Source organism: Xenopus tropicalis, chromosome 2, assembly GCF_000004195.4.
Source record: "Xenopus tropicalis strain Nigerian chromosome 2, UCB_Xtro_10.0, whole genome shotgun sequence".
Classification (NCBI taxonomy): Eukaryota; Metazoa; Chordata; class Amphibia; order Anura; family Pipidae; genus Xenopus; species Xenopus tropicalis.
The window spans coordinates 173,416,220-173,560,398 of record NC_030678.2 but is presented as its reverse complement, the minus strand read 5'-3'; the positions used below and the strand labels follow the sequence as shown (position 1 = coordinate 173,560,398).

The 144,179-nt window shown below is 45.8% G+C and overlaps 2 protein-coding genes across 3 annotated transcripts; both read left to right on the top strand.

Annotated features, from left to right (window-relative positions):
• The first annotated feature begins 38,132 nt into the window (after window positions 1-38,132).
• On the top strand, window positions 38,133-91,794 carry LOC100489435 (retinal guanylyl cyclase 2). Its single transcript, XM_018091861.2, has 19 exons — window positions 38,133-38,770; window positions 47,714-48,519; window positions 60,432-60,733; window positions 62,245-62,599; window positions 67,226-67,310; window positions 68,926-69,022; window positions 71,545-71,676; window positions 72,839-72,919; window positions 74,220-74,396; window positions 74,996-75,152; window positions 75,240-75,389; window positions 75,488-75,636; window positions 77,219-77,382; window positions 78,700-78,892; window positions 80,247-80,421; window positions 81,599-81,697; window positions 84,022-84,116; window positions 84,618-84,703; window positions 91,708-91,794. The coding sequence occupies exons 2-19, from the start codon at window positions 47,781-47,783 to the stop codon at window positions 91,790-91,792; spliced, it is 3,321 nt and encodes a 1,106-aa protein (XP_017947350.2). The 5' UTR covers window positions 38,133-38,770; window positions 47,714-47,780; the 3' UTR covers window positions 91,793-91,794.
• A 12,587-nt stretch (window positions 91,795-104,381) lies between these two features.
• Window positions 104,382-136,478, top strand: lrrc32.1 (leucine rich repeat containing 32, gene 1). 2 transcript variants are annotated; one of them, XM_031897372.1, is made up of 3 exons: window positions 104,382-104,781; window positions 127,148-127,238; window positions 134,177-136,478. In XM_031897372.1, exons 2-3 carry the CDS (start codon window positions 127,152-127,154, stop codon window positions 136,088-136,090), a joined length of 2,001 nt encoding a protein of 666 aa, XP_031753232.1. In that variant the 5' UTR covers window positions 104,382-104,781; window positions 127,148-127,151; the 3' UTR covers window positions 136,091-136,478. The 2 variants fall into 2 exon arrangements, with proteins under 2 accessions (XP_031753232.1, XP_004912272.1); XM_004912215.4 differs by lacking the exon at window positions 104,382-104,781 and adding an exon at window positions 113,912-114,075.
• Window positions 136,479-144,179: the final 7,701 nt, after the last annotated feature.

The following is a 144,179-nucleotide window of genomic DNA, read 5'->3' as shown; positions in this document are numbered from 1 at the left end:
GGCCCAGCCTGAAGGCCAGTTAGGGGGGGATTTGGGGTGAGTGCTTATTTGTGCCCTGGGTACCCCTGGAACTATAGCGGGGTGACTGTTACCCCAATGTTTCTATATATCTGTAACCTTGTTATGGGCTAAGGGGGCCCAGCCTGAAGGCCAGTTAGGGGGGGATTTGGGTGAGTGCTTATTTGTGCCCTGGGTACCCCTGGAACTATAGCAGGGTGACTGTTACCCCAATGTTTCTATATATCTGTAACCTTGTTATGGGCTAAGGGGGCCCAGCCTGAAGGCCAGTTAGGGGGGGATTTGGGTGAGTGCTTATTTGTGCCCTGGGTACCCCTGGAACTATAGCAGGGTGACTGTTACCCCAATGTTTCTATATATCTGTAACCTTGTTATGGGCTAAGGGGGCCCAGCCTGAAGGCCAGTTAGGGGGGGATTTGGGGTGAGTGCTTATTTGTGCCCTGGGTACCCCTGGAACTATAGCGGGGTGACTGTTACCCCAATGTTTCTATATATCTGTAACCTTGTTATGGGCTAAGGGGGCCCAGCCTGAAGGCCAGTTAGGGGGGATTTGGGGTGAGTGCTTATTTGTGCCCTGGGTACCCCTGGAACTATAGCGGGGTGACTGTTACCCCAATGTTTCTATATATCTGTAACCTTGTTATGGGCTAAGGGGGCCCAGCCTGAAGGCCAGTTAGGGGGGGATTTGGGGTGAGTGCTTATTTGTGCCCTGGGTACCCCTGGAACTATAGCGGGGTGACTGTTGCCCCAATGTTTCTATATATCTGTAACCTTGTTATGGGCTAAGGGGGCCCAGCCTGAAGGCCAGTTAGGGGGGGATTTGGGGTGAGTGCTTATTTGTGCCCTGGGTACCCCTGGAACTATAGCGGGGTGACTGTTACCCCAATGTTTCTATATATCTGTAACCTTGTTATGGGCTAAGGGGGCCCAGCCTGAAGGCCAGTTAGGGGGGATTTGGGGTGAGTGCTTATTTGTGCCCTGGGTACCCCTGGAACTATAGCGGGGTGACTGTTACCCCAATGTTTCTATATATCTGTAACCTTGTTATGGGCTAAGGGGGCCCAGCCTGAAGGCCAGTTAGGGGGGGATTTGGGGTGAGTGCTTATTTGTGCCCTGGGTACCCCTGGAACTATAGCGGGGTGACTGTTACCCCAATGTTTCTATATATCTGTAACCTTGTTATGAACTAAGTGGACCAAATCATAGCTAGAAAATAATAACTAAAGCCCTCTCTCTCACCTTGTATTTAAGACCCTTGTGCTTTGGGCACCACAGAGGGAAGAGAAGGATTCTAGGGCATAACATGACAGTTACTGTATTCCTGAAGGTATAAAATGTACAAGAAGGGTATAACATACAGTGTATCATTATCACCATATTCTGCACTGGGGTTATTAGATAATAATTAGGTAACGAGGCTGAAAGCTCCCACATGACCTGGCTGTATTTCTCCCTTTATGATAGAAGAATCAGTAGGTGGATTCACAGTATTTCAGATAATTGCCATTTGCTCAGTACACGTTGCACTTTGTCTGGGTCACAGTTCAATGCGTATCTGTCAGTGTCACCATACCCTTATTTATAAACAATAACTCTTTGTTTCTATGGAAACTCTGCCATCCCATAATACCAAAATCCATGTTATGCAAGGATATTAATCTGACAGTGGCTATTGAGCAGGAGCTGCCATAGTGCCTGCATGGGATAATATGGATCAGTAGCTCCCCTGTCATATTTGTTGGGATGACTTCTCAGTGATTAGATATTGATCCCAACTAAGATATAATTACCCCTTATTGGGGCAGAACAGTCCTATTGGGTTTATTTCATGGTTAAATAATTCCCTTTTCTCTGTAATAATAAAACAGTACCTGTACTTGATCCCAACTAAGATATAATTACCCCTTATTGGGGGCAGAACAGCCCTATTGGGTTTATTTAATGGTTAAATGATTCCCTTTTCTCTGTAATAATAAAACAGTACCTGTACTTGATCCCAACTAAGATATAATTACCCCTTATTGGGGGCAGAACAGCCCTATTGGGTTTATTTAATGGTTAAATGATTCCCTTTTCTCTGTAATAATAAAACAGTACCTGTACTTGATCCCAACTAAGATATAATTACCCCTTATTTGGGCAGAACAGCCCTATTGGGTTTATTTCATGGTTAAATGATTCCCTTTTCTCTGTAATAATAAAACAGTACCTGTACTTGATCCCAACTAAGATAGAATTACCCCTTATTGGGGCAGAACAGTCCTATTGGGTTTATTTAATGGTTAAATGATTCCCTTTTCTCTGTAATAATAAAACAGTACCTGTACTTGATCCCAACTAAGATATAATTACCCCTTATTGGGGCAGAACAGCCCTATTGGGTTTATTTCATGTTTAAATGATTTTTTAGTAGACTTAAATATCTGGAAAACCCCAGGTCCTGAACATTCTGGGTACTGGGCCCCATACCTGTACTAGTATTTAGCGAATGTGCCCCATGCCTTACCAGCCCGGGAGTCGCCTCCTACGTTGGCCGCGCAGACTAATTGTTTATTAACCATTATTATAATACAGCCAAGTAATTCCCCTTCCAAACATTTTAATTAGGAACAAATTAAACTGCACTTATTTCGTGCGAGCGCTGAATGTGTTCGGGCAAAAGAGCAATGCAGATGAGCGGTGGGGGGGGGGGTTAATGATCCCGTAGAACGCGGCGAGTATTGCGGCTCACGTAACGCGCTGGCACTTCTGTTAATGATTCGGGATCGGAGAGATACAATGGGAGCAGCATCTCAGGGGATAACATTAACTCAGCGATCAGAGGGCAACACAGAAGCACAGTCATTGTTTACCCTTGTCTTGTAACCCATAGCAACCAATCTTATGTTTGCTCCAACTGTACGGGGCCAGTTAAAGCTGATTGGTTGCTGCATGGAAGAGGGTAAGGGCAGATTGGGCAGTTTGTGCATTATCCTCCAATGCCCTCGGTTGGACTAGAACAGAATTGAGGACACTGCACAATATAAGATCTATAGATATAAGGGCTCATTCACAATACCCCGCTCAGTGTGCAAGGTGCAAAAAAAAGGTTGCAATTCGGCATTGTGGGAATAACCTCCGACCTCTGTAGTATGTTTAGGAGTACAGGGACCCGTAGGTTGCTCTTTGTATCTAGTGCTGCCTGTATTAGGGCCCGCTACATTCAAAAGGCCTGGGTGGGGCAAGTAGGCGTCCTACACTCCTACCCCCCCTACAATAGGCCACTAGGTGTAAGGACAGCTCTGATTGGTGCAGGGCAGCCTTTCCTTGCCCTATGGCAGGAGGTGTGCCTTAACCTGTGCATCTGATTGGCACTAAAGTTAAAGGGCATGTAAACCCTACATTTTCCTACCATCTACTGTAAATAAGTTGGGCACATCTCTCCCACCCAAACCCACACCATTTGTACTGTATATATCCCCTCTGTTCCCCAGCACCATCACATTTATCTAAAACAAATAGCAGTTTTTACCCCGTGGGCATTTGTAAACAGCACACGTGTGCTTTAAAGAAGAAGGCAGGCTTACACAGGCAGAATCCTGCTTGGATTGTGCCCTGGAGAGCATGTTTGGTAATCTGAGCTGAGCAGAACTGAGCATGCTCAGTAGCCAACAGTCAAAGCAAATTCCTAAGGGAGGGGACGAGTGAGTTAGAAGAGGAGAAGGAATCCCAAGTGATTAAGGGGGTGCTGCAGCCTTACTATTAACCTTTGAGCAACCGATGTTGCAGGTATTGAAAGATTTCAAAGAGGCTGTTCACAGGGACAGGTATGGGGAAGGTGTGGGGGTGCTTATGCGCCCTGCCCCCATCCCTCATGAATACAGAGCTGTAGAATGTATAGGGCACATACAGGTCTCCTTTGCCCTTGTTTTTTTCTACTTTGCCCTGCCGTGTTAAATAGCGGTAATACATGCCAATTGCATGGGCCCTGGTGCCCCCTAGACTGAGCGTATGAGTGGGGTGCAATTCCGGGGTTGTTCAGGGGAACATCTAAGCGCCACTTGCCCTTGCAAAACTTTTTGTGGCTCCAAAGTGCAAAGTTCCGCACCACATAGTGGAGCCAATGGGGCAATTAGCCAGATAATAAGGAACCTTGCAAAGGGTTCGGCCATGGTGTCTCCCACTAGTGATGGGCGAAATGTTTCGCCCAGCATGGATTTGCGGCGAATTTCCGCGTTTTGCGAAACGGATGAAAAAAATTTCCGCGGAAAAATTCGCCGCATGTCCAAAAATTGTCGCCGGCCTCAAAAAACAATAGTCGCGGGCGTCAAAAGAATAGCCGCGTGCCCAAATTATAGCCACGGGCAACAAAACAATAGCCGTGCGATGAAATAATAGCTGTGCGACAATTTTTTTTCACTGTTTCACGAATTCTTTGCCGTTTCACGGATCTTTTGAAAGATTCGCAAATTTTTCGGCGAATCGAAACAGATTCGCTCATCACTATCTCCCACAACTGGAAATGTTCTTGTCATTCCCGCTGGTTCCGGTTTCACGCAGTTTTTGTTTATGTTTTTTGGAAACCGACATCTTGTTTCCGGCGGGGGAACCGAAGGCGCGAGGATCATAATTGCAGATTGGGTGAATTTGCATCAAGCGCTGACATTTCCCCCCGTATTCGCTAAATAATAGATGAGCCCAACACCGGGATGTGGAATGAAATATAAATGAGACCTTGAATATTTATTTAACATTCATCATAAAGGAAACACAATAAAACTGGGAATAAATAACGGCGGCGGATTTCAGGGTGCGGGGAAGGCGAGCGATGGAAGGCGGGGGGTACAGGCGCCCATTAGATATAGGGCCGGGGGCTTGGGATCCCAGCAGAACTGCCCTTTGCACCCCGGGCCCAATCAGAACACAAGCGCCGGCTCAATACGGAGCAGATCCGGTACAATCCGCAGCCGAGATTCCCGGGATTTATTGCAACTCGCTGCTCTAGTGAGAAACATTCGCTCCAGGTGAGGGGAAATCAATTCCGTTCTACATTCTCCGACTCCATTGTGAGAAGGAAAGGTTAACCAGTGAGTACCCAGAGCCTCCTACGCCGGGGCCCCATTCAGTCTAATTGCCAGGGCCCACTCCCACAGGGTGCCCAGTTTATTAAACCGTTGGTCAACGGGGCTCCCTGCCATGCCAACAAGTAGAATAGGGCCCAATGAAAAAAATATGTAAAAGTATGTGCTATTGGGTAATCCTAAATAGGAAACTGCCATTTTAAGTACTAAGGGCCGCCCCCTGGGATCATAGGAGTCACAGTGCACACAAACAAGCCAAGGCACACATACATGCTAGGCCCCATCAACCAATGAGTGGGCAGAGTTCTGCCTTTTGCTCCCACACTACTTCCTGTTACAGTTAGAGCTGCATCACTTCCTGTCAGCTGATCTCTGAGGGAGCACACAGCCCATCACTAAATGGCGGCTCAAGGGAAAGGGTGTAAAAGGGCAATATTTACTGATTTACTGTTGGTTACGTATTCATTTTGGGGGTGTAGTTTTTCTTTAAGTCTACTAAAAAATCTTTAGCTCTAAAAAAACCAAAAGTATAGTTTCACCTTCAATAAGAATTAATTATATTTTAGCTGGGATCAAGTACAGGTACTGTTTTATTATTACAGAGAAAAGGGAATCATTTAATCATTAAATAAACCCAATAGGGCTGTTCTGCCCCAATAAGGGGTAATTATATCTTAGTTGGGATCAAGTACAGGTACTGTTTTATTATTACAGAGAAAAGGGAATCATTTAACCATGAAATAAACCCAATAGGGCTGTTCTGCCCCCAATAAGGGGTAATTATATCTTAGTTGGGATCAAGTACAGGTACTGTTTTATTATTACAGAGAAAAGGGAATCATTTAACCATGAAATAAACCCAATAGGGCTGTTCTGCCCCCAATAAGGGGTAATTATATCTTAGTTGGGATCAAGTACAGGTACTGTTTTATTATTACAGAGAAAAGGGAATCATTTAACCATGAAATAAACCCAATAGGGCTGTTCTGCCCCCAATAAGAATTAATTATATCTTAGTTGGGATCAAGTACAGGTACTGTTTTATTATTACAGAGAAAAGGGAATCATTTAACCATGAAATAAACCCAATAGGGCTGTTCTGCCCCAATAAGGGGTAATTATACCTTAGTTGGGATCAAGTACAGGTACTGTTTTATTATTACAGAGAAAAGGGAATCATTTAACCATTAAATAAACCCAATAGGGCTGTTCTGCCCCAATAAGGGGTAATTATATCTTAGTTGGGATCAAGTACAGGTACTGTTTTATTATTACAGAGAAAAGGGAATCATTTAACCATTAAATAAACCCAATAGGGCTGTTCTGCCCCAATAAGGGGTAATTATATCTTAGTTGGGATCAAGTACAGGTACTGTTTTATTATTACAGAGAAAAGGGAATCATTTAACCATTAAATAAACCCAATAGGGCTGTTCTGCCCCAATAAGGGGTAATTATATCTTAGTTGGGATCAAGTACAGGTACTGTTTTATTATTACAGAGAAAAGGGAATCATTTAACCATTAAATAAACCCAATAGGGCTGTTCTGCCCCCAATAAGGGGTAATTATATCTTAGTTGGGATCAAGTACAGCCATCTTTAATTATTTCCTCTGGAGGTGGGGCCTAACTGACAGCAAAGCAGAGCAGGCGGGGCCAGTGGGGGTGACTGGGGGCGGAGCTGCAGTGGTGGGCCCTTATGTCAGGTACCCAGTGGCCCCAGGTACCCCAGTCTGACTCCCTGTTATGGAGGGGCTCCCTAAAAAGCTGGGTTTCAGTTGCCTTGCCCTTGGGCTGGCCCTACAAGGGTAGAGACCAGACATGGAAACCTTGGCTTCTGCCCAAAACCCATTTTGCCGTATCTATAGGGAGCTCTCGCTTCATTTTTAGCTCTAACAGAATCTTCTGCATTAGGTCCCTGCAGTGAAACCCAGAACTTATTAGGAGCCATTTTCAGGGAAATTACTCGGAGAATATTCTAATTAGAGCAAGCGTTCCCTTAACTTGTAACTGTCATTTCCAATTGCCGCCTCGCGCGGAACCTTGTCTCCGGCGCATCTTCCCAATGCAAACTGCGGCTAATGATGTGTCAGCGAGAGGATCCCATGTAGGCTTGTTATCTGCCACCCGCGAGCTGGGCCCCCATTCCCCACTGACAGTTAGCTTCCATATTATAACATAACAGGGGAATTATATAGGGCAGATAATGTGCCTTAGGGCGCCCCGGGCAACCAGGGCTGCAATCTCTGCTCTGATTATAATATCACTACCCACGTTGTAGCGCTGACATCCACCAGGCAGATATCTCATTATTAAGGGGGTCCGACCGGAGGCAGAGAATAGAGACATTCATACAGGGGATTCTATTGCTAATAGGATGAACTCCAGTACTTCTTAAAGGGGTAGTTCTCCTTTAATGCTCCTATACGAGGCTGCTATCAGAAATCACGGGGCCCCTCACAACAACATTTTCTGGGCCCCTCTCCCTCAGGGACCCTCCCCCAATGGCCCCTCCTATCAGTGTGCCTCCCAATACATTGGTGCCCAGGGCCACACCTTACAATGCTGGCCAGTGTGCCCCCCAAAGATAGGGCCCACAATTGCCCCCATACCCAGGGCCCCCCTAACTCTATGCCCCCATTACACACTGCCCCCAACTGCCTCATACACAGGGCCTCCCTAACTCTGTGCTGGCCAGTGTGCCCCCCAAAGATAGGGCCCCCAATTGCCCCCATACCCAGGGCCCCCCTAACTCTATGCCCCCATTACACACTGCCCCCAACTGCCTCATACACAGGGCCTCCCTAACTCTGTGCTGGCCAGTGTGCCCCCCAAAGATAGGGCCCCCAATTGCCCCCATACCCAGGGCCCCCCTAACTCTATGCCCCCATTAGACACTGCCCCCAATTGCCCCCATACAGAGGGCCTCCCTAACTCTGTGCTGGCCAGTGTGCCCCCCAAAGATAGGGCCCCCAATTGCCCCCATACCCAGGGCCCCCCTAACTCTATGCCCCCATTAGACACTGCCCCCAAATGCCCCCATACACAGGGCCTCCCTAACTCTGTGCTGGCCAGTGTGCCCCCCAAAGATAGGGCCCCCAATTGCCCCCATACACAGGGCCCCCTAACTCTATGCCTCTATTAGACAGTGCCCCCAATTGCCCCCATACACAGGGCCCCCCTAACTCTATGCTCCCATCAGACAGTGCCACCAATTGCCCCCTAACTCTATGCCCCCGTTAGACAGTGCCCCCGTTAGACAGTGCCCCCGTTAGACAGTGCCCCCGTTAGACAGTGCCTCCTCCAGGGTCTTCTTGGGCCCCTCCGGCGATACTTTCTGAATGACGCCTTCTCACTGTGCCTCCATGGGAAAGGAGACAGGCTCTTTTATTCACCCTGTTCGTACTGACGTCATGCGTACATATGAGGCGCAACCAATCGGATTCAAGTATTGATGACAGGGGCCCGTAATATATTAAAGGGGCCCAAGCTAGTCAAAAAACTGTAGCACAGTTAAAAGTAAAGATCACCTGGGCATGGGACGACTGTCCCCCCTGTACCCCCCTGATGGCGGCCCTGCTCCTATATGCTGCTTTGGGCAGAGGCCTAAGAAGCCCCCACACACACAAGACAATGGGAGAGACTGGATTTTTAGTCTGGACTGAGATCAAATGGAAGCTGACCCAGTGGAAACTGCCACCCTACAAGGGCAAAATCTGCCAGTCTGACCAAACTTATAGTGTAAGTGTATAGGGGTCCATTGAATTGTAGTTGGATGACCCTGGGGCTTCTGGGCCGGGGGTTTGATCCAATAATAAACTGTCTGCCCATGGGCACCAACGGGACTAGTTTCCCCCAAGACTGAAGAGACTCCCAAATAAACCAAAGTTTCCGATGGCGGCCCTGTTCCCAGCTATGGCCCAGGGAGGCTGAGGGAGCCGCTGGTATCTGCCCATACAGGGGCCCCATTAAAATGTTATTTACTGTTTCTCCTGTGCAGATCTAATTAAGGGATATTAAATTAAATATTTACTTTTAATGAGCGACTGTAATGTCCAGGTAAATGATTTTACTCATTAACTGAGTGAATTCCTCAATAAACCTTTTTGCTGAAATGTATATTACGCTCCCCAGCGAGTAATCAGCGCCGCCATGTTGCTGGGTACAGATAAGGGGTAAATAATTATTTGCTTCGCTCATATAAACTGGGAGATGCCGGTTTATTATCCCTGTGCAGCCAACCCAATCAGAAACCGTCTGCTGCCGGCACCCAAACAAATGTCTTATGGATCAGAACCGGGAATTGCTTATAGTTAGTCTGGGCTGGAAAGGCTTAGCATGTTCCCCTACATACAGTATCTACATATACATACACACATACACACACACATACATACACACATACACACACACATACACACACACATACACACATACACACACACATACATACACACATACATACACACATACATACACACATACACACATACACACACACACACATACACACATACATACACACACACATACACACATACACACACACATACATACACACATACATACACACATACACACACACATACACACATACACACACACACACATACACACACACATACACACATACACACACACATACATACACACATACATACACACATACACACACACATACACACATACACACACACATACATACACACATACATACACACATACACACATACACACACACACACATACACACACACATACACACACACATACACACATACACACACACATACATACACACATACATACACACATACACACACACATACACACATACACACACACACACATACACACATACATACACACATACATACATGAGCTTAGGCACAGGGTATCAAGCAGGTTTGCCTCTGGTGCTTCACCCCAGCCCAAAAAACCCCAAGCCCATTCCCCTGCCTGGGCCATTCCTTTCCCCCACTCCCCTGCCCGAGTCCCCCCCACTCCTCTCCCCGAGTCCCCCCCACTCCCCTGCCCGAGTCCCCCCCACTCCCCTGCCTGGGCCATTCCTTTCCCCCACTCCCCTGCCCGAATCCCCCCCACTCCTCTCCCCGAGTCCCCCCCACTCCTCTCCCCGAGTCCCCCCCACTCCCCTGCCTGGGCCATTCCTTTCCCCACTCCCCTGCCCGAGTCCCCCCCACTCCTCTCCCCGAGTCCCCCCACTCCCCTGCCTGGGCCATTCCTTTCCCCCACTCCCCTGCCCGAGTCCCCCCACTCCCTGCCTGAGTCCCCCCACTCCCTGCCCGAGTCCCCCCACTCCCCTGCCTGGGCCACTCCCCTGCCCGAGTCCCCCCACTCCCTTGCCTGGGCCATTCCTGTCCCCTGCCCAAGTCCCCCCCACTCCCCTGCCCGGGCCACTCCTCTCCCCAAGTCCCCCCCTCCCCTGCCCGGGCCACTCCTCTCCCCAAGTCCCCCCCTCCCCTGCCCGGGCCAATCCTCTCCCCCAAATCCCCCCCCTCCCCTGCCTGGGCCAATCCTCTCCCCAAGTCCCCCCCTCCCCTGCCCGGGCCACTCCTCTCCCAAGTCCCCCCCCTCCCCTGCCCGGGCCAATCCTCTCCCCAAGTCCCCCCCTCCCCTGCCCGGGCCACTCCTCTCCCCAAGTCCCCCCCTCCCCTGCCCGGGCCAATCCTCTCCCCAAGTCCCCCCCTCCCCTGCCTGGCCCACTCCTCTCCCCAAGTCCCCCCCTCCCCCTGCCCGGGCCAATCCTCTCCCCAAGTCCCCCCCTCCCCTGCCCGGGCCAATCCTCTCCCCAAGTCCCCCCCCTCCCCTGCCTGGCCCACTCCTCTCCCCAAGTCCCCCCCTCCCCTGCCCGGGCCAATCCTCTCCCCAAGTCCCCCCTCCCCTGCCCGGGCCAATCCTCTCCCCAAGTCCCCCCCCTCCCCTGCCCGGGCCAATCCTCTCCCCAAGTCCCCCCTCTCCCCTGCCTGGGTCATTCCTCTCCCCCACTCCCCTGCCAAAGTCCCCCCCACTACCCTGCCTGGGCCACTCCTCTGCTCTAGGGGCCCCCACACCTGCTCATGGGCCCCCACTGTCCGCTCACCAGCCCCTCCCCAGGAATGGAGTTTTCCCCAATTGAAGGCGCAAATGCAGCGGGGGGTTACAGGGACCGGGTTTGGGTCATCAGGGCCTATGAGAGCTGGAACCCACCAGGTTTTTCCCAGTGTCCCACCAGCCCAGTCAGACCCTGTAGTTCAGCATCAGCTGGGGCAGGAGAGGACTGAAATCCCTGATTTGCAGGGAATAATCTAATGATTATCACATGTTTCTGTATCACCCCCCCCCCCCCCCCAGTTACTATTAGCCTGAGTACAGCCCTGATTGGCCGATATCCCCCTGGGTGAGAATTAACTAGTTCATCTATTTCAGTCTCTCGTCCCAAACGGTGGAAATGACGGAAGGTTCTTCTATTGATTCCAGCAAGGGGCGAGTCATTTTCATATGGAATTATTTCCCTGCCAAACACAATACGAGTCTGTGTTGGAATTCTCTGTGTGACTCCATAAATGTTTTGTTTTTTCATGTGTCTCTCGCCCTTTCTGTTCCATAATCAGCTCGTTTCCACCAGTGGAAGAGGAAAAAAACAGCCATTATTCCAATAAACGGTGAGTTAAAAATGTGCATCTAAAAAAAACCCTGAACGTATTGGGCAGCAACAAACTGTTCATATTGTGCCGTTTCCACTCATGTAGGAAAAAAGCCTCAAAGCCTCTCATAGTGACAAAGAATAGTTCCACTTTATTGCGCAGATTTACACCACAGAGTCGGTGACTTCAATGGCTGACGGAGGGAAGTGCAGCGGGAGAGACGGCGGTGAGGGGATACGAGGCGCCAGTTAGAAGGTTTGAGATATTCTAATGAGAACAGAGACGTTGCCGTCGCTACAGAGGAAGGCGATGCATCAATAAGGGAGTCAATATGCGCTACTGCTCCGTCTGTGTGAAGCCGAATGCACCGAGACTGGGAGCCTTTATATATTAATTTCTTCTACATCAAGCAAGATTGGGTGAAGGAAGCTATAGAGCAAGAATGGGAGGTGTAGAGTAGAATGCTGAGGTTTTGAGTACTTAGGATAAAGCAAAAGGTGTCCCCGTTTGTATTCAGGGATGTCTTTAGACTGGTGGACAAGGGGCAAGATGGGGACAATTGGGCAAGACAGTGATAGTAGGACAAGATGGATAAATTAGGTCTAGAAGAATACAGTAAGTCAAGATGGAGACAGTAGGACAAGATAGAGACAGTAGGGCAAGATGGAGACAGTAGGACAAGATGGAGACAGTAGGGCAAGATGGAGACAGTAGGGCAAGATGGAGACAGCAGGACAAGATGGAGACAGTAGGGCAAGATGGAGACAGTAGGGCAAGATGAAGACAGTAGGGCAAGATGAAGACAGTAGGGCAAGATGGAGACAGTAGGGCAAGATGGAGACAGTAGGGCAAGATGGAGACAGTAGGGCAAGATGGAGACAGTAGGGCAAGATGAAGACAGTAGGGTAAGATGGAGACAGTAGGGCAAGATGGAGACAGTAGGGCAAGATGGAGACAGTAGGGCAAGATGGAGACAGTAGGACAAGATGGAGACAGTAGGGCAAGATGGAGACAGTAGGGCAAGATGGAGACAGTAGGGCAAGATGGAGACAGTAGGGCAAGATGAAGACAGTAGGGCAAGATGGAGACAGTAGGGCAAGATGGAGACAGTAGGACAAGATGGAGACAGTAGGGTAAGATGGAGACAGTAGGGCAAGATGGAGACAGTAGGGCAAGATGGAGACAGTAGGACAAGATGGAGACAGTAGGGCAAGATGAAGACAGTAGGGTAAGATGGAGACAGTAGGGCAAGATGGAGACAGTAGGGCAAGATGGAGACAGTAGGGCAAGATGGAGACAGCAGGGCAAGATGGAGACAGCAGGGCAAGATGGAGACAACAAGAGTGGATAGAGACAGTAAGGCAAGATGGAGGCAGCAAGAGTAGATGGAGACAGTAGGGCAAGATGGAGGCAGCAAGAGTAGATGGAGACAGTAGGGCAAGATGGAGGCAACAAGAGTAGATGGAGACAGTAGGGCAAGATGGAGGCAACAAGAGTAGATAGAGACTGTAGGGCAAGATGGAGGTAACAAGAGTAGATAAAGACAGTAGGGCAAGATGGAGGCAGCAAGAGTAGATGGAGACAGTAGGGCAAGATGGAGGCAGCAAGAGTAGATGGAGACAGTAGGGCAAGATGGAGGCAGCAAGAGTAGATGGAGACAGTAGGGCAAGATGGAGGCAGCAAGAGTAGATGGAGACAGTAGGTATACTGAGAAGAGGCTTTGCGGGTTGTAGGATTAAAGCAAAGGGTGTCTCTGGGGCTGTTGTATTTAAAGTTGTCTTGTTTAAATAAAAGAAAAAAGCAATGATGTTTTTTTGGACTTTCTCTTCTCATCCAATAAAATTATAAGGAAAAGGTAAAACATTTTTTTTATCGAGTATAAGCCGATCCGAGTATAAGCCGAGGTACCTAATTTTACCCGAGCAAACTGGAAAAACGTATTGACTCGAGTATAAGCCTAGAGTGGGAAATGCAGCCGCTACTGCTAAGGCACACTCAGTGTGACCTCCTGTGAATTCTACATAGATATATCATGTTGGCAGCTGCAATAATATGTATTATAGTCAATTAATATATCTCCAGAACACTTATGTATTAACAGATATATTAATGTTACATGAAAATGAGAAGGCTATGAGCTCTAACCCTTCTAAGCACTGAATTCCCCACCAATCAGAGCATTGTCAGAAGCTCTAGGTAAATATTGTCCGGTGGATGGGGGTGAGTTTGCCTAAAATGTTCCTCCTTGTAATTGTATATATTTCTGAACTTTCATCCATGTAAGAGGAGGTTAATGCTTGACAGAGCGCACATGTGCATTCTCCAACAGGACAATTCTGAATGGAAAGATGTTCCACCAACATGTTCTCTAGCAAGGGCAGCGCCAGATTACTTGAGCGGAGCTTCAAAGTGACCTGGAGTCACTACCATTGTCCTAAGAGCACTAAAGGCCCCATACACCTTCAGATCTGCTCACTTGGTGATGTCGCCAAGCGAGCGGATCTTCTCCTGATATCCCCACCTATGGGTGGGCGATATCGGGAGAATCCAGGCTAATTCGGAATTATCACGACGGGTATAGGCAAAGTCGGTTTGGGGACCGCATCAACGAGCCGATGCAGCCCCCGATCCGACTAGATTTTTTTAACCTGCCGATCGTTATCTGCCCGATTTCAGGCCAGATGTCGGTCGTGCAGGCCCGTCGGCAGTGCCCATACACGGGCCGATTAGCTGCCGAATCTAAGGGACCCATATCGGCAGCTACAATCAGCCCGTGTATGGGGACTTTAACACCTAAGGCCTTTTAGAACCTCTACTCTACAGGAGCAGTAAACTCAGCATTGGACTGGCCCACCAGGATACCTATTTCTGTATGGAAACAAAGAGAAGGAATAGATGGAAGGACAGACTATAGTATGTGAAATAAAGAGAATAGAAGGATAAAGAAGTTCAGTGAGGAGAGGACACTGAGCAAATGGAGGCTGGTTGAGCTGAATGTTCTTCTACCCAACGTATCATTTTGGAGACTGCATTGATTAAATCAGCAGATTGCCTCGTACCATTCATTTTCCCAGAGTGCCTTGACCCCTGCGGGCTGAAGGGCAGAGGGACACACGGGAGAGACCATAAATACAACCCCCCCCATTACTCGGGGAACATGACTTCTTTCAACTTAATTGAATCCACAACCCTTGAGGAATGCCTCCATCCATTTGCAGCCGATAGCTACCGGTTTAATCCCATAAAAGCCACTCGGATAAAATAAATTATCTAAAGTCATTTATTTAAAATGGCAACCAGAACGTTCATGTGTGTAAATGTAAACACCATAGAAACCCCGGTTACACCAGTAGCTGGAAAGGGATCCCAAAGCCAATAAAACTCTGCCTATAGTAGTTCTGTTTGGGTACCCCCCCGGGAGGTACTCAGCGACTCTAATTGGCATGTGGAGCTTGGCACGCGTCCCGCAAATACGTTCGTTGTGTAGGGCAGGGATCCCCAACCTGTGGCTCCGGGGCAACATGTTGCCCACCAACCCCTTGGGTGTTACTCCCAGTGGCCTCAGAGTTTGTGCCCATTTTTGAATTTCTGACTTGGAGGCAAGTTTTGGAGGCATAAAGACCACATGTACTGCCAAACAGAGCCTCTAGTAGTCCGCTAGTCCACATTGGGCTACCAAATAACAAATCCGAGACCTTATTGGTCACCTACTAGGTGCTTGTGTTGCTCCCCAGCTTCTTTTTGATTGAAATTTTGCTCACAGGTAAAAAAAAGTTGGGGATCCCTAGTGTACAGGGGCATCTTTAAAGAAAAACTAACACTAAAATTAACACTAAAAGTAAAAAATCTATTCTACCCTGCTCCAATAGTTGCCCCATCCTTCCCAGTGTTTATTATTCTGCTTTATTAGAAAATACCCACTAAAACTTGGCTTCCGGTCATTTGAAATAGGGCGATACAGCGATGCAGAATCCACTATGCGGTAATCGATTGATTGATCCTAGCCCGACTCCTTCCTATACAGAATGAAGGCTAGGAGGAGAAGTTGATCGTCGCATAGTGGATTCTGCTCCTGCATCGCTGTATCGCCCTGTTTCAAAAAGACTGGAAGTTTTAGCGGGTATTTTCTAATAAAGCATTAAAAATAATAAACACTGGCAAGGATGGGGCAATTATTGGAGCAGGGTAGAATAGATTTTAGTGTTACTTTTCCTTTAACAGGAGACACCCCGCCCCTGTGTCCACCCCTCCCCGCCCACAGGAGAGTAGCTGGGGAGGGGGGATTTCTTTACAACTACAGAGGAAGCTGTCCCCTGGGTCCCCCCTTGACCATGGGGGTCTATTTCCTCTATAGTTTCCTCTATAGTTATGCTACTTATCTAGTCAGGGGCATCTGTGGCCCCAGAGTTGGCTAAGGCAGCTCCTGTGATGCCGCCCCCCCCAGACCCCTTGTGCTTAGTATTACTGTGCCAGAGGGGGTCCAGGGGGGCCACATTGCAATTGCAGACTTTGCATTAGCAGAGCCAAACCCAATTTCCAGAGTTTTTTGCTTCAAATGATCGCCCTTCTGGAAGCTTTAAGCCACAGATGTTTGGACCCCGGAACCTGGAGAATTCTGGAAAGAAATCTCTGAACAAATGAAACATTCAATGGACGTACTGTAGTAGAACATAAAATGATCTTAAAAGATCACTGAGCAGCAAGCAAAAATGCAAGGATTGGACTTACTGGTCTATAGTTTCCTGTTCAATAACAACAAATGTTTATGGCTGTTTTACGGAAAAATCCGCCAATGGTGAAATGCAGAATTCCGCCACGAATCCATGCCTGGAGAAATATTTCGCTTATCACTGCTCAGACAGTATGGCAAGCGGTGTGGTGGGACGTCCCTGGCAACCGGCAGTGGGCAGGTCGGTCAGTTGCTCAGAGTAGGTATAAATGCGGCTTGGGGGTCAGTAGGCGCAGGTCAGACACAGGTTCACCCTCTTGGGATCCAGAGCTTATAGCACTCTGACAATTAGGGTTTGGCATTTCAGCAACCCAAAGACCAACATACCTGTGGTAGCTCACAGCGCCCCCCGCTGGCAGAGGTCAGATTGCCAGGCTGGGCAACATGTTTGATTGGGGAGAAGGAAGCCTGGGCCTGAGCTGGCAATAGGGCCTCATTGGCATATAAAGAGCCTATCAGCTGTTCTGTATCTCAGGCCGATGCCATTCCATACCCAATGTGCTGTGTTTAATCAGCAGCCCGGCACGCCGCCGCCAGTCCTGCCCGCCTTTGTACATCACTTGCCCTTTCATTTGCCATCGGCGCTCGCACAAAAACGAATTCAGCAGGAGGTTTTATTTTCCATATAATACATTTGCTTTGATCCCCCTGCAGAATAAATCAGACTCCCTGCGAGCGGATCCCCCCCCCGGCCCCCATTGGATGATTGTGCTGGCACAGCCTATTAGCATCTCGCCTCTGTCCCACAGATCTGGGAATGGTTATCTCTCTCTCTCTCTCTCTCTCTCTCTGTCTCTCTCTGTCTCGCAGATCAGCATTCTGTCTCTATCTCCATTCACCACTTATTAAAGAACCCCGGAGAGAATCCTGATTTTCTCTTTAGATTTTATTCAACTTCTCTGTTTCCTTTAATCCCGTGCTGCCCCCCCCCGCCCGCGCCCCCCCCGCCCCCCAGCGCCCCCCCAGCGCTCCCCACCCCCCCCAGCGCAACGTTCTGTAAATGGAAGCGAATTCCTCTGGGTACGGAGCCATTTATCCGCCACATCTGCAACCGAGACACTCGGGGGATCTTCTGTGATAAATAGGGGTATCGTGTATATTTGTATTGTATAATAGGGAGCAGGTGAGTAAATGTGGCAGATAGGGATAATGTACCCCCTACTGTAAATGATAAGGATATTAGCAGTCACTGAGGGGTTCTGTGCCCCCCCATATAAAGGCACAAGGCTGCAGGCTGAGTTATACAGGGAACTCTGAGTATCACTCATGTATTATAAGGGATAATGTACCCCCTACTGTAAATGATAAGGATATTAGCAGTCACTGAGGGGTTCTGTGCCCATATAAAGGCACAAGGCTGCAGGCTGAGTTATACAGGGAACTCTGAGTATCACTCATGTATTATAAGGGATAATGTACCCCCTACTGTAACTGATAAGGATATTAGCAGTCACTGAGGGGTTATGTGCCCCCCATATAAAGGCACAAGGCTGCAGGCTGAGTTATACAGGGAACTCTGAGTATCACTCATGTATTATAAGGGATAATGTACCCCCTACTGTAAATGATAAGGATATTAGCAGTCACTGAGGGGTTCTGTGCCCATATAAAGGCACAAGGCTGCAGGCTGAGTTATACAGGGAACTCTGAGTATCACTCATGTATTATAAGGGATAATGTACCCCCTACTGTAAATAATAAGGATATTAGCAGTCGCTGAGGGGTTCTGTGCCCCCCATATAAAGGCACAAGGCTGCAGGCTGAGTGATCCCCCAGTTAATCAGAATGGTATCTGACAGATAAGAAGGCGCAGAGACATATGAAACGATATCCTGGGAAATCACAAACATTGGTTTATTGGCCATAAATGAGACAGAAATAGCCGCACAGGGGAGGGACTTTGCCCAGAGCGTGCCAGATATATACAGAGCACTCACATCCACATATAAACATTTATGGTTAAATGTAACAAAGGTGCAACTGTTCCTACTGTTCTAATCACCTTTAGCAACCAATCACCATGAAGCATTTGAGGGTCACCTGATTGAAAGCAAGCATCTTATTGGTCACCTTGAGTTTATAGTTAATTGGAAATGGATTTGCTACTGATACCATGATGCAGATGGATGTTGCTTTCAATAGTAATGGCTACAATAAAACAGTTACAGTCCTTGAACCTCACCATTTCTCTAATGTCAGTGGTTCCACCCTCTGGTGTCAGTGGCACCGCACATGCTCAGTGAACTCTGGGCTTCTGTTGGTGCAAAGTAGACATCATTCATTTCCACCTATATCTACAGACTTTTATATGTACTTCCCCTATAATTCCTGCTTATACATTCAGTGAGTCTATATTTCCTTATGCTGCTGTTGGACAGCCCTGTATTAGTCGATCATAATCTTATATTCCATTTTTGGTCAGATGACATTCCCCCCCACTGACTGCCCTTACAGTAAGGAACCCCTTCCTATGCTGATGGTGAGATCTCCTTTCCTCCCCACCCCCAATGTATCACTCATTCCCCCTCTCTTGGTAGGGAATCCCATAACCTGACTGCCCTTACAGTAAGGAACCCCTTCCTATGCTGATGGTGAGATCCCCTTCCCTCCCCACCCCCAATGTATCACTCATTCCCCCTCTCTTGTTAGGGAATCCCATAATAACCTGACTGCCCTTACAGTAAGGAACCCCTTCCTATGCTGATGGTGAGATCTCCTTTCCTCCCCACCCCCAATGAATCACTCATTCCCCCTCTCTTGGTAGGGAATCCCATAACCTGACTGCCCTTACAGTAAGGAACCCCTTCCTATGCTGATGGTGAGATCCCCTTTCCTCCCCACCCCCAATGAATCACTCATTCCCCCTCTCTTGGTAGGGAATCCCATAACCTGACTGCCCTTACAGTAAGGAACCCCTTCCTATGCTGATGGTGAGATCCCCTTTCCTCCCCACCCCCAATGAATCACTCATTCCCCCTCTCTTGGTAGGGAATCCCATAACCTGACTGCCCTTACAGTAAGGAACCCCTTCCTATGCTGATGGTGAGATCCCCTTCCCTCCCCACCCCCAATGTATCACTCATTCCCCCTCTCTTGTTAGGGAATCCCATAATAACCTGACTGCCCTTACAGTAAGGAACCCCTTCCTATGCTGATGGTGAGATCTCCTTTCCTCCCCACCCCCAATGAATCACTCATTCCCCCTCTCTTGGTAGGGAATCCCATAACCTGACTGCCCTTACAGTAAGGAACCCCTTCCTATGCTGATGGTGAGATCCCCTTTCCTCCCCACCCCCAATGAATCACTCATTCCCCCTCTCTTGGTAGGGAACCCCATAACCTGACTGCCCTTACAGTAAGGAACCCCTTCCTATGCTGATGGTGAGATCCCCTTCCCTCCCCACCCCCAATGAATCACTCATTCCCCCTCTCTTGGTAGGGAACCCCATAACCTGACTGCCCTTACAGTAAGGAACCCCTTCCTATGCTGATGGTGAGATCCCCTTCCCTCCCCACCCCCAATGTATCACTCATTCCCCCTCTCTTGTTAGGGAATCCCATAATAACCTGACTGACCTTACAGTAAGGAACCCCTTCCTATGCTGATGGTGAGATCTCCTTTCCTCCCCACCCCCAATGAATCACTCATTCCCCCTCTCTTGGTAGGGAATCCCATAACCTGACTGCCCTTACAGTAAGGAACCCCTTCCTATGCTGATGGTGAGATCCCCTTCCCTCCCCACCCCCAATGAATCACTCATTCCCCCTCTCTTGGTAGGGAACCCCATAACCTGACTGCCCTTACAGTAAGGAACCCCTTCCTATGCTGATGGTGAGATCCCCTTCCCTCCCCACCCCCAATGAATCACTCATTCCCCCTCTCTTGGTAGGGAACCCCATAACCTGACTGCCCTTACAGTAAGGAACCCCTTCCTATGCTGATGGTGAGATCCCCTTCCCTCCCCACCCCCAATGAATCACTCACTGCCCCTCTCTTGGTAGGGAACCCCATAACCTGACTGCCCTTACAGTAAGGAACCCCTTCCTATGCTGATGGTGAGATCCCCTTCCCTCCCCACCCCCAATGAATCACTCACTGCCCCTCTCTTGGTAGGGAATCCCATAACCTGACTGCCCCTAAAAGTAAGGAAGTCCTTCCTATGCTGATGGTGAGATCTCCACATGTACTACCTTATGGAAATAATGCCCATCCCACCTCGTTACACTCGTTAGTCCCAAAACTTAGATTTCACTTTGCTGACATAGGCATTCTAACCAACAATAGCCTATTCCATACAACAAGCTGCACCCTGGGTAATTTACTTTTCTGGATCTGACCTGCCGCGTTTCATCCCTACGGTGTCAGGATCAATTAGGAAAAGCCGGAAACTCGCATAAAAGTAATAAGCACTAAAAATGGTAATGAGACCGTTTATAAATAACGTCCTAATAGTATTTGTCAACAAGCAATCCCCGAGCGCTGGGTTGGCAGGTTATTGAGCATCAGGCAGGGTGCCAACCCCTCTGTGGAGACTTGATTAATTCCATTGAACCGGCATTAACAGCTCCAAAGGAATGGCTGCCGTAAAGCGCTGACCTCTTCCCCCAGTGCCAGCCGGGCCCATTCACTAAGGAGGGAGCTGAGGGGCTACAGCATAGGGATTCCCCTGTACTAAGCACAATTCAGCAGGAACAGCCCCCTAAGTTTGCTCATAGCCTGTACAGAGAGATACCATAAAACTATGGCACATAGGGATTCCCCTGTACTAAGCACAATTCAGCAGGAACAGCCCCCTAAGTTTGCTCATAGCCTGTACAGAGAGATACCATAAAACTATGGCACATAGGGATTCCCCTGTACTAAGCACAATTCAGCAGGAACAGCCCCCTAAGTTTGCTCATAGCCTGTACAGAGAGATACCATAAAACTATGGCACATAGGGATTCCCCTGTACTAAGCACAATTCAGCAGGAACAGCCCCCTAAGTTTGCTCATAGCCTGTACAGAGAGATACCATAAAACTATGGCACATAGGGATTCCCCTGTACTAAGCACAATTCAGCAGGAACAGCCCCCTAAGTTTGCTCATAGCCTGTACAGAGAGATACCATAAAACTATGGCACATAGGGATTCCCCTGTACTAAGCACAATTCAGCAGGAACAGCCCCCTAAGTTTGCTCATAGTCTGTACAGAGAGATACCATAAAACTATGGCACATAGGGATTCCCCTGTACTAAGCACAATTCAGCAGGAACAGCCCCCTAAGTTTGCTCATAGCCTGTACAGAGAGATACCATAAAACTATGGCACATAGAGATTCCCCTGTACTAAGCACAATTCAGCAGGAACAGCCCCCTAAGTTTGCTCATAGCCTGTACAGAGAGATACCATAAAACTATGGCACATTGGGATTCCCCTGTACTAAGCACAATTCAGCAGGAACAGCCCCCTAAGTTTGCTCATAGCCTGTACAGAGAGATACCATAAAACTATGGCACATAGAGATTCCCCTGTACTAAGCACAATTCAGCAGGAACAGCCCCCTAAGTTTGCTCATAGCCTGTACAGAGAGATACCATAAAACTATGGCACATAGGGATTCCCCTGTACTAAGCACAATTCAGCAGGAACAGCCCCCTAAGTTTGCTCATAGCCTGTACAGAGAGATACCATAAAACTATGGCACATAGGGATTCCCCTGTACTAAGCACAATTCAGCAGGAACAGCCCCCTAAGTTTGCTCATAGCCTGTACAGAGAGATACCATAAAACTATGGCACATAGAGATTCCCCTGTACTAAGCACAATTCAGCAGGAACAGCCCCCTAAGTTTGCTCATAGCCTGTACAGAGAGATACCATAAAACTATGGCACATAGGGATTCCCCTGTACTAAGCACAATTCAGCAGGAACAGCCCCCTAAGTTTGCTCATAGTCTGTACAGAGAGATACCATAAAACTATGGCACATAGGGATTCCCTTGTACTAAGCACAATTCAGCAGGAACAGCCCCCTAAGTTTGCTCATAGCCTGTACAGAGAGATACCATAAAACTATGGCACATAGAGATTCCCCTGTACTAAGCACAATTCAGCAGGAACAGCCCCCTAAGTTTGCTCATAGCCTGTACAGAGAGATACCATAAAACTATGGCACATTGGGATTCCCCTGTACTAAGCACAATTCAGCAGGAACAGCCCCCTAAGTTTGCTCATAGCCTGTACAGAGAGATACCATAAAACTATGGCACATAGAGATTCCCCTGTACTAAGCACAATTCAGCAGGAACAGCCCCCTAAGTTTGCTCATAGCCTGTACAGAGAGATACCATAAAACTATGGCAGTATAGGTTGTTTATACAATAAGAAACCATTTGGGTTGAGCAGAAAGGAGGGAAAAGGACTCCCATGAATTGACCTTTTAGACTCCCTTTCACTTTCACCCAAATGAATAGACAATAATTAACCACAGATGTGAGTGTATATGTTGGCTCCGCCCACAGACGCTGCAATAACGTCTATGTAAGAGTCCGGGTATCAGCGGATACACTATACTGCAGGTTACAACAAACACAAATACAGACTTTATTATTGTAACGTTTCGATTCCTCTCTACATTCAGTTTTCAGATTCACGGGAACCGGGAAAATACACTCGCGCATTGTCCCACCTTAGTTATTCTTTATTCACTGTTATTTATATATTCACCATTCCCATCAGCCCCTGCCCCAGTGAGCTTACAATCTAAGGTCCCTATCCCATTCCCATCAGTCCCTGCCCCAGTGAGCTTACAATCTAAGGTCCCTATCCCATTCCCATCAGTCCCTGCCCCAGTGAGCTTACAATCTAAGGTCCCTATCCCATTCCCATCAGTCCCTGCCCCAGTGAGCTTACAATCTAAGGTCCCTATCACATTCCCATCAGTCCCTGCCCCAGTGAGCTTACAATCTAAGGTCCCTATCACATTCCCATCAGCCCCTGCCCCAGTGAGCTTACAATCTAAGGTCCCTATCCCATTCCCATCAGCCCCTGCCCCAGTGGAGCTTACAATCTAAGGTCCCTATCCCATTCCCATCAGTCCCTGCCCCAGTGGAGCTTACAATCTAAGGTCCCTATCCCATTCCCATCAGTCCCTGCCCCAGTGAGCTTACAATCTAAGGTCCCTATCCCATTCCCATCAGTCCCTGCCCCAGTGGAGCTTACAATCTAAGGTCCCTATCCCATTCCCATCAGTCCCTGCCCCAGTGAGCTTACAATCTAAGGTCCCTATCACATTCCCATCAGTCCCTGCCCCAGTGAGCTTACTATCTAAGGTCCCTATCCCATTCCCATCAGCCCCTGCCCCAGTGAGCTTACAATCTAAGGTCCCTATCCCATTCCCATCAGCCCCTGCCCCAGTGAGCTTACAATCTAAGGTCCCTATCCCATTCCCATCAGTCCCTGCCTCAGTGAGCTTACAATCTAAGGTCCCTATCACATTCCCATCAGCCCCTGCCCCAGTGAGCTTACAATCCAAGGTCCCTATCACATTCCCATCAGTCCCTGCCCCAGTGAGCTTACAATCTAAGGTCCCTATCACATTCCCATCAGTCCCTGCCCCAGTGAGCTTACAATCTAAGGTCCCTATCACATTCCCATCAGCCCCTGCCCCAGTGAGCTTACAATCCAAGGTCCCTATCACATTCCCATCAGTCCCTGCCCCAGTGAGCTTACAATCTAAGGTCCCTATCACATTCCCATCAGCCCCTGCCCCAGTGAGCTTACAATCCAAGGTCCCTATCACATTCCCATCAGTCCCTGCCCCAGTGAGCTTACAATCTAAGGCCCCTATCACATTCCCATCAGTCCCTGCCCCAGTGAGCTTACAATCCAAGGTCCCTATCACATTCCCATCAGTCCCTGCCCCAGTGAGCTTACAATCTAAGGTCCCTATCACATTCCCATCAGTCCCTGCCCCAGTGAGCTTACAATCTAAGGCCCCTATCACATTCCCATCAGTCCCTGCCCCAGTGAGCTTACAATCTGGACAACTGAGAGTAACCCAGTGATTAAACCATGATTTCTCTCAAACCACCACTGGGCTGAGTTAGGGGTAGGTGCCCTGTGTGCCCATAAACCTGCAGTAGATATCTGTGCCAGGAAAGGGGTGGGCTTTAGCTAGAGGTCCAGCTACTGAGGGGCAACCAGTCAATCCTGTATTTATATATTCACAATATAAAGGTTTTTCTAAAAAATAATTTTCTCCCTCAGAGCTAAAATATATTCCATTTGAGACCCAATGTACTGTTACTGCAGGTACCGCAGGTCAGGAAAAAATATAGATCATCAGTGCCCTCTACTGGGCAAAAATGGGTACTTGTATATACTGCCAGAATATGCTGCATTAGAGGTAGGTCTGTGCCACTGTGACAGAATGCTCTGTTATACAGATAGCTAGAATCTCAGCCATAAAGCAGGGCAGGACTGCTGCTTACAATGGGGGGATCAGATAGGATCTGTGCCACTGTGACAGAATGCTCTGTTATACAGATAGCTAGAATCTCAGCCATAAAGCAGGGCAGGACTGCTGCTTACAATGGGGGGATCAGATAGGATCTGTGCCACTGTGACAGAATGCTCTGTTATACAGATAGCTAGAATCTCAGCATAAAGCAGGGCAGGACTGCTTCTTACAATGGGGGGATCAGATAGGATCTGTGCCACTGTGACAGAATGCTCTGTTATACAGATAGCTAGAATCTCAGCCATAAAGCAGGGCAGGACTGCTGCTTACAATGGGGGATCAGATAGGATCTGTGCCACTGTGACAGAATGCTCTGTTATACAGATAGCTAGAATCTCAGCCATAAAGCAGGGCAGGACTGCTGCTTACAATGGGGGGATCAGATAGGATCTGTGCCACTGTGACAGAATGCTCTGTTATACAGATAGCTAGAATCTCAGCCATAAAGCAGGGCAGGACTGCTGCTTACAATGGGAGGATCAGATAGGATCTGTGCCACTGTGACAGAATGCTCTGTTATACAGATAGCTAGAATCTCAGCCATAAAGCAGGGCAGGACTGCTGCTTAAAATGAGTTAAAAACTTTGGCTATCTCCATGTAAATACTGCATATTGTTTTGCCTCCTAAATGAGCCCCAATATCGGAGAAGAACAGATCTACATCACTTTGCAAGGAGCAGTTTTCCAGCCCAGCTGCTCTCTATAACTCTTCCTCACTAACACTCACTCACTAAGGGCAACAGAAAAGAAATATACAGATAAAACATCTCTCAAGGGGTTGGGGGGGGGGGGGGAATGAGAAACAGATGTTGGTGTAACACAAACCATAAATTCATCTGAGCCAACAGCGTCACTGGGGAGGGGCCTTATTCTTCTTTTTATTGTTACACCCGAGTCCTGTTACTGTCTGTCCATCTGCTGCGCATCTATCTATCTATCTATCTATGATCTATCTATTATTTATCTATTACTGAGCCCATTCCCTTTATCAGCTTAGTCGCTCTTCCCTGTACTTTCTCTATTTCATTACTGCCCCCCCTTATATATTTATATATAGTGACCCCCCCTTAACTGCCCCTTCCCCAGTGTAACCAATCCCAACTGGGCCAGCCTTTCCCCATAACTGAGCCCATTCCCTTTATCAGCTTAGTCGCTCTTCCCTGTACTTTCTCTATTTCATTACTGCCCCCCCTTATATATTTATATATAGTGACCCCCCCTTAACTGCCCCTTCCCCAGTGTAACCAATCCCAACTGGGCCAGCCTTTCCCCATAACTGAGCCCATTCCCTTTATCAGCTTAGTCGCTCTTCCCTGTACTTTCTCTATTTCATTACTGCCCCCCCTTATATATTTATATATAGTGACCCCCCCTTAACTGCCCCTTCCCCAGTGTAACCAATCCCAACTGGGCCAGCCTTTCCCCATAACTGAGCCCATTCCCTTTATCAGCTTAGTCGCTCTTCCCTGTACTTTCTCTATTTCATTACTGCCCCCCCTTATATATTTATATATAGTGACCCCCCCCCCTTAACTGCCCTTCCCCAGTGTAACCAATCCCAACTGGGCCAGCCTTTCCCCATAACTGAGCCCATTCCCTTTATCAGCTTAGTCGCTCTTCCCTGTACTTTCTCTATTTCATTACTGCCCCCCCTTATATATTTATATATAGTGACCCCCCCTTAACTGCCCCTTCCCCAGTGTAACCAATCCCAACTGGGCCAGCCTTTCCCCATAACTGAGCCCATTCCCTTTATCAGCTTAGTCGCTCTTCCCTGTACTTTCTCTATTTCATTACTGCCCCCCCTTATATATTTATATATAGTGACCCCCCCCCCTTAACTGCCCCTTCCCCAGTGTAACCAATCCCAACTGGGCCAGCCTTTCCCCATAACTGAGCCCATTCCCTTTATCAGCTTAGTCGCTCTTCCCTGTACTTTCTCTATTTCATTACTGCCCCCCCTTATATATTTATATATAGTGACCCCCCCCCTTAACTGCCCCTTCCCCAGTGTAACCAATCCCAACTGGGCCAGCCTTTCCCCATAACTGAGCCCATTCCCTTTATCAGCTTAGTCGCTCTTCCCTGTACTTTCTCTATTTCATTACTGCCCCCCCTTATATATTTATATATAGTGACCCCCCCTTAACTGCCCCTTCCCCAGTGTAACCAATCCCAACTGGGCCAGCCTTTCCCCATAACTGAGCCCATTCCCTTTATCAGCTTAGTCGCTCTTCCCTGTACTTTCTCTATTTCATTACTGCCCCCCTTATATATTTATATATAGTGACCCCCCCTTAACTGCCCCTTCCCCAGTGTAACCAATCCCAACTGGGCCAGCCTTTCCCCATAACTGAGCCCATTCCCTTTATCAGCTTAGTCGCTCTTCCCTGTACTTTCTCTATTTCATTACTGCCCCCCCCTTATATATTTATATATAGTGACCCCCCCCCTTAACTGCCCCTTCCCCAGTGTAACCAATCCCAACTGGGCCAGCCTTTCCCCACTTTTGCAAGTTTTTAAACAGCTAATAAAAATAAATTTGAAATAAAAGCGCCACCTACTGGTGATTTTGGTTGACCCTCTACATTATGGATCCCCAACCTTTCTTACTTGTGAGCCAAATGTCAAATGTAGAAAGACTTGGGGAGCAACACAAGCACCATAAAAGTTCATGGAGGAGCCAAATAAGGGCTGTGATTGGCTATTAGGCAGCCTCTATGCACCCTATCAGCTTACAGGGGCTTTATTTGGTAGGAAATCTTGTTTTTATTCAACCAAAACTTGCCCCCAAGTCAGGAATTCAAAAATAACTCCCTGGTTTGGGGGCACTGAGAGCAACATCCAAGGGGTTGGGGAGCAACATGTTGCCCCCGAGCCACTGGTTGGGGATCACTGCTCTACATGCTGCAGAGTCGCTTTGCATAGAGAATGCAGAAAAGAATCATTTGACATTTTCCTCTGGTCAGTTTCAAGCTGAGCAACGTCACATGATGTTTCAAAATGACCAGCAGGTGGCGCTGTTGCTTCAGGTCCATTATATTAGCAGTGATGGATCTCTCAGTGCAAAAGGGCACAGGTCACTTTTGTCCCATGTCCCACTATGCTGCCCCGGACACATAATGCTCATGGGAATAACATCTCTACATGGTCTGAACATACATATTTAACCCTTTAAGACAGTTGGGTCAAGCAAAGTATCTAACAGTGGTGTAAGTACATGTTACTGGGCCCCCCAGCAAATTCAGTTTGGGGCCCCTCTGCTTCCTCTCTAGTTACGCCCCTGGTATCTATGTTTCACTTAATTGGCCAGTCATTCTGCTGATATGTGGCCCTTTCCTATCTCCTACTGCTTCTCTCTCCAGCAATGTCCAACCCACTACCTGTCATTGCACTTTACCCCCCAGAACCGGCTCCAGCTCCCACTTTTCTTTGCGGCCCAGAGACCCCAGTTTAAGAGATACTGCAGTATTTTACAATAGAACAATATACACAGGAGGCCAAGAGGCTGCTTGGGGCCCAGAAGCACAGAAGGTTCAGTAGTGATTATTATTCCAATAGGGGTAAAACAAGGCCGGGAGGATTTCATTATGGGGCAGAGAAACACTTAGTTGCCCAAATGAGGATGATGATGCCCAATATCCTATCAGTGACCTTCCCATGATGCTTTGCTATATTCCCCCTTACAACACTGACCTCCCTGTTTAGAACATTACCTCTCCCTCCAATATTTCTCTATGCAGCCAAACATCCCCTGCTCATTGCTGGAAAATTCCCCCCATGTTCCCCTTTAGCTCATGAGTCGCTCTCAGCAGTGCACTCCTGTCTATGTAAATCCCTTGCTTAAATCCTTACTGTATGCCTTGCACAGCCCCACTTAGCCCTGCGCCCCCTAGCCTTGCCTCGGGTAACACAATGGCCGCCGTTAGTGCTTTATAGGGTGCATATATTGCACCTTTGGGTGCAGCAGTAAGGGTGCCGCTGCGCAAACCTTTGCTGAGTGTATAAAACGTAGGGCCGGCTATTCAGAGGAACAGGACACGGGTGTAATCACCCTGAGCCGCTTAGGGTTATCAGCTTATGGGATATGGGTCAGGTGGGTTGTTTTAATCACCACATACACTTTCGCACAAGGAGACGAGAGAGGCCACCGATGCATCTAAATGGCCACCGAAGCGCCACACAGGGCAGAACCCTCGGCAAAGGCGGATATTCTGGTTTCTATGTTCCGTTGATATTGGGCTGAAATCAAAAGAAAATATATTTTAATATGAGATTCGGGCAAAGTGAATCCTGGATTCAACACATACTGTATATAAATAAATTCCAAAAGCCAAAGGGATCTGGCCTCACAGGCTTGGGTCCCACTCTGGGTGCCAAAGGGTTACTGACCCATCTCGGCCGATTCTCCTTGTCTGTAACTGAGGGTGCTGAGTAGATTGCATGACCAGGGTGCTGAGTAGATTTCATGACCAGGGTGCTGAGCAGATTTCATGACCAGGGTGCTGAGTAGATTTCATGACCAGGGTGCTGAGCAGATTTCATGACCAGGGTGCTGAGCAGATTTCATGACCAGGGTGCTGAGTAGATTTCATGACCAGGGTGCTGAGCAGATTTCATGACCAGGGTGCTGAGTAGATTTCATGACCAGGGAGCTGAGTAGATTTCATGACCAGGGAGCTGAGTAGATTTCATGACCAGGGAGCTGAGTAGATTTCATGACCAGGGTGCTGAGTAGATTTCATGACCAGGGAGCTGAGTAGATTTCATGACCAGGGAGCTGAGTAGATTTCATGACCAGGGTGCTGAGTAGATTTCATGACCAGGGTGCTGAGCAGATTTCATGACCAGGGTGCTGAGTAGATTTCATGACCAGGGTGCTGAGTAGATTTCATGACCAGGGTGCTGAGTAGATTGCATGACCAGGGTGCTGAGTAGATTGCATGACCAGGGAGCTGAGTAGATTTCATGACCAGGGTGCTGAGCAGATTTCACGACCAGGGTGCTGAGCAGATTTCATGACCAGGGTGCTGAGTAGATTGCATGACCAGGGTGCTGAGCAGATTTCATGACCAGGGTGCTGAGTAGATTTCATGACCAGGGTGCTGAGTAGATTTCATGACCAGGGTGCTGAGTAGATTGCATGACCAGGGTGCTGAGTAGATTTCATGACCAGGGTGCTGAGTAGATTTCATGACCAGGGAGCTGAGTAGATTTCATGAGCAGGGTGATGAGCAGATTTCATGAGATTGCATGACCAGGGTGCTGAGCAAATTTCATGACCAGGGTGCTGAGCAGATTTCATGACCAGGGTGCTGAGTAGATTTCATGACCAGGGTGCTGAGCAGATTGCATGACCAGGGTGATGAGCAGATTTCATGAGATTGCATGACCAGGGTGCTGAGCAAATTTCATGACCAGGGTGCTGAGCAGATTGCATGACCAGGGTGCTGAGCAGATTTCATGACCAGGGAGCTGAGCAGATTTCATGGCCAGGGTGCTGAGTAGATTTCATGACCAGGGTGCTGAGCAGATTTCATGACCACGGTGCTGAGTAGATTTCATGACCAGGGTCCCACTCTGGGTGCCAAAGGGTTACTGACCCATCTCGGCCGATTCTCCTTGTCTGTAACTGAGGGTGCTGAGTAGATTTCATGACCAGGGAGCTGAGCAGATTTCATGACCAGGGAGCTGAGTAGATTTCATGACCAGGGAGCTGAGTAGATTTCATGACCAGGGTGCTGAGTAGATTTCATGACCAGGGAGCTGAGTAGATTTCATGACCAGGGTGCTGAGTAGATTTCATGACCAGGGTGCTGAGCAGATTTCATGACCAGGGTGCTGAGCAGATTTCATGACCAGGGTGCTGAGCAGATTTCATGACCAGGGTGCTGAGCAGATTTCATGACCAGGGTGCTGAGTAGATTTCATGACCAGGGTGCTGAGCAGATTTCATGACCAGGGTGCTGCTGAGTAGATTTCATGACCAGGGTGCTGAGTAGATTTCATGACCAGGGTGCTGCTGAGTAGATTTCATGACCAGGGTGCTGAGCAGATTGCATGACCAGGGTGCTGAGCAGATTTCATGACCAGGGTGCTGAGTAGATTGCATGACCAGGGTGCTGAGTAGATTGCATGACCAGGGTGCTGAGTAGATTTCATGAGCAGGGTGATGAGCAGATTTCATGAGATTGCATGACCAGGGTGCTGAGCAAATTTCATGACCAGGGTGCTGAGCAGATTTCATGACCAGGGTGCTGAGCAGATTTCATGACCAGGGTGCTGAGCAGATTTCATGACCAGGGTGCTGAGTAGATTTCATGACCAGGGTGCCTCTCTCCCAGCAATATTTATACGCAGAGAGATGTAGGTTTGGGTGGGAGTTGGGCAGGTTATACTGTATATATATAATGTATATAATGTATCAGCATCAATATCTGTCTAATGCGCATCCCTTCCCTCAGGCCGAGACACCAAGAGCGGACAGGCTGCCTCCAAACTCCACTCAGCAGCCAATGGGCTGGCACTGGCACAGGCCCAACACAACGAGTCTGCCATGGGAGACATTGGCAGTAACTGCTCAGAACAACCCTTATGGTTACTATAACATTGCATTAGGTGTATTACTGAACCACTTTATAAACCGTGTTTAGACTGTAAGCTCTACGGGGCAGGGACCTCCTTCCTATGTGTCTCATACCACATGGCACTTAGTCTCTGTGTATTTATTTATTGCACCTAGTGTACCCTAGTTATGCTTCAGTTATGCCCTAGTTATGCCCCAGTTATGCCCTAGTTATGTCCGTGTTATGAACTAGTTATGCCCCAGTTATGCTCTAGTTATTTCCTAGTTATGCCCCAGTTATGCCCTAGTTATGCCCCAGTTATGTCATAGCTATTCCTCAGTTATGCCCTAGTAATGTCCCAGTTATGCCCTAGTTATATCCTAGTTATGTCCTTGTTATGCCCTAGTTATGCTCTAGTTATTTCCGAGTTATACCCTAGTTATGCCCTAGTCATGCTCTAGTTATTTCCTAGTTATGCCCTAGGTCTACCCTAGTTATGCCCTAGGTATGCCCCAGTTATGCCCTCGTTATGCCCCAGTTATGCCATAGTTATGCCTCAGTTATTCCCTAGTAATGTCCCAGTTATGCCCTAGTTATTTCCTAGGTATACCCTAGTTATGCCCTAGTTATGCTCTAGTTATTTCCTAGTTATGCTCTAGGTATGCCCCAGTTATGCCCTAGTTCTACCCTAGTTATGCTTTAGTTATGCCCCAGTTATGCTCTAGTTATGCCCCAGTTATGCCATAGTTATGCCCCAGTTATGCCATAGTTATGCCCCAGTTATGCCCTAGGTCTACCCTAGTTATGCTTTAGTTATGCCCCAGTTATGCCATAGTTATGCCTCAGTTATTCCCTAGTAATGTCCCAGTTATGCCCTAGTTTTTTCCTCGTTATACCCTAGTTATGCCCTAGTTCTGCTCTAGTTATTTCCTAGTTATGCCCCAGTTATGCCCTAGTTTTTTCCTCGTTATACCCTAGTTATGCTCTAGTTATTTCCTAGTTATGCCCCAGTTATGCCCTAGTTTTTTCCTCGTTATACCCTAGTTATGCTCTAGTTATTTCCTAGTTATGCCCCAGTTATGCCTTAGGTCTACCCTAGTTATGCTTTAGTTATGCCCCAGTTATGCCCCAGTTATGCCATAGTTATGCCCTAGTTATGCCCCAGTTATGCCCTAGTTATGCCATAGTTATGCCCCAGTTATGCTCTAGTTATGCCCCAGTTATGCCATAGTTATGCCATAGTTATGCCCCAGTTATGCTCTAGTTATGCCCCAGTTATGCCATAGTTATGCCCTAGTTATGCCCCAGTTATGCCCTAGTTATGCCATAGTTATGCCCCAGTTATGCTCTAGTTATGCCCCAGTTATGCCATAGTTATGCCCCAGTTATGCCCCAGTTATGCCATAGTTATGCCCCAGTTATGCCCCAGTTAAGCTGCTCTGTAATCTCAACCAGCCAAAAAAAGTTTAAGTGAACCTTATTTGTTTATTTGACAAAACAATCATCTTCATCTTCAGCCAACATCACACAAGGAGGTGACTTTCTTTTTTGGGATCAAGACATCTGGGACCCTTTCTAATTAAATATCCAACTCTGACTGTTATGTGGGGCAATTACTTCTCTGCAGAACAGAGACAAATGTAACTGAATGTTCCAAGTGTAACCCAACTCTGATTGGTGCTTCTCATAAACTTCATTCCTTGCTCTGTAACAAACTCTGTGCTAAAGGCACAAGGCTGCAGGCTGAGTTATACAGGGAACTCTGAGTATCACTCATGTATTATAAGGGATAATGTACCCCCTACTGTAAATGATAAGGATATTAGCAGTCACTGAGGGGTTCTGTGCCCATATAAAGGCACAAGGCTGCAGGCTGAGTTATACAGGGAACTCTGAGTATCACTCATGTATTATAAGGGATAATGTACCCCCTACTGTAAATGATAAGGATATTAGCAGTCACTGAGGGGTTCTGTGCCCATATAAAGGCACAAGGCTGCAGGCTGAGTTATACAGGGAACTCTGAGTATCACTCATGTATTATAAGGGATAATGTACCCCCTACTGTAAATGATAAGGATATTAGCAGTCACTGAGGGGTTCTGTGCCCCCCATATAAAGGCACAAGGCTGCAGGCTGAGTTATACAGGGAACTCTGAGTATCACTCGTGTATTACAAGGGATAATGTACCCCCTACTGTAAATGATAAGGATATTAGCAGTCACTGAGGGGTTCTGTGCCCCCCATATAAAGGCACAAGGCTGCAGGCTGAGTTATACAGGGAACTCTGAGTATCACTCATGTATTATAAGGGATAATGTACCCCCTACTGTAAATGATAAGGATATTAGCAGTCACTGAGGGGTTCTGTGCCCATATAAAGGCACAAGGCTGCAGGCTGAGTTATACAGGGAACTCTGAGTATCACTCATGTATTATAAGGGATAATGTACCCCCTACTGTAAATGATAAGGATATTAGCAGTCACTGAGGGGTTCTGTGCCCATATAAAGGCACAAGGCTGCAGGCTGAGTTATACAGGGAACTCTGAGTATCACTCATGTATTATAAGGGATAATGTACCCCCTACTGTAAATGATAAGGATATTAGCAGTCACTGAGGGGTTCTGTGCCCATATAAAGGCACAAGGCTGCAGGCTGAGTTATACAGGGAACTCTGAGTATCACTCATGTATGGAATTAATGCAGTCAGTCAGACAGACACCATTAAAGGAACAGTAACACCAAAAAATGAAAGTGTTTTAAAGTAATTAAAATATAATGTACAGTTGCCCTGCACTGGTAAAACTGGTAAGTTTGCTACAGAAACGCTACTATAGTTTATATAAATGAGCTGCTGTGTTAACACGGGGGCAGCCATTGAAGCTGGGAAAAAGGAGAAAAGGCACAGGCACAAAGCAGATAACAGATAGGTTTTGTAAAATATAATATAATGGGGTTTTATCTGTTATCTGCTAAGTAACCTGTGCCTTTTCTCCTGTAAATGGCTGCCCCCAGGGCTACACAGCGGGGTATTTATATAAACTATAGTAGGGTTTCTGTAGCAAACACCCCAGCTGTACCAGTGCAGGAATGGCTGCCCCCGGGGCTACACAGCGGGGTATTTATATAAACTATAGTAGGGTTTCTGTAGCAAACACCCCAGCTGTACCGGTGCAGGAATGGCTGCCCCCGGGGCTACACAGCGGGGTATTTATATAAACTATAGTAGGGTTTCTGTAGCAAACACCCCAGCTGTACTAGTGCAGGAATGGCTGCCCCCGGGGCTACACAGCGGGGTATTTATATAAACTATAGTAGGGTTTCTGTAGCAAACACCCCAGCTGTACCAGTGCAGGAATGGCTGCCCCCGGGGCTACACAGCGGGGTATTTATATAAACTATAGTAGGGTTTCTGTATCACACACCCCAGCTGTACCAGTGCAGGAATGGCTGCCCCCGGGGCTACACAGCGGGGTATTTATATAAACTATAGTAGGGTTTCTGTAGCAAACACCCCAGCTGTACTAGTGCAGGAATGGCTGCCCCCGGGGCTACACAGCGGGGTATTTATATAAACTATAGTAGGGTTTCTGTATCACACACCCCAGCTGTACCAGTGCAGGAATGGCTGCCCCCGGGGCTACACAGCGGGGTATTTATATAAACTATAGTAGGGTTTCTGTAGCAAACACCCCAGCTGTACCAGTGCAGGAATGGCTGCCCCCGGGGCTACACAGCGGGGTATTTATATAAACTATAGTAGGGTTTCTGTAGCAAACACCCCAGCTGTACTAGTGCAGGAATGGCTGCCCCCGGGGCTACACAGCGGGGTATTTATATAAACTATAGTAGGGTTTCTGTAGCAAACACCCCAGCTGTACCAGTGCAGGAATGGCTGCCCCCGGGGCTACACAGCGGGGTATTTATATAAACTATAGTAGGGTTTCTGTAGCAAACACCCCAGCTGTACCAGTGCAGGAATGGCTGCCCCCGGGGCTACACAGCGGGGTATTTATATAAACTATAGTAGGGTTTCTGTAGCAAACACCCCAGCTGTACCAGTGCAGGAATGGCTGCCCCCGGGGCTACACAGTGGGGTATTTATATAAACTATAGTAGGGTTTCTGTAGCAAACACCCCAGCTGTACCAGTGCAGGAATGGCTGCCCCCGGGGCTACACAGCGGGGTATTTATATAAACTATAGTAGGGTTTCTGTAGCAAACACCCCAGCTGTACCGGTGCAGGAATGGCTGCCCCCGGGGCTACACAGCGGGGTATTTATATAAACTATAGTAGGGTTTCTGTAGCAAACACCCCAGCTGTACCGGTGCAGGAATGGCTGCCCCCGGGGCTACACAGCGGGGTATTTATATAAACTATAGTAGGGTTTCTGTAGCAAACACCCCAGCTGTACCAGGGGTTACACAGAAGCTTTATTATATAAACTATAGTAGGGTTTCTAAGGAAAACGCACCAGTTGTACCAGTGCAGGGCAACATTACATTATTTAGTAATTACTTTTATACACTTTAATTTTTTGGTGTTAATGTCCCTTTAAAATTGCAGTAGAATTAGGAGGCAGCAGTAGATAAGCTGAATAAAGCTCATTTCTCTCACCTTTGCCTGGAGCTGATAATGACGCCGCGCTATTAGAATGTACCACCGGTTCCAGGCAATTAGTTTAGTGCAGGACTAATAGGAAAATCATCACCTTTAACAGAAATTAGGCCGGAGAAGTGGAACATTCTGCTGAGTCGGCACAATGTTCTGTCCGGGCGAGACTGTAAGGATCACTCATTAATGAACCTTTTCATGTTGATTATTTACTGCTCATTAGTTTGGGTTTGATCACCGGCACCAAACGCTCAGTAGGGAATGGGCTACAGGTGCTCACTTAGCCAAATTACTGTTTGTCTCAATCAATGGAGCTTTAATGAGAATTTACCCCGGGAATCGCTCACAGTATATTTGCCTAGTAAGGGGAAATATCTGTCATTTTTATTTCATATTCTGTCTGAACAAAGAAAATTCCTGTGCCAGTGACGCACTATATTCACATACTGTCTTAGATTGTAAGCTTTTGTGAACAGGACCTACCCCCCTTCTTTCATTTACAGTATCCAATGGCAACATTATGTATCTGCTTCACTGAGATCTTATTGGGTGTGAGTATAAATAAGTCTCGTATTTGTATATCATGGTGATAAACAGAGACATAATATTGTATTTAACTTTCTGATTAGAAGTAATAAAATCCAAATTTCTGATTGGAGAAAGCTATTCTGTATGTATATCTTTGATTGGTTACAGTTAGAAATGTATAGGAGTATAAGGCACTGTATGTACATTTCTGATTGGATAGAGATATACTGTATGTACATTTCTCTTTGGATAGAGATACACTGTATGTACATTTATAATTGGATAGAGATACACTGTATGCACCTTTCTGATATAATAAATGCACATTTATGATTGGATAGAGATATACTGTATGTACATTTATAATTGGATAGAGATACACTGTATGCACCTTTCTGATATAATAAATGCACATTTATGATTGGATAGAGATATACTGTATGTACATTTATGATTGGATAGAGATATACTGTATGTACATTTATGATTGGATAGAGATATACTGTATGTACATTTATGATTGGATAGAGATATACTGTATGTACATTTATGATTGGATAGAGATATACTGTATGTACATTTATAATTGGATAGAGATTCACTGTATGTACTCTTCTGATTCAATAAAGATACACTGAATGTGCATTTCTGATTGGATAGAGATAGACTGTATGTACATTTCTCATTGGATAGAAATACACTGTATGTACATTTCTCATTGGATAGAGATACACAGTATGTACATTTATGATTGGCTAGAGATACACTGTATGTACATATCTAACTGGACATGTTATAAGTATATAAATATATAATTGTATAGTAGCATATGTTACTAAATATACACAGAGCCACCTTCAGGGGGGTGCAAAGCTTATTCAGTCAGGAGCCCCATAGCAAAGGGTGTCCCCAAGATGGAAAAGTGTGATTTGTGGGTGCTTCTTGTGGGGAAGTAGGCAGGGTGTGTGGATTGTTCGAGGAGTTTTGGCATATTGGGGAGTGGGTGGCTGGACCAATGGCATGGCTGTGTATAGGAGTGTTATTTTAATTGGGACAGGGCCCTGCTAATTTAGTGATTGGTTATAGTTACATCATGACTGCCGGTGCCCTATAAGGGCTGTGGATTTCTTTCTGTGTCTGATCAGAAACCTGATGGGAACAAAACGTTGAACTTTAGTTTTTCAACCATACTGACTGAGACATTTCACCTTCCCCCTTATAATACACCGTAAAAGAGACAGCATCACGACTTATAGTTTATATTTTTAAGTCCCTATCCGGACTCTCCGAAATTCCAATTCATAGTGGGACGAAGGCAAAAATGCGGAAAGAGAAAGCACGGGGTGAAATGCAATGAGAGGAGTTGGAGGTGTGAGATAGAGAGATGCCACAATCTTCTTACAAAGCTTCCTACCCAAAGCACGGATTAAGCACACACACACACATATCCAAATAATTCCCCAGCCCTGACCTAAAGGTCACTTACTGAAAATCTGTAGCAGGGAGGCTGAATGCCGCTCCATACGGAATCTACTAGAAGCAGGAATTAAGGGAAAAATCAGGAATACTCATTGAGGAATACTGGAAGGGGTGATGAGCTGCAGTCTATGAAGTTCCTGGAGCATCCACTGTAAAGGAATCAAGATGCCATTATGTGGATATCTGTTGAATTTCACAGGAGCAACGTCTATAGCTTGGAGTAACTAAGTCAACCCATTGATATTTTTTAGTCTGATATGGAATTTACTGGCCGTGTTGCCCAATACAAAGCAGATAAGAAGATCTAAAAAGACAAGAGAATGCTTCTGTTATTGATCATTGGGGCAATGATCATGGTTGGAAGCCCTCTCCGTGTGAAGATCTTGGCCAGGAATTCTCCTTGATGCTGACCATTCCTTTCTGGAGTCCCAATAGGGATGCTAAGGAGCTACTGAACCCACTGAGGAGCTCAGGATATGTTCTTTATTGTGGGTTTTAATAATAGGGACTGTCTGTGACATGGGCTCCTAAATGGTGCGCTGAGCCCCTCACCATGTATCCCACCCGATCAGCAACATACAAGTTCTACACGTTACTCCCTTCCCAAAGAGACAGCACATAGGTAAGTTAAGGGTTTCTAAATGCACTGGGGTGTAATGAGGTGAGAGATGCAATGGTTCTTCTTGCAGAGATAGTTATTATTATACGACATGAAGCTGACTATACACAAACACAATGGTCAAAAATCTCATTGATTTAAAGAAAATTTGTATTTTGATTTTCTTCAATGCCGCTTTCTAGTGAAGGTGCATATAATAGTATTAGAAACAAGCAGATTAGAGCTTTTAAGCCCAGGTACAGAGTCCACAAATCTGACTGGAAAGCTCTATAATAAACCACGGTGGAATAAAAGACAAAGTCTGTTTGCTATATGGCCCCATAGCATTCTTTCTTTTCCAGGCCCCCATACTTGATCCCAACTAAGATGTAATTACCCCTTATTGGGGGCAGAACAGCCCTATTGGGTTTATTTAATGGTTAAATGATTCCCTTTTCTCTGTAATAATAAAACAGTACCTGTACTTGATCCCAACTAAGATATAATTACCCCTTATTGGGGGCAGAACAGCCCTATTGGGTTTATTTAATGGTTAAATGATTCCCTTTTCTCTGTAATAATAAAACAGTACCTGTACTTGATCCCAACTAAGATATAATTACCCCTTATTGGGGGCAGAACAGCCCTATTGGGTTTATTTAATGGTTAAATGATTCCCTTTTCTCTGTAATAATAAAACAGTACCTGTACTTGATCCCAACTAAGATATAATTACCCCTTATTGGGGGCAGAACAGCCCTATTGGGTTTATTTCATGGTTAAATGATTCCCTTTTCTCTGTAATAATAAAACAGTACCTGTACTTGATCCCAACTAAGATATAATTGCCCCTTATTGGGGGCAGAACAGCCCTATTGGGTTTATTTCATGGTTAAATAATTTATTTAACAGACTTCAGGTAGGATATCCCTTATATGGGCTGAGTTTACTAATAAAATTAACAAAAAACTAATACATATATATATATAAATATATAAAACTTTACATAGCTCAAATAATAAAAACTAAATTGGGAAATAAAATTTAAATCTTTTCCGTAAATGTTCCTCTTAAAGAAAGGAAATGATTAACGTGAACTTTTTTTCGGATATACTTTCCCTTTGTCCTACCATAGTTGGGAGAATTAGCCATTTCATTAATAAGGGCAATGACAGGGATATGGTGTTGGCAGAAGGGAGAATGCAAACCAACAGGTTAAGCCTTAGCAGGACAGATGGACCAATCAGACTTTGTTCTATAATGGATTTGGATTTGGAGTGACAGTGGGCTTAAATATGGCCCCTTCTTCCCCATATTCACACACATTTGTCTTTATATTTATCTAATCCTTAATCTACTTCAGTTCAGATCAAATGCAGAGCCCCCATTATACGTGCGCATTGTTAAGGGGTCCTGTAACTCTGGGGTTGGCCACCTTGCAATGGGGGGTCCTGTAACTCTGGGGTTGGCCACCTTGCAATGGGGGGTCCTGTAACTCTGGGGTTGGCCACCTTGCAATGGGGGGTCCTGTGACTCTGGGGTTGGCCACCTTGCAATGGGGGGTCCTGTAACTCTGGGGTTGGCCACCTTGCAATGGGGGGTCCTGTAACTCTGGGGTTGGCCACCTTGCAATGGGGGGTCCTGTAACTCTGGGGTTGGCCACCTTGCAATGGGGGGTCCTGTGACTCTGGGGTTGGCCACCTTGCAATGGGGGGTCCTGTGACTCTGGGGTTGGCCACCTTGCAATGGGGGGTCCTGTAACTCTGGGGTTGGCCACCTTGCAATGGGGGGTCCTGTGACTCTGGGGTTGGCCACCTTGCAATGGGGGGTCCTGTAACTCTGGGGTTGGCCACCTTGCAATGGGGGGTCCTGTAACTCTGGGGTTGGCCACCTTGCAATGGGGGGTCCTGTAACCCTGGGGTTGGCCACCTTGCAATGGGGGGGTAGTAGTAGCCTTTGGCCCAAACAGGAGCAGGTTGGAAGGAAAAGCTAATTGGCTGTACTATAATCTACAAAAACGTTCAGAGGGTGATAAGGATTTGTCAGCAAAATCAGACCAGGGTCAGGCTACAGGGAAAAAACCCAGTGGGCTCTTCCACCTGCCTACACCCAGCTCTGCCCCAAGCCAGCTTACTTGCTGGGAAAAAATAAAAATGGCTGTGTGTTCCAAAGTGGAATGCACGGCCATCTTTATTTTTACACTGGAAGTTAGCAGCGCAGCAGTGGGAGCAGGGGGCAGCTGTGGGCCCCGGGAACCCCACTTTGACGCTGGATAAGAGTATCCAGTCTCCTTTTCCACCTTTTCTCCTCCATTCTTCTATGAGATTACTATCATCTATTGTCTGATGAATTCAGCTTTCCTGCCATATGTTTGTGTCTCCCTTTGCCTCTTCTACTCCCACTTTCTTTTTTCCCAATTAAATCGCTCTCCCACATTCTTCTTCCCTTATCCGCTTCTGTTTTTCAGAAGAGGATAAGGGAGAGGATAAGAGATTACAGGGTAATACTGTGCAGATATCTATCATTACCTAAAATGAATGTACAGCAATAGTAAAGGAAGTTATGATTGGTCCAAGTGTCCTACACGGAGAAGGTTCTAGGTCTTTTTTTAAGAGCACAATACAGGTATGGGACCCATTATCCAGAATGGTCAGGACCTGGGGTTTTCCAGATAAGGGGTCTTTCTGTAATTTCGATCTCCATACCTTAAGTCTACTAAAAAAAATATTTAAACTGTAATTAAACCCAATAGGGCTGTTCTGCCCCCAATAAGGGGTAATTATATCTTAGTTGGGATCAAGTACAGGTACTGTTTTATTATTACAGAGAAAAGGGAATCATTTAACCATTAAATAAACCCAATAGGGCTGTTCTGCCCCCAATAAGGGGTAATTATATCTTAGTTGGGATCAAGTACAGGTACTGTTTTATTATTACAGAGAAAAGGGAATCATTTAACCATTAAATAAACCCAATAGGGCTGTTCTGCCCCAATAAGGGGTAATTATATCTTAGTTGGGATCAAGTACAGGTACTGTTTTATTATTACAGAGAAAAGGGAATCATTTAACCATTAAATAAACCCAATAGGGCTGTTCTGCCCCCAATAAGGGGTAATTATATCTTAGTTGGGATCAAGTACAGGTACTGTTTTATTATTACAGAGAAAAGGGAATCATTTAACCATTAAATAAACCCAATAGGGCTGTTCTGCCCCCAATAAGGGGTAATTATATCTTAGTTGGGATCAAGTACAGGTACTGTTTTATTATTACAGAGAAAAGGGAATGATTTAACCATTAAATAAATCCAATAGGGCTGTTCTGCCCCAATAAGGGGTAATTATATCTTAGTTGGGATCAATTACAAGATACTGTTTTATTATTACTAAGAAAGAAATCATTTTTAAAAATGTGAATTCTTTGATTAAAATGGAATCTATGGGAGATGGCCTTTCCGTAATTCGGAACTTTCTGGATAGTGGGTTTCCAGATAAGGGGTCCGATACCTGTACAAAGTAAATATACAGGAGGTTTAACTTTAAACTCCATCAAAGTGAGATAAAGGGAACCAAAGTTCTGGGAAGGTATCCAGTGGGCCGGTCCAACCCTGACCCAGTCTCTAGTATATTTTTGAGGGGCTTTCCATGACTTGTTTTAGAATAGAATACAAATACAGTGAATTTCCGACACCTCTGAGTGTCATTTATCCCCTCGGCAGCATCTGGTATTTCTTATCAGTCAGATTTATTTGATAAATGGAGTCATTTGATAAACAATTAGCTATATTGAGAACCAACATGAAGTTAATCAAGCAGATTAATTCTCTCTCCGGCTTTTAATGAAAAGGCATGAGCAGGAGGTACTAATCTGCCTTAAGCCGATCTATGTTACACATATTAAGATTATTCCTTTCCCAGCATGCAACAGGTAGCGACTCCAAACTTTGCTATTCTCTGAATAAAACTGACATCTACTAAGAGTGAAGCAAAGGAGATCTCACTATCAGCATAGGAAGGGACTCTTTACTGTAAGGGCAGTCAGGTTATGGGATTCCCTACTAAGAGAGAGGGAATGAGTGATTCATTGGGGGTGGGGAGGAAAGGAGATCTCACCATCAGCATAGGAAGGGGTTCTATACTGTAAGGGCAGTCAGGTTATGGGATTCCCTACCAAGAGAGGGGGAATGAGTGATTCATTGGGGGTGGGAAGGAAAGGGGATCTCACCATCAGCATAGGAAGGGGTTCCTTACTGTAAGGGCAGTCAGGTAATGGGATTACCTACCAAGAGAGGGGGAATGAGTGATTCATTGGGGGTGGGGAGGAAAGGGGATCTCACCATCAGCATAGGAAGGAACTCTTTACTGTAAGGGCAGTCAGGTTATGGGATTCCCTACTAAGAGAGAGGGAATGAGTGATTCATTGGGGGTGGGGAGGAAAGGAGATCTCACCATCAGCATAGGAAGGGGTTCTATACTGTAAGGGCAGTCAGGTTATGGGATTCCCTACCCAGAGAGGGGGAATGAGTGATTCATTGGGGGTGGGGAGGAAAGGAGATCTCACTATCAGCATAGGAAGGGGTTCCTTACTGTAAGGGCAGTCAGGTTATTGGATTCCCTACTAAGAGAGGGGGAATGAGTGATTCATTGGGGGTGGGGAGGAAAGGGGATCTCACCATCAGTATAGGAAGGGGTTCCTTACTGTAAGGGCAGTCAGGTTATGGGATTCCCTACCAAGAGAGGGGGAATGAGTGATTCATTGGGGGTGGGGAGGAAAGAAGATCTCACCATCAGCATAGGAAGGGGTTCCTTACTGTAAGGGCAGTCAGGTTATTGGATTCCCTACCAAGAGAGGGGGAATGAGTGATTCATTGGGGGTGGGGAGGAAAGGAGATCTCACCATCAGCATAGGAAGGGGTTCTTTACTGTAAGGGCAGTCAGGTAATGGGATTACCTACCAAGAGAGGGGGAATGAGTGATTCATTGGGGGTGGGGAGGAAAGGGGATCTCACCATCAGCATAGGAAGGAACTCTTTACTGTAAGGGCAGTCAGGTTATGGGATTCCCTACTAAGAGAGAGGGAATGAGTGATTCATTGGGGGTGGGGAGGAAAGGAGATCTCACCATCAGCATAGGAAGGGGTTCTATACTGTAAGGGCAGTCAGGTTATGGCATTCCCTACCAAGAGAGGGGGAATGAGTGATTCATTGGGGGTGGGGAGGAAAGAAGATCTCACCATCAGCATAGGAAGGGGTTCCTTACTGTAAGGGCAGTCAGGTTATGGCATTCCCTACCAAGAGAGGGGGAATGAGTGATTCATTGGGGGTGGGGAGGAAAGGAGATCTCACCATCAGCATAGGAAGGGGTTCCTTACTGTAAGGGCAGTCAGGTTATGGGATTCCCTACCAAGAGAGGGGGAATGAGTGATTCATTGGGGGTGGGGAGGGAAGAAGATCTCACCATCAGCATAGGAAGGGGTTCCTTACTGTAAGGGCAGTCAGGTAATGGGATTACCTACCAAGAGAGGGGGAATGAGTGATTCATTGGGGGTGGGGAGGAAAGAAGATCTCACCATCAGCATAGGAAGGGGTTCCTTACTGTAAGGGCAGTCAGGTAATGGGATTACCTACCAAGAGAGGGGGAATGAGTGATTCATTGGGGGTGGGGAGGAAAGGGGATCTCACCATCAGCATAGGAAGGAACTCTTTACTGTAAGGGCAGTCAGGTTATGGGATTCCCTACTAAGAGAGGGGGAATGAGTGATTCATTGGGGGTGGGGAGGGAAGGGGATCTCACCATCAGCATAGGAAGGGGTTCTATACTGTAAGGGCAGTCAGGTTATGGCATTCCCTACCAAGAGAGGAGGAATGAGTGATTCATTGGGGGTGAGGAGGAAAGGAGATCTCACCATCAGCATAGGAAGGGGTTCCTTACTGTAAGGGCAGTCAGGTTATTGGATTCCCTACCAAGAGAGGGGGAATGAGTGATTCATTGGGGGTGGGGAGGGAAGGGGATCTCACCATCAGCATAGGAAGGGGCTCCTTACTGTAAGGGCAGTCAGGTTATGGGATTCCCTACCAGGAGAGGGGGAATGAGTGATTCATTGGGGGTGGGGAGGGAAGGGGATCTCACCATCAGCATAGGAAGGGGCTCCTTACTGTAAGGGCAGTCAGGTTATGGGATTCCCTACCAAGAGAGGGGGAATGAGTGATTCATTGGGGGTGGGGAGGGAAGGGGATCTCACCATCAGCATAGGAAGGGGTTCCTTACTGTAAGGGCAGTCAGGTTACGGGATTCCCTACCAGGCAGTGGTTTGAGTGAGAGACTGATATTGTTTTTTCAGGTCCTCTCCTATAAATATAAGGAATAAAAAGTAACAATAACAACAAAACTGGAGCCTCACAGAGCAATAGGGTTTGGCTGCCGGGGTCAGTGACCCCCATTTGAAAGCTTGGAAAGACGCAGAAGAAGAAGGCAAATAATTCAAAAACTTTAAAAATTAAAAAATGAAGACCAATTAAGAAGTTGCTAGGAACTGGCCATTCTATATCCTATTTAAAAACATTACCTTATCTACACAATATAATATATTTCCTATACAATATTGAAATAAAAGTCAAACACAGCAGGCAGGCAATTTATAGCCCCGTGCCCACTAGTGACCCGTGGGTCAGTTGGGTTCGGGCTAGGGATGCACCAAACCCACTTGGCCGAACCCCCGAACCCACCCTGACGGATTCTGCTGAATCCCGAACCGATCCGGTGCACCCCTAGTTTGGGCCAACCTCACCCCGTCAACTGCGGGTTGTGGGCGGGTTCGGGTTGAACACTTCCACTCACCCTCCCCGCCCGCAACCTTCCACTGCCGGGTTCCTCTTCCAGCTCTCTATTTTATAGGTGTGCCCGACAAGCCCCACCCCCTTTTGTGACGTCATTGTAGGGTGTGGGCAGGTATATAAATAGAGGGAGGAAGCTGGGTCGGGTAGGGTTCGGGTTGGGAGTGGGCGGGTTAAGGTTGGGTGCGGGTTGAGTATTTCTCGACCTACACATCACTAGTGCCCACCCCCTGCCATGATGTCACAGGAGGGGCGGGGCCAAGCCAAGGTGTGCACCAGACGCGGAAGTGAGTGTAGTAAGACTGTGGGCGGGGATAGCGAAATGAAGAGCTCAACCCAAACCCGCCCATGACCCAGCAATACTGGGCGGAGGTTGCCCTGAACCCGTGGGTGTTGGCCCGGCCCCCATATCACTAGGAAGCAGCATTTAATGTGGGCTTTTAGACTCCCCCAGTGAAACCCTTTCCCATTATAATCCCCCCTGTTTTAGCCCTGGGATTAGAGCTCTGTGTGTAACACACTGTGAGATGGAGCCATAACACTGCCCTAAAGCTCAACTAATTCCCAGCTCTTTAGGTTAAAGCCAACCGGGCAGATGGCCGCTGCGCCCATCACTTCTCCCATCTAATTCTACTTTCCGAGGGGATTCAGAAAAACCGATCTGAAAAATAAAATGTAAAAAGAAATAAAAATAGAAAAGAATATTAAACCTAAAGGCCCAATAAGGGGTAATTATATCTTAGTTGGGATCAAGTACAGGTACTGTTTTATTATTACAGAGAAAAGGGAATCATTTAACCATTAAATAAACCCAATAGGGCTGTTCTGCCCCCAATAAGGGGTAATTATATCTTAGTTGGGATCAAGTACAGGTACTGTTTTATTATTACAGAGAAAAGGGAATCATTTAACCATTAAATAAACCCAATAGGGCTGTTCTGCCCCAATAAGGGGTAATTATATCTTAGTTGGGATCAAGTACAGGTACTGTTTTATTATTACAGAGAAAAGGGAATCATTTAACCATTAAATAAACCCAATAGGGCTGTTCTGCCCCCAATAAGGGGTAATTATATCTTAGTTGGGATCAAGTACAGGTACTGTTTTATTATTACAGAGAAAAGGGAATCATTTAACCATTAAATAAACCCAATAGGGCTGTTCTGCCCCAATAAGGGGTAATTATATCTTAGTTGGGATCAAGTACAGGTACTGTTTTATTATTACAGAGAAAAGGGAATCATTTAACCATTAAATAAACCCAATAGGGCTGTTCTGCCCCAATAAGGGGTAATTATATCTTAGTTGGGATCAAGTACAGGTACTGTTTTATTATTACAGAGAAAAGGGAATCATTTAACCATTAAATAAACCCAATAGGGCTGTTCTGCCCCCAATAAGGGGTAATTATATCTTAGTTGGGATCAAGTACAGGTACTGTTTTATTATTACAGAGAAAAGGGAATCATTTAACCATTAAATAAACCCAATAGGGCTGTTCTGCCCCCAATAAGGGGTAATTATATCTTAGTTGGGATCAAGTACAGGTACTGTTTTATTATTACAGAGAAAAGGGAATCATTTAACCATTAAATAAACCCAATAGGGCTGTTCTGCCCCAATAAGGGGTAATTATATCTTAGTTGGGATCAAGTACAGGTACTGTTTTATTATTACAGAGAAAAGGGAATCATTTAACCATTAAATAAACCCAATAGGGCTGTTCTGCCTCCAATAAGGGGTAATTATATCTTAGTTGGGATCAAGTACAAGGTATAGTTTTTTACTGTTTAAATAATGTAGGTAGGAGATCTGAATTACCGATAGATCCCCTTATCCGGAAAACCCCAGGTCCCGAGCATTCTGGATAATGGGTTTCATTCTTATTTATAAACAGGCTGTGTTGTCTGGTTGAGTCTTACCAAGTAGTTTATAAAACTCAGTGGGATAATTAAACGTACAAACCAGTCCCTCGAGTGCCCAATGGCTGTTGACGGCAAATCCGTTATTATCAAATTATTAATTCTCCAGAGGGGGATTAATCCCTTTCCCTGTGTATAAGCAAGGGAAAACGGTGAGGCCTCAGCTCCCTGTAGACCCCACTGTGCTGAACAAATGATATTTATTTTCCAGACCTTATTGGACAGAGAACCCATGGCCGCTGGACAATATTAGCCGGGCAGCTACAAGCTATAGGACAATGTTCTATAGAAGTCTTGTAGACTTCTTGCTAAGGCAACCAAGATGCCAAGGATGTAGAAGACTTTGTGCCAAGAGGCCTACAAGGACGTTTCCCTTCTCAATACCTTCTTGGTGGCTACTTATGGGAGTATTCATGAATTCTTTAGGCGTGGATTGTAAAAACTTTACCGTGGGCGTAGTTGGTCCGTGGCAATGTGACCCACTGTTCTCCAAAGCCTTTCCAGAGCTGGCGGCGCGGCTAGCAGTCCAGAAGATTAACAACGATGCCACCCTAGGAATAGGTTATAAGTTTGACTACAGAATCCTGCAAGAAAACTGTGAAACTTCCAAAGCCCTTGTGGATTTTTCCAGTTACGACAAACACTCGTCCGCATTCGTGGGCCCAATGAACCCTGGGTATTGCGACGCTGCCACGCTTTTGGGGAAAAACTGGGACAAGGCGGTGTTCTCCTGGGCGTGCATCAATCACGACTTGGATGATAAGAGCAGTTTCCCGACTTTCGCCAGGACAATGCCTGCGCCAACGAAGGTTCTCTTCCACTTCATGAAGTATTTTAGGTGGGCCCATGTCGGAATTGTGTCCTCCAATGATGATTTGTGGGTGGACACAGGGCGGAAAGTAGCTAGTGCCCTGAGGAATCATGGGCTCCCCATTGGTATAGTAACAAGCATGGGCAATGGAGAGGAAGGGCTCAGAGCTACTTTGGCAAATATTGAAGAAGCACATGACCTGCGAGGTAAGAACATCTTCTACATTGTCATCTACAGCTCAGAGATGATGCTTAGGGTCTATGGGGGTGTTGGGACATGTAAGAGTTCTGCATGGACCTCGTCATTATAATTTATTATGACTAGAGTTTCTCAAGCAATAGAGGGGTCTGAATGACGTCTATTCCAAGAGGTCAATACAAATGGTGGCACATAGACATTCTCTCATACTTGTCCTTCAGCGTCATTCAAGGAAGGAGTGGCCTTCCAGTTAATGCATGCTAGGAAGTTCTGATCCATAATCACAAACCCTCTACCCACCACCATTGCTCATTTAAAAAAAATAGATACATTTGTGTAGAATGCCCCTGCCATCTTCCCTCTGCTGGGGAACTCTTCAGAAGATGGTGAGGGGACACAATGATTTGGCCTTTCCTTCTACTCTGCTTGGAACCTTCCTACTCCTTAGGGTTGGAGTAGCAGTGAATAGTTGTGGGAATGGGAAAATGTATCTGCCCAATCCTTTTGTATTACCTATCTGATTCCCCAAGTTACTCTATGAGGGGGCGGTCAAATTGGTGCAGCGGGTGTCCATTAGTATTAGAAGCTATAACTGACAGGTTGAGAAGGGACAGTCAGGTTTAAGAACTTCAAGTAGCAATTACAAAAAAGTCACAGAAAAAAAGTACAGAGAGATACCATAAAACTATGGCAGCATAGGGATTCCCCTGTACTAAGCACAATTCAGCAGGAACAGCCCCCCTAAGTTTGCTCATAGCCTGTACAGAGAGATACCATAAAACTATGGCACATAGGGCTTCCCCTGCACTAAGCACAATTCAGCAGGAACAGCCCCCTAAGTTTGCTCATAGCCTGTACAGAGAGATACCATAAAACTATGGCACATAGGGATTCCCCTGTACTAAGCACAATTCAGCAGGAACAGCCCCCTAAGTTTGTTCATAGCCTGTACAGAGAGATACCATAAAACTATGGCACATAGGGATTCCCCTGTACTAAGCACAATTCAGCAGGAACAGCCCCCTAAGTTTGCTCATAGCCTGTACAGAGAGATACCATAAAACCATGGCAGCATAGGCATAAGCACAATTCTGGAGATAACAATGAGTGTGTATTGGCCTTTTAGCAGATTGACAGAGACCTTTGCCTAAAAAAACTGCGGTGAGTGAAGTGACCTTTGCTGAAAAACTCTTCCATCCATCAGTTTTTCCCAGGCAGAAAATGCTGTTACTTTGTATATTGCTTCCAGGGACTCTGCTTATAGATAATTAATGTAACTTAAATAACAGTAAATAAGTGTTGGGGGGGGGGGGGGGTAGATGGGTCATTTCTGTCCCCCCTGCCCCCTGAGCATTTTTAAAATGTTCAGTGACCCTTGTAGATTGTAAGCTCTTCAGTGATTGAACCTTATTGATATTGTGCATTGAATCTCATAGCACTTGTGCATTAGCCTAATATACACTGTCCCCCTTAATTCATATTAACTGTACCCCTGTTGGTGTTCATATCATAAGTGCTTACCCTTCTGGTGCTATATCATGACATACATACAATATGTGTAATATAAAATATATCACGCCCAGCAGCGTGTAAATTAGTTTCATATAAATAAAACCTTTTCATGCAAAATACTCTTTTCTAGTAATTTGCGATATTGGATCATCCTGTATAGAGACTGCTAGTTAGGTACATTGGTGTGTTTAGTAACATTGGAGATAACTATTGCTAGTGATATTGCCCATAGCAACCAATCAGATCTCTGTTTTTGTTTTCTACCTTGGAGGTGACTGTACCAATCTAATAGCTGATTGGTTGCTATGGGCAACATCCCCAGTAATATATAGCTGATATGATTTACTGTGCTACACACAAAACAAGGGCACAAGACAAGGGTTGCCAGATTTATTTTTCCAAACCAGCCAAAGTCAGTTCTAAAACCAGCCCAAAACTAGCCAAAAGCCACTTTGAAAGTAGCCCAAAAATAGCCCAATATCTGCAATGAATAAAAATTCTAAAAAATAAAAGTATATATGGGAAAACCTGCCTTTTTTAAAGCGTATAATCACTCCCCATGCCCTGTGCCCCCTCTCCAGTTACTGGGAAGGCTGATAATTCCCTCTGTGCCCAGTTCAGCTGGGAAGTCACTACAGAAATGGATTTGGAATGTTGCATTAACCCCAGACTTGATATACATATGGGTGTGTTGAACTACAACTCCCAGCAGCCCCAAGATATCTCCTGAGATTAACAGCTTAATGACCAACTGCAGAACTGCCCCACATCCCAGTAGAAAGTAATAGTACAATCACATACCCTATAGAGCAGGGAGCAGGGGGTAGAACTGCCCCACATCCCAGTAGAAAGTAACAGTACAATCCCTACCCTATACAATCACATACCCTATAGAGCGGGGGGTAGAACTGCCCCACATCCCAGTAGAAAGTAACAGTACAATCACATACCCTATAGAGCAGGGAGCAGGGGGTAGAACTGCCCCACATCCCAGTAGAAAGTAACAGTACAATCACATACCCTATAGAGCAGGGGGTAGAACTGCCCCACATCCCAGTAGAAAGTAACAGTACAATCACATACCCTATAGAGCAGGGAGCAGGGGGTAGAACAGACAGGTTAAGCCTGAAAGAGCAAAAAGTAATACAAAACAGAGTCTCTGTCTATACTGTCCAACTGCATGCTGGGTATTGTAGTTTTATATTATTTCTAGCTGAAGGCTAATTGTTAGATACAAACTACATTACCCAGCATGCAGTGGAACAGGCACACTAGGGGGAAAAAAACATTGGCTGGTTTCCAAACTACAAACCCACCAAGGCTCCAAAAAAAACCCCAAAACTGTACCTTGGCGGGTTTGTACTTTGGAAACCCACCAGGGCTTTAAATTAGTAGCCCAATTTGGCGGGAAAACCCCCAACCTGGCAACCCTGGTTAGAGCTGCATCACTTCCTGTCAGCTGATCTCTGAGGGAGCACACAGCCCATCACAAAATGGTGGCTCAAGATATAAAAAAAGAAATACAGTATTAGGCTAATGCCATATGAGGCAGATTCTCAGCCTGATGGTTAAGTGTAAGCCAGAATCCTTCCCCCATTGTGTTGGCCCAAGCGCAGGCACACTAAACTGGGAGAAATAGTTTGATAAAACAGTATATAGGTTTAAATTCACGATACGTCTGTAGTCAAACAAGTTGTGCTTATATCTGGACTAAAGGGGTAGTTCACTTTTAGGTTAACTTTTAGTATGTCACAGAATGGCCTATTCTTAGCAACTTTGCAATTAGTCTTTGTTTTTTTAATCTGCATAGTTTTTTAATACTAGCTGCTAATTACTGTAAAATAAATAGTGATAAGAAACCAATTAGTGGAAACGAATGCATAATTATAGTAGCAGACAGAAGTGGATATTCCGCTGGCGTGCTACACTCCATTCTTCTCTAATAATCACTGTTACTTGCCGTAATAATGGCGACACAGCTCGGCCATTAGGGCAGGGCAGCAGTGGGGTCCCATGTGGGGTCCATTAAAACAGTTACAGTTTAGCAAAACCCTCTCGTACATTAAAGTGACAGCACCCTAGAAGGCAGAGCAGGCTGGGTAATTATATATGGACCCACCCAGCTCCCCGGGCAAGATGGGCATACCGCAGGTACCTGGTCCAAATGCGCTGATTAATGGGGGGGGGTTTACTTTTCAGTTAAATATCAATTCTAAGCAACTTTTCAATTGGTCTTTTTTTTTTTTTTTTTATAGTTTTTTGTAGTTTTGCTTTCATCTTCTGACTCTTTCCAGCTTTCAAAAAGGGGTCATTGACCCTGGCAGCCAAAGGATTCCTTTGTGACGCTAACATTTTATTGTTATTTTTTATTACTTATCTTTCAATTCAGGCCCTATATGTCCATATTCCAGTCCCTCATTCAAACCTCTGCCTGGCTGCTAAGGTAATTCAGAGCCTAGCAATTTCCAGTTGCTGAATTGCTGAATTTCCAATTTCATGTTTTCATGTTTAAATGATTCCCTTTTCTCTGTAATAATAAAACAGTACCTGTACTTGATCCCAACTAAGATATAATTACCCCTTATTGGGGCAGAACAGCCCTATTGGGTTTATTTCATGGTTAAATGATTCCCTTTTCTCTGTAATAATAAAACAGTACCTGTACTTGATCCCAACTAAGATATAATTACCCCTTATTGGGGCAGAACAGCCCTATTGGGTTTATTTCATGGTTAAATGATTCCCTTTTCTCTGTAATAATAAAACAGTACCTGTACTTGATCCCAACTAAGATATAATTACCCCTTATTGGGGCAGAACAGCCCTATTGGGTTTATTTCATGGTTAAATGATTCCCTTTTCTCTGTAATAATAAAACAGTACCTGTACTTGATCCCAACTAAGATATAATTACCCCTTATTGGGGGCAGAACAGCCCTATTGGGTTTATTTAATGGTTAATGGTTTAGCTCCTTAAGGGCAGCGCTTCAGGGCATAGATTGGGGCATTATGTTTTCTGATAAAAATACAGAGCAGAAATGGTTGTCATTTAAAATGATATTAAATCATTACTGTTCTCAATTCATTCCATTAATAAGAAAAAGTAGAAGTGTTAAGAATCACCCCATGTGGCTTAACTCTGAGGTAAAGAAGTTAATAGGGAAAAAAAGGAAAGCTTTTAAGAAATATAAGTCAGAGGGGACAGTAGCTGCGTTTAATGAATATAAACACTATAACAAGTGTTGTAAAACAGCAATCCGGAAGGCAAAGATAGAAAATGAGGAGCGCATCGCGGCCGAGGCCAAGACTAACCCCAAAAAGTTTTTTAAGTATATTAATAGTAAAAAGATGCAGGTTGAGGGTGTGGCCCCATTGAGTTATAATAACAATATGGTTACAGCGGATACAGAAAAGGCAGATGTGCTTAACCAGTTCTTTTCTTCTGTGTATACAGTAGAGGAGCCAGTGGGCCAAGTCTCACCCAATAGCTTCACTGTTGCCTCAGCTCCAACTACACAGTGGTTGGCACAGGATATGGTGCTTAAAGGGTTACACACGATAAATGTAAACAAGGCACCTGGGCCAGATGGAATACACCCTCGGGTACTGAGAGAGCTAGGGGCAGAATTGCAGTGGCCCTTGTTTCTGATATTCTCAGACTCTCTTTCATCAGGTATGGTACCTAGTGATTGGAAGAAGGCGAATGTCACTCCCATATTTAAAAAGGGAATAAGATCTCAGCCTGGCAATTATAGGCCTGTAAGTTTGACATCCGTGGTGGGCAAGTTATTTGAAGGCTTGTTAAGGGATCACATTCAAAATTATGTAGTGGAGAATGGCATTATGAGCAGTAATCAGCATGGCTTTATGAAGGACAGGTCATGTCAGACCAATTTAATTGCTTTTTATGATGAGGTAAGTAAGAAGCTGGACAGTGGGGATGCAGTAGATATAATCTATTTGGATTTTGCCAAAGCATTTGATACCGTTCCCCACAAACGACTGCTTTCTAAGCTAAGGTCTATTGGTCTTAGTGAAGTCGTTTGCACATGGATAGAAAACTGGCTACAGGATCGGGTACAGAGGGTGGTTGTTAATGGCACATTCTCTACTTGGAGTAAGGTTCTCAGTGGGGTCCCTCAGGGTTCTGTACTGGGTCCACTTTTGTTTAATTTGTTCATAAATGACTTAGGGGAGGGTATTATGAGTAATGTATCAGTGTTTGCAGATGACACAAAACTCTGCAGACCAGTCAATTCTATCCAGGATGTGACATCCCTGCAGCAGGATCTTGACCAACTGGCAATCTGGGCAGCTAAGTGGCAGATGAGATTTAATGTGGATAAATGTAAGGTCATGCACCTGGGATGTAAAAATATGCAAGCCCCGTATACCCTTAATGGGACTGCACTAGGCAAATCCATAATGGAGAAGGATCTTGGAGTCCTTGTAGATAATAAACTTGGCTGTAGCAAGCAATGCCAGGCAGCAGCTGCAAGGGCAAACAAGGTTCTGAGCTGTATTAAAAGGGGTATAGATTCACGGGAGGAGGGGGTTATTCTTCCCCTTTACAGAGCACTGGTAAGGCCCCATCTAGAATATGCTGTTCAGTTTTGGTCTCCAGTGCTCAAACGGGACATTATTGAGCTAGAGAGGGTCCAGAGAAGGGCAACTAAGCTGGTAAAGGGTATGGAAAGTCTCGGTTATGAAGAAAGACTGGCCAAGTTGGGTCTGTTTACACTGGAGAAGAGGCGCTTAAGAGGTGACATGATAACTATGTATAAATATATAAGGGGATCATATAATAACCTCTCTAATGTTTTATTTACCAGTAGGTCCTTCCAACGGGCACGAGGGCACCCACTCCGTTTAGAAGAAGGGAGGTTCCATTTAAATATTTGGAAAGGATTTTTTACAGTGAGAGCTGTGAAGTTGTGGAATTCCCTCCCCGAATCAGTCGTACTGGCTGATACATTATATAGCTTTAAGAAGGGGCTGGATGGATTCTTAGCAAGTGAGGGAATACAGGGTTATGGGAGATAGCTCTTAGTACAAGTTGATACAGGGACTGGTCCGATTGCCATCTTGGAGTCAGGAAGGAATTTTTTCCCCTCTGAGGCAAATTAGAGAGGCTTCAGATGGGGTTTTTTGCCTTCCTCTGGATCAACTTGTAGTTAGGCAGGTTAGGTATAGGCATTATGGTTGAACTTGATGGACGTATGTCTTTTTTCAACCCAACTTACTATGTTACTATGTTACTATGTTACTAAATGATTCCCTTTTCTCTGTAATAATAAAACAGTACCTGTACTTGATCCCAACTAAGATATAATTACCCCTTATTGGGGCAGAACAGCCCTATTGGGTTTATTTAATGGTTAAATGATTCCCTTTTCTCTGTAATAATAAAACAGTACCTGTACTTGATCCCAACTAAGATATAATTACCCCTTATTGGGGCAGAACAGCCCTATTGGGTTTATTTAATGGTTAAATGATTCCCTTTTCTCTGTAATAATAAAACAGTACCTGTACTTGATCCCAACTAAGATACAATTACCCCTTATTGGAGGAAAAACAATCCTATTGGGTTTAATTAATTTTTTTATAGACTTAAGGTAGTAGATCTGATTTACGTAAAGACCCCTTATCCAGAAAACCCTAGGGGACCTAGGGACAAGGGACCTAGGGACCTTGGGACAAGCATTCTGGATAATGGGTCCCATACCTGTACAGAATATAAGGATCAGCACTTTCTTACATAATGAATTAACCTTTATTTCAATTCACTGCACATCCAACACATAATATCCATTCATTATATAATGGATTGCTAATCCTTGCTATATTGTATTATATATACAGTGGCTTGCAAAAGTATTCGGCCCCCTTGAACTTTTCCACATTTTGTCACATTACAGCCACAAACATGAATCAATTTTATGGGAATTCCATGTGAAAGACCAATACAAAGTGGGGTACACGTGAGAAGTGGAAGGAAAATCATACATGATTCCAAACATTTTTTACAAATAAATAAGTGCAAAGTGGGGTGTGCGTAATTATTCAGCCCCCTTTGGTCTGAGTGCAGTCAGTTGCCCATAGACATTGCCTGATGAGTGCTAATGACTAAATAGAGTGCCCCTGTGTGTAATCTAATGTCAGTACAAATACAGCTGCTCTGTGACGGCCTCAGAGGTTGCTAAGGGAATATTGGGAGCAACAACAAGAACCCACCAGACAGGTCAGGGATAAAGTTATTGAGAAATATAAAGCAGGCTTAGGCTACAAACAGATTTCCAAAGCCTTGAACATCCCACGGAGCCCTGTTCCACCGATCATTCAGAAATGGAAGGAGTATGGCACAACTGTAACCCTACCAAGGCACGGCCCCCCCCTAAACTCACAGGCCCAACAAGCGCTGATCAGAAATGCAGCCAAGAGGCCCATGGTGACTCTGGGGGAGCTGCAGAGATCTACAGCTCAGGGGGGGGAATCTGTCCATAGGCAACTATTAGTCGGGCACTGCACAAAGTTGGCCTTTATGGGAGAGTGGCAAGAAGAAAGCCATTGTTAACAGAAAACCATAAGAAGTCCCGTTTGCAGTTTGCCACAAGCCATGTGGGGGGGGGGGGGGGCAGCAAACATGTGGGAGAAGGTGCTCTGGTCAGATGAGACCAAAATGGAACTTTTTGGCCAAAATGCAAAACGCTATGTGTGGCGGAAAACTAACACTGCACATCACTCTGAACCCACCATCCCCACTGTCACATATGGGGGGGCAGCATCATGCTCTGGGGGGGCTTCTCTTCAGCAGGGACAGGGAAGCTGCTCAGAGTTGATGGGAAGATGGATGGAGCCAAATACAGGGCAATCTTGGAAGAAAACCTCTTGGAGTCTGCAAAAGACTTGAGACTGGGGCGGAGGTTCACCTTCCAGCAGGACAATGACCCTAAATATAAAGCCAGGGCAACAATGGGTTAAACCCAAACATATCCATGTGTTAGAATGGCCCAGTCACAGTCCAGATCTAAATCCAATGGAGAATCTGTGGCAAGATCTGAAAACTGCTGTTCCCAAAGGCTGACCATCTAATCTGACTGAGCTGGAGCTGTTTTGCAAAGAAGAATGGGCAAGGATTTCAGTCTGTAGATGGGCAAAGCTGGTAGAGACATACCCTAAAGCCTGGCAGCTGGAATTGCAGCAAAAGGGGGTTCTACAAAGTATTGACTCAGGGGGCTGAATAATTACGCACACCCCACTTTGCACTTATTTATTTGTAAAAAATGTTTGGAATCATGTATGATTTTCCTTCCACTTCTCACGTGTACCCCACTTTGTATTGGTCTTTCACGTGGAATTCCAATAAAATTGATTCATGTTTGTGGCTGTAATGTGACAAAATGTGGAAAAGTTCAAGGGGGCCGAATACTTTTGCAAGCCACAGTATATATGATTATACACACACAAAATTTGTTGCAAATAAAAAATTTTTTCGTTAGCAACATTTATTACATTCCCCACTAGATCCTAGATCTACGGCACTGACTCTTAATCCCAATCCTGCCGTCACTGTCGATTTTATGTTTCCTATTTGCCCCTTGATCTCCGCTGCTTGTAAATTCGCTAACGATTTGTGGCACGGCACAACGAGCTCTGGCAGATCATCATCAATACAAATGCAATTAGCACGTTTACTCAATGATTTACATACAGCTCCATGTTTGTTCTCATCGTTAAGCATTATATTATGGGCGTCTCTACAAATCATATTGTTACCATATGCATGATCCTTCCCCTTTAAAGTGGCATTCACTGGCTGATAAACTTGTGGGGAGCACTGAGGAGCCAAAAATGGTGTTTCTTTCCCCTGTTTGCACATAAGCAATAATCAGGGTCGGACTGGGGGTGCAGGGCCCACCGGGGCTCCCGCCCCAGGGGCCCTGCAGGTGCCCCAGCCGCGTCCCCTAACCCCCCCAGGGGCCCCCCTAACCCCCCCGCAGGGCCCCCGCCTGACCTCCTCCCCGAGCGCGTATAAATTGAACGCGTCGGGGAGGAACAGTCAGTAGGGGGAGCGCCGGCAAAGGTCGGACTGGGCCGCTGGGGCCCACCGGGATTTTTTCCCAGTGTCCCGGCAGCCCAGTCCGACCCTGGCAATAATTAACTTTTTCTAGAAAATATAAATAATACCAGTGCCAGTGAGGCGGAGCTTGCATTCTCTACAGGAACCAGTCAGTTCAGTGATTGTTGGCATAGTATAGAATACTGTACATTTTTTGGGTGGTTCTATACAAGCCTAAGGCAACCACAGAGAAGCAGAGAAGATCTGTGCCCCTAAACATGCCCCCAGTAGCCCCCATTCTTTTTTGCTGATTTCCAGCACAAGCTCTGGGCCGCTGTCACTTACCTGAGCTTAGGGACCAGCGTCGAACTGGGCCGCCCAGGCACCGGGAAAAAACCCAGTGGGCCCCGGCGGCCCAGACCCGAACCCCCCTAGGGCACTCTGGCGATCTGCCGGTCTCCCTCCCCCGATGCGCTGCAGGCGAGAGGGTGTTGGGGGCTCCTGCGGGGGGGGGGGTTGTGAAGGTGGTGGGGCCACTGGGGGGTGCAGGGGCCCCTGAGGCAGAAGCCCTAGTGGGCCCTGCACCCCCAGTCCGACCCTGTTAGGGACCCACTCACAATATACTGTATAAATAGAATATAAAAATCACAATACAAAGCTGAGTAGTAATTAATTCAGTGCAATTTGCATTAGAATTTAATAATTAGCCCTGTAGCATGGGCTGCTCTAAGCTACCAGCGGGCCCTTTTATTAGTAGACCCCCAATGCCACAAGAAATGTATAATAGAATAACCCTCAAGCACCCGAAGTTCAATATAGTATAGAAGACATTATCAGTAAATGATCAGCATTGTCTGTTTTAGTAGTCGTGACAAGTAGCTGCTACTAGTAGCCCTGTGTGTCTTCCCCCTAAAAGGTGGGCAAGTGGGCAAATACCCCTTTTGCCTATTTATTAAAATGGCCCTGCCTATAGCATCAGCTTCTATGACAGATTTCTGCTTGATAATTTATAAGGCCCCTAAGCACTTTGTTATTCTTCTATGTTGACATTTCATGGGCAGATATGTTTTTATCCATAATGCAGCATTTTATAGTGGGAAAACAAAATGGCACCAAAAATTGTGAGCCATTTACAAATACTTTTTGGTTTGTGACTATTCACCATGGAGATCCTTGCAATGCTGGAAATAGTGTTATTGAGGGATTCACAAGGTGCAAGTCAGTTGCATGTAGATGTATAACATGCATGGTAAGCCTTTATACCTTATTGAACAGCGTGCCACCGGACAATTTAGACAGGAGCGTTGGTGGCCAAATTAGGCCGATGAGATTGTTTATTTTGTGATCTTACCAAATGAGATGGTTAGCTTTACCTTTTTTTGGATACAGGTTGGTATAGCAGCAGGTTCTTGCAATCTAATTGGATACAGGTTGGTCTAGTGCAAAGGTCCCCAACTTTTCTTAAGGTGGCCATACACGGACCCGTGTAGAGGCAGAAACGATGGCAATGCCCGACCGATATCTGGCCTGAAATTGGCCAGATATCGATCGGGCAGGTTAAAAGATTTAGTCGAATCGGGGGCCGCATCAGCACGTTGATGTGGTCCCTGAAACGACTGTGCCATTGCCCCAGGGCCAAACAATCAAATTAGCCTACATTTGCCCAATATTGCCCACCCGTAGGTGAGGATATCGGGAGAAGATCCGCTCTCTTGGCAACCTCGCCAAGTGAGTGGATCTTAACGTGTATGGGCACCTTTACTCGTGAGCCACAGTCAAATGTAAAAAGACTTGGGGAGCAACACAAGCACCATAAAAGTTCATGGAGGAGCCAAATACGGGCTGTGATTGGCTATTAGGGGCCTCTATGCACCCTATCAGCTTACAAGGGCTTTATTTGGTAGTGCAACTTGTTTTTATTCAACCAAAACTTGCCCCAAAGTCAGGAATTCAAAAATAACCTGGTTTGGGGGCACTGAGAGCAACACCCAAAGGGTTGAGGAGCAACGTGTTGCCCCCGAGCCACTGGTTGGGGTTCACTGGTCTAATCTGTCAATATTTTAATGCTCGGTAAATAATCTTAAGTTCTGCCTAGAGACTGGTCTAGTGTTGTGAATTTTTAAAGCTGTGATTGGCTACAGGTTTACCCTGCGCTTTTTGAAACAGTTACATACAGACACAAGGCACACAATGGAACTGAAAAGACAAAAAACACCCCCAACTAGTGGTTTTAGGGGTAGTTCTGGCTAATTATACTTTACCCCCTTAATAAACAACCCAAAAATATTTTCTTTTTTTTCCTTCTCCTAAAATCCCACCTTTAACGTTCTCATGTTTGTGTTCTAGTTATAATTATGTGCATGCATTCCGTGCTGATTGGAGGAGCGGAGCAGGCCACCTTTCTAACCCAGGCCCATGAAATGGGGCTCACCGACGGGCGATACGTTTTTGTCCCCTACGACACCTTGCTTTACAGCCTGCCTTATAAAAACAGTTCCTACCAGGTTCTTGAGAAAAACCCGGAGCTGAAGGCAGCGTATGACGCGGTGCTGACCATCACCATGGATTATGAAAACCTGTCATTTTATGAGGTGTTTGCAGAGGCAAAAGAAAGGGGGGAGATAAAAACAAGTGTGGAACCCCAACAGGTTAGTGGGGATTCTTCTTTTTATTTATGTATAATATATATAACATATATTTGTATGATGCTATTGCTATCCGAATTGACTTTGAAACTTGGGTTCCCAGTTTTGGGTTCTCCCCCATAAATACAGGGCTGAGGAACACGGGCGGCACTGTATTCACGGTATGGACAGGGTTGCTTTGTGCCAATGAGTGCTGCACTCTGCATGGCGAGGCCAAACCCTGGATGCAAGTGTCTTTTTAATGAGCTCTATGGGTCAGGGATTTGCCCCTGCACTTGTGTCTGTGGTGTCTGTAAATGACCCCCATAGTTTTTGGCTCACAACTAAAACTTCCCTTTGAGAATAATGTGTGCAATAATTCAGCTATGGGCAACCATATTCCCCATGCAGGGTAAGGCACCCATAACGTTTCCCTGTCCATGTATTTCAGCAAGAGGAGAAAGCTCTGATACCCAGAATGCTTCTTGTCATTTCAACGACTGTCATTGGTTTCCATTCAAGTGAATGGGCAGAGGCTCAGGACATTATGGGCAATTCTCCGCCAGCTGAAAAATGTGTGCCTTCTGGGTTAATAAACATAGTCGTACTGGTAGTCACTAGGGAAAATAGTCTTCAAAAGTGCTTCCAGCACTTAATTTATATCTAGTTATTCCCCTTATTCACAGGTTTCACTGAGCCCCTGCTTTTTCCTTATTTTAGCTGAGGTGAAAAAGAGTTCATGGGATGGGTATCTGCCCAATGTAAATTGTACTTACAGATATGGACAAAGGGCTTAACCTCATTTTCATTTAAAGGGGAAATCTGGCTTCCGAATCAGAATTAGTTAAAGATCCCCACACAACACATAAGCCCATTATATACCTATTACTGTAATCTATTTTTTCAAAAAGTATGAATACCGAGGGTGACTTTTTCAGCACATTTTGGGTGCTGAAAACTAGGCTTATACTTGAGTATATACAGTAAATACTATTTTTATATGCTGAAATCCAGCTGCAAACCATTTCTCTTTCTACATCATTTGAAATCCTGGCAGGGGAGGAGGGACTAAACACTGATGTTACAGATTGTAACAACTTCTCCCCAGCTTATAGACAGCCTGCAGGAACTACATAACCCACAATGCATTGCACTGGGATGTTCCTTCCCTAATTGACGTCATGTGTGCAGCAGGGAATTGTGGGATTGGGAGGAGGCAGGCTGAAGGCTGAGGACAGGCGACTACTGTTACAGTTTATTTGAGTCACAAAGTAGTCAGCCCAATCAGCAGGGGAACAGGGGGCAGGGCTTAGGGAACAGGGGGCGGGGCTTAGGGAACAGGGGGCAGGGTTTAGGGAACATGGGGCGGGGCTTAGGGAACTGTTCCAAACCAGATTATTACATTAAACATCATGAAAAGGCTGTGTATTTTGTAATTGTTGTATATTAGTTGTGCTTGGGTGGAGTTCCCCTTTAATAAATCATTGGGTATGCAGTCAATGGATTTGGAATAAAAACTTTTATGGTTTTCTTAGGTGTCGCCACTTTTTGGAACTATCTACAATGCGATGTACCTCTTGGCAAAGGCAATGAGCAGCGCCTGGAAACAAGGAGCCTGGGTCTCGGGAACTAACCTGGTAGACTATGCCAAAAACCTGGAATATCCTGGATTTACACAGACACTTTACACGGACGGAAAGGGAAACGACTTAAGCAACTTTGTGGTACTGGACACAGACGGGAAAGTCAACCAGCTCTTCCCAACCTACTCTGTGGAGATGTCCTCCAACTTGGTGCGCTTCCTGGGAAAGACAATAAGGTTCCCCGGCGGGACCCCTCCTCCTTCAGACTCCAGCTGTTGGTTTGATCCGGACACTTTGTGCATAGGAGGTAATGTTATTTTAGTCATATTTTACACTGAGATATTAATGTAACATTATATTAGAGTCCTGACAAGGTTCTATACCCACAATGCAGGAGGGTTTATAGAAAGTGGTTGTGGGTAAGAGTGAAGTGTTGGTTGACCCTCACCCCCAGCAGCCGATCAGCAGAACAATGGGAAGGGAGCAAGATAGCAGCTCCCAGTAGGTATCAGAATAGCACTCAATAGTAAGAAATCCAAGTCCGGCTTGGGACTCCTCCAGTTACATGGGAGTAGGAGAAACAATAGGTTAGCTGAAAGCAGTTCTAATGTGTAGTGCTGGCTCCTTCTGAAAGCTCAGACTCAGGCACACTTTACTGCTGCGCTGCAAGTTGGAGTGATATCCCCCCCCCTCACCCCCAGCAGCTGATCAGCAGAACAATGGGAAGGGAGCAAGATAGCAGCTCCCAGTAGGTATCAGAATAGCACTCAATAGTAAGAAATCCAAGTCCGGCTTGGGACTCCTCCAGTTACATGGGAGTAGGAGAAACAATAGGTTAGCTGAAAGCAGTTCTAATGTGTAGCGCTGGCTGAAAGCTCAGACTCAGGCACACTTTACTGCTGCGCTGCAAGTTGGAGTGATATCCCCCCCCCTCACCCCCAGCAGCCGATCAGCAGAACAATGGGAAGGGAGCAAGATAGCAGCTCCCAGTAGGTATCAGAATAGCACACAATAGTAAGAAATCCAAGTCCGGCTTGGGACTCCTCCAGTTACATGGGAGTAGGAGAAACAATAGGTTACCTGAAAGCAGTTCTAATGGGTAGCGCTGGCTGAAAGCTCAGACTCAGGCACACTTTACTGCTGCGCTGCAAGTTGGAGTGATATCCCCCCCCCTCACCCCCAGCAGCCGATCAGCAGAACAATGGGAAGGGAGCAAGATAGCAGCTCCCAGTAGGTATCAGAATAGCACTCAATAGTAAGAAATCCAAGTCCGGCTTGGGACTCCTCCAGTTACATGGGAGTAGGAGAAACAATAGGTTACCTGAAAGCAGTTCTAATGTGTAGTGTAATGTGTAATGTGTAATGATCAGGTCAGTGCTCCCACAGCAAGAAGCCTCACTGCCTCCCTGTATTGTGCATACTGCGAGTTAGTAGCAGCACCCTTACTGAAACATCCAATATTTTCACGGCTCTGTTAAGAATTAATTGCACTGTGATTGTAATATCCCATCCCACCTCTTACCATCAGGTTCCATCATAAAACTCCTTAGAATCCTCTAGTATCAGATTTCCCAGGCTCCGTTCATGTGGGTCTCTGGACCCCTGGGCTCCTGGCTTCAGGCCCATCATGGAATCCTCAACTACCCTGAGCTCTCCTCTCCTTGGCCCTAACAGGGGAGCACTAATTCCCCTCAGTCTTTGGTGGGGGTCAAGCTTCTCTTGCTCACTGGCCTCTATAATTCTTAAGGCCAAATACAGCTAGATTTAAACTGATTCAGACCAATTTGGGAGCTTAACTGTTAATGTATGAGGCCCTCTGACAGGCCTTCCTGACCAATACCTGGCCCAAAAATGGCCAGATGTCGATTGGGCAGGCTTGATTTTCCTGATGGACCAAGGACCATGTTGGTTCATTGATGTGGTCCTTTTTACATCCCAAGGTGGGCATATTGGGGAAAAGATTCCCTCGGTTGGTGACCTCGCCAAACAAGCAAATCTTACAGTGTATGGCCACCTTTACTGCTACAGTGAGAGTTCCTATACCAGCTTTACTAGGTGTTGCACTTCAGGCTCCCTGACTTGGCTTCTCGTTATTACCCCATTTGGCCAAAGAGGTTCATGGCTATTCTGTCTCTCATTTTCTACCTTTTCCGGCTCCGGAGATTCCTGCCCTTTAGTAATCGCACCCACATTTTACATGACAGAATGTAGGACAAATACCCACTTTGTAATACAACAAACCCTCAGTCCCTTGCAAGTCTTCATGTACATCATTGACTGAGCAGATCCTGAGGGACCAAAGTGTTTTTCTTGTATTGCAGTCAATTTCAAATACATGAGATGTTCCAGCGGATGGAAAGGTCGTGCATTTGAAGTCAACAAGATTAAGTTATAAAGGAAGGGGCTGACTAATGCTCATAATTTTTTTTCCAAGAAAATGTATCTGTTTCTATGGAATTCCCTGTTCTTCTTTAGCATTCTCTCTTATCCTAAATACTCTCAAATCCTCATCTCTTTAACTGGATTTCTCAACACTACTTCTAATCTACCATGCCCACCTCCTGTTAGAATCCGTGCTTATGGGGGAGGAGCTTTTATCCCTTAAGGTCATTAGAGGAAATGTTATGTACCAGCACTTACACTAATAACAAAGATAAATAAAGTGTGCTATATGGTTCAATGGTAAAAATATGATGAAGGATTCCCTCCAGCCTCAGGTAATTTGGTGCTGGCCCATGGCACGTGGTACTGCCACATAGTAGGGTATTGCCACCAACAGGAGTCATAGCTGCACCCTGAGCCATAAATACATCAATTTCAAAGGCAAATCATTGGGCGCTATGCTACATGCTATGGGTGCTGGAGCTTTCTGGATAATGGGTTTTAGCATAACAGATCCCATATTGAGAATAAAATAAATCATGTTTAAAACAGGTATGGGATCCATTATTCGGAAACCCGTTATCCAGAAAGTTCCGAATTGCGCAAAGGCCATCTCCCATAGACTCCATTATAAGCAAATGATTCTAATTTTTAAAAATGATTTCCTTTTTCTCTGTAATTAGAAACCAGTACCTGTACCTGATCCCAACTAAGATATAATTACCCCTTATTGGGGCAGAACAGCCCTATTGGGTTTATTTAATGGTTAAATGATTCCCTTTTCTCTGTAATAATAAAACAGTACCTGTACTTGATCCCAACTAAGATATAATTACCCCTTATTGGGGGCAGAACAGCCCTATTGGGTTTATTTCATGGTTAAATGATTCCCTTTTCTCTGTAATAATAAAACAGTACCTGTACTTGATCCCAACTAAGATATAATTACCCCTTATTGGGGGCAGAACAGTCCTATTGGGTTTATTTAATGGCTAAATGATTCCCTTTTCTCTGTAATAATAAAACAGTACCTGTACTTGATCCCAACTAAGATATAATTACCCCTTATTGGGGCAGAACAGCCCTATTGGGTTTATTTAATGTTTAAATGATTCCCTTTTCTCTGTAATAATAAAACAGTACCTGTACTTGATCCCAACTAAGATATAATTACCCCTTATTGGGGCAGAACAGCCCTATTGGGTTTATTTAATGGTTAAATGATTCCCTTTTCTCTGTAATAATAAAACAGTACCTGTACTTGATCCCAACTAAGATATAATTACCCCTTATTGGGGCAGAACAGCCCTATTGGGTTTATTTAATGTTTAAATGATTCCCTTTCTCTGTAATAATAAAACAGTACCTGTACTTGATCCCAACTAAGATATAATTACCCCTTATTGGGGCAGAACAGCCCTATTGGGTTTATTTAATGGTTAAATGATTCCCTTTTCTCTGTAATAATAAAACAGTACCTGTACTTGATCCCAACTAAGATATAATTACCCCTTATTGGGGGCAGAACAGCCCTATTGGGTTTATTTAATGGTTAAATGATTCCCTTTTCTCTGTAATAATAAAACAGTACCTGTACTTGATCCCAACTAAGATATAATTACCCCTTATTGGGGCAGAACAGCCCTATTGGGTTTATTTAATGGTTAAATGATTCCCTTTTCTCTGTAATAATAAAACAGTACCTGTATTTGATCCCAACTAAGATATAATTACCCCTTATTGGGGGCAGAACAGCCCTATTGGGTTTATTTCATGGTGATTCCCTTTTCTCTGTAATAATAAAACAGTACCTGTACTTGATCCCAACTAAGATATAATTACCCCTTATTGGGGCAGAACAGCCCTATTGGGTTTATTTAATGGTTAAATGATTCCCTTTTCTCTGTAATAATAAAACAGTACCTGTACTTGATCCCAACTAAGATATAATTACCCCTTATTGGGGCAGAACAGCCCTATTGGGTTTATTTAATGGTTAAATGATTCCCTTTTCTCTGTAATAATAAAACAGTACCTGTACTTGATCCCAACTAAGATATAATTACCCCTTATTGGGGGCAGAACAGCCCTATTGGGTTTATTTAATGGTTAAATGATTCCCTTTTCTCTGTAATAATAAAACAGTACCTGTACTTGATCCCAACTAAGATATAATTACCCCTTATTGGGGCAGAACAGCCCTATTGGGTTTATTTAATGGTTAAATGATTCCCTTTTCTCTGTAATAATAAAACAGTACCTGTATTTGATCCCAACTAAGATATAATTACCCCTTATTGGATGCAAAACTATCCTATTGGGTTTATTTCAATATTTAAATGATTTTTAGCAGACTTAATTTACAGAGATCCAAATTACGGAAAGATCCCTTATCCGGAAAATCCTAGGTCCCGAGCATTCTGGATAAGAGGTCCCATACTTGTAATAGTCATTATTTGTTTTGATTTTTTTGACTGTTCTTCCATCCTTACATCCAATTTTGATGCTGACAGTTTATCCTTTTCCTTTTTATCTGTGTCATCTTATTTAGGTATTGAGCCTTATATCGTCATATTGATATTTGGTCTGGTGTTCGCTTTGGCTCTGTGCGGCGTTGTGGTCTCTTATCTTATCAGGTAAAGGTGCAATTGTAAGTGCTGTGCATTGTTTTGTTTTTTTTTGCTTCAGTTATGCCATAAATGTTAAGGGCACCCTATTATACCTTATATATTCTACTCTAATTCACATATGCTGCCATAGTTTTATGGTATCTCTCTGTACAGGCTATGAGCAAACTTAGGGGGCTGTTCCTGCTGAATTGTGCTTAGTACAGGGGAATCCCTATGTGCCATAGTTTTATGGTATCTCTCTGTACAGGCTATGAGCAAACTTAGGGGGCTGTTCCTGCTGAATTGTGCTTAGTACAGGGGAATCCCTATGTGCCATAGTTTTATGGTATCTCTCTGTACAGGCTATGAGCAAACTTAGGGGGCTGTTCCTGCTGAATTGTGCTTAGTACAGGGGAATCCCTATGTGCCATAGCTTTATGGTATCTCTCTGTACAGGCTATGAGCAAACTTAGGGGGCTGTTCCTGCTGAATTGTGCTTAGTACAGGGGAATCCCTATGCTGCCATAGTTTTATGGTATCTGTCTGTACAGGCTATGAGAAAACTTAGGGGGCTGTTCCTGCTGAATTGTGCTTAGTACAGGGAATCCCTATGCTGCCATAGTTTTATGGTATCTCTCTGTACGGGCTATGAGCAAACTTAGGGGGCTGTTCCTGCTGAATTGTGCTTAGTACAGGGAATCCCTATGCTGCCATAGTTTTATGGTATCTCTCTGTACAGGCTATGAGCAAACTTAGGGGGCTGTTCCTGCTGAATTGTGCTTAGTACAGGGGAATCCCTATGTGCCATAGTTTTATGGTATCTCTCTGTACAGGCTATGAGAAAACTTAGGGGGCTGTTCCTGCTGAATTGTGCTTAGTACAGGGAATCCCTATGCTGCCATAGTTTTATGGTATCTCTCTGTACAGTCTATGAGCAAACTTAGGGGGCTGTTCCTGCTGAATTGTGCTTAGTACAGGGGAATCCCTATGTGCCATAGTTTTATGGTATCTCTCTGTACAGTCTATGAGCAAACTACGCATAACAGTAACTAACAAAATAATAGTATATTTGCCATTTATTGTTTCAAGGTGCTAAATTGGCCCATTTTGGACAATTTGCTTTTGTTTGAGCTTGATTTGCTTGATTAGTCATATGGGGGGGGGGGGGGGGGGGGGGTCACAGAAAATGATGTGCATGTTGGGCCACCTGAAATAACCTGCATTGACAGTACTGTACCTTAACCAAGTGTGTTGTACTGTCAAGTACCCCAATCGGGGGGGGATAAAGGTAAATGCCTAATTGAAACCAGCACCAACCATTGCTCAAATACTCATACCACAGGGACAAGGAAATATTTCTTACATTTTGAATTTGCCAAAGCCAAAATTTATTGGAATCCTCTGCAGAGATTTGGCCGGATCTTGAAGAGAATTTGAACTCTAATTTTCATATTCAGGTTTGCAGACATAGTCATAGAGAATGTATTGTGCCCCAAAGCTACAGCCCCATTGGGAAAAAACAAGGTCATTTGCCTTTGTGGCTACTTTTATACCTTCTCCCACATGTTAAAGGTCAGTGTCCCCTTTAAACAATTGTATCTAATTATGTCTAAGGTTTTGTTTCCCTTTATTAATTCAACAGACACAGCATCCTGCAGATCCAACTGGTAAAAGGACCCAATAAGATACTGTTGTCTTTGGACGACCTAACATTTATAAACCCAAAGCTGAGCATGAAGGTAAGGAGTGATGGGCGCTAATCAGAGAATTCTCTCTGCATTCTCCACCATTACAATGGGGGGCAGAAGGGACAGATGAAGTCCCCACTGGTTGGAAATGTTTGCAGTAAGGCATTAAAGGGATAGGGTCAGCACAGTTACCCTTTATTTATAGAATCCCATTCAGTGTGAATAGTGGTATGTTATTTTCTGTTGCATTTAGAATGATACTATAGTAAGAATTCAAAGGTTTTACTTGGGTAGAGCCATTCTGGAGAAACATTTTTAATGGGGGAAGGTATTTCCTGATACTCATGTGAAGGTCAACTTCCTTTCTAGAAAAAAGCAGCACTTGTGCCTTGTTTTACTGCAGGGATTCTAGAAACCCAAGCAGGGTCGGACTGGGGGGTGAAGGGCCCACTGGGGCTCCGGCCACAGGGGCCCTGCAGGTGCCCCCGCCGGCCACGTCCCCTAACCCCCATCCCCTGCAGGGGCCTCCCAACCCCACTCGCAGGGCCCCCCATCCAATGTCCTTCCCCGAGTGCGTAAATTTAACACGTCAGGGGAGGAAAGGTCAGGCAGGGGGAGTCCTGGCAAGGGTCGGGTCTGGGCCGCCAGGGCCTACAATAGCCGGGGCCCACCAGGATTTTTCTCGGTGTCCCGACGGCCCAGTCCGACCCTGAACCCAAGTGGTAGGTGTCTCATATGACACATGGCAGGTTCAGTTACAGTGGGGGGTCCTATTAGTTACAACCACAAAGATCAAAAATGCCCTTTTCCACTTGTAGACATAGGGGCACATTTACTAACCCACGAACGGGCCGAATGCGTTTTTTTCGTAATGATCGGTAATTTTGCGATTTTTTTTAGGCGTCTTTACGATTTTTGCGTAAAAACGCGAGTTTTCCGGTGTCTTTACGATTTTTGCGTTAAAACGCGAGTTTCTCGGCATCTTTACGAAAGTGGCGCAAAGTCGCGATTTTTTCGTAGCGTTAAAACTTGCGCGAAACGTTGCGCCTTTTAAGTTTTAACGCTACAAAAAAGGCGCGACTTTGCGCGCAAGTGTTAACGCTACGAAAAAATCGCGACTTTGCGCAGCTTTCGTAAAGACGCTGAAAAAATCGCAAAAAATACGAAAAAGTCGCAAAATGTTCGTTTCCAATCGGAATTTTTCCAATTCGGATTCGAAATCGTGTCTTAGTAAATCAGCCCCATAGTGTCATAGTGTTAAATGGGTCATAAAAATTTAATTATGTTATAAAAAGAGTAAAATGTGAGGTATAAAAAGAAGTAAATTGTCATTGCAAATGAGCCTTTAGATAAAGAGACATTGATCTGGCAATATACTCGCTGCCATTACCTTCCTGTCTGCGGCTCTATTGTACCTTCCTTGTTTAAGGCCGCTCTATAGTGATTTACAATGAAATGACTTTGTATCAGTAGAGTTTATTGGGCAATTTCCAGAAATACCATTAGAGTTAAGGTTCCATGGCCTGGGAACGTTCTCTATCACCCCACACATTGCCAGTATCAATAATCTACTGATATTCTAATAAGGGGGGTCATAGGAGACCCAATTACTGCCCCATGTGATGTCGATGTCATAATAATGGAATTAATGGAGTATAAACGCTTCACGTGTGGCCGACAAAGGTCCCAGCTGATATATAACAGGAATCCTGTCCCTGCCACTAGGGGCCACTGTAAATTCTAACATTCAGTTTTTTCTCAGTCTCATTGTTTCCCACTAGGGGCTCATTTATCAAAACTGGGCAAATTTGCCCATGCTGGTTTTTTTCCAAAAAAGTTGCGTTTTTGCAGCGACTGTTCCTATCGGATTTTTTTAGTAAATGTTAAGGTCCCCATACACGGGCCGATATGGGTCCCTTAGATTCTGCAGCTAATCAGCCCGTGTATGGGCACTGCCGACGGGCCTGCCCCACCCATATCTGGCCTGAAATCGGGCAGATCTCGATCGGGCAGGTTTAAAAATCTAGTCGGATTGGGGACCGCATCAATGAGCCAATGCGGTCCCCGATCCGACTAGATTTTTAAACCTGCCCGGACCGACTTTGCCTATGCCCGTCATTATAATTCAATCGTTTGGCCCCAGGGCCAAACTATCGAATTAGCCTGGATTCTTCTGATATCGCCCACCCGTAGGTGGGGATACCGGGAGGAGATCCACTCGACACCTTAGACATTTGGGAATACAAGTTTAGTCGAGTTTGAACACTAAAAGAATGAGAAATTATAAATGTAAAGGTGCCCCATAGAGTTGAACCTGACAACACAGGGATTGAGCCAAAGGGTAGAATAAGGAGAATCACTAAGGTATCACTTACCACCAAGGAGAATTTACCCAGTCTACAGGGGATAGATTGCAATTGCATTATGTTAGGCACAACCTTCTGCAGCTTTCTCCCATCATTCCATGGATAATCTCATTCCTTGGTCAATAAGAACACATCTTCCACCCTACAGTCCTCGGCCTTTGTCCGTGTCCCTATTGTACGTCGTGACAATTTCCCTATTACTCCTAGAAACTCAATATTGATAACATCAGTGACACCAAAAGTATTTCTGACTGCAAGAGCTTGAAGTCGCTCACCCGATCGCTCTCCGCTAAGAGTTTAGGAGCCAGTCACGAAACCTCCAGTGTGGCCATTTATGAGGTAAGGCAACAATCAGGCTAAAAAAACTCCTCCCTTGCAATCTGATTAACTATGAAGTGGATTGTTTACCTTCACATTAACTTTTAGTATGATTTTAGCAGCTATCTGGTTGCTATGGTCCAACTTAACCAAGCAACCAGGCAGAGGTTTAAATGTGAGATTAGAATAAGAATAGGGGAGGAACTGAATAGAAAGGTAAATAGTAAAAAATACCAATGAAATTGCTCACCGAGCAATAGTTTATGGGCTACCAGGGTCAGTGACCCCCATTTCAAATCTGGAAAGAGGCAAAAAAGAATTTAAAAACTATTATAAATAAAAAACGAAAACCAGGTGAAAAGAACTGGCCATTCTAGTCTTACCTTGGTTGGCTTAATTAGAGGAAAAAAGTACTGTAAAATTGCAAACTAAGCCCGCACCTTTGGTGGGGGAAGAAATTTCATTATGATAGGTGCACCTTTAAGGTGGCCATACACGTTAAGATCTGCTCACTTGGCGAGGTCGCCAAGCGAGCGGATCGTCTCCCGATATCCCCACCTACGGGTGGGCAATATGAGGTGAATTTAGGCTAATTCGATCGAATTAGAACGCCGGTGATAGGCGCAGTCGGTTCGGGGACCGCATCAACGAGCCAATGCGGTCCCTGATCCGACTAAATTTTTTAACCTGCCCGACTGATATCTGCCTGATTTTAAGCCAGATATCGGTTGGACAGGCCCCTCGTTAGTGCCCATACACGGGCCAATTAGCTGCCGAATTGGTCAAAGGGACCCATATCTGCAGCTACAATCGGCCCGTGTATGGGGACCTTTAGTTAGAGTAAAGTCCAGAGAAATGTCTGCTATTATCTAGAAAACATAAAACCAACATCAATCTAAAATGCAAAATTGCTCAGAATAGCATTCCGAGCAATTTGACATTAACTGATTTCAGAGGGTCTATATTTTCTTTCACAAGTGGATTCCAACATTTTCAAAACCAAACTGGCATCTTATTGAGAATCCTTCTCTTTTGGATAAATGTAAAATGATATTTTTTTGGTACAGGTAAGGAGACCTGTTATCCAGAATGCTTGGGACTTGGGTTCATAATAAATAATACAAAATAATATAAATTATTTGAGAATGAATCTAAACAGATATTTTTATGCAACTTTTCATAGGGAGATTGGGTTTGGCTGAAAAAATTTGAACCCGGAGTATACCATGAGTTGCGTCAGAGCACGACGAGTACCCTGAGGAAGGTAAGGACACTGTTGGGATTGGAAATTCATTATTCTACGGCACACAGTGTATTTTAATGGTTGCTACATGGCCTGCCGGGGATGAATGATGCTTGGTAACCCACTAACTTTCAAGTTAAACCAGTGGGAAGTGTTCCATGGTTGATAGCGATTATTATTATTATTAACATTTATTTATAAAGCACCACCATATCCCACAGCGCTGTACAATAAGTGGGTTTCATACATTGGGCATACAGAGTAACATATACAGCAATCAGTAACCGATACAGGGGGGGAAGGGAGCCCTGCCCAAAAGAGCTTACACTCTACAGGGAATTACTGCATTTCATACATTGGGCATACAGAGTAACATATAAAGCAATCAGGAACCGATACAGGAGGGGAAGGGAGCCCTGCCCAAAAGAGCTTACACTCTACAGGGAATTACTGCATTTCATACATTGGGCATACAGAGTAACATATAAAGCAATCAGGAACCGATACAGGAGGGGAAGGGAGCCCTGCCCAAAAGAGCTTACACTCTACAAGGAATTACTGCATTTCATACATTGGGCATACAGAGTAACATATAAAGCAATCAGGAACCGATACAGGAGGGGAAGAGAGCCCTGCCCAAAAGAGCTTACACTCTACAGGGAATTACTGCATTTCATACATTGGACATACAGAGTAACATATAAAGCAATCAGGAACCGATACAGGAGGGGAAGAGAGCCCTGCCCAAAAGAGCTTACACTCTACAAGGAATTACTGCATTTCATACATTGGACATACAGAGTAACATATAAAGCAATCAGGAACCGATACAGGAGGGGAAGAGAGCCCTGCCCAAAAGAGCTTACACTCTACAAGGAATTACTGCATTTCATACATTGGGCATACAGAGTAACATATAAAGCAATCAGTAACCGATACAGGAGGGGAAGGGAGCCCTGCCCAAAAGAGCTTACACTCTACAAGGAATTACTGCATTTCATACATTGGGCATACAGAGTAACATATAAAGCAATCAGTAACCGATACAGGAGGGGAAGAGAACCCTGCCCAAAAGAGCTTACACTCTACAGGGAATTACTGCATTTCATACATTGGACATACAGAGTAACATATAAAGCAACCAATAACCGATACAGGAGGGGAAGAGAACCCTGCCCAAAAGAGCTTACAATCGGATTCTTGGCCAACCATCTATGTAGCAGAGATCAATGCACTCCAAGTGCCGTTGCTCATAGTAAAACTGCACTGTTTTCTAACTATTTTATCGGTTCCCGTGTCAAAAAATGTTCTTCTTTTGCAGATGAAGGATCTCCGGAATGAAAACGTGAACCCCTTTCTGGGCTTCTTCTCGGACTGCGGAATCTTTGCCATAGTAACGGAACATTGTTCTAGAGGGAGCCTGGAGGACTTGCTGAGAAACGAAGACGTGAAGTTGGACTGGATGTTTAAATCTTCCCTGTTACTGGATCTGATCAAAGTATTTCATCAATCTTTTTGGGAAATTTATAGAAAAGGCTGGAGAATGCTGATCCAATTAAATATATAAATGGATAGAATTTGACTATGATAATGATAGATATGGAATCAGCAAAGAATGCAAAAAATATTAGAATATAACTAACCTTTATCTAGAGTAGACCAGGGGTCCCCAACTTTTTTTTTACCAGTGAGCAACATTTTAATAAAAAAAAAGTTGGGGAGCAATGCAAGCATGAGCGTTTCGAAGGGGTGACCAATAAGGGCTGTGATTGGTTATTTGGTAGCCCCATGTGGACTAGCAGATTATAGGAGGCTCTGTTTGGCATTACACATGGTCTTCATGCCTCCAAAACTTGCCTCCAAGCCAGGAATGTAAAATGGGCACCTACATTAAGACCACTGGGAGCAAAATCAAAGGGGTTGTTGGGCAACATGTTGCTCACGAGCCACTGGTCACAGACCAACAGTATACTCTAGAACAGGAATCCCCAGCCAAACTGAGCCAAAACTGCCTCTTACTGACCAATACTTTTGGGCTAAAATAGTAATTGGCAACTGACTTTGGTCAAGACTGACCGTGACTTGTCCATTTTGCAGGGCATGAGATATTTACACCACCGGGACTTTTCTCACGGTCGGTTAAAGTCCAGAAACTGCGTGGTTGACGGGAGGTTTGTGCTGAAGATTACCGACTATGGATACAATGAAGTTGTCGAAACCCAGAAATCCCCCCGTTACTCTATGCCCCCGGAAGGTGAGATTTGTCTATCATTGCTCATTGCCGGGATCTGCTCCTCGTTACCGGTCTGATGGAGATTTTCTTTATGGACATTTTTCACAGAATTATTCTGGACGGCACCGGAGTTGCTTCGCGATCAGGCCTTGAGTAGGAGAGGCACATTTAAAGGCGATGTGTTCAGTTTTGCTATTATATTACAAGAGGTAGTAGTGAGAGGGCCGCCATATTGCACATCTGGACTTTCAGCCGAAGGTCAGTTTCAGGGATCCTGACATAAGTTGTGTCAAAAAATAATATCATTTTGTGATTAAATATTGCATGGTCATGCTGCTACAATTTTCTTTCCCCAGAGATCATTAGAAAAGTAAAGAAACCCCCTCCTCTGTGTCGACCGGCAGTGGCTCCGGACCAGGCCCCCCTGGAGTGTATCCAGTTAATGAAGCAATGCTGGAGCGAGCTGGCCGAGCGGAGGCCTACCTTCGATGAGATCTTTGATCAGGTTGGATATGGGAGACTAGTTTAAAATTTCTATAGTTTACTACAGGTATGGGACCCATTATCCAGAATGCTCAGGACCTGGGGTTTTCCAGATAAGGGGTCTTTCCGTAATTTGGATCTCCTACCTTAAGTCTGCTAAGTTTTATTATTACTACTGTTTTATTATTACAGAGAAAAGGGAATCATTTAACCATTAAATAAACCCAATAGGGCTGTTCTGCCCCAATAAGGGGTAATTATATCTTAGTTGGGATCAAGTACAGGTACTGTTTTATTATTACAGAGAAAAGGGAATCATTTAACCATTAAATAAACCCAATAGGGCTGTTCTGCCCCCAATAAGGGGTAATTATATATTAGTTGGGATCAAGTACAGGTACTGTTTTATTATTACAGAGAAAAGGGAATCATGTAACCATGAAATAAACCCAATAGGGCTGTTCTGCCCCCAATAAGGGGTAATTATATCTTAGTTGGGATCAAGTACAGGTGCTGTTTTATTATTACAGAGAAAAGGGAATCATTTAACCATTAAATAAACCCAATAGGGCTGTTCTGCCCCAATAAGGGGTAATTATATCTTAGTTGGGATCAAGTACAGGTACTGTTTTATTATTACAGAGAAAAGGGAATCATTTAACCATTAAATAAACCCAATAGGGCTGTTCTGCCCCCAATAAGGGGTAATTATATCTTAGTTGGGATCAAGTACAGGTACTGTTTTATTATTACAGAGAAAACGGAATCATTTAACCATTAAATAAACCCAATAGGGCTGTTCTGCCCCAATAAGGGGTAATTATATCTTAGTTGGGATCAAGTACAGGTACTGTTTTATTATTACAGAGAAAAGGGAATCATTTAACCATTAAATAAACCCAATAGGGCTGTTCTGCCCCCAATAAGGATTATTTATATCTTAGTTGGGATCAAGTACAGGTACTGTTTTATTATTACAGAGAAAAGGGAATCATTTAACCATGAAATAAACCCAATAGGGCTGTTCTGTCCCCAATATGGGGTAAGGGAAAAAGGAAACCTTTTTTAAAAATGTGAATTGTTTGATTAAAATGGAGTCTATGGGAGATGACCTTTCCGTAATTCGGAACTTTCTGGATAATGGGTTTCCAGATAAGGGGTCTGATACCTGTACTAGAAATACGTTGAAAATGGTGTTATACCATTAAAAATAATAAGTCTATATTGGGCCCCCCAGCAAAAAAGATTACAGAGGAGCCTGGCGCACAGCCATTGTTACTTGGTGCCCCCAGCCCCCCTGTCTCTTGGGACCCCCTGAGATTGGGGGGTCTATTGTAATATGGTGGCCTAGGGTTGCCACCTCTCCTGCCTGGAAACTCTGGGCAGGGAGGTGGGGAGTGATGTCACAGGGGCGGGCGTGATGTCATGGGGGCGGACTGTGCCATGATGACTGGACTATCAGTGTGTTTCTACTCGGGGTAATTCCTGGGGTAAGTGGGAGATGGTTGGAGGGGTATGACCAGCTGTCTTGATTCTGCCCTTTGGGGGGTTATTCCCATTTCAATATTTAAATATTACGGTTGTATAACTATTTTTATTTCCAGTTCAAAACAATCAACAAAGGCAAAAAAACCAACATCATCGACTCCATGCTGAGAATGTTGGAGCAGTACTCCAGTAACCTGGAAGATCTGATCAGAGAGAGGACGGAGGAACTAGAGGTGGAAAAGCAAAAGACAGAAAAGCTCCTTTCTCAGATGCTGCCCCCGTGAGTTCTGTTTTATAATAAGGAAACTAAACCCCCAGAATGAATACGTAACCAACAGACAGTTTATATTAAGTGGCCTATTAAAGAATCTCCCCAAACTGGAATATATATATCAGTAAATATTGCCCTTTTACATCCTTTCCCTTGAGCCGCCATTTAGTGATGGGCTGTGTGCCCCCTCAGAGATCAGCTGACAGGATGCAGCTCTAACTGTAACAGGAAGTAGTGTGGGAGCAAAAGGCAGAACTCTGCCCATTCATTGGCTGATGGGGCCTAGCATGTATGTGTGCCTTGGCTTGTTTGTGTGCACCTGGTCATCTGATTGGTTGCCAAAAGTTACAGCCCAGTGTTTATAAATGACCTCCATTGACTTTTGCATTCTTGAGGGATGTCTACTTAACAGGGTGGTTCAGGGTCGGACTGGGCCGCCGGGGCACCGGGAAAAATCCCGGTGGGCCCCGGCGGCCCTGACCCTTTGCTGGTGCTCCCCCTGCCCGACCACTCCTCCCCTGATGTGTTAAATTTATGCGCTCGGGGGAGAACGTTGGGTGGGGGGCCCTGCGAGGGGGGTTGGGGGGCCTCTGAGGGTGAGGTGTTAGGGGACACGGAGGGGGCGGGGGCACCTGCCTGAGCCCCGGTGGGCCCTTCTCCCCCCAGTCTGACCCTGGGGTGGTTCATGGGGGTGGTATGTTATGCAATGGCCTATTCTCAGCGACTTTCAATTGGTCTTCATTTATTTATTTTTTATTGTTTTTGAGTTATTTGTCTTCCTTTTCTGACTCTTTCCAGTGTTCAAATCTCTTTCCAGTGTTCAAATGGGGGTCACTGACCCCGGCAGCCAAAAAACTATTGCTCTGTGAGGTAATAGTTAAGGTTATTGTTAATTTTTATTGGGTGTCTTTCCTGTCTCTCTTTCAAACTGCTGCCTGGTTTCAGGGTCGGACTGGGGGGTGCAGGGACCACCGGGGCTCCTGCCCCCACAGGGCCCCCCACCTGGTGTCCTCCCTTGAGTGCGTGTAAATTTAACACGTCAGGGGAGGAACGGTCAGGCAGGGGGAACACCGCAAGGGGCGGGTCTGGGCCGCTGGGGCCCACTAGGCCGGTATCCCGGCGGCCCAGTCCGACCTTGCCTGGTTGCTAGGTTAAACTGGATCCTAGAGAGCAGATAGCTGCCAAAATTCCAAACTGGAGATGTGCCGAATAAAAACACAAATAATAAAAAAATGAAGACCAATTGCAATATGTGTCAGTATAGCACTCTTTATATCGTTTGTGCCATGTCATTATATACGACATTGATTTATTTATTTTTTCTAGATCTGTTGCGGAAGCTCTTAAAACAGGAGGCACGGTGGAGCCAGAATACTTTGACCACGTTACTATCTATTTTAGCGACATTGTAGGATTTACTACAATATCGGCCCTTAGCGAACCCATTGAGGTGGTGGATCTCCTGAACGACCTCTATACTCTCTTTGATGCAGTTCTTTGCAATCATGACGTTTACAAGGTAAAATCAACAGCTGACTTCTGTATTATAGTGATTTGTCTTAAATAAAAAAAATGTACATTATATAATATACAATAATACACAATAATACGCAATATAATGACTAAATTCTCTCAAAATCCCCAAAATTGTATTACGTTTTTTTGTGGTTCTACTATTTGTTTTTGGGTTAACTTTTAGTATGATGTAGACATTGCTATTCCGAGACAAGTTGCAATTGGTCTTCATTTTTTAGTTTTTGTAGTTTTTCCAGTTATTTAGCTTTTAGATTAGCAGCTCTCCAGTTTGGAATTTCAGCAGCTATCTGGTTTCTAGGGTCTTGTTTACCTTAGCAACCAGGCAGTGGCGTAAATAAGATACTGGAATGTGAATAGAAGAGGGACTAAATAAAATGATAGAGGAATAAAAAGTAACAATAACAATAAAACTGGAGCCTCACAGAGCAATAGGGTTTGGCTGCCGGGGTCAGTGACCCCCATTTGAAAGCTGCAAAGATGTCGACAGAGAAGGCAAAAAAACCGGTAGAAAATAAATAATAAGTAATATATGTAATAACATATATATATTTATACATAGAGAGAGAAGCTGTGTAGATACAGTGCAGCCCGGGTACTCAGATGAACTCCAGGCTGGTAGAGATTACAATGTAAGATTTTCATGGCAGAAGCTCAGGGTGCTGACACATTAGTTTCAATCTTAATATTAATATCCCTCTGGGTGACCTCGCGGCAGTGATTAAACACAACGCAGAATATAATAAAGAACCATTTATTGCACAAACACAAGAGTCAGGTTGAAAAAACACTCAAAGAGCCCACACAACCCAGAAACCCCTAATATCCCTATCCCTGTAATCTGTTCCTTCATAAAGTAGGAATAAATCCCATGTTTATATGCTGAAATCCAGCTGCAAAACTGTTCTACTCTTTCTGCATCATTTGTAATCCTGGCAGGGGAGGAGGGACTAAACCACTGATGTTACAGATTGTAACAACTTCCCCACAGCTTACAGACAGCATACAGGAACTACATAACCCACAATGCATTGCACCAGGATGTTCCTTTCCTTATTGACATCACGTGTGCAGCAGGGAATTGTGGGATTGGGAGGAGGCAGGCTGAAGGCATGCTGAGGGACAGGCGACTACTGTTACATTTTAGTAGTCAGCCAGATCAGCAGGGGAACAGGGGGTGGGGCTTAGGGAACAGGGGGCGGGGCTTAGGGAACTGTTCCAAACCAGATTATTACATTAAACATCATGAAACGGCTGCGTATTTTTTAATTGATGTATATTGCAAAGTTGCTTGAGTTCCCCTTCAATATATGATTATCTTCAAATCCCATTTGCTATAGGTAGAAACAATTGGCGATGCTTATATGGTGGCATCGGGACTTCCGAAGAGGAATGGAAACAGACACACTGCTGAAATCGCCAACATGTCCCTGGACATCCTTAGTTCGGTCGGCTCGTTCCAGATGAGGCATATGCCAGATGTACCTGTCAGGATACGCATCGGCCTGCATTCAGGTCTGTGTTTAGCCCCCTCTTCCTTCCAGCTCGAGAAAATATACAAAGTTTGACACAAAGCATTGTGGGTCCCCTGACTCCCTCTACTGATAACGAACAGTTGCAGGGTTGGACTGGAGGGTGCCGCCCCAGGGGCCTCCAAACCCCCCAAACTGTGGCCTCCAAACCCCACAGCAGGTACCCCCTCCACCCACCTGAACCCATTTCATTTTTCTCTGTAATAATAAAACAGTACCTGTACTTGATCCCAACTAAGATATAATTACCCCTTATTGGGGCAGAACAGCCCTATTGGGTTTATTTAATGGTTAAATGATTCCCTTTTCTCTGTAATAATAAAACAGTACCTGTACTTGATCCCAACTAAGATATAATTACCCCTTATTGGGGCAGAACAGCCCTATTGGGTTTATTTAATGGTTAAATGATTCCCTTTTCTCTGTAATAATAAAACAGTACCTGTACTTGATCCCAACTAAGATATAATTACCCCTTATTGGGGGCAGAACAGACCTATTGGGTTTATTTAATGGTTAAATGATTCCCTTTTCTCTGTAATAATAAAACAGTACCTGTACTTGATCCCAACTAAGATATAATTACCCCTTATTGGGGGCAGAATAGCCCTATTGGGTTTATTTAATGGTTAAATGATTCCCTTTTCTCTGTAATAATAAAACAGTACCTGTACTTGATCCCAACTAAGATATAATTACCCCTTATTGGGGCAGAACAGCCCTATTGGGTTTATTTAATGGTTAAATGATTCCCTTTTCTCTGTAATAATAAAACAGTACCTGTACTTGATCCCAACTAAGATATAATTAATTCTAATTGCAGGCAAAACCATCCTATTGGGTTTATTCAATTGGGTTTAATTAATGGTTTATTGATTTTTTAGTAGACTTAAGGTATGGAGATCCAAATTACTGAAAGACCCCTTATCCGGAATACCCTTGGTCCCGAGCATTTTGGATAACGGTTCCTATACCTGTACTGACAAACAGAACCTCCTGTTGGCTGACATTCCCTATATGGGGCTACCAAATAGCCAATCACAGCCCTCACACCCCAGGAACTTTTCACTTTTGAATGTGGCTCACAGGTAAAAAAGGTTGGGGGCCCCAAACATCATCAAGCATCATTGAACGTCTGTAATTTTCTCCTCTTGCCCCAGGCCCGTGCGTAGCGGGAGTTGTAGGCCTTACCATGCCGCGTTACTGTCTGTTTGGGGACACAGTGAACACTGCTTCACGGATGGAATCCACAGGACTGCGTAAGTTTGGCGTTGAAATGATAACTGGAAGCCATTCGGCCAATGTGTTACTGCACCCATGGGTGGGGAATTAGGAATATTTAGGGGAGGGTATGCTTAATAAGAGACCATATTGATATACAATCATATGTAGTTGTTAGTTCACAAGTAGAAAGATTTATTTTGGTAGCCTCCGCAACACAAACTGTCCTCCTCCCTTGTTATACTTAATAGTCACATATTGGGCCGGTTTTAATTACACTGATGGTTTATCCCCTGAAAACTTATGGGTGAGATTCAGGTTGAGAAGATACATTTTTTTCCCTTAATTCAGTTCCAGTTTTTCCCCATGGAATTCAACGGGGGTTTTCATGTGATAAAGCGTAAGATACGTTTTCCTTTTCCCCATTGCATTGCCTCCGGCTCTGTGGGAATTTCTGAAACTGAATTGGGAGAATCAAATTAACCCTAACTGGAGGAGTCCCAAGCTGGACTTGGATTTCTTACTATTGAGTGCTATTCTGATACCTACTGCTGCTATCTTGCTCCCTTCCCATTGTTCTGCTGATCGGCTGCTGGGGGTGAGGGGGGGGGGGATATCACTCCAATTTGCAGCGCAGCAGTAAAGTGTGCCTGAGTCTGAGCTTTCAGCCAGCGCTACACATTAGAACTGCTTTCAGCTAACCTATTGTTTCTCCTACTCCCATGTAACTGGAGGAGTCCCAAGCCAGACTTGGATTTCTTACTATTGAGTGCTATTCTGATACCTACTGGGAGCTGCTATCTTGCTCCCTTCCCATTGTTCTGCTGATCGGCTGCTGGGGGTGAGGGGGGGGATATCACTCCAACTTGCAGCGCAGCAGTAAAGTGTGCCTGAGTCTGAGCTTTCAGCCAGCGCTACACATTAGAACTGCTTTCAGCTAACCTATTGTTTCTCTTACTCCTATGTAAGTGAAGGAGTCCCAAGCCGGACTTGGATTTCTTACTATTGAGTGCTATTATGATACCTACTGGGAGCTGCTATCTTGCTCCCTTCCCATTGTTCTGCTGATCGGCTGCTGGGGGGGGGGGGGGGGATATCACTCCAACTTGCAGCGCAGCAGTAAAGTGTGATCTGAACAGGTTTGGAATTCCCATGGTGATACTGTCATTTCTTGCTCAGTTCTGGAACTGTATTCATTTTCCTTCTCTCTCAGTAGAACGGGACAGGCTGAGACAGATACAGCTTAACACTCTGCTCTTTCTATTTCGGATATAAGCTCCTTAAGTGCTGATAGGAATTGATTTACTTGCCTTTATCCTACCCCGGGCCAATCAAGGTCTTTAGTGACAGGGCAGGACATTTCCATTTGGCTGCAGACAAAGACTTTATAAAGCAGATGAGTATAACAAGATGCTCTTCTCTACGGTTAACTTTAAAAAGATTAGCAAAGTCTTGAGTCTGAGACAAGACCTGCCCTGATATAGTCTCGTGTCCCTGTCAGTACTGTTATGGGAAACATGTTTGACTCCTGCATTGTAATCTGTTTTTCCCATGGGGCTAGCCATATTCTTCATTTCCCAGGGTGCCACAGCCATGTGACCTGTGCTCTGATAAACGTCACTCACACTTTACTGCTGCGCTGCAAGTTGGAGTGATATCCCCCCCTCACCCCCAGCAGCCGATCAGCAGAACAATGGGAAGGGAGCAAGATAGCAGCTCCCAGTAGGTATCAGAATAGCACTCAATAGTAAGAAATCCAAGTCCGGCTTGGGACTCCTCCAGTTACATGGGAGTAGGAGAAACAATAGGTTAGCTGAAAGCAGTTCTAATGTGTAGCGCTGGCTGAAAGCTCAGACTCAGGCACACTTTACTGCTGCGCTGCAAGTTGGAGTGATATCCCCCCTCCCCCCCAGCAGCCGATCAGCAGAACAATGGGAAGGGGGCAAGATAGCAGCTCCCAGTAGGTATCAGAATAGCACTCAATAGTAAGAAATCCAAGTCCGGCTTGGGACTCCTCCAATTACATGGGAGTAGGAGAAACAATAGGTTAGCTGAAAGCAGTTCTAATGTGTAGCGCTGGCTGAAAGCTCAGACTCAGTCACACTTTACTGCTGCGCTGCAAGTTGGAGTGATATCCCCCCTCCTCACCCCCAGCAGCCGATCAGCAGAACAATGGGAAGGGAGCACTCAATATTAAGAAATCCAAGTCTGGCTTGGGACTCCTCCAGTTACATGGGAGTAGGAGAAACAATAGTTAATTTCATGGCGAACTTCTCCTTTAATAGGTGAAGTTGAAAGAACTGGGTTACAATGCAAGGGGTTTGGGCCGTATAGCAGTAACGTGTATCCCCTTCCCTTGCAGCTTACAGAATCCACGTTAACCAAAGCACCGCGGCAATACTGCGCACACTAAATGAACGTTATAAAATAGAACTTAGAGGAAAAACCGAGTTAAAGGTAAGTTCCCCTTTAGCGCTGCCTGCTTTGTGCTGAACCCCCATAGTATTTCAGTGTAGATATTGGGGTACAGAGTATGTAAGGCTGCCACATTGTGAGGTTGAGGTGCTGAAAAGAGTGAACAGTGAGCCAATCAGCAAGGGCAAGTCTGTACTTACTGTAGCAATACTCACTGCTGATTGGTTCCTACAGGTTCTCCTTTTATGTTATACACAGGGTGGTTCACCTTTACGTTAGCTTTAAGTATGTTATAGAATGGTCTATTCCTAGCAACTTTGCAATTGGTCTTTTTTTTTTTTTAACGTTTTCAAATGATTTTCCTTTTACTTCTACATTTTTTCAGCTTTCGAATGGGGGGGTCACTGACCCCGACGGCCATGAACTATTGCTCTGTGCACTTACACATTCATTAATATTGTTACTTGTTCTACTTACTATTTAGCCCCTCTGCTATTCATATTCCGATCTGTGGTTTAACCAACGGCCTTTTTGTTTTCGTAGGGAAAAGGAGTAGAGGAAACATTCTGGCTTGTAGGAAAGGAAGGATTTAGCAAACCCCTACCCCGCCCCCCCGATATAAAGCCTGGGTGAGTATATCCCACTTATACCCCAATGTTTCTATATATCTGTAACCTTGTTATGGGCTAAGGGGGCCCAGCCTGAAGGCCAGTTAGGGGGGGATTTGGGGTGAGTGCTTATTTGTGCCCTGGGTACCCCTGGAACTATAGCGGGGTGACTGTTACCCCAATGTTTCTATATATCTGTAACCTTGTTATGGGCTAAGGGGGCCCAGCCTGAAGGCCAGTTAGGGGGGGATTTGGGGTGAGTGCTTATTTGTGCCCTGGGTACCCCTGGAACTATAGTGGGGTGACTGTTACCCCAATGTTTCTATATATCTGTAACCTTGTTATGGGCTAAGGGGGCCCAGCCTGAAGGCCAGTTAGGGGGGGATTTGGGGTGAGTGCTTATTTGTGCCCTGGGTACCCCTGGAACTATAGCGGGGTGACTGTTACCCCAATGTTTCTATATATCTGTAACCTTGTTATGGGCTAAGGGGGCTCAGCCTGAAGGCCAGTTAGGGGGGGATTTGGGGTGAGTGCTTATTTGTGCCCTGGGTACCCCTGGAACTATAGCGGGGTGACTGTTACCCCAATGTTTCTATATATCTGTAACCTTGTTATGGGCTAAGGGGGCCCAGCCTGAAGGCCAGTTAGGGGGGGATTTGGGGTGAGTGCTTATTTGTGCCCTGGGTACCCCTGAGAAAAAGTAAAAATGATATTAAGGTGAATATTTTGTTTTTCTATCATTTACATATTTTTCCCCCTTTAAAATATCTTCCATGTTTACAAGCCATGGGCGTCCACAGAAGGGGGCAAGAGGGGGCATTTGCCCCCCCCTGGAAAAGTAGCAAAAAAAACAAAAACCTTACTCCGTTTCTGCAGTCCCCTCAAGCCCGTTTTTGCTGTGCTCCGATTGGATCTTTCTTCTTGTGGATTCTCCAATCAGAGCACAGCTTCCTTGACAGACAGTAAAATTGACCAATCAGAGCACACATGCACACAGGGATCGGGAGATATTGCAAACTGGAAACAGAAATAAAGACTGAAAAGAAGAATCTGCCCCTGTAACTTTACCTAAGAACCAACTCTCAACTTTTGCTGCAGTTTTCATCCCACAGGTACTATACCCAGGCACTATACCCAGGCACTATACACAGGCACTATACCCAGGTACTATACCCAGGTACTATACCCAGGCACTATACACAGGTACTATACACAGGTACTATACCCAGGCACTATACCCAGGCACTATACACAGGTACTATACACAGGTACTATACCCAGGCACTATACACAGGCACTATACCCAGGTACTATACCCAGGCACTATACCCAGGTACTATACACAGGTACTATACCCAGGCACTATACCCAGGCACTATACACAGGTACTATACACAGGTACTATACCCAGGCACTATACCCAGGCACTATACCCAGGCACTATACACAGGCACTATACACAGGCACTATACCCAGGCACTATACCCAGGCACTATACCCAGGCACTATACCCAGGCACTATACCCAGGCACTATACCCAGGCACTATACACAGGCACTATACCCAGGTACTATACCCAGGTACTATACACAGGCACTATACCCAGGTACTATACACAGGTACTATACACAGGCACTATACCCAGGCACTATACACAGGTACTATACACAGGCACTATACACAGGCACTATACCCAGGCACTATACCCAGGTACTATACACAGGCACTATACCCAGGCACTATACACAGGTACTATACACAGGCACTATACCCAGGTACTATACCCAGGTACTATACACAGGCACTATACCCAGGTACTATACCCAGGCACTATACCCAGGCACTATACACAGGCACTATACACAGGCACTATACACAGGTACTATACCCAGGCACTATACACAGGCACTATACCCAGGCACTATACCCAGGCACTATACCCAGGCACTATACACAGGCACTATACACAGGCACTATACCCAGGTACTATACCCAGGCACTATACCCAGGTACTATACACAGGTACTATACACAGGCACTATACCCAGGTACTATACACAGGCACTATACCCAGGTACTATACCCAGGTACTATACCCAGGCACTATACACAGGCACTATACACAGGTACTATACCCAGGCACTATACCCAGGCACTATACACAGGTACTATACACAGGTACTATACACAGGCACTATACCCAGGCACTATACCCAGGCACTATACCCAGGCACTATACCCAGGTACTATACCCAGGCACTATACCCAGGCACTATACCCAGGTACTATACACAGGTACTATACCCAGGCACTATACACAGGCACTATACACAGGTACTATACACAGGCACTATACCCAGGCACTATACCCAGGCACTATACCCAGGTACTATACACAGGTACTATACCCAGGCACTATACACAGGCACTATACCCAGGCACTATACCCAGGCACTATACCCAGGTACTATACCCAGGCACTATACCCAGGTACTATACAGTTCTAAAGAATCACTAGCTGACATTAAATTGTTTTTTGCCTGACCTGACATCTATAATAATTTATAATCTATCCCCTACCCTAACACATGGAGGGTAAGTTAACTCTTTCCCTCTGAAAAAGCTCATTGTGTGTTTGTATATTTGTTGTTGTTTTTTGCACTTACTATTTTTTTTTTTTGTCATTGTTTTGTTCATTTATAGTAAGTTACAGTGGGGCCAATGTTGTGTATCAGTGCCAGTGTTATAGTGCCAGGGCCTGAATATCTGCCATCAGTACCCACTGCTTCTCATTGTATATAATGTGCTGGGTTTGTAACTACGGACTGCGTCTCACTGTATATAATGGGGAGTCAGTACCCACTGCCTTTCTTGCTATAAAACTAACATAAACACATCTAAAGGGGTGGTTCACTTTTAAGTTAACCTTTAGTATGTTATAAAATGGCCTATTCCTAGCAACTTTGCATTTGGTCTTCCTAATTAATTTTTTTGAATAATTTGCCTTTCTCTTCTGCCTCTATACAGATTTCAAATGGGGGCCAAAAAATATTGCTCTGTGAGGCTACAATTTTATTATTATTATAATTTTGTATTACTTATTTTTCCAAGTAGGCCCCTTAACTATTCATATTCCCATCTCTTGTTTAAATCACTACCTGGTTGCTAGGGTAAATAAGACCCTAGCAACCAGATAGCTGCTGAAATACCAAATGGAGAGCTGCTGAACAAAAAGCTAAATAACTGAAAAACCATTAAAAATAAAAGTGAATTCGAATGCGAACTACCCCTTTAAGCTAACTGATCCCAAACACAAATGTTTGCAGATCCCCTAACAGAAGTGCGCGTATGAATACTTTTACTACTAATACTAAGCATTTTAGGGTAAAAAAAAAAAGCACCCCCACCCGCACTTTTGTACAGTATCCCTGGGAGTCAGTGGGAACGGCAAGAGGTAGTTGGGAGGTTAACTTTTTACGTCAGCAGCGAATCCACTAAGTGTCACATTAGCTGTAGGTCAGTCTGTGTATGGGCCATATTTAGCCTCCCCTAGTATCATCCTGCAAAAAAAAAAAAAATATATATATATTTATCTGTTGCAGGATGATGCTAGCTTACTTGCCCCCCCTTGGAAAATTTTCTGCGGACGCCCATGTTACAAGCTATTATATTGCTATAATATTGTAATAAATAATATTATTTATGTAAAAAACATGATATTTGGGTTCCGGCGCCGGTGCTTGCTGGATGGTTCTGCATATAAAGCTCACGTCCCCGCATTGCTTATGTCCTGTCATAAAAATGTGCCGCGTATTGTGATTAATGGCGGCATCTGCAGAAGGATTGCCTTTATGGAAAGCAATAAATTGCCTTTAATAAGGTAATATCTCAGGCTAGTAAAAACTGCTGCGGCGCCTTAAACTAGATAATTGGATTTGAAAAGCAGTAAAAAGAGGGAGGGGGGAGCCAAAATAAATAACGAGGCATTTGCATAACAAGAGGGACGTCTCTGAGAGATGAGAGCTGCTTTGAATGTAAATAAAAATATAAATATTTTCATGTAAATCTGTGCCGGGTACGAGCCGCTGCCGACTGTAAATCAGCAGAAACCGGTTCCGAATTATCTTATAAAAACAGCAGCACCGGGTCAGGAATGTTGGCAAAACTGTACTTTGTTTAAAAGGATCTGTATTTGCCCCTAAAAACAATGTGTGATTCCTTCTGCCTTTATGTCACATAGCAGTAGCAGCAGTCCTGCCCTGCTTTATGGCTAAGATTCTAGCTATCTGTATAACAGAGCATTCTGTCACAGTGGCACAGATCCTATCTGATCCCCCCATTGTAAGCAGCAGTCCTGCCCTGCTTTATGGCTGAGATTCTAGCTATCTGTATAACAGAGCATTCTGTCACAGTGGCACAGATCCTATCTGATCCCCCCCATTGTAAGCAGCAGTCCTGCCCTGCTTTATGGCTAAGATTCTAGCTATCTGTATAACAGAGCATTCTGTCACAGTGGCACAGATCCTATCTGATCCCCCCATTGTAAGCAGCAGTCCTGCCCTGCTTTATGGCTGAGATTCTAGCTATCTGTATAACAGAGCATTCTGTCACAGTGGCACAGATCCTATCTGATCCCCCCCATTGTAAGCAGCAGTCCTGCCCTGCTTTATGGCTAAGATTCTAGCTATCTGTATAACAGAGCATTCTGTCACAGTGGCACAGATCCTATCTGATCCCTCCCCATTGTAAGCAGCAGTCCTGCCCTGCTTTATGGCTGAGATTCTAGCTATCTGTATAACAGAGCATTCTGTCACAGTGGCACAGATCCTATCTGATCCCCCCCATTGTAAGCAGCAGTCCTGCCCTGCTTTATGGCTGAGATTCTAGCTATCTGTATAACAGAGCATTCTGTCACAGTGGCACAGATCCTATCTGATCCCCCCCATTGTAAGCAGCAGTCCTGCCCTGCTTTATGGCTGAGATTCTAGCTATCTGTATAACAGAGCATTCTGTCACAGTGGCACAGATCCTATCTGATCCCCCCATTGTAAGCAGCAGTCCTGCCCTGCTTTATGGCTGAGATTCTAGCTATCTGTATAACAGAGCATTCTGTCACAGTGGCACAGATCCTATCTGATCCCCCCATTGTAAGCAGCAGTCCTGCCCTGCTTTATGGCTGAGATTCTAGCTATCTGTATAACAGAGCATTCTGTCACAGTGGCACAGATCCTATCTGATCCCCCCATTGTAAGCAGCAGTCCTGCCCTGCTTTATGGCTGAGATTATCATCTATCTATCATCTATCAGCCATCTATCTTATCTGATACCTGGTTACTCTGCAAAACCCATTTAGTGATTATCAGGTGACTGGTATGGTTAAATAACCAGGAAAGCAGTGATCTACCACAAACCCTTGAACACTATACACTTTCCCCTGTTCCCTTACCTCCTCTCGTTCCTTCTGTCTTGTAGGTTTAGGGTTAACAATAGGTAATAATAGCTCAAACCGTCAAGGTTCTTCATGGGCAAAGCTGCAGGCTGAGTTATACAGGGAACTCTGAGTATCACTCATGTATTATAAGGGATAATGTACCCCCTACTGTAAATGATAAGGATATTAGCAGTCACTGAGGGGTTCTGTGCCCATATAAAGGCACAAGGCACAAGGCTGAGTTATACAGGGAACTCTGAGTATCACTCATGTATTATAAGGGATAATGTACCCCCTACTGTAAATGATAAGGATATTAGCAGTCACTGAGGGGTTCTGTGCCCATATAAAGGCACAAGGCTGCAGGCTGAGTTATACAGGGAACTCTGAGTATCACTCATGTATTATAAGGGATAATGTACCCCCTACTGTAAATGATAAGGATATTAGCAGTCACTGAGGGGTTCTGTGACCCCCCATATAAAGGCACAAGGCTGCAGGCTGAGTTATACAGGGAACTCTTAGTATCACTCATGTATTATAAGGGATAATGTACCCCCTACTGTAAATGATAAGGATATTAGCAGTCACTGAGGGGTTCTGTGCCCATATAAAGGCACAAGGCTGCAGGCTGAGTTATACAGGGAACTCTGAGTATCACTCATGTATTATAAGGGATAATGTACCCCCTACTGTAAATGATAAGGATATTAGCAGTCACTGAGGGGTTCTGTGCCCATATAAAGGCACAAGGCTGCAGGCTGAGTTATACAGGGAACTCTGAGTATCACTCATGTATTATAAGGGATAATGTACCCCCTACTGTAAATGATAAGGATATTAGCAGTCACTGAGGGGTTCTGTGCCCATATAAAGGCACAAGGCTGCAGGCTGAGTTATACAGGGAACTCTGAGTATCACTCATGTATTATAAGGGATAATGTACCCCCTACTGTAAATGATAAGGATATTAGCAGTCACTGAGGGGTTCTGTGCCCCCCATATAAAGGCACAAGGCTGCAGGCTGAGTTATACAGGGAACTCTGAGTATCACTCATGTATTATAAGGGATAATGTACCCCCTACTGTAAATGATAAGGATATTAGCAGTCACTGAGGGGTTCTGTGCCCCCCATATAAAGGCACAAGGCTGCAGGCTGAGTTATACAGGGAACTCTGAGTATCACTCATGTATTATAAGGGATAATGTACCCCCTACTGTAAATGATAAGGATATTAGCAGTCACTGAGGGGTTCTGTGCCCATATAAAGGCACAAGGCTGCAGGCTGAGTTATACAGGGAACTCTGAGTATCACTCATGTATTATAAGGGATAATGTACCCCCTACTGTAAGTGATAAGGATATTAGCAGTCACTGAGGGGTTCTGTGCCCATATAAAGGCACAAGGCTGCAGGCTGAGTTATACAGGGAACTCTGAGTATCACTCATGTATTATAAGGGATAATGTACCCCCTACTGTAAATGATAAGGATATTTACACTGTTTGGGATTCATTGCATATGATAGTGAGCCCTTTACAACAGGGCCATAACTGAATTCCATATTGTCGCTGACATATGTTCCTGCCGCAGGTGCGTTGCCCATGGTTTAACAGCGGAGGAGGTTGCTGAGTTCAAAAGGAGAAAAGCAGCGAAGCTCCTTGCTAAAAAGCAGTAGAGATGAGGTAGAGACCCAACTGTTACTCAATACTGTGGTGTCTTCTTTGTACGTGTGAAACCTGGTCTTGTGGGGCCCTACCGTCAGCCCAAGGGAGCGGGGTACCATCAGAATATGGGGGGACAGGCACCCACAAGAACAGGCCAATGGGAAAAGTGTACATTTGTTTTATAGAAACAATTTAAACAAATCCCAACGCGTTTCATGCTGGAGGAACTCAATGACAGACAAAGAGATGCTATAGAGATAGCTCCCATTGTATATGCACCGGGATTGAGATTGTTGGTACCATAAGGGAATATATTGACAAGAAAGATCAAGGTGCATTCTCTTAAATAGAAACAATGTAAATAAAGGGTCAAAAGGGTTAAAGGGCTAATGTACAGTACGAAGGCACATGTTTATCTTTGGCCTAAAATGCACCTTGCTCCTTCTAAGTTCTGAATGTCTCACTGGCTTTGCCTGCCGATACTGTGTATAATAGGGGGGCACAGATTGGGGGAACCTGGACATCCCCTTGCTTAATGTCTGGCAGCTTAGGGCAAGATGGTGGGATAGAGACAGTGGGGCAAAATTATGACAATAGGGCATTATGGTGAGAGTAGGTCAAGATGGATACAGCAGAATGTGAGAGAGACACTTGGGAAAGACAGAGACAGAAGAATGAGATTGAGATAATAAGGTGAAATTACAATAGTAGGAGAAGATGGAGACAGTAGGACAAGATGGAGACAGTAGGACAAGATGGAGACAGTAGGGCAAGATGGAGACAGTAGGGCAAGATGGAGACAGTAAGGCAAGATGGTGACAGTAGGACAAGATGGGGACAGTAGGGCAAGATGGAGACAGTAGGGCAAGATGGAGACAGTAAGGCAAGATGGTGACAGTAGGACAAGATGGGGACAGTAGGGCAAGATGAAGACAGCAGTACAAGATGGAGACAGTAGGGCAAGATGGAGACAGTAGGGCAAGATGGAGACAGTAGGGCAAGATGGAGACAGTAGGGCAAAGTGAAGACAGTAGGGCAAGATGGGGACAGTAGGGCAAGATGAAGACAGCAGTACAAGATGGAGACAGTAGGGCAAGATGGAGACAGTAGGGCAAGATGGAGACAGTAGGGCAAGATGGAGACAGAAGGGCAAAAAGGAGACAGTAGGGCAAGATGGAGACAGTAGGGCAAGATGGAGACAGTAGGACAAGATGGAGACAGTAGGACAAGATGGAGACAGTAAGGCAAGATGGAGACAGTAGGACAAGATGGAGACAGTAGGGCAAGATGGAGACAGTAGGGCAAGATGGAGACAGTAGGACAAGATGGAGACAGTAGGACAAGATGGAGACAGTAGAACAAGATGGAGACAGTAGGGCAAGAAGGAGACAGTAGGGCAAGATGGAGACAGTAGGGCAAGATGGAGACAGTAGGGCAAGATGGAGACAGTAGGGCAAAAAGGAGACAGTAGGGCAAGATGGAGACAGTAGGACAAGATGGAGACAGTAGGGCAAGATGGAGACAGTAGGACAAGATGGAGACAGTAGGGCAAGAAGGAGACAGTAGGGCAAGATGGAGACAGTAGGGCAAGATGGAGACAGTAGGACAAGATGGAGACAGTAGGACAAGATGGAGACAGTAAGGCAAGATGGAGACAGTAGGACAAGATGGAGACAGTAGGGCAAGATGGAGACAGTAGGGCAAGATGGAGACAGTAGGACAAGATGGAGACAGTAGGACAAGATGGAGACAGTAGAACAAGATGGAGACAGTAGGGCAAGAAGGAGACAGTAGGGCAAGATGGAGACAGTAGGGCAAGATGGAGACAGTAGGGCAAGATGGAGACAGTAGGGCAAAAAGGAGACAGTAGGGCAAGATGGAGACAGTAGGACAAGATGGAGACAGTAGGGCAAGATGGAGACAGTAGGACAAGATGGAGACAGTAGGGCAAGAAGGAGACAGTAGGGCAAGATGGAGACAGTAGGGCAAGATGGAGACAGTAGGGCAAGATGGAGACAGTAGGGCAAAATGGAGACAGTAGGGCAAGATGAAGACAGTAGGGCAAGATGGAGACAGTAGGACAAGATGGAGACAGTAGGGCAAGATGGAGACAGTGGGACAAGATGGAGACAGTGGGACAAGATGGAGACAGTGGGACAAGATGGAGACAGTAGGACAAGATGGAGACAGTAGGGCAAGATGGAGACAGTAGGGCAAGATGGAGACAGTAGGGCAAGATGAAGACAGCAGTACAAGATGGAGACAGTAGGGCAAGATGAAGACAGCAGTACAAGATGGAGACAGTAGGACAAGATGGAGACAGTAGGGCAAGATGGAGACAGTAGGGCAAGATGGAGACAGTAGGGCAAGATGAAGACAGCAGTACAAGATGGAGACAGTAGGGCAAGATGGAGACAGTAGGGCAAGATGGAGACAGTAGGGCAAGATGGAGACAGTAGGACAAGATGGAGACAGTGGGACAAGATGGAGACAGTGGGACAAGATGGAGACAGTAGGGCAAGATGGAGACAGTAGGGCAAGATGGAGACAGTAGGACAAGATGGGGACAGTAGGACAAGATGGAGACAGTAGAACAAGATGGAGACAGTAGGACAAGATGGAGACAGTAGGGCAAGATGGAGACAGTAGGGCAAGAAGGAGACAGGGCAAAATGGAGACAGTAGGGCAAGATGAAGACAGTAGGGCAAGATGGAGACAGTAGGACAAGATGGAGACAGTAGGGCAAGATGAAGACAGTAGGACAAGATGGAGACAGTAGGACAAGATGGAGACAGTAGGACAAGATGGAGACAGTAGGACAAGATGGAGACAGTAGGACAAGATGGAGACAGTAGGACAAGATGGAGACAGTAGGACAAGATGGAGACAGTAGGACAAGATGGAGACAGTGGGACATTCTCTCATATTCCCCTCCCCCTATAGGCTGGTTCCTATGCTAATTGGTTTTTGACCTGATGATTTCTGTAGAACCAAAGCCAAAGGGCACGTCTCTATTCTCATCCTATGGACAAGATACTGTTTCCCTTTTCCTCTATTCCCTTAGTATCCGCACTCTCCTTACCTGTCTAACCCACCCTTAAACAACAACTGGGCTGAGTTGATCAAACCCCCATATTGAGGAATAATGTGAAATCTTGGGTATAAAGAATGCAGCTGGGTTTTTTCAAAACCCATCAGTTACTAGAGCTTCTCCAGCAGAATCCTGCATTGTAATCTGTTTTTCCCATGGGGCTAGCCATATTCTTCATTTCCCAGGGTGCCACAGCCATGTGACCTGTGCTCTGATAAACTTCACTCACACTTTACTGCTGCGCTGCAAGTTGGAGTGATATCCCCCCCCCCCTCACCCCCAGCAGCCGATCAGCAGAACAATGGGAAGGGAGCAAGATAGCAGCTCCCAGTAGGTATCAGAATAGCACTCAATAGTAAGAAATCCAAGTCCGGCTTGGGACTCCTCCAGTTACATGGGAGTAGGAGAAACAATAGGTTAGCTGAAAGCAGTTCTAATGTGTAGCGCTGGCTGAAAGCTCAGACTCAGGCACACTTTACTGCTGCGCTGCAAGTTGGAGTGATATCCCCCCTCCCCCCCAGCAGCCGATCAGCAGAACAATGGGAAGGGAGCAAGATAGCAGCTCCCAGTAGGTATCAGAATAGCACTCAATAGTAAGAAATCCAAGTCCGGCTTGGGACTCCTCCAGTTACATGGGAGTAGGAGAAACAATAGGTTCGCTGAAAGCAGTTCTAATGTGTAGCGAAATAAAAAGTACCCCAAAAATATCATTTGATTTTTTTAATGTTTCCTTGTATTGCAGGGAGTATTGGGAACACACTATCAATAAAGAAATCAAATCAATCTTTCAGAAAGTGAGGAAGAGCCGGATCAGCTAAAGACAAGGGAGCTGCCGTGGGCACCACTAATGCCCCGAACTTGCGGAAGAGTCGGGTTTGGACAGGGAGAACCTACAGGAGTGGGGGGGTCCCAGGGCAGGGACGGCGGCAGGATGATCCCCTTACACAGAAGAATGAACAGACTCTGCCCGGATTTATTTCACCTGGAAACCAAAGTCTCATTCTGTAATGGGAAAATACCTATATCTGCACTATATTTACAAATTCTTATTTATTTATTTTAATACTAAGGGCAAATAGATTCCTAGTTTAACCCCCCAGTTTTGTTTTTTTTTCATCATAGGGCTGATGTACTCCCCAAAGTGTAAAGCAGCTTCCAGCTATTTTCCTTTCAGAATAAAGACATTTGTCCCATCATATAAATTACTTATAACTGCCCTATCGCTCGCCTGAGATGGGGAACTTTCCATAGGCAGCAGCCCAAAAACAATTCTGATTGGTCCATAACGCTGCGTACGAGGCAGCAGTACATGGAAAATGGCTCCATTTATAAATGATTTAGTCGTTACAGCAGCGCAATGGAAGTGTAACGGGCAACAAATCTCTCCCTAGGGGAGTCTCCATCTGGGGCAAGTTTTATTCATTTACTAAATGGGAGACGCGCGCGGGAAAGTAACGCCATTGGCAAAGAATTTATCTTAATTTTTAAAACAGCGAGACACTTCGGAGGCGTTCGTGTTTTACCATGAATGCAAAGAAAATGCAAAATATAAATATTTTTAAACCAATTCAAGAAAATAGTGACATCTAGTGGTTAAAAAAGGACTTGCCAATGCCAGGGTTGGATAAAGGAGCATCGCTACAAATACCGTTCATAGATTCTTGTTTTTTGTTTAGGAAACAGTTGAGCCTGCAATTAGAATGAATACACTATTGTCCTACTGGAAAAAAATAATTTCTATTAGATTACAGGTATGGGATCCCTTATCTTGAAACTCATTATCCAGAAAGTTCCGAATTACGGAAGAGCCATCTCCCATAGACTCCATTATAAGCAAATAATTCTAATTTTTAAAAATGATTTCCTTTTTCTCTGTAATAATAAAACAGTACCTGTACTTGATCCCAACTAAGATATAATTACCCCTTATTGGGGCAGAACAGCCCTATTGGGTTTATTTCATGGTTAAATGATTCCTTTTTCTCTGTAATAATAAAACAGTACCTGTACTTGATCCCAACTAAGATATAATTACCCCTTATTGGGGCAGAACAGCCCTATTGGGTTTATTTCATGGTTAAATGATTCCCTTTTCTCTGTAATAATAAAACAGCACCTGTACTTGATCCCAACTAAGATATAATTACCCCTTATTGGGGCAGAACAGCCCTATTGGGTTTATTTCATGGTTAAATGATTCCCTTTTCTCTGTAATAATAAAACAGTACCTGTACTTGATCCCAACTAAGATATAAATACCCCTTATTGGGGGCAGAACAGCCCTATTGGGTTTATTTAATGGTTAAATGATTCCCTTTTCTCTGTAATAATAAAACAGTACCTGTACTTGATCCCAACTAAGATATAATTACCCCTTATTGGGGCAGAACAGTCCTATTGGGTTTATTTCATGGTTAAATGATTCCCTTTTCTCTGTAATAATAAAACAGTACCTGTACTTGATCCCAACTAAGATATAATTACCCCTTATTGGGGCAGAACAGCCCTATTGGGTTTATTTCATGGTTAAATGATTCCCTTTTCTCTGTAATAATAAAACAGTACCTGTACTTGATCCCAACTAAGATATAATTACCCCTTATTGGGGCAGAACAGTCCTATTGGGTTTATTTCATGGTTAAATGATTCCCTTTTCTCTGTAATAATAAAACAGTACCTGTACTTGATCCCAACTAAGATATAATTACCCCTTATTGGGGGCAGAACAGCCCTATTGGGTTTATTTCATGGTTAAATGATTCCCTTTTCTCTGTAATAATAAAACAGTACCTGTACTTGATCCCAACTAAGATATAATTACCCCTTATTGGAGGCAAACCCCAGGTCCCGAGCATTCTGGATAACAGGTCCCATACCTGTATTAATAATAATAATAGTCATAAAACCCAAATTCTGCTTTCTGGTTGCTAAGGAATTGCCCCTCTGGGGATGGAGGAGAAGCTGAACTTCTCAGGTTATGATAACTCTCCTTACTGTTTCTACATGATACTGCTGAATAAAGAGTTGGTAGAACTTGCCCTTTAATCAGAAATAAACTTTTTTTTTTTGGTGTTTTGGTTAATAATGAATAAAACCGATGCTGTTTTCCTTCTAAATCCCCCGGCTTGGGGAGCAGTCGCCTGTCCTGTGATTAGTCTATTTATATGGAATATATTTCTATTCTTCTATTGGCCTGTAGGTAGGTTACACTTAGTAAATATTTTTATATGTGAAATATTTTAGCTTTATGAATGTATTTCTGTAAATAAATATACTTTCATAAAAAAAAAAAGAAATTCTCGCTTTCTTGATATTTTCCCAGTAGAAATGACTGTCAGCTCTGGGACACACTCAACACTCAATTCAATTTTATAGGCTGAAATCCAGCTGCAAAACTGTTCTTCTCTTTCTGCATCATTTATAATCCTGGCAGGGGAGGAGGGACTAAACCACTGATGTTACAGATTGGAACAACTTCCCCACAGCTTACAGGCAGCCTGCAGGAACTACATAACCCACAATGCATTGCACTGGGATGTTCCTTTCCTTATTGGCATCACGTGTGCAGCAGGGAATTGTGGGATTGGGAGGAGGCAGGCTGAAGGCTGAGGGCAGGCGACTACTGTTACATTTTATCTGAGTCTCAAAGTAGTCAGCCAATCAGCAGGGGAACAGGGGGTGCGGCTTAGGGAACAGGGGGCGGGGCTTAGGGAACTGTTCCAAACAGATTATTACATTAAACATGAAAAGTTGCTTGAAATGATGTTTACTCCCAAAAACCTTAAGTTGTGTTTGGGCGGATTTCCCCTTTAAAGAAGTTGACTTGTTGCTGCACTTATTTTCTATGGCCAGCAGAGGGGGCCCTTTCCCTATTACAGCGATCGCCATGAAACTGATGAGCAGCCGATGTCTATAGAGTTTCCCTGTTATCTGCTAGCGCCTTGGTTAGTTTAACAAATAAGGGTATAAAGCACAATAGGATGGGAGTGCCCTGCTCGCAAGAGCTTACAATCTACAGGAATATAATATATATCTACATCACATTATTATAGCAAAACTGTCCCGTTTTGTGGCGCTAAAACAGCGAAAAATTCATGAAACGCCCGTGACTTTTTTTGACGCAAGTGCGACTTTTTCTGCAGTGATTTTTTGTGGGTGTGTCACGAAAAAATCCGCCAAAGGGGCCACACAGGGGGCTAGTTGGACAGCACTGCTACAGAAAGGCCCTGATTGGCTGGCCACACCCCCAGTGGCATCAGGCCACACCCCATGAACTACTTGTTTGTTCTATCCATGGTTAGAAGATGCCAATAGAATGGGAGGCCTATGGGACATGGTGACAGACGCGTGGCTGGGCACCCTGAGATACAATGGCAGGGCTGAGGGTGCAAGCTGAGCTTGGCAGGGAATAAATAAGTAAAAGTGATACACTGATCTCTTAATATTACCAGCTAACAGTTACATGGAGAATATTAAAAATATGCACTGTCTCTTTAAGGCTGCACATTGGGCTGAATCAGCTCAGTTAAATCTTTCAGCTCAGCTTCCTGTGTTCTTCCTGCCCCCGGGGCGAATGGAAGTGCCCTGCCACCTGTCTGCCCCCAGCCGCCAACTCATTTCCTCTCCTCCTCGTCCAGTTCCGCTTTGAAGTGACTGCTGGGGGGAAACCGACAGGGACAATATCCCTTACTGCTTATTGTGTGATCCTATCTGATCCCCCCCACTGTAAGCAGCAGTCCTGCCCTGCTTTATGGCTGAGATTCTAGCTATCTGTATAACAGAGCATTCTGTCACAGTGGCACAGATCCTATCTGATCCCCCCATTGTAAGCAGCAGTCCTGCCCTGCTTTATGGCTGAGATTCTAGCTATCTGTATAACAGAGCATTCTGTCACAGTGGCACAGATCCTATCTAATCCCCCCATTGTAAGCAGCAGTCCTGCCCTGCTTTATGGCTGAGATTCTAGCTATCTGTATAACAGAGCATTCTGTCACAGTGGCACAGATCCTATCTGATCCCCCCATTGTAAGCAGCAGTCCTGCCCTGCTTTATGGCTGAGATTCTAGCTATCTGTATAACAGAGCATTCTGTCACAGTGGCACAGATCCTATCTGATCCCCCCCATTGTAAGCAGCAGTCCTGCCCTGCTTTATGGCTGAGATTCTAGCTATCTGTATAACAGAGCCTTCTGTCACAGTGGCACAGATCCTATCTGATCCCCCCATTGTAAGCAGCAGTCCTGCCCTGCTTTATGGCTGAGATTCTAGCTATCTGTATAACAGAGCATTCTGTCACAGTGGCACAGATCCTATCTGATCCCCCCATTGTAAGCAGCAGTCCTGCCCTGCTTTATGGCTGAGATTCTAGCTATCTGTATAACAGAGCATTCTGTCACAGTGGCACAGATCCTATCTGATCCCCCCATTGTAAGCAGCAGTCCTGCCCTGCTTTATGGCTGAGATTCTAGCTATCTGTATAACAGAGCATTCTGTCACAGTGGCACAGATCCTATCTGAGCCCCCCCATTGTAAGCAGCAGTCCTGCCCTGCTTTATGGCTGAGATTCTAGCTATCTGTATAACAGAGCATTCTGTCACAGTGGCACAGATCCTATCTGATCCCCCCATTGTAAGCAGCAGTCCTGCCCTGCTTTATGGCTGAGATTCTAGCTATCTGTATAACAGAGCATTCTGTCACAGTGGCACAGATCCTATCTGATCCCCCCCATTGTAAGCAGCAGTCCTGCCCTGCTTTATGGCTGAGATTCTATCTGTATAACAGTCCATGTATCAGGCGGATATGGGGGCAGTAGACAGCAGCTGTCAGTTGGATACAATGAGGGGAGTTTCCATTGGTTCTGGGAACAATAGCCGGAGCAGAAAGGTAAATACAGTTCACCTGTGAGTGACGCCGGGGCCCGCGTGTCCCTTTGTTCCGTTCTGTTCAGCCCTGACAGTTCCATTTCTCATTTCAGGCCCCAGGCATTTGCTGGGAAACAGTTCATTTATTTTTAACGAGTTAATTGAGCCCCGTTGCCCTGACGAAGTTCTTCCCAGTGACGAATAATGAATTAATTGCTGTGTGATTTTTGCGGAACCATGAAAATCCCCAGCACGGAGAATGGGTGGGAGAATGGGGGAATGGGTGGGAGAATGGGTGGGGGAATGGGTGGGTGAATGGGTGGGTGAATGGGTGGGTGAATGGGTGGGAGAATGGGTGGGAGAATGGGTGGGTGAATGGGTGGGTGAATGGGTGGGAGAATGGGTGGGAGAATGGGTGGGTGAATGGGTGGGAGAATGGGTGGGTGAATGGGTGGGAGAATGGGGGAATGGGTGGGAGAATGGGTGGGAGAATGGGTGGGAGAATGGGTGGGAGAATGGGTGGGGGAATGGGTGGGAGAATGGGTGGGGGAATGGGTGGGAGAATGGGTGGGAGAATGGGTGGGAGAATGGGAGAATGGGAGAATGGGTGGGAGAATGGGGGAATGGGTGGGAGAATGGGAAAATGGGTGGGAAAATGGGTGGGAGAATAGGGTAATGGGTGGGAGAATGGGAGAATGAAAAAATGGGTGGGAGAATGGAAGAATGGGAAAATGGGTGGGAGAATGGGGGAATGGGAAAATGGGTGGGAGAATGAGGGAATGGGAAAATGGGTGGGAGAATGGGGGAATGGGTGGGAGAATGGGGGAATGGGTGGGAGAATGGGAAAATGGGTGGGAGAATGGGGGAGAGAATGGGGGAATGGGTGGGAGAATGGGGGAATGGGTGGGAGAATGGGGGAGAGAATGGGGGAATGGGTGGGAGAATGGGAAAATGGGTGGGAGAATGGGGGAATGGGTGGGAGAATGGGGGAATGGGTGGGAGAATGGGAAAATGGGTGGGAGAATGGGGGAATGGGTGGGAGAATGGGGGAGAGAATGGGGGAATGGGTGGGAGAATGGGGGAATGGGTGGGAGAATGGGGGAAGGAATGGGGGAATGGGTGGGAGAATGGGTGGGAGAATGGGGGAATGGGTGGGAGAATGGGGGAATGGGTGGGAGAATGGGGGAAGGAATGGGGGAATGGGTGGGAGAATGGGGGACAGAATGGGGGAATGGGTGGGAGAATGGGGGAATGGGTGGGAGAATGGGGGAAGGAATGGGGGAATGGGTGGGAGAATGGGGGAATGGGTGGGAGAATGGGGGAATGGGTGGGTGCGTTACCTGGGGGCGCAGAATAAACCCCCTGCAGTGAAACCCCCTTGTACGAGAGGCAGGAGCTGCCACGTGTGTTACATGCCTGTTGCACTTGCAGACAGGGCACGGATTATCCCACAGGCTAAGGGGGGGTCTATGACTTATCTGCCTCCATACAGTCCTCCCACTCCCAGCAACTCCCCGAACCCCCCCCCCACACATGCCTTCTGCCCTCTGCACGGTTCACACCGACCCCTGGGGAGGGAAGGAGAAAGCGCCCGTAGCACTGCCAGGTATTTCTATTGCCGCTGTTATACGACTTCAATTGCTACTTTGTTTCAGGAGTCAGACCCAGAGAACAGGGATAAACAAACCCCTACTGGGGCTGCAGCAGCCGGGGCTCCCATAGGGCACAAACCCAACCCCGGGTCTGAGTATTTGTGCTGCCGCTGCCGTGGAGATGCACTTTAACCATGTACCGTCCCATGGATATTGGGTTTTCTCTGTGTAGAGTGTAAGCTCTTTTGGGCAGGGCTCCCTTCCCCTCCTGTATCGGTTACTGATTGCTTTATATGTTACTCTGTATGCCCAATGTATGAAATGCAGTAATTCCTTGTAGAGTGTAAGCTCTTTTGGGCAGGGCTCCCTTCCCCTCCTGTATCGGTTACTGATTGCTTTATATGTTACTCTGTATGCCCAATGTATGAAATGCAGTAATTCCTTGTAGAGTGTAAGCTCTTTTGGGCAGGGCTCTCTTCCCCTCCTGTATCGGTTACTGATTGCTTTATATGTTACTCTGTATGCCCAATGTATGAAATGCAGTAATTCCTTGTAGAGTGTAAGCTCTTTTGGGCAGGGCTCCCTTCCTCTCCTGTATCGGTTACTGATTGCTGTATATGTTACTCTGTATGCCCAATGTATGGAACCCACTTATTGTACAGCGCTGCGGGATATGTTGGCGCTTTATAAATAAATGTTAATAATAATAATAATAATAATATTTCCAGTATTTAATTTCTCTCTGGTTTCCAGGACGCTGGACCCTAGCAACATAAACACATAAGCCAGCTCAAAATAAAACTGGAAAGTCTGAGAGCAGATCAAGGGGAAATGATTTTTCTCAATTTTATAATGTCTTTTTTGACATGTAAAGGGGTAAATTCACTTTTAGTAGGATGTAGGTGAGTGATATTCTGAGATAATTTGCAATTGGTCTTCATTTTTTTTGATTATTGGTGGTTTTTGAAATATTTAGCTTTTTGTTCACCAGTACTCTAATATAGAATTTTAGCAGCTCTCTGGTTGCTAGGGATCAAAATACCCTAACGACCAGCCAGTAGGTTAAATATAAAACTGAAATATGAATGGGGGAGGGGCTGAATAGAAAGATAAGGAATAAAAAGTAACAATAACAATAAAACTGGAGACTCACAGAGCAATAGGGTTTGGCTGCCGGGGTCAGTGACCCCCATTTGAAAGCAGAAGAAGAAGGCAAATAATTCAAAAACAATAAAAGATAAAAAATGAAGACCAATTGAAAAGTTCCTAAGAACTGACCATTCTATAACATACTAAAAGTTAACTCAAAGGTGAATGAACCCCAAAAAATTAACTGAAGGAAACCTGGTCAAAAAAAGTCCTCTGGGCACTTGTGAACTTTCATTTATTTTTTTCTATTATTAGTGGTTTCTGAGACATTAGCACTTTTAGACTGCTAATAACAGGCTTAAGGCTTAACAGCCCTCTTTAAAGTATCAGCAACCCTCAGGGTCGGACCGGGCAAGTGGGACACTGGGAAAAAATCCAGTGGACCTTGCCAACCCAGAACCAATCCCCACTGGGAAGCATCAGCGCCTTACCACTAACTTGTGCCAAGGGGGGGGGGGGGGGGGGGGGTGGTTGGGAGGCAGGGCCCCCGGGGGGCCCATAGGGTGGCAGCCCAGTTTCTGTATTCAGTTAATCCTAGCGTCACTGACTCTCAGATGATCCAAACTCCTGATATTAGCAGTCTAAAACTGCAAAGTCCCAGAAACCACTTCAATTAGAAAATGAATACTAGCAGCCCGTGTAAGTGAACTTTATTTAATTGTTTGTGTTTAGATTGGCCCCGTGCTGCTCCCCCATAGGTGCCCAGCCCCAGACATTAACCCTATCAATCCCTCATTCCCAGGCTCCTCCTTCCCAACCTCCCCTGAGGGGTCACCTAAAGAATAGCTTATCATTGGCTCATCTTTGTAGGGTTAAAACATGGCCGCATCTTGATCAGCAGCAGCCCTGGGCCAGTGATTGGCTAACAGGGGGGATCAGCAGTGCCTTGCTGCCTGTTGCTTTCTGCTCTGCCGGTTCTGACTTTAAACAATGTAGCAGAAGTTGGACCTCCTCCAGCCCAGACTCCATTTCTTGCTCTGCCTTTTGTGTTTCTTTACATGTCAGTTACACTATTCAGAACCGCCAGTGCATAGAGCAGTAAGGGAGTAGGAAACGGGCCGGTACTGAGTGTTTCCTTTTCTTTCTTCTTCAAAGAGTCCATATGATTGGCTAATTGGGATCCGCTCTCTTAATTGGGGATTTTGCTTTAATCTTGAACTTCCACCCCCGGAACAAAACTGCATTTATGTTTATTAATCAGCCTCTGACAACATTTAGTCTCGGCTAATGGCTCTCAGTCCATCAACTGCCGGTACTGACTAATGGCAGCTCATCTGCACCGACTGAACTCCCTCAGATTAAAGACAAGTGAGTATATAGCCTATTGTGTGCCCAGAGCATTCCTTCTCTGTATATTTGTATTTATACATATGGGTAGGAGGTGCCATAGTGTTTCCCTTAGACAGTACAGTATGGGGGTACAGCTTATTGTGTGCCCAGAACATTCCTTCTCTGTATATTTGTATTTATACATATGGGTAGGGGGTGCCATAGTGTTTCCCTTAGACAGTACAGTATGGGGGTACAGCTTATTGTGTGCCCAGAACATTCCTTCTCTGTATATTTGTATTTATACATATGGGTAGGAGGTGCCATAGTGTTTCCCTTAGACAGTACAGTATGGGGGTACAGCTTATTGTGTGCCCAGAACATTCCCTCTCTGTATATTTGTATTTATACATATGGGTAGGGGGTGCCATAGTGTTTCCCTTAGACAGTACAGTATGGGGGTACAGCTTATTGTGTGCCCAGAGCATTCCTTCTCTGTATATTTGTATTTATACATATGGGTAGGAGGTGCCATAGTGTTTCTCTTAGACAGTACAGTATGGGGGTACAGCTTATTGTGTGCCCAGAACATTCCTTCTCTGTATATTTGTATTTATACATATGGGTAGGGGGTGCCATAGTGTTTCCCTTAGACAGTACAGTATGGGGGTACAGCTTATTGTGAGCCCAGAAAATTCCTTCTCTGTATATTTGTATTTATACATATGGGTAGGGGGTGCCATAGTGTTTCCCTTAGACAGTACAGTATGGGGGTACAGCTTATTGTGTGCCCAGAGCATTCCTTCTCTGTATATTTGTATTTATACATATGGGTAGGAGGTGCCATAGTGTTTCTCTTAGACAGTACAGTATGGGGGTACAGCTTATTGTGTGCCCAGAACATTCCTTCTCTGTATATTTGTATTTATACATATGGGTAGGGGTGCCATAGTGTTTCCCTTAGACAGTACAGTATGGGGGTACAGCTTATTGTGAGCCCAGAAAATTCCTTCTCTGTATATTTGTATTTATACATATGGGTAGGGGGTGCCATAGTGTTTCCCTTAGACAGTACAGTATGGGGGTACAGCTTATTGTGTGCCCAGAACATTCCTTCTCTGTATATTTGTATTTATACATATGGGTAGGAGGTGCCATAGTGTTTCCCTTAGACAGTACAGTATGGGGGTACAGCTTATTGTGTGCCCAGAGCATTTCTTCTCTGTATATTTGTATTTATACATATGGGTAGGAGGTGCCATAGTGTTTCCCTTAGACAGTACAGTATGGGGGTACAGCTTATTGTGTGCCCAGAACATTCCTTCTCTGTATATTTGTATTTATACATATGGGTAGGGGGTGCCATAGTGTTTCCCTTAGACAGTACAGTATGGGGGTACAGCTTATTGTGTGCCCAGAGCCTTCCTTCCCTGCACCTCAAAAATCACATTTTTTTATATTCATTTTTGCAAATTGAACTTTTTAACAAAATTAATGATCCTGGACCCTCTCTGACTTCTATAGACGTAAACTTAATATTGGATTTTAATAATAAATAAATTCAATTTTTAAAAAGTAAAATGTTTTATTAGAAAATGACCAAACGATATATTTTTTTAGTTACAGAATAATTCAAACTACGAATGCAGGAAAGCCTTCCTGGTTGCTAGGGTAATTTGGACCCTAGCAACCAGATCGCTGCTAAAATTCCAAACTAAAGAACAAAAAGCTAAATAATTCAAAAACCATAAGTCGTAAAAAGTAATGACCAACTGCAAATGATCTCAGAATAATTTAAAGATAAACAACTCATTTACATGTCAAAAAAAAATTGAGAAAATTAATTTCCCCTCGACCTTTGTTTAATCTGCTCTCGGAGGTTTCAGTTTTATTTTGAGCTTCTGTCTGTCTGTAAAATGTCTTGGGGACACGTGGGGCCCCATAGAGTAACTGCCGTATAGAAAGAGATGATTTCACTGGGGTATCTAGGGCCCCCCTCCAGTCCCGAACCCACCCCTCCAGTGCAGTGCGTCTCTCTTATTTGGCTATTGGGGGATGAGGGAGGAGCAAGAGAAAGAGGGGGCGGGGCTAGGTCAGTGGGGCCCACAAGGGCCGGGGCCAACTGGGTGTTTTCACCATGTCTCGCTGGTCCAGTCCGACCCCGGACTCCTACCAACTCAGCAATACTCAGGTTTTCTCCCCAATTCTCACTCTGGTTTGGCCCCCCAACCCCTGCTCTGTGCCCACCTAGATGCCCCCCCCCGTGCAGTGCGTCTCTCTTATTTGGCTATTGGGGGATGAGGGAGGAGCAAGGGAGAGAGAGGGGAGTGGCTCGAGGTCAGTGGGGCCCACAAGGGCCGGGGCCAACTGGGTGTTTTCCTGGTGTCTCGCTGGTCCAGTCCAACCCCGGACTCCTACCAACTCAGCAATTGGTTTTCTCCCCAATTCTCACTCTGGTTTGGCCCCCCAACCCCTGCTCTATGCCCACCTAGATGCTCCCCCCCCCCCGCAGTGCGTCTCTCTTATTTGGCTATTGGGGGATGAGGGAGGAGCAAGAAAGAGAGGGGGTGGGGCTAGATCAGTGGGGCCCACAAGGGCCGGGCCCACTGGGTGTTTTCCCGGTGTCTCGTTGGTCCAGTCCGACCCCGGACTCCTACCAACTCAGCAATAGGTTTTCTCCCCAATTCTCACTCTGGTTTGGCCCCCCAACCCCTGCTCTGTGCCCACCTAGATGGGCCCCCCCGCCGTGCAGTGCGTCTCTCTTATTTGGCTATTGGGGGATGAGGGAGGAGCAAGAGAGAGAGGGGGTGGGGCTAGATCAGTGGGGCCCACAAGGGCCGGGGCCCGCTGGGTGTTTTCCCGGTGTCTCGCTGGTCCAGTCCGACCCCGGACTCCTACCAAATCAGCAATAGGTTTTCTCCCCAATTCTCACTCTTGTTTGGCCCCCCAACCCCTGCTCTGTGCCCACCTAGATGGGGCCCACCCCCCACAGTTTAGGGGCCGCTGCCAAAGGAAGTTGCGCAATGTTCGGATATACGGACAATGGAATTTTAGTAACAGATACAATTCTGAGAAATTAACCCTCCGAGTGCCGCTTGCAATGGTTTTGGGTCGAAAGGCAAAGGGAACACAGAGTCCGAAGAAATTAAAGGGTTAACAGCAAGGCAAATCCAGGAGGGATGGGACTGAGGGAGAATGGGGCGCAGTTCTATAGCAACGCGTATTTGGGTTAATCAGATCTGACTCCCCGAGTTCCCCCCGGTGCCTGACATCGCTGCCGAAGTATGTACTGAATGTAACCCCCATGGGCAACAGTAAGGCTGCATATGTTTGGCCCAGAATATTCATTTATTCCAGCGGCTGCGAGAACAAAGAGACCCATCAGTGATGATTCTGGCGCCAACCAGAACCTATAGGGTTAATCTGCCAACACCGAGATACAGAAGGATAATAGAAAGTTCTTCGCTCAGTGAGCCCCTAGCTCTATTAAAGGCCATATAAAGCCTATCTATCAAGCAGCACAGGCTCCACTTCTGCCCATAACTAGTGATGGGCAAAATGTTTCGGCAGGCATGGGTTCGCGGCGAATTTCTGCGTTTCGCCATTGGCGGATTGTTTCGCGAAACGGATGAAAAAATTTGCCGCTGAAAAAATTTGCCGCATGTCCAAAAATTGCTGCCGGTGTCAAAAAAGAATAGTCGCCGGCGTCAAAAGAATAGCCGTGCAACAAAATAATAGCCGCGGGTGACAAAAGAATAGCCGCGGGCGACAAAAGAATAGCCGCGGGCGACAAAATAATAGCTGCCAAACAAAATAATAGCCGCGGGCGACAAAATAATAGCTGGGTGACAAAATAATAGCCGCGGGAGACAAAATAATAGCCGGCGACAAAATAATAGCCGTGGGAGGCAAAATAATAGCCGCGGGAGACAAAATAATAGCCGCGGGCGACAAAAGAATAGCCGCGGGAGACAAAATAATAGCCGCGGGAGACAAAATAATAGCCGGGCGACAAAATAATAGCCGGGTGACAAAAGAATAGCCGGGTGACAAAATAATAGCCGCGGGAGACAAAATAATAGCCGGGCGACAAAATAATAGCCGCGGGTGACAAAAGAATAGCTGCAGGCGACAAAAGAATAGCCGTGGGCGACAAAAGAATAGCTGTGCGACAAAAGAATAGCTGCGGGTGACAATTTTTTTTGCCGCAAGACATTTTCGCTGTTTCGCTGATCTTTTGAAAGATTCGCAATTTTTTTGGCGTAACGGAACGGAACAGATTCGCTCATCCCTACCCATAACATCCCCTGGGGAGGACAAATCCTCTGCTGCAGGGACAAATATAAGGACTTACCCCCCCCCCCAACCAACTCCCTACCTACATTCCAGCTAGGAATTGGTTAATGGAGTCTGGGATTGTGATATAAATGGCACCATAGTTTGTGTGGGTAAATCACATCTTTTGAAGGTGAACTTCCCCTTTAATAAGTGTTTTTTTTCCTGCTGTGAGATACCAACACCTAAGTTAATGGGATGATTGAAATGCCCCCAAATCATATTTAACATAAAATTAATTTCCTCACTTTGTGACCTTTTCGCCGCGTGAATCAATGCGCCTTTGTGCGGTTTCCCCTTTGCTTTAGCAGCGAGGGTGCCGGGAGTCTGAAGCTACAGTCGTCCCATTCATCCCACAATCCCCCTGTTATGGTTATTGGGAAGCGCAAAGCCCCACACATCTGGCAATGGGTAGAACAGCCCCAAAAGGGTTAGGCACCCACATAGGGAACTCATTACCGTCCCTTTAATAGCGGCTGCTGATTGGCTGTAATTCTCTTTTTATTGGAATATTATTGTATCTCAGGATTAAAATTCTTGCAGATGAAGGTAACGCCTGTTATATCCACTCTCCCAGCATCCTTTGTATTGGGGCTTGTGCCCTACAGATAGGTACCTACTGTATAGGGGCAGAGACAGGGGAAAGTGTTGGAAGGGTTACTGCCTGCCCTGCTCTCATTTCCCTACAGAAATAGGGGTTGGTAGCACTAGGTAGGTACCTAATATATAGGGGCAGAGACAGGGGAAAGTGTTGGAAGGGTTACTGCCTGCCCTGCTCTCATTTCCCTACAGAAATAGGGGTTGGTAGCACTAGGTAGGTACCTAATATATAGGGGCAGAGACAGGGGAAAGTGTTGGAAGGGTTACTGCCTGCCCTGCTCTCATTTCCCTACAGAAATAGGGGTTGGTAGCACTAGGTAGGTACCTAATATATAGGGGCAGAGACAGGGGAAAGTGTTGGAAGGGTTACTGCCTGCCCTGCTCTCATTTCCCTACAGAAATAGGGGTTGGTAGCACTAGGTAGGTACCTAATATATAGGGGCAGAGACAGGGGAAAGTGTTGGAAGTGTTACTGCCTGCCCTGCTCTCATTTCCCTACAGAAATAGGGGTTGGTAGCACTAGGTAGGTACCTAATATATAGGGGCAGAGACAGGGGAAAGTGTTGGAAGGGTTACTGCCTGCCCTGCTCTCATTTCCCTACAGAAATAGGGGTTGGTAGCACTAGGTAGGTACCTAATATATAGGGGCAGAGACAGGGGAAAGTGTTGGAAGGGTTACTGCCTGCCCTGCTCTCATTTCCCTACAGAAATAGGGGTTGGTAGCACTAGGTAGGTACCTAATATATAGGGGCAGAGACAGGGGAAAGTGTTGGAAGGGTTACTGCCTGCCCTGCTCTCATTTCCCTACAGCAATAGGGGTTGGTAGCACTAGGTAGGTACCTAATATATAGGGGCAGAGACAGGGGAAAGTGTTGGAAGGGTTACTGCCTGCCCTGCTCTCATTTCCCTACAGCAATAGGGGTTGGTAGCACTAGGTAGGTACCTAATATATAGGGGCAGAGACAGGGGAAAGTGTTGGAAGGGTTACTGCCTGCCCTGCTCTCATTTCCCTACAGAAATAGGGGTTGGTAGCACTAGGTAGGTACCTAATATATAGGGACAGAGACAGGGGAAAGTGTTGGAAGGGTTACTGCCTGCCCTGCTCTCATTTCCCTACAGAAATAGGGGTTGGTAGCACTAGGTAGGTACCTAATATATAGGGGCAGAGACAGGGGAAAGTGTTGGAAGGGTTACTGCCTGCCCTGCTCTCATTTCCCTACAGAAATAGGGGTTGGTAGCACTAGGTAGGTACCTAATATATAGGGGCAGAGACAGGGGAAAGTGTTGGAAGGGTTACTGCCTGCCCTGCTCTCATTTCCCTACAGAAATAGGGGTTGGTAGCACTAGGTAGGTACCTAATATATAGGGGCAGAGACAGGATTAATTTTTCATGGTTCATTTCTGTTTTCCAACTCACATAACATAATTATAACTCTCTGCATTATTAATTAGAAACCATTACTCTCTTGGCCACGCCCTGTTTGGCGCTTGTCTATCGTGACCACTATCTCTGGCCAGCAGAGGCGGCACAGATGGGGTTAAGCAGACACAGCAGACATTACACTGTCGTTACACACTAACCATTTATTTCTATTCCCAAATTATGACCTTCGCTTTCCTCGCTTCCCATTGGCTCCCGTCTGCACCAAGACTTCAGGTTAAACCCATAGAACCTGCTGTTGTTTTCTAGACTCGTCGCTCAAGTTTCTTCATCAGCCTGAAAAAATATTTGTGTTAATGGGAAAGAAAACATGTCCATAAAATCCTGACCCAGGATCTCCCCACATCTGTCTGCCTTCGACTTCCCCAGGGCAAATACAACTGAGCAGCCAGTACTGTCCGGAACTGGGGGTAATTACCAGGGGCAAAAATCACTCATGCCCAATAACTCTGCTTAATGTAAAATGTGGCACAGAGGGATCAACCCCCCACTGCCATTGTTTTATCTCTCTGTACAGGCTATGAGCAAACTTAGGGGGCTGTTCCTGCTGAATTGTGCTTATAGGGAGCAGTGAAGCCTCTACACTCCAGTTTAATGTATATAAATAAGACACTGTTGTGCTTTGGGCTGTGAGTCGGAACAGATGGAAATACTCGGGCAGTTGGGAGATTCTCGCAGTAACAATTACTCGGGGCCCCTGGGTGTAATTTCATTAATCGGCTTATTTTATTCAGTGTTTTGCTTACATTAAATGGGACAGGCAGAGCGCTATTCAATAAAACCCTTACATTGCTCACTAACCTCTCTCTGGGGGGTAGATTGTTGTTAATAGGCACCAAGGGGTAAATTCCTATTGCAGAGCAGATCTTAACCCCTTCCCTGCTAAAGATATTTACAGACTCTATATCAGCACTAAAATACATAAAGTTTAATGCATGGCCCCCCGGCCCAGTCTCTTTAGCTGGCCCTGCACTGATCAGTGGGACATGGGCCGGGATAGGGGGTCACACTGCCCTCTGCTGGTGCAATAGGGAATGGCACAGAACAGAGGGAGCTTGATTGGCAGGTCATGTGATCTCATTGGATGGCTGAGCTGTTTTAAAGGGGAAGGTTTCAGACAAACTGCTGTATGTCACAGATTTATTTCCCTATGGGAAGGGCCTGTAACTGGGCCACAGTGGGTAAGGCTGGGGGGGGGGGGGGGGGGGGCAAAATGTTATTAGGGTAAAAAGCTGTAATGATAGAATAGTGTGTAGCGATTGTGAGTTTATTTTGGTGTGGGTCCTCGTTACCCCTTGTATAGTTTATTGGCTGTTTTCTATATAAATCTGTGGGCGCTTATTTATTGTACAGTGCCGGGGAATATGTTGGCACTATTAATACCTCCTAATAATAATAATAATGATAATAATAATAACAACAGAGGGAGGAGAGATGTTATAGGGTGCAATAACACAATATGGTGGCAGGAAAGCACCTGTAACTGGGGAATTCATTGCTTTTAGAATTTACCCACACTTACCCCATCGTATGCCTAACCCACCAACTCTGCAACTATGCTGTTCCTGCTGAATTGTGCTTAGTACAGGTATAGGACCCATTATCCAGAATGTTCGGGACCAAGGCTAGTTCGTATAAGGGTTCTTTCTGTAATTTGGATCTCCATACCTTAAGTCTACTAAAAAATCAATAAAACATTAATTAAACCCAATAGGGCTGTTCTGCCCCCAATAAGGGGTAATTATATCTTAGTTGGGATCAAGTACATGTACTGTTTTATTATTACAGAGAAAAAGGAATCATTTAACCATCAAATAAACCCAATAGGGCTGTTCTGCCCCAATAAGGGGTAATTATATCTTAGTTGGGATCAAGTACAGGTACTGTTTTATTATTACAGAGAAAAGGGAATCATTTAACCATGAAATAAACCCAATAGGGCTGTTCTGCCCCCAATAAGGGGTAATTATATCTTAGTTGGGATCAAGTACAGGTACTGTTTTATTATTACAGAGAAAAGGGAATCATTTAACCATGAAATAAACCCAATAGGGCTGTTCTGCCCCAATAAGGGGTAATTATATCTTAGTTGGGATCAAGTACAGGTACTGTTTTATTATTACAGAGAAAAAGGAAATCAGTTTTAAAATTCTGTATTATTTGAATAAAATGGAGTGTATGGGAGACGGCCGTTCCGTAATTCGGAGCTTTCTGGATAAGGGATCCCATACCTGTACAGGGGAATCCCTATGTGCCATAGTTTTATGTTATCTCTCTGTACAGGCTATGAGCAAACTTAGGGGGCTGTTCCTGCTGAATTGTGCTTAGTACAGGGGAATCCCTATGTGCCATAGTTTTATGGTATCTCTCTGTACAGGCTATGAGCAAACTTAGGGGGCTGTTCCTGCTGAATTGTGCTTAGTACAGGGGAATCCCTATGTGCCATAGTTTTATGGTATCTCTCTGTGCAGGCTATGAGCAAACTTAGGGGGCTGTTCCTGCTGAATTGTGCTTAGTACAGGGGAATCCCTATGTGCCATAGTTTTATGGTATCTCTCTGTACAGGCAATGAGCAAACTTAGGGGGCTGTTCCTGCTGAATTGTGCTTAGTACAGGGGAATCCCTATGTGCCATAGTTTTATGGTATCTCTCTGTACAAGACAGGGGAGCAGAATAGAGACATAGTTTAACCCTGTCGGTGCCGGGCTGGACCAACACTACTAGCACTAAGACCTGGCTGCTCCGTCCGGCTCTAACCATAAATTAAAGCAGACAGTGTCCCATATAAGGATATCGGGATATTTCCCTTAAAATGCACTGAGTTCCTGTTCCTCAGATGGAGTTTCCAGCGCAGCTTCCACACATCGCAACAGTTGCAGCAACAGTGATGAATGGGGCTCAGCGAGATCCAGTGCTTAGAAGATCCAGGGAAGGAATCGCTTTTAACTGTCGTTAAGGTAAATACTAAATAGGGGGAGAGAGTCGCAACCTAGCAGCGCAGTGTGTGCCTTGGGATGGACTAACTGGTAGTGACAGGGTTAACCCTGCAGGTCGCTACTATGGGGCAGATAGGAGTAAGGGTGAAGACACACAGAGCTACTTAGTAGCAGCTACTTGTCACGGCTACTAAATATCAGAAAATCCCCTGCCATAGACAATACTGAGAATTCCCTCTGCTAAACACACAGACAATTATCAGTAAATGATCAGCATTGTCTGTTTTAGTAGCTGCTACTAGTAGCTCTGTGTGTCTTTTCCCTAAAGTGAAGGCCAATTGGGCTGAATTTTGTCAATGACAAAAAAAAAAACTGATTCTGCTTTGAGACTGGGAAGGTGCTGGGATTGCTTGTAACTGATTAAAGGGTAACTCTTCCGAGGTTTTATTTTATGAAAAGAAAATGGAATTTTAAGCGACCTTCCCAGTATTATTATTATTATTTTATTTGTGTATTTGTCAGAGTGTTTGCAAAAGAAAGCAGCGTCCGTCTGTCCCCAATACGGCGTAGTGTCCGTCTGTCCCCGATACGGCACAGTGTCTGTCTGTCCCCGATACGGCGTAGCGTCCGTCTGTCCCCCATACGGCATAGCGTCCGTCTGTCCCCGATACGGCGTAGCGTCCGTCTGTCCCCGATACGGCGCAGCGTCCGTCTGTCCCCGATACGGCGCAGCGTCCGTCTGTCCCCGATACGGCGCAGCGTCCGTCTGTCCCCGATACGGCGTAGCGTCCGTCTGTCCCCGATACGGCGTAGCGTCCGTCTGTCCCCGATACGGCGCAGCGTCCGTCTGTCCCCGATACGGCGTAGCGTCCGTCTGCCCCCGATACGGCGTAGCGTCCGTCTGCCCCCGATACGGCGTAGCGTCCGTCTGTCCCCGATATGGCGTAGCGTCCGTCTGCCCCCGATACGGCGCAGTGTCTGTCTGTCCCTGATACGGCGTAGCGTCCGTCTGTCCCCGATACGGCATAGCGTCCATCTGTCCCCGATACGGCGCAGTGTCTGTCTGTCCCTGATACGGCGTAGTGTCCGTCTGTCCCCCATACGGCATAGCGTCCGTCTGTCCCCGATACGGCGCAGTGTCCGTCTGTCCCCGATACGGCATAGCGTCCATCCGTCCCTGATAGGGCATAGCGTCCGTCTGTCCCTGATAGGGCATAGCGTCCGTCTGTCCTGGATATGGCGTAGCGTCCGTCTGTCCCTGATACAGCGTAGTGTCATTAATGACCTTAAGGGTGAAGACACACTGAGCTACTTAGTAGCAGCTACTTGTCACAGCTACTAAACCCCAGAAAATCCCCTGCCATAGACAATACTGAGAATTCCCTCTGCTAAACACACGTAGAGACAGTTATCAGTAACTGATCAGCATTGTCTGTTTTAGTAGCTGCTACTAGTAGCTCTGTGTGTCTTCACCCTAATGGCAAAGACACATGGGGCTACTTAGTAGCAGCTACTTGTCACTGTTACTAAGGGTAAGGACCCACGGAGCAGTTCAGTCGCCCTTTGCATGGCTTCGCTTCTTCCTGTAGGCAACTTTGTGTGACTTTGGAAAATGAAGCGAAAGGGATTTCCAATGGCGACTCCTATTTTTGCTGGTGGAAAGCAATTTAGAAGCGGTTAGTCGTCCGCCATAGCAGAGATCTATCGACTGAACCGCTCCGTGGGTCCTTACCCTTAGTAGCAGTGACAAGTAGCTCAGTGTGTCTTTGCCATTAGGGTGAAGACACACGGAGCTACTAGTAGCAGCTACTTGTCATGGCTACTAAAACAGACAATGCTGATCATTTACTGTGTGTTTAGCAGAGGCAATTCTCAGTATTGTCTATGGCAGGGGATTTCTGGAGTTTAGTAGCCATGAAAAAGTAGCTGCTACTAAGTAGCCCCATGTGTCTTTGCCATCAAGTTTCCTTCAGAGGAAACTTCAGGCGACTTCGGGAAAACGAATGCAAAGGGCGTTCCATCTGCAACTTCTATTGTTGCCATTTTGGAGCGGTTAGTCGCCCGCGATAGCACAGCATTCCATAGGGCGCTATTTTTGCAAAACTACTATTGGTTGCCCCATCGGAAGTGTGGGCTCTGATTGGCAGCAGTTGGGTTTTCCTTAGTAGTAGGTGCCCTTCATAGGTGCCGCCGCACATTGGGTTCACTCTGTGGGTGAGATTTCAGTCCTGTCAAGTGGGCTCCAATGGGGCAGAGATGGGCCAACTGGCCTCCAATAGGGCAGAGATGGGCCGAATGGCCTCCAATAGGGCAGAGATGGGCCGAATGGTCTCCAATAGGGCAGAGATGGGCCAACTGGCCTCCAATAGGGCAGAGATGGGCCAACTGGCCTCCAATAGGGCAGAGATGGGCCAACTGGCCTCCAATAGGGCAGAGATGGGCCGAATGGCCTCCAATAGGGCAGAGATGGGCCAACTGGCCTCCAATAGGGCAGAGATGGGCCGAATGGTCTCCAATAGGGCAGAGATGGGCCAACTGGCCTCCAATAGGGCAGAGATGGGCCAACTGGCCTCCAATAGGGCAGAGATGGGCCAACTGGCCTCCAATAGGGCAGAGATGGGCCGAATGGCCTCCAATAGGGCAGAGATGGGCCGAATGGCCTCCAATAGGGCAGAGATGGGCCAACTGGCCTCCAATAGGGCAGAGATGGGCCGAATGGTCTCCAATAGGGCAGAGATGGGCCAACTGGCCTCCAATAGGGCAGAGATGGGCCAACTGGCCTCCAATAGGGCAGAGATGGGCCAACTGGCCTCCAATAGGGCAGAGATGGGCCAACTGGCCTCCAATAGGGCAGAGATGGGCCAACTGGCCTCCAATAGGGCAGAGATGGGCCAACTGGCCTCCAATAGAGCAGAGATGGGCCGAATGGCCTCCAATGGGGCAGAGATGGGCCAACTGGCCTCCAATAGAGCAGAGATGGGCCGAATGGCCTCCAATGGGGCAGAGATGGGCCAAATGGCCATACTGACAGGACTGCAATCTGCCTGCTCGGTGCTGATTTTGGGCAATCTGTGCCAGTAGCCGAGGGGCCTGTGCCTGGGAGAGAAGCGGAAATTCAGTTACTCATTGTATGTAAGGGATCATTCACATTTGATCCATTGGATACGTTCTGCCCCTGTGCTTGCTATTATTATTATAGGGACAGCAATGCATTGTGGGTAAAAAGAAAATGGTGATTTGCATGAGAAATTGCCCATAAAGTCACATACAGCTGCCCGTGGCTTGTCTGTCCCACGATGGTGCCACGGGGGGGGGGGCAACGGGAGAGAAAGGGAAACATTTAGGGGCAGTTTTATCTCTGAGCTGAGAGAAAATATTGATTTTGGAAGCTGGAAAGGAAAGCACCCTTTTATAGCGATTCTATATACACAGGGGTAATTAGTGAAGCTAATAGGGCCCCTTTATTAATTTGGTTGCCAATCTCTGGCCCTTTACTTGTTCTGTTAGACGCTGTTGCCAAATACAATTTATTTTCTAGGAAAGTCCCTGGATTTGCCTTTGTGTGCCTGGAATTTTTGTTCCTCTCTGTTTAAATATGACCAACTGCACTGACGTATTTAATTAATTGCATGGTGTGACACCAGTTCTCCGTGTCTGCCCTATTACCTATGGCATTTGAAAGAAAAGAAGAAAAGGAAAATTCTATTAATATAATTATAAAAAAAAAGCACTATATACATGATGGGTACCAGGGCTACCATAAGGAAAAAGGGGGAGGGGCATGTGTGTGAGTGGGCGGGGTTAGGGTAAATCAGGGAGGTGGGTTTGGGCTTAACTGGGGCAGTTTAGGGGCATAACTGTGTGTGTGACTGGCACTGGGGCTCCATTTTATTTGCTTCCAGGGCCCACAACCTACGGGGGTAGGGAAATGAGAGCAGGGCAGGCAGTAACCCTTCCAACACTTTCCCCTGTCTCTGCCCCTATATATTAGGTACCTACCTAGTGCTACCAACCCCTATTTCTGTAGGGAAATGAGAGCAGGGCAGGCAGTAACCCTTCCAACACTTTCCCCTGTCTCTGCCCCTATATATTAGGTACCTACCTAGTGCTACCAACCCCTATTTCTGTAGGGAAATGAGAGCAGGGCAGGCAGTAACCCTTCCAACACTTTCCCCTGTCTCTGCCCCTATATATTAGGTACCTACCTAGTGCTACCAACCCCTATTTCTGTAGGGAAATGAGAGCAGGGCAGGCAGTAACCCTTCCAACACTTTCCCCTGTCTCTGCCCCTATATATTAGGTACCTACCTAGTGCTACCAACCCCTATTTCTGTAGGGAAATGAGAGCAGGGCAGGCAGTAACCCTTCCAACACTTTCCCCTGTCTCTGCCCCTATATATTAGGTACCTACCTAGTGCTACCAACCCCTATTTCTGTAGGGAAATGAGAGCAGAGCAGGCAGTAACCCTTCCAACACTTTCCCCTGTCTGTGCCCCTATATATTAGGTACCTACCTAGTGCTACCAACCCCTATTTCTGTAGGGAAATGAGAGCAGGGCAGGCAGTAACCCTTCCAACACTTTCCCCTGTCTCTGCCCCTATGTATTAGGTACCTACCTAGTGCTACCAACCCCTATTTCTGTAGGGAAATGAGAGCAGGGCAGGCAGTAACCCTTCCAACACTTTCCCCTGTCTCTGCCCCTATATATTAGGTACCTACCTAGTGCTACCAACCCCTATTTCTGTAGGGAAATGAGAGCAGAGCAGGCAGTAACACTTCCAACACTTTCCCCTGTCTCTGCCCCTATATATTAGGTACCTACCTAGTGCTACCAACCCCTATTTCTGTAGGGAAATGAGAGCAGGGCAGGCAGTAACCCTTCCAGGCTCAGAGGGGGTTAAAAGGAATATTTCAGGATTTTTTTAGGAAAAGTATGGGAAGATCTAAAGCTGAAAAAAAATCCCCAAACTTGTTATAATTTACTGCTTTCAGTTTTTGTTCTGAATACAATAAGATGGGGTGACGCTGGCAGCCGCCTGTATCTCAGCAGTATCAGCTCTCGCTGTATTACACGCAGGTACGGGGTTAAATAACAGAACACAATGGCTTTTGCGGTCGGGAGATTTCACGCTGATTAGAAGTCGTGTGGGTGATCAGGAAAGTCAGACCCAACGTACAGCGATTAACTGTAACAAAGACGAAACCCTGGGGCTGCGTGTGACTTGGCCACTTTGGGCACCAGGCGCTCGGTAATGGGACGACCCAGAATCGCAGCCTGAGTGTAAGTTACACAGAATTGTGTGTCTGTCTGCTGTGTCTGCCCAGTGTGTATAATATATAGTGTGTGTAATTATAGCAGCCACGCAGCATGTTACTGTTAATTATATTGTATCCGCCTGTCTGTCAGTCAGCACCCCTGGACCTATAGCGGGGTGACTGTTACCCCAATGTTTCTATATATCTGTAACCTTGTTATGGGCTAAGGGGGCCCAGCCTGAAGGCCAGTTAGAGGGGATTTGGGGTGAGTGCTTATTTGTGCCCTGGGTACCCCTGGAACTATAGCAGGGTGACTGTTACCCCAATGTTTCTATATATCTGTAACCTTGTTATGGGCTAAGGGGGCCCAGCCTGAAGGCCAGTTAGGGGGGATTTGGGGTGAGTGCTTATTTGTGCCCTGGGTACCCCTGGAACTATAGCGGGGTGACTGTTACCCCAATGTTTCTATATATCTGTAACCTTGTTATGGGCTAAGGGGGCCCAGCCTGAAGGCCAGTTAGGGGGGGATTTGGGGTGAGTGCTTATTTATGCCCTGGGTACCCCTGGAACTATAGCGGGGTGACTGTTACCCCCAATGTTTCTATATATCTGTAACCTTGTTATGGGCTAAGGGGGCCCAGCCTGAAGGCCAGTTAGGGGGGGATTTGGGGTGAGTGCTTATTTATGCCCTGGGTACCCCTGGAACTATAGCGGGGTGACTGTTACCCCAATGTTTCTATATATCTGTAACCTTGTTATGGGCTAAGGGGGCCCAGCCTGAAGGCCAGTTAGGGGGGGATTTGGGTGAGTGCTTATTTGTGCCCTGGGTACCCCTGGAACTATAGCAGGGTGACTGTTACCCCAATGTTTCTATATATCTGTAACCTTGTTATGGGCTAAGGGGGCCCAGCCTGAAGGCCAGTTAGGGGGGGATTTGGGGTGAGTGCTTATTTGTGCCCTGGGTACCCCTGGAACTATAGCAGGGTGACTGTTACCCCAATGTTTCTATATATCTGTAACCTTGTTATGGGCTAAGGGGGCCCAGCCTGAAGGCCAGTTAGGGGGGGATTTGGGGTGAGTGCTTATTTGTGCCCTGGGTACCCCTGGAACTATAGCAGGGTGACTGTTACCCCAATGTATCTATATATCTGTAACCTTGTTATGAATTTATGGTTTGAAGCAGACACAGCCACTGCCTCAGTAAGGTAATAACAGGCATAAAGAATTTATACTCTTTTAGAACCAATCAGCAGGAAGCTTACCGGCCAGCTGACTCTTAGAAATAAATCTGATTGGTTGCTATGGGTTACTGGAACAGGAGCAAACATTTCTATTCTAACAATACGTTTGCCTATTCAGTACTACGGGGGGCAAGTTGGGGCAGTTGGGGGCTATAGGGCATATCCAATGAATGCAGTGGTGGAACTGGTTTACCTGTGGGTGCTCACATGAGGAACCCTTCTATCCCACACACTGTGCGTCTTTGTTCTGCGCCATCCCACCTGTAACCTCCAGAAAAACCTGTTTCTCTATTGGCGCCTCGGGAATCCCGTGTGCGGAGGGAAACGATTTCCTTGTCAGTTATACATTAAACGTTCCCTCGCGAGTCGCATTCCCAGGAGGAAGTGCAGTGTTATTGTGACTCAGTAGCCAGGTGTATTGTTTCATCTCACGTGAGGCATCTGGCGCAGGAGAGGAAGCTGGGAGTTTTTGCTCTTTAAATAAAAATAATACAGTGACCAGGAAATATATTTTATTTGTAAACGGAAAAATATTAAATTGATGTTATTTCCCCAAATTATCCCTCTTCTGTATCTGTATTTTTTAATTACTTAGGGCAGTCTGGTACCTAACAATTTCTATGGGTATCAGGCAGGGATCTGTGCCACTGTGACAGAATGCTCTGTTATACAGATAGCTAGAATCTCAGCCATAAAGCAGGGCAGGACTGCTGCTTACAATGGGGGGATCAGATAGGATCTGTGCCACTGTGACAGAATGCTCTGTTATACAGATAGCTAGAATCTCAGCCATAAAGCAGGGCAGGACTGCTGCTTACAATGGGGGGGATCAGATAGGATCTGTGCCACTGTGACAGAATGCTCTGTTATACAGATAGCTAGAATCTCAGCCATAAAGCAGGGCAGGACTGCTGCTTACAATGGGGGGATCAGATAGGATCTGTGCCACTGTGACAGAATGCTCTGTTATACAGATAGCTAGAATCTCAGCCATAAAGCAGGGCAGGACTGCTGCTTACAATGGGGGGGATCAGATAGGATCTGTGCCACTGTGACAGAATGCTCTGTTATACAGATAGCTAGAATCTCAGCCATAAAGCAGGGCAGGACTGCTGCTTACAATGGGGGGATCAGATAGGATCTGTGCTACTGTGACAGAATGCTCTGTTATACAGATAGCTAGAATCTCAGCCATAAAGCAGGGCAGGACTGCTGCTTACAATGGGGGGATCAGATAAGATCTGTGCCACTGTGACAGAATGCTCTGTTATACAGATAGCTAGAATCTCAGCCATAAAGCAGGGCAGGACTGCTGCTTACAATGGGGGGATCAGATAGGATCTGTGCCACTGTGACAGAATGCTCTGTTATACAGATAGCTAGAATCTCAGCCATAAAGCAGGGCAGGACTGCTGCTTACAATGGGGGGATCAGATAGGATCTGTGCCACTGTGACAGAATGCTCTGTTATACAGATAGCTAGAATCTCAGCCATAAAGCAGGGCAGGACTGCTGCTTACAATGGCGGGGGATCAGATAGGATCTGTGCCACTGTGACAGAATGCTCTGTTATACAGATAGCTAGAATCTCAGCCATAAAGCAGGGCAGGACTGCTGCTTACAATGGGGGGGATCAGATAGGATCTGTGCCACTGTGACAGAATGCTCTGTTATACAGATAGCTAGAATCTCAGCCATAAAGCAGGGCAGGACTGTTGCTTACAATGGGGGGATCAGATAGGATCTGTGCCACTGTGACAGAATGCTCTGTTATACAGATAGCTAGAATCTCAGCCATAAAGCAGGGCAGGACTGCTGCTTACAATGGCGGGGGATCAGATAGGATCTGTGCCACTGTGACAGAATGCTCTGTTATACAGATAGCTAGAATCTCAGCCATAAAGCAGGGCAGGACTGCTGCTTACAATGGCGGGGGATCAGATAGGATCTGTGCCACTGTGACAGAATGCTCTGTTATACAGATAGCTAGAATCTCAGCCATAAAGCAGGGCAGGACTGCTGCTTACAATGGATCTGAGACAGAATTAGGTACCAAAGCAGCGTGTGTCCTCCAGATATTTCTGTCAATACCAGCGAGCCATAACTATTATTAGCCAAATAATACCTGTGTGCGACAAATACACGTTGAACCGGTGTACGAAGAAAAACAATGAGACTATGATTAATGCGGGTGGGGATCCGTCTGAGCTTAAAAAAACATCAAAACTACAAAACAGACACATAAGAAAATGATGCTCTGGATTACTTGAATTAACCCATTGTGTGCCCCCCCCCCCAACATCCACGTGAGTATTGTCATTATTGTAATGCAGTAACCAATGGAGTTGAGCCAAGCGGCCCGGGGTGGAGAGGGAATGAGTTAAAAGACATTAGAGACTGAGAGTAGATATGAATTGCACCCACTGAAGCACCGTGCTGGGGCCGAGCCTTCAACCTTGTTCCATACGGTGTAACAGATATATTACAGATATATAGAAACATTGGGGTAACAGTCACCCCGCTATAGTTCCAGGGGTACCCAGGGCACAAATAAGCACTCACCCCAAATCCCCCCCTAACTGACCTTCAGGCTGGGCCCCCTTAGCCCATAACAAGGTTACAGATATATAGAAACATTGTGGTAACAGTCACCCCGCTATAGTTCCAGGGGTACCCAGGGCACAAATAAGCACTCACCCCAAATCCCCCCCTAACTGACCTTCAGGCTGGGCCCCCTTAGCCCATAACAAGGTTACAGATATATAGAAACATTGGGGTAACAGTCACCCCGCTATAGTTCCAGGGGTACCCAGGGCACAAATAAGCACTCACCCCAAATCCCCCCCTAACTGGCCTCTAGGCTGGGCCCCCTTAGCCCATAACAAGGTTACAGATATATAGAAACATTGGGGTAACAGTCACCCCGCTATAGTTCCAGGGGTACCCAGGGCACAAATAAGCACTCACCCCAAATCCCCCCCTAACTGGCCTCTAGGCTGGGCCCCCTTAGCCCATAACAAGGTTACAGATATTTAGAAACATTGGGGGTAACAGTCACCCCGCTATAGTTCCAGGGGTACCCAGGGCACAAATAAGCACTCACCCCAAATCCCCCCCTAACTGGCCTTCAGGCTGGGCCCCCTTAGCCCATAACATGGTTACAGATATATAGAAACATTGGGGTAACAGTCACCCTGCTATAGTTCCAGGGGTACCCAGGGCACAAATAAGCACTCACCCCAAATCCCCCCCTAACTGGCCTTCAGGCTGGGCCCCCTTAGCCCATAACATGGTTACAGATATATAGAAACATTGGGGTAACAGTCACCCTGCTATAGTTCCAGGGGTACCCAGGGCACAAATAAGCACTCACCCCAAATCCCCCCTAACTGGCCTTCAGGCTGGGCCCCCTTAGCCCATAACAAGGTTACAGATATATAGAAACATTGGGGTAACAGTCACCCCGCTATAGTTCCAGGGGTACCCAGGGCACAAATAAGCACTCACCCCAAATCCCCCCCTAACTGGCCTTCAGGCTGGGCCCCCTTAGCCCATAACAGGGTTACAGATATATAGAAACATTGGGGTAACAGTCACCCCGCTATAGTTCCAGGGGTACCCAGGGCACAAATAAGCACTCACCCCAAATCCCCCCCTAACTGGCCTTCAGGCTGGGCCCCCTTAGCCCATAACAAGGTTACAGATATATAGAAACATTGGGGTAACAGTCACTATATTGTGGGGACCCTAAACACCTTAGACCTTAGTTTTGCTGAACTACATGCCCCCGCGTTTCCCTCCAGGCTGCCGTAGATTTATAACAAGTGTAATCCTTGCCTTTGTTCTACCTGGAAAGCACCTGATGCTGATACCCGTTTTCTCCGGAGCTGCCTCTACTACTATTTCACCAGTCACAGAGTCACTCCCCGTGCTCCTTCCCTACTTCTCTTACCAAAAAAAATCCCCTTCTGGTTTTTCTTTTCCTTAAATGAAACTTTGCGCCACTAATTAACCAAGCCATTAACGAGTCTTATTACAGACGGCGTCTTTGTTCTCCGAGGGCAGGTAACTTCCCCGTAAACAGCCCTTCTGTTTGGTATTTAATTTCTCTTCAAGAAACTCCGAGTAATAAAAACAGGAAACGTTGGCCGAGGGGGACGGAGAGCAGAAAGGAAACATCCCCGGCTGCTTTTGTTAGAAGGTTGGAGGAAACAAGTGTTCTCTCCTTGGCCAAAGTGCTGCTCCAATACACAAACCACTGGCCGGCAAAGCATTCTCCTTACATGTTACTTGGGGGGGGCAGAACAAAATTAGAACAAGATTGACCTCCTACTTCCCATTCTACTAAGGGAACAAGAGCTTTATGGATCGTTTGGAGGGCTTGGGATCGGTGGGACCGAGACGGTGAAGTAGTTATGGGCAGATCTCTTGCAGAGACATTGGGTATTTTAGAGATGAAGAACATTGGGGGTTTTCTAAGGATTTCATGGTTGAAAGTGGTTTCTGAGTATTGAAACTCAGCAAAGAATTAGACTAGAATTCTGACGGCACTCAAAAGATTGACTAACAAGATCAGAAAATGGACAACCTGGACCATGACTGCTGTAGGTGCCTTTACTCGCTTCTGCCGACTTGTGCCCCACACCAATGAGCCGCTTCAGCCTACTCTGTGAGCAAAGTGTAAAGAACCTGGACACAAGGGATTTAACACCCGCCTTAAGGAGATGTTACCACCCAACTTGCACACCAATGCTGCCCCTTAGTCACCAGCTTTGTTGGATAAGGATTCAATGTGCCTTTTTACAACGGGTTGAAGGTGAAGCCTTTGGACTGTGAAAGAGATCCGAGAGAGTGAGTAAGTGCAAAGGACCAAGTAGCAGAGGAACCTTCAGCCCTATCCGTTGCTCTGTAGGGCTGAGGAACCAATAAGAAAGGTGATTTACAATGGGCTAGAAAGTGCCCGGTTGGAGGGTTAAATAGCTTGAGAATTGAGGTTGAACTTAGCGGAAACAGAACTGAAGAGTTACTGACAAGAAGGGCAGATAAATGGAAGTGGAATAGTAACGGTAGGGTCTTCATGGCAGTAGCTGGAGAGATGGATGGGAAAGGGTCCAAGGGAAAAGGAATTAAACATTACTTTGGTCTGTAAATGTTTCTGGACAAGAGCTCCCAGGGGCCAGTGTCTTCCAACATATGAGCAAAGGTTTAATCACTATCGGTATTGTAGTCTGGTACTAGGTGGCCATTCAATGTTAAGGCTGATGAGATGAATAAGTTGAGGGCAGCAGTGTAAAGGTTCTAGCTGTCAATATGGGTCCCTTCAGCAGCTTATTGGCCCGTGTTGGGCAGCAACGTCAGGCCTGCCCGACCGACATCTGGCCTGAAATCGGGCAGGTTAAAAAATGTAGTCGGATCGGGGACCGCATGGGCTCATTGATGCAGTCCCCAAGCTGACTGCACCCATTACCGTCGTTATAATTCAAATAATTCCCTGGGGCCAAACGACCGAATTAACCTAAATTCGCCCGATATCGCCCACCCCTAGGTGGGGGATATCGGGAGAAAATCCGCTCGCTTGCCGACCTCGCCAAGCGAGCAGATCTTAACGCGTATGGCCACCTTAAGACCATCTAAGTCATAGAGGAGAAGGTAACTAACAAGCTTTAAGGTAGAGGTTCTCAAGTGGTGGTGGTGGCCTTCTGGCTGAGGTGGAGCAGTGGCAGCAGACATTTGAGTAGAATGTCTATTTGCCCTCCTAGATACCCCCTTAAAAGCCCAGCATGAAGCTCAATAGGGTGATAATTCGAGTGGAAATGTTTTTGTTCTGTGCTTCATGTTCCTGGTACTATGGTTCAACCACTTCTGTCCTACGTTGTCCTATAGTTGACTTATTATAAACTAAAGGGGGGCCCAGATCAATGGTTCGACTTCCACGGAAGAGACTTGAACTGGAAAAGTCACAACCACCGGCCTAAGGTGATTCCCTAATGCATAGGTGCCCCCACCATCCATAAGGAACAACCATAAACAAAGAATCAGTACTTCATAGACCCCATGAAACTCAAGGGAAGGGAAGATAACCACATAATATAGAATATATTTGACAGTAAAACATGGCTTCATTCAGTAACGTTGAGCCCATGCCCCATGGCTGCTGAGGGATCCAATTCCCAGAATTCTCAGCTAGCCAAGGGTGCTAGGGATTGAAGTTCCCAGCCGATGGAGGGCTTCCCATTTGATATCTCTGCCTGACAGGAAACCAGTTTACGAGCTGCACAGGAAGATGGTACAACCTCATGACCCAGCGGCTTCCTGTGGGAGAGCAGAATGGGGAGTCAGACGACCGTCTGGGATGGCTCTATGCCTATTCAGCAATAGGACCTTGGGTTGGGCCAATGGGATCTGGGAATGTATGGAATGTATTCCTGTTGGAAGTTCATACATTGCTTTTAAGTTTTAACTCGCTCTCCATAAACATATAAGTCTCCGAGGGAGCTGGTTATTAATATCACTAATTAGAAAAACAAAAGTTGCTATTAATAGAGCGTTGAGAAATTTCTCCTGTTTAAGAAGTTTTTTATTGTTCCTCGCACAGAGCCATGCTACTGTACCTTCTGCTTGTCCTGGGATTGGTGGAAGAAGGGATCTGCATGCACCGCCCCCAATATTCTCCCTCGTGTTTAACCGTAAGTACTTACTGCAATCTGATTGGTTGGTAATAGAATGACTAGTAACCTTATTGTAGACTGGTTCTACCATCAGAGTGTTGTAGTCTGGGCCACTAAAGGGCACCCATCACTTTCCATCCCCTGTAAGCTTCCATAAGAGTCTTGTAGTCCCACCCACCTCTTGAGTCACAGACTCCCTGCCCCTGTAATCTGCCTTTAGGGTGTTTTAATCCCACCCACTGCTTGAGTTACACGCCAGGAGGCAAATGATATTGTACTTGCCTCCACCCTTAGCTCTAGCTTGGCTTTAAATCCATTGTCCCCAGCGCCATGGAACTTGCTAGAATGTGGGTAGGTCTGCCCCCTTCATGGGCATAGTATTTTAACATGGTATGGGGCCTGTTATCCAGAATGTTCTGCCCCCAATAAGGGGTAATTATATCTTAGTTGGGATCAAGTACAGGTACTGTTTTATTATTACAGAGAAAAGGGAATCATTTAACCATGAAATAAACCCAATAGGGCTGTTCTGTCCCAATAAGGGGTAATTATATCTTAGTTGGGATCAAGTACAGGTACTGTTTTATTATTACAGAGAAAAGGGAATCATTTAACCATGAAATAAACCCAATAGGGCTGTTCTGTCCCCAATAAGGGGTAATTATATCTTAGTTGGGATCAAGTACAGGTACTGTTTTATTATTACAGAGAAAAGGGAATCATTTAACCATTAAATAAACCCAATAGGGCCGTTCTGCCCCCAATAAGGGGTAATTATATCTTAGTTGGGATCAAGTACAGGTACTGTTTTATTATTACAGAGAAAAGGGAATCATTTAACCATTAAATAAACCCAATAGGGCTGTTCTGCCCCAATAAGGGGTAATTATATCTTAGTTGGGATCAAGTACAGGTACTGTTTTATTATTACAGAGAAAAAGGAATCATTTAACCATTAAATAAACCCAATAGGGCTGTTCTGCCCCAATAAGGGGTAATTATATCTTAGTTGGGATCAAGTACAGGTACTGTTTTATTATTACAGAGAAAAGGGAATCATTTAACCATTAAATAAACCCAATAGGGCTGTTCTGCCCCAATAAGGGGTAATTATATCTTAGTTGGGATCAAGTACAGGTACTGTTTTATTATTACAGAGAAAAGGGAATCATTTAACCATGAAATAAACCCAATAGGGCTGTTCTGCCCCCAATAAGGGGTAATTATATCTTAGTTGGGATCAAGTACAGGTACTGTTTTATTATTACAGAGAAAAGGGAATCATTTAACCATTAAATAAACCCAATAGGGCTGTTCTGCCCCAATAAGGGGTAATTATATCTTAGTTGGGATCAAGTACAGTTACTGTTTTATTATTACAGCGAAAAGGGAATCATTTTTAAAAATGTTAATTAGTTAATTAAAATGGAGTCTATGTTTGATGGCCTTCCCGTAACTTGGAGCTTTCCAGATAGCAGATCCCATACCTGTACCTGGAACCCCATAGTTATACAACAGCAACTGTACCCATATGTCTACTGCCCAAAGATGGCATTGTTGTATATATTTTTTAATTGTACATATTATATCCATATATTTCCCTTTTTTTGGTAAAATAATTCCTGGAATGGGATTTATTTTGGGGAATGCTGGGATCTAGTGATTTCTAGGCTTTTCCCTAATGTGGAGAACTACTTTTTCAGTTCAGTCCCCCCTTTAAAACCCAAAAGTCGATCTAGATCAAGGGCCACTATCAGTACTTATCGGTCCCCATACTACTAAATTAGCAGGCCCCCTCACATTAAGTCACGCCCCAAACACAGTCCCATTATACCAATTATGCTCACACTCCACCCACAATCCACCAAACTCCACCCACTGCCCCACAAGTCAAGAGCCACGCTTTTCTAGCTCAGGGCCCCTGAGCTAAGTACCCCCTGTACCCCCTGTACGGCCGCTGTGTCTGGATCCAATACTGTGTTTATGTAAAGCCCAGTTTATTTTCTGACCCAGCTGAGCTTACACTCTACAACAGAAGTGCAGAGAGAAACCCCACACAGATAGGAGACAGTGCCCAGGCTGGAACTGAACCCGGGGCCACAGTGGTAATTAAACAAAGCTGAAATAGATTAAGCTGAATTAATACTCATTTTTTGCTGGACGACATGCTTTCTCATAATAAGAATCTCAGCTCAGCTCTAGCCCCCCCTCCCCATGGGACCTGCCTTTGCCCTTTCTCCAGGGAGTCTTTTAAAAACTGTTATTTTTGGAAAATAATGTTGTTTTTTTTCTATGAAGATGTTTCCAATTCCGTAGCGACCGCTGTTTCCCTCTCTGCATCTGTTAATGGATAGTGATCCCGGCTGTGAAACATCAATGTACGGGGGGGATAGCGCGGCCTTAGTAATATTTCATAACTTTTGTCTCCCAATTGCACAATTACATTGTTTGGCCCAAAGAAATGATAATAATCCCTTTTTGTTTAACATCGAAGTCATTAAACACCTACTTGTATCAGCCACAAGTTACAGAACACCCCCTGCCTGTATATTCATATAATGAACAAATAAAGGGAAACTAAACCGTATATAGAAATAGACTATAGCCCCCCCCCCCCCCCGGAACCGGTCCAGGGAGCTGTTTATTCGGGTATTAAACGCAGAGCAAAGTCTCATTAAAGGAGATGGGATGGCAGGCATGTCCCCCAGCTGTAACCACACGGCCCCTTTGCAGTTAAAAATAACATCGTAAAACACAGCCAATAAACAGGCCGGAAAGTCGTTATTCTTTCAGAATCAATCATTTTAGCCTGTTTATAGTCTGCGGGAAAAAATAAATATTTTAGGAAGAATTATGGGCTCTATATACGGAATATATACACTCACCCCCACAAGAGGGTCTTATACATTTAATAAAGGTTACTGTGGTTCAGTTTCAGAACTCACTGGGGTGTTAAATTCACTCAGCTTAGCCCCCTTAGCCCATAACAAGGTTACAGATATATAGAAACATTGGGGTAACATTCACCCCACTATAGTTCCAGGGGTACCCAGGGCACAAATAAGCACTTACCCCAAATCCCCCCCTAACTGGCCTTCAGGCTGGGCCCCCTTAGCCCATAACAAGGTTACAGATATATAGAAACATTGGGGTAACAGTCACCCCGGTATAGTTCCAGGGGTACCCAGGGCACAAATAAGCCCTCACCCCAAATCCCCCCCTAACTGGCCTTCAGGCTGGGCCCCCTTAGCCCATAACAAGGTTACAGATATATAGAAACATTGGGGTAACAGTCACCCTGTTATAGTTCCAGGGGTACCCAGGGCACAAATAAGCACTCACCCCAATTCCCCCCCTAACTGGCCTTCAGGCTGGGCCCCCTTAGCCCATAACAAGGTTACAGATATATAGAAACATTGGGGTAACAGTCACCCCGCTATAGTTCCAGGGGTACCCAGGGCACAAATAAGCACTCACCCCAAATCCCCCCCTAACTGGCCTTCAGGCTGGGCCCCTTAGCCCATAACAAGGTTACAGATATATAGAAACATTGGGGTAACAGTCACCCCGCTATAGTTCCAGGGGTACCAAGGGCACAAATAAGCCCTCACCCCAAATCCCCCCCTAACTGGCCTTCAGGCTGGGCCCCCTTAGCCCATAACAAGGTTACAGATATATAGAAACATTGGGGTAACAGTCACCCCGCTATAGTTCCAGGGGTACCCAGGGCACAAATAAGCACTCACCCCAAATCCCCCCCTAACTGGCCTTCAGGCTGGGCCCCCTTAGCCCATAACAAGGTTACAGATATATAGAAACATTGGGGTAACAGTCACCCCGCTATAGTTCCAGGGGTACCCAGGGTACAAATAAGCACTCACCCCAAGTCCCCCCTAACTGGCCTTCAGGCTGGGCCCCCTTAGCCCATAACAAGGTTACAGATATATAGAAACATTGGGGTAACAGTCACCCCGCTATAGTTCCAGGGGTACCCAGGGCACAAATAAGCACTCACCCCAAATCCCCCCCTAAGCGACCTTCAGGCTGGCCCCTTAGCCCATAACAAGGTTACAGATATATAGAAACATTGGGGTAACAGTCACCCCGCTATAGTTCCAGGGGTACCCAGGGCACAAATAACACTCACCCCAAATCCCCCCCTAACTGGCCTTCAGGCTGGGCCCCCTTAGCCCATAACAAGGTTACAGATATATAGAAACATTGGGGTAACAGTCACCCCGCTATAGTTCCAGGGGTACCCAGGGCACAAATAAGCACTCACCCCAAATCCCCCCTAACTGGCCTTCAGGCTGGGCCCCTTAGCCCATAACAAGGTTACAGATATATAGAAACATTGGGGTAACAGTCACCCTGCTATAGTTCCAGGGGTACCCAGGGCACAAATAAGCACTCACCCCAAATCCCCCCTAACTGGCCTTCAGGCTGGGCCCCCTTAGCCCATAACAAGGTTACAGATATATAGAAACATTGGGGTAACAGTCACCCCGCTATAGTTCCAGGGGTACCCAGGGCACAAATAAGCACTCACCCCAAATCCCCCCTAACTGGCCTTCAGGCTGGGCCCCCTTAGCCCATAACAAGGTTACAGATATATAGAAACATTGGGGTAACAGTCACCCTGCTATAGTTCCAGGGGTACCCAGGGCACAAATAAGCACTCACCCCAAATCCCCCCCTAACTGGCCTTCAGGCTGGGCCCCCTTAGCCCATAACAAGGTTACAGATATATAGAAACATTGGGGTAACAGCCACCCCGCTATAGTTCCAGGGCTGTAGGAGGCTTCACACAAGGCTAATGCCCCCCAATACACAGTAAGTGTAACCTGTATCACTGTGAGGAATGTGCTGTTTCTTTGTGAAGCTGCCAAATGTATATTTCACTGCAATTCGCTCTGTAAAGTATTAAAAGAAACTTAAAAATACTTCTTGGAGGGAGAATAAGACTTATGATGCCGCTCTTTGAAGACAGAAGAATATTACAAACAGCTTCCCCTCAGTTTATTATGAGTAGGACACCCCTAAATCACTGTCGCCCAACTCCCCAGCTTCCAACTACTGTGAAATCCAACTCCCGGCACTTCCTGCAGCTACAAAGGAACCAAAATACTGAGCGTCGTTTCCCTCCCCGGGGGGATTGTATTCCCTGCCCCCAAGGTTCAGCCCTCGCTCTCTTCTCTCTCATATCCCTGGATCTAATTCTCCCAATACCTTGTTATGTATATATGTTATTGAACACAACGAGGAGCCTTTATGGCATCAGCCCTTAATTCAGAATGAGATATAATGTGGATAAATGTAAGGTCATACACCTGGGGGGTAACAATCTGCCCCCACTTATACCCTTAATGGGACTGCACTGGGCAAATCCATAATGGAGAAGGAGCTTGGAGTCCTTGTAGATAATAAACTTGGCTGTAGCAAGCAATGCCAGGCAGCAGCTGCAAGGGCAAACAGGGTTTTGAGCTGTATTAAAAGGGGTATAGATTCACGGGAGGAGGGGGTTATTCTTCCCCTTTACAGAGCGCTGGTAAGGCCCCATCTAGAATATGCTGTTCAGTTTTGGTCTCCAGTGCTCAAACGGGACATTATTGAGTTAGAGAGGGTCCAGAGAAGGGCAACTAAGCTGATAAAGGGAATGGGCTCAGTTATGGGGAAAGGCTGGCCCAGTTGGGATTGGTTACACTGGGGAAGGGGCAGTTACGGGGGGGTCACTATATATAAATATATAAGGGGGGGCAGTAATGAAATAGAGAAAGTACAGGGAAGAGCGACTAAGCTGATAAAGGGAATGGGCTCAGTTATGAGGAAAGGCTGGCCCAGTTGGGATTGGTTACACTGGGGAAGGGGCAGTTAAGGGGGGTCACTATATATAAATATATAAGGGGGGGCAGTAATGAAATAGAGAAAGTACAGGGAAGAGCGACTAAGCTGATAAAGGGAATGGGCTCAGTTATGGGGAAAGGCTGGCCCAGTTGGGATTGGTTACACTGGGGAAGGGGCAGTTAAGGGGGGGTCACTATATATAAATATATAAGGGGGGCAGTAATGAAATAGAGAAAGTACAGGGAAGAGCGACTAAGCTGATAAAGGGAATGGGCTCAGTTATGGGGAAAGGCTGGCCCAGTTGGGATTGGTTACACTGGGAAGGGGCAGTTAAGGGGGGGGGTCACTATATATAAATATATAAGGGGGGGCAGTAATGAAATAGACAAAGTACAGAGAAGAGCGACTAAGCTGATAAAGGGAATGGGCTCAGTTATGGGGAAAGGCTGGCCCAGTTGGGATTGGTTACACTGGGGAAGGGGCAGTTACGGGGGGGGTCACTATATATAAATATATAAGGGGGGGCAGTAATGAAATAGAGAAAGTACAGGGAAGAGCGACTAAGCTGATAAAGGGAATGGGCTCCAGTTTATGGGGAAAGGCTGGCCCAGTTGGGATTGGTTACACTGGGGAAGGGGCAGTTAAGGGGGGGGTCACTATATATAAATATATAAGGGGGGGCAGTAATGAAATAGAGAAAGTACAGAGAAGAGCGACTAAGCTGATAAAGGGAATGGGCTCAGTTATGGGGAAAGGCTGGCCCAGTTGGGATTGGTTACACTGGGGAAGGGGCAGTTAAGGGGGGGGGGGTCACTATATATAAATATATAAGGGGATCATATAATAACCCCTTCTCCCTTCCTTCCCTAAACAAACCCCTTCAGTCATGCTCCACCTTTTCCTTGTGCCCATTGCTGTTCCTCATCTTTAACCATTTAGTACCTGTATGTCCTTACTGTGTAAGTGTTAGAACATTCCTTGGTAAAGATCAGTAGTTTCCTCAGAAGACACTTGCAATGAGGAATGGTGTTTGATGGAACCCTAATAACCCCAATATCACGTAGGAAACAATACTTGTCCCCGTATTCATTTCTTTTTGCTTTGGTCTACAGGTTAAGATGACTGCCCACTGCCATAACAAGTCTCTCCAACAAGTCCCGCTGGACCTACCCCCCGGCATCCAAACACTTGACCTGTCCCACAACGACCTTGAGAACATCACAGAGGATCATCTAATGAAGTATTCGTTCCTCGAGAGTCTCGACCTGAGCTCTAACCAACTGAGCTTCATTCAGCCGCACTCTTTTAGGAAAATGCACAAGTTGAAGGAAATTAATTTATCAGGCAACGACTTGGACAGCTTTGTCCATCATAGAGTATCAGGAATTGGGGTGCTACCTTATGTTCAAACATTAGACCTATCCCGGAATAGTTTGTACAACGACATGATTGGTTATTTCCTACAGGAAGCCCCACGCTTGCAGTATCTCTCGTTGCACGAGAATAGTATTACCACCATTTCCTCGGATCTCTTTCAGGGGTCGCCATTACTGGCAGAAGTGGATTTGCACAATAACATTATAATGGACATAGAAGAAGGATCTTTTGAATACCTGAAGCACCTCTCCATGATCGATCTTTCCATGAACTCCATCACCTGCATCTCGGATTTTAACCTTCGACAACTGAAAGTTCTAAATCTGAGCAAAAACAGCATCAAGACGTTCCATACGCCCGACTCGGAGGACGAGTACCTTCTGGAGAAGGTGGACCTCAGCCACAATAAACTATCAAGTTTCCCTCAGTTGCCTCGGGTTAACAATGTGATCTTTATAGATCTGTCCAAAAATTATATTCACTTGGGCACAGAAACCCCTGGCGAGGACCCTGATTGGATGAATTATTCCTTTCAACTTGAATTTGAAGAACAAAACCCTAAAAACATCAGCACGGTTCCTCTCCCGAAGCTCAATCATTTAGACCTGAGCTACAATAGCATCAAATCCATCCCAGACGATTTCTTTCTGACTATGCCGTCCCTCACCTTCTTGAACTTGAGTAAAAATTGCATTCAGGTTTTGTCTTTGGGTCACTTTAGTGGGTTGAGCTCATTGGCCACCCTTGATCTAAGTGCTAATTCTATCCAGAACCTATCGTTGGGCGCAAACTCTTTGCCCAGTTTACAACGACTTTACTTACAACACAATCAATTACGCCTGCTGGAACCCAGGATCTTTCAAAGACTGGAGAGCATTGTGCTGCTCCATCTCCAGGGGAACCATGTTGGACCATGCATGGCCGGCTTGGGCAAAGCAAAGCGAAGAACTCACGCGGAGGAATACAGGTGCGTAGAATTCTTTAATATTCCTACTCTCCAACATTTAAACCTCAGAGAGAACATGATCCAAAGGATACCAGCCTCTGCCTTTTGGGGGACTTCTTTGAAAGTTCTAGACCTGTCAATGAACTTGGGCATTAAAGTGAAGCCCAATGCCTTGTTCGGCTTGGAAAAGACCCTTGAGGTGTTATTTATGGAAGGAAATGGTCTTCCATCTTTGAATGTGGATCTGCCTCTTTTTACTCATCTGAAGTATTTAAACCTTTCGGGAAACCAGTTATCGGAGCTGCCCGAGTGGAACAGCGATTGCCGCCTAGAAACCCTGGACCTGAGCCTCAACAGCTTCACCGGCCTGGAGGTCAGCAATATCCCAGTGTTAGAGAACACCCTAAAAACGCTTTCTTTGTACGGGAACCCCCTCAGCTGTTGTGCCAATACGTGGATATCTCATATGATCCGAAGGACTGCGGTGACCATTGTGGCCCTCAACGCCACGACCTGCAACATCTCCAAGCTGTACGAAGGGGAAATGCTGGTCGAACAGATGGATCCGGATATCTGTGAGAAGGACTGGAAGAAAGTGAACGTTATTGTGACTCTGGTGCTCGTGCTCTTGGTCATCGCCATTGGAATTTGTTTCTTTTTCTGTTTTTGCAGAAATAGATTGAGTAGGAAATATAAAGCGTAAGGGGGTAAGTACCGGATAGGGGGTAAATACCACACAGGGGGTAAGTACCGGATCAGGGTCTGACAGGTCATGTTTGTCTTTAGGCAACTCTTTATCAACAAATATCAATTGGAATACTGATAGAATACCTATGGCGTTCCTATGGGTTGGTATTTTGTGTTTTTCAGCTTTCTGCCTCTAGGTACCACTGATCCCAAAACCACATGTACCCGGGCTTTACAGGGGTGTTATCATTTATTACCCTACATTTGAACCTATATTTTCTTATTTATCTCCTTTCCTCCTCATCACTCATCCCCCCATACTCTTCATGGGGAATCCCATAACCTGACTGCCCATACAGTAAGGAACCCCTTCCTGTGCTGATGGTGAGATCTCCTTTCCTCGATAAAATGAAAAAAAAGCAGCACTCCGGAAATGTTGTAGAAAAAAGTGACTTTACTCAAGTGCACACAGAGATGGTGAGATCCCCTTTCCTTCCCACCCCCAATGAATCACTCATTCCCCCTCTCTTGGTAGGGAATCCCATAACCTGACTGCCCTTACAGTAAGGAACCCCTTCCTATGTTGATGGTGAGATCTCCTTTCCTCCCCACCCCCAATGAATCACTCATTCCCCCTCTCTTGGTAGGGAATCCCATAACCTGACTGCCATTACAGTAAGGAACCCCTTCCTATGCTGATGGTGAGATCCCCTTCCCTCCCCCCCCAATGTATCACTCATTCCCCCTCTCTTGGTAGGGAATCCCATAACCTGACTGCCCTTACAGTAAAGAACCCCTTCCTATACTGATGTTGAGATCCCCTTTCCTCCCCACCCCCAATGAATCACTCACTGCCCCTCTCTTGGTAGGGAATCCCATAACCTGACTGCCCTTACAGTAAGGAACCCCTTCCTATGCTGATGGTGAGATCCCCTTTCCTTCCCACCCCCAATGTGTCACTCATTCCCCCTCTCTTGGTAGGGAATCCCATAACCTGACTGCCCTTACAGTAAGGAACCCCTTCCTATGCTGATGGTGAGATCCCCTTTCCTCCCCACCCCCAATGAATCACTCATTCCCCCTCTCTTGGTAGGGAATCCCATAACCTGACTGCCCTTACAGTAAGGAACCCCTTCCTATGCTGATGGTGAGATCTCCTTTCCTCCCCACCCCCAATGAATCACTCATTCCCCCTCTCTTGGTAGGGAATCCCATAACCTGACTGCCCTTACAGTAAGGAACCCCTTCCTATGCTGATGGTGAGATCTCCTTTCCTCCCCACCCCCAATGAATCACTCATTCCCTCTCTCTTGGTAGGGAATCCCATAACCTGACTGCCCTTACAGTAAGGAACCCCTTCCTATGCTGATGGTGAGATCCCCTTTCCTCCCCACCCCCAATGAATCACTCATTCCCTCTCTATTGGTAGGGAATCCCATATTCCGTATTTGTGCTTATTAATTAAATCCACTCTTAGGGTTCATCTTTTTTTAGGGCGAATAACCCCAATTTTTAACACTTCTATGCACTGATCAAAGTTGTTCCAGGAGTCTCAGGTTATGGGTAGGAAGAATTATATAAGAAAGTGGATAATAAATAAAAGAGTTGCTCCAGTTGTGTCTGGATGAACGTGGCCCTCGGCGCTCAGTTTTGCGACTGCATCAAAGGCGTCTCCTGGCTCTGCCGGCACCTTCCCTAATACACAGGGACAGCCAATCAAAAATGTACGTCTCGGGCGTCGGGCAGGCAGAGCCAATCAGATGCGTTTGATTCACGTTGCAAACGTCATGACAAATCATATTGTATGTGCAATGCTGTCAGAGAAGAGATTTTATAAAACTTATTCTGTGAATATAAAGTAAATAAGTGTTATTCCGTGCGGGACTTGCCTATCATTGTATTTGTTATTGTTGTATTTTTTTGCACAAAATCCTGTATTATTGTCATTATTTTACCTACACTAAATACAACAACTGATTAGATAAAGCCTCCATAGGAGCCGGTAACCGGGGAGCGATATCCAACCAATCAGGGAAATGAGAGGGTTCTTTGGTTCCTTTATTGGTCATTGCTACTCTGCTTGCAGGGAGTTGCTTTGTGGCAATGCTGTGCCTTAATGCTGTATCAGCCCACCATTGTGAATGACCAATCAAAAATGATTAGAAATGGGGGATGTGTTCAGGGTCGTTAACCTTATATATTTACTAAATATGGCTACGTGCCCAACGGAACTGTGTGTTATTATTGTGCAAATGAGAAATGAGTTTTTTGTATTTGCAATTTTATTCAGGTGTGAATATGTCGTCTATATACCAACATATCAAGGGACCCGTGGGTATCAAATAAGAAACTAAAGGAGTAAAAGAACATTTGGATTTGGTTTTAAGGGTTAAGTGTTACCGAACCTCTGCCTGTAGTAAGCTGCCATCAGGCTGTTGTAGCCCCACCCACTACATAAATTTGACTCCCTGTCCCACCCCCTGCAAGCTTCCATCAGAGTGTTCTAGTCCCACCCACTGCCTACGTTACAGACTCTGTGACCCTCCCCCGTAAGATTCCATCAGAGTGTTCTAGCCCCACCCACTGCCTGAGTTACAGACTCCCTGCCCCACCCCCTGTAAGCTTCCATCAGAGTGTTCTAGTCCCACCCACTGCTGAGTTACAGACTCCCTGCCCCTTCCCCTGTAAACTTCCATCAGAGTGTTCTAGTCCCACCCACTGCTGAGTTACAGACTCCCTGCCCCTTCCCCTGTAAACTTCCATCAGAGTGTTCTAGTCCAACCCACTGCTGAGTTACAGACTCCCTGCCCCTCCCCCTGCAAGCTTCCATCAGGGTGTTCTAGTCCCACCCACTGCCTGAGTTACAGACTCCCTGCCCCACCCCCTGTAAACTTCCATCAGAGTGTTCTAGTCCCACCCACTGCCTACGTTACAGACTCCCTGCCCAACCCCCTGTAAGCTTCCATCAGAGTGTTCTAGTCCCACCCACTGCTGAGTTACAGACTCCCTGCCCCTCCCCCTGCAAGCTTCCATCAGAGTGTTCTAGTCCCACCCACTGCCTACGTTACAGACTCTGTGACCCTCCCCCGTAAGATTCCATCAGAGTGTTCTAGCCCCACCCACTGCCTGAGTTACAGATTCCCTGCCCCACCCCCTGTAAGCTTCCATCAGAGTGTTCTAGTCCCACCCACTGCCTGAGTTACAGACTCCCTGCCCCTTCCCCTGTAAACTTCCATCAGAGTGTTCTAGTCCCACCCACTGCTGAGTTACAGACTCCCTGCCCCTCCCCCTGCAAGCTTCCATCAGGGTGTTCTAGTCCCACCCACTGCCTGAGTTACAGACTCCCTGCCCCACCCCCTGTAAACTTCCATCAGAGTGTTCTAGTCCCACCCACTGCCTACGTTACAGACTCTGTGACCCTCCCCCATAAGATGCCATCAGAGTGTTCTAGCCCCACCCACTGCCTGAGTTACAGACTCCCTGCCCCACCCCCTGTAAGCTTCCATCAGAGTGTTCTAGTCCCACCCACTGCCTGAGTTACAGACTCCCTGCCCCACCCCCTGTAAGCTTCCATCAGAGTGTTCTAGTCCCACCCACTGCTGAGTTACAGACTCCCTGCCCCTTCCCCTGTAAACTTCCATCAGGGTGTTCTAGTCGCACCCACTGCTGAGTTACAGACTCCCTGCCCCTCCCCCTGCAAGCTTCCATCAGGGTGTTCTAGTCCCACCCACTGCCTGAGTTACAGACTCCCTGCCCCATCCCCTGTAAACTTCCATCAGAGTGTTCTAGTCCCACCCACTGCCTGAGTTACAGACTCCCTGCCCAACCCCCTGTAAGCTTCCATCAGAGTGTTCTAGTCCCACCCACTGCTGAGTTACAGACTCCCTGCCCCTCCCCCTGCAAGCTTCCATCAGGGTGTTCTAGTCCCACCCACTGCCTGAGTTACAGACTCCCTGCCCCTCCCCCTGCAAGCTTCCATCAGGGTGTTCTAGTCCCGCCCACTGCCTGAGTTACCTATTCCCCGAGTGTTCTGATGTCACCTTACAGGGGGAGGGGCAGGGATTCTGGCAGTGGGCTGGGCTAGAAAACTCTGATGGAGGCTTACAAAGGCGGGGCAGGAAATACGTTACTCAGGCAGTGGGTGGGACTAGAACACTTTAATGGCGGCTCACAGAGGGGCGTGGCTAAATCTAAATGAAACGTCAATAGACTCTGAGGGGAGTGAGACCCACTGCCTTCCCCCCCAGGACAGCCGGCCGGGATGCACTGAGTGCAGCGCTCAGTAAATGAATGTACTGTTTACAGATTATTGTTTACATACTGTGCCTGTATATATATAGGATTACAGATATTAAAGTGATGGAAATGTACTGAATGTATCATTTTTATGAAATAAATTTTACTCACAATAAAAAATATATGAAAAAGTCGAGTGGGTTCCATGTATGGCAATGGCTTTGGCCATATAGCTTCTTTTTTTGTAACTTAATAAAAACTTAAGTTTTTCAGTGTTGAATATACAACTGGTGGACATGTGGGGCATGGGGCTTGGGGCACGGGACATGGGGCATAGGGAATGGGGCATAAGGAATGGGGCATAGGGAATGGGGAATGGGGCTTGGGGCATAAGGAATGGGGCATAGGGAATGGGGCATAGGGAATGGGGCATAAGGAATGGGGCATAGGGAATGGGGCATAGGGAATGGGGCATAAGGAATGGGGCATGGGGAATGGGGCATAGGTAATGGGGCATAGGGAATGGGAAATGAGGCATAGGGAATGGGGCATGGGGAATGGGGCTTGGGGCATAAGGAATGGGGCATAGGGAATGGGGCATGGGGAATGGGGCTTGGGGCATAAGGAATGGGGCATAAGAAATGGGGCATAGGGAATGGGGCTTGGGGCATAAGGAATGGGGCATAGGGAATGGGGCATGGTCGAATGGGGCATAGGGAATGGGGCATAAGGAATGGGGCATAGGGTATGGGGCATAGGGTATGGGGCATAAGGAATGGGGCATAGGGAATGGGGCTTGGGGTATAAGGAATGGGGCATAGGGAATGGGGCATGGGGAATGGGGCATAAGGAATGGGGCATAGGGTATGGGGCTTGGGGCATAAGGAATGGGGCATAGGGAATGGGGCTTGGGGCATAAGGAATGGGGCATAGGGAATGGGGCATGGGGAATGGGGCTTGGGGCATAAGGAATGGGGCATGGGGCATAGGGAATGGGGAATGGGGCATGGGGCATAGGGCATGGGGAATGGGGCATGGGGCATAGGGCATGGGGAATGCCTCTTCCTTTGTACCGCGTTATGACTGGGTCATTGGTGAAAGTGTATGACCTAAGGGGAGGTGTCTTTCCAAAATGTGCCCTGATTGGATGATATGCAGGACACGTTGGCACCTACTGAGCCATTGAGATATGAGAAGAATTTATGTAGGTTAAACACTGGATAAGCTTTATAGAGAGCAGTGATTTTGTTTAAAACTAAGCCATCAGGAACAACAACCGGGAGTGGAATAACAGAAGGGATTCTGGGTCTGGAATGGAACCGAATGGTATGATTTTGCCAAGACAGAGGGTAGCAACCAAAAACAGTCTAGATGGGTCCCACAAACAAGGGACTGCCGATACACAAGGCCTACAACACAAGAATAAATATTGAATTCATTTGGTTACCTATGTATAGGGCTCATCCAATCATTTTACCCCCAGGCCAACACCTGGATAATAATACAGGAGAGCATCATATCAACAGGCCAATGACTGTAGCTCAACAGGATTTCAAACCTTCCTGATGATACTGGTCAGATAGGCCATTGATTTATTCCCCCTCCCCGAGACTAGAATCCTCCCCCCAAAGACATAATGACTATAACAACGAAGCACAAATAGATATACAGATATACTGTACATCTATAAATACCTCTATGTCTGTATATATCATGGTTTTACTACAACCCAATATTCAGCCAAAGTAGGACATCCCTCCCCTAGACTAATGAATTAAATGCGCCCGGGGCTCTCCCAAGTCACAGTTGTCAGGCAGATGTTTTTTAATGGCTTAGAATAAATGGCAGACATGCCGAATTAATTTGTATTTTTAGAGAGCAAGCTTTGTGCTTGTTATGTTGGTTGTGTTGACCAAGATGCTTGTGGAACCATGGAATTCAGAGGGAGAAGAGACAAACAATATATGTTCTTTATTATAAAGGGGAAGGCATGGAAACATGACCATTTCACTTCTGCAATGGGAGCAGCTGTAGGACTGTAGGTTCTCAAGGAGCAGTGAAGCAGATACGTTTTAGGCTACTGAGTACATCGTGCTTAGTTAGAAGACTTTGAAGCTCAGCTGAATTACTCAACATTGAAGTAGGCTCCTCAACACATAGATATTGAGGGTGTGCATCTTTACTCTACCAGTATCTGATGTACTTGAGCTAGGAACACTGGATAAAAGTGCCTTTCCCTCACCTTTCCCATCCATTGAGTGTTGGCAAAGTGCTGGAATCATCTTATGGTATCTCTCTATCTCTCTATGAGCAAATGTAGGAGGCTAATTCCCTTAGTACAGGGAATATCTATCTGCCAGACCACATGGAGGTGAGTTGTGTGGAGCAAGGTTCATACATTCTTCTTGTTTGGTTTGGCTTAGGAATCTGCTAAGATAATCAGCGCAGAGATCCATTATCTTTTTTGGGTCAAGTACAAGAGTTCCTCACATGTATGAAAAGAACACACTTCTACAAACCAAGATAAACCTCGTGAGAGGCAACTGGGAGAGTTCAAATGAGGGATGGAAGTAAAATAAACACGGCTATTAATAACAAGCAGGGGAGGCAGGGGGTGCGGGGAGCAGGGAATGAGAACAAAGCAAGTTCCTTAATGGTGGTTTAAACATACCAGACCCACATTAAACCCTCGTCTTGAGTTTAAAATTCGTCTTTTTTTTCTCAAAACCGCTGGAAATTCCCTCAGCCTATCACGATGGCAAGGTCCTTTGCAGAATGACAAGACTGTGAGAAATGATATCCTAATGGAGAACAGGACTTTCCATTTCTAGAACGTGAGCTGACGTAGATTCATTCCATTTGGAAGCATCTGGCTTCTTTCCCCAATAGGATATGTTTATCTCTACCTTCTTGTTCAGCTCCCGTCTGTGGAGCTTGTTGAGTCTCCATTTCCTCTTCTCGTCATTTATGAGTTTGTCTGTTTTACATTCAGACATCTAACGGTCCTAAAGTCTAGTTTATCCCATCAAAGTCTAGTTTATCCCATCAAAGTCTACTTTATCCCATCAAGCCATAGTGCAGAAGTGAGGTGTCAAATGAAGCACTTCCAACCTCAAAGAGTGTCAAGTTGTAGTTGGGTGCAGAGGAAAGATGAAGAACAGATATCTGATAGGTTCCGAGCAGAGGAGATATCAGTTGAGACTCAAAGCAACACTCAGAGAGACCTTGCCAAATGGCTGCTACCAGAGCCTTATTATTATTCTGGCCAATCTCATCTGCAATGGTCCATAACTCAATGGCTTCCAGTTCCTCAGAATATATACAGAAGCTGAGAAGCAGCGATTGAAATACTCCCACAAGCATTAAAGACCTTCTAAGAGTTTCCACTAAAGACAGCAGAGTCATCTACAAGGTGGTTGTCCTAGAGGAGAGCGGCCAAGGCAGGTTCTTTTCTGGACAAGAATGAAATATATTGTGCAATTGGAAACATTGATTCATACATCTAGGACAGGACAGTGGATCCATGCTATGACATAACTCAATCCATGGGTCTACAAAATATGGGCCCCTGCTGGTTGTACTGGAAGCAGAGTCGGTAAATGAGGAGCAGGGATGGGTGGAGACTGAGGAATTAAAAAGGCATCTAGATGAGGTGATGGACATAGGGGAATCTGAGAAAGGTCTACATGCTGTGCCTTCTAATTCTCTGAACTAAGGCTTCCTCCAGGCCCAGGTTAGAGGCTATCTCTGCTGTAGCCTGACCACTTTGGAAACAAAAAAATCTCACCAAGTGGACTTTAGGTGACCAAAAGAGTGAGAAAGGAGGAGTGGTAGCAGCCACATAGGAGCACTTTAGGGCAGGCAGCCAG

Bases quoted from the DNA above. Each gene is read 5' to 3' on its own strand.
- lrrc32.1 (XM_031897372.1), top strand. From the start codon at position 127,152: ATGCTACTGTACCTTCTGCTTGTCCTGGGATTGGTGGAAGAAGGGATC. The intron at 127,239-134,176 runs GTAAGTACTTAC...TTTGGTCTACAG, and splicing joins ATTCTCCCTCGTGTTTAACC to GTTAAGATGACTGCCCACTG.
- LOC100489435 (XM_018091861.2), top strand. From the start codon at position 47,781: ATGTTCTATAGAAGTCTTGTAGACTTCTTGCTAAGGCAACCAAGATGC. The intron at 77,383-78,699 runs GTGAGTTCTGTT...TATTTTTTCTAG, and splicing joins CTTTCTCAGATGCTGCCCCC to ATCTGTTGCGGAAGCTCTTA. The intron at 78,893-80,246 runs GTAAAATCAACA...CATTTGCTATAG, and splicing joins GCAATCATGACGTTTACAAG to GTAGAAACAATTGGCGATGC.